At 39.0% G+C, this 121,896-nt stretch overlaps 3 protein-coding genes and 1 pseudogene across 6 annotated transcripts; all 4 read right to left on the bottom strand.

Moving 5' to 3' along the window:
* Positions 1-18,822: 18,822 nt before the first annotated feature.
* Positions 18,823-79,623, bottom strand: Crhbp (corticotropin releasing hormone binding protein). Its single transcript, XM_046429038.2, has 9 exons — positions 79,521-79,623; positions 34,267-34,367; positions 34,007-34,163; positions 33,562-33,655; positions 33,118-33,275; positions 31,504-31,714; positions 27,504-27,652; positions 23,434-23,551; positions 18,823-19,558 (listed from the first exon to the last, which is right to left on the bottom strand). Exons 3-9 carry the CDS (start codon positions 34,085-34,087, stop codon positions 19,401-19,403), a joined length of 969 nt encoding a protein of 322 aa, XP_046284994.1. The 5' UTR covers positions 34,088-34,163; positions 34,267-34,367; positions 79,521-79,623; the 3' UTR covers positions 18,823-19,400.
* S100z (S100 calcium binding protein Z) lies at positions 64,558-79,634 on the bottom strand. 2 transcript variants are annotated; one of them, XM_046429049.2, is made up of 4 exons: positions 79,521-79,613; positions 78,307-78,342; positions 67,833-68,029; positions 64,558-65,844 (listed from the first exon to the last, which is right to left on the bottom strand). In XM_046429049.2, exons 3-4 carry the CDS (start codon positions 67,971-67,973, stop codon positions 65,686-65,688), a joined length of 300 nt encoding a protein of 99 aa, XP_046285005.1. In that variant the 5' UTR covers positions 67,974-68,029; positions 78,307-78,342; positions 79,521-79,613; the 3' UTR covers positions 64,558-65,685. The 2 variants fall into 2 exon arrangements, with proteins under 2 accessions (XP_046285005.1, XP_046285014.1); XM_046429058.2 differs by lacking the exon at positions 78,307-78,342 and having other exon boundaries at positions 79,521-79,634.
* Positions 73,547-74,711, bottom strand: LOC124082600 (eukaryotic translation initiation factor 4E-like; annotated as a pseudogene).
* A 15,850-nt stretch (positions 79,635-95,484) lies between the features above and the next one.
* F2rl1 (F2R like trypsin receptor 1) lies at positions 95,485-107,777 on the bottom strand. Of its 3 annotated transcripts, none has more exons than XM_046426801.2 (3): positions 107,486-107,777; positions 101,464-101,499; positions 95,485-98,351 (listed from the first exon to the last, which is right to left on the bottom strand). In XM_046426801.2, the coding sequence occupies exons 1-3, from the start codon at positions 107,565-107,567 to the stop codon at positions 97,240-97,242; spliced, it is 1,230 nt and encodes a 409-aa protein (XP_046282757.1). In that variant the 5' UTR covers positions 107,568-107,777; the 3' UTR covers positions 95,485-97,239. The 3 variants fall into 3 exon arrangements, with proteins under 3 accessions (XP_046282757.1, XP_046282751.1, XP_046282765.1); XM_046426795.2 differs by having other exon boundaries at positions 101,464-101,502; XM_046426809.2 differs by lacking the exon at positions 101,464-101,499 and having other exon boundaries at positions 95,662-98,351; positions 107,486-107,776.
* Between the last annotated feature and the right edge of the window lie 14,119 nt (positions 107,778-121,896).

A 121,896-nucleotide genomic window follows, 5' to 3' on the forward strand; every position in this document is an offset into this window, starting at 1 on the left:
TCACCAACACAGTCTAGAGTGTCACTAACAACAGGACTTGGATTTTCAGATGTGTTGCCAACATTCATATTAAAAGTGGCCCAATAGGAGAGGTTTAAAGCAAGGGCATTGCAGGGACTCACAGTCTTTTCTGTGCTCCTGTCTCAGGTAACTGTGCCAGGAAGATGTCTTTGCTGTGACAAAATACCTGAGAGATCACTTTAAAGAAGGAAAGATGTATTTTGGCTCATGGTTTCAGAGGTTTCAGTTTATGTTACTTGTCTCCATCACTTTGGTCCTGTGGTGAGGAAGAACATGGTGGAGGAGGGGTGTGATAGAGAACACAGCTGATTACCTTGTGGCAGCCAGGAAGCAAAGAAAGAGGAAGAGGGAGGAGCAGGGTCACTATATACCCCTCAAGGGAAGGCCCCAATGACTGGCTTTCTCAAGGTAGTCCCCATCACCTCCCAACAGTGCCATCAGCTAGAGACCAAGCCTTCAAAACATGGGCTTTTGGGGGACATTTAATATCCAATCCATAACTATAATTTTACTTACTGATTATATATAGAGAGAACATTTGTTCTCTCTCAAACACTAATGCATCCTCTCCCGTATAGTCCACAGAAAAATAATAACAACCACAAATAATTAGAAGGAGCACAGACCAGAAGAGGTAGTAGTTCTAGTAACAACAAAAGCCAGCAAACCATGTCAACAGCCCTTTCTTCACTCTGGTCTTGGTCATGTAGTCATGATGGTGTTACAAACTGCTAACAATCCCTCCTGACTTTGGAAATCTCCGATCATGTGTTAGAGCCAATGTATACACCCACTTTTGTAGAAAACAGAGGTTTGTTTTAAAATTTCATGACTTTTGAAGCAGCCATATAATAAAGACTTAAATTTCAAGATTTCTGTCATTTCCTCTCAGTGGAGAGTTATCAGAGATAAACAGAAAATTGGTTAAAAAAATTCTATTTAAATGAGTGAAGCTATTTGGTACTAAAGTACTGAATCCTAACTTTTTTCCCAGTGGGTTTAGGGAGGCATTTTAGTGACTTAGACTGGTGGTCAAACGTGTCTCTTTTTTCCTGACTTTTTGTACCCACAGGTAGTTCTGGACCATACTGGTTCCCACTCAGGTCATCTCCTGCTATACCCAGACTTGTGTCTCCTCTGGGGGAAGGAAAAAATCAAGTTGCTTCCCTTCTTTCCAAACTATGATCTCAATCTTAAGGTGCTTTTTTTTTGTTTGTTTGTTTGTTAGTTGTAGATGGACATGATACCTTTATTTTATTTATTTATTTTTATGGGTGCTGAGGATCAAACAGTGCCTCATACATGCCAGGCAAGCACTCTACCACTGAGCCACAACCCCAGCCCTTCAATCTTAAGTCTTAAACCCAGATATAATGGGACAGCTCACACATTCCTTTAAATTTTCTCATCCTCAGAATTACCTAACATTAGACAGGTATGGTGGTGCATGCCTATAATCCCCGCAATGCAGGAGGCTGAGACAGGAGAATCACAATTTCAAAACCAGTCTCAAAAACTTAAATGAGACCTTAAGCAACTTAGCAAAACAAAACATAAAAAGAAGGTCTGGGGCTGTAGCTCAGTGGCAGAGCGCTTGCCTGGCATGTGTGAGGCACTGGGTTTGATCCTCTGCACCACATAAAAATAAACAAATAAGGTGAAGTGGTGGCATACGCCTGTAATTCCAGTGACTCAGGAGGCTGAGGCAAGAGGATGGCAAGTTCAATTCCAGCCTCAACAAATTAACAAGGCCCTCAGAAACTTAAAAAAAAAAAATAGGTCAGGGGATGTGGCTCAGGAGCACAGTGCCCCTGATTTCAATCTCCAATATAAAAAACAATACAAAACAAAACAAAAAAATCTATTTGGCACTGGGCAACATTATAGAAATCCTAATTCAACAGTAATCAGAGGAAGAACTCATCGTTTGCTTGTCTATATTGTTGGCTTCCCATGTTCATTTCAGATTGTAGTTTTTTAAATAATTAATTTTTTTGTTATAATTATTTATACATGAGAGCAGAATGCATTTTGATTCATAGTACACGAATGGAGAACAATTTTTTATTTCTCTGGTTGTGCACAAAGTAAGGTCACACTATTGATGTCATCATACGTGTTCCTGGGTAATGATGTCCATCTCATTTTACCATCTTTCCTATCTCCATGACCCCTCCCTTCCCCTCACTCCCTTTGGCCATATCCAAAGTTCATCCATTCCTCCCATGATGCCCCCATTATGTATCAGCATTCACTTATCAGAGAAAACATTGGCCTTTGGTTTTTTTGAGATTAACTTACTTCATTTAGCACAATTCTACAATTCCATCCATTTATCTGCAAATGCCATGATTTTTTTCTCTTTTATTGTTGAATAATATTCCATTGTGTATATATACCACATTTTCTTTATCCATTCATCTACAGAGGGCATCTAGATTGGTTCCACAGTTTAGCTATTATGAATTGTGCTTCTATAAACATTGATGTGGCTGTGTCCCTGTAGTATGCTGTTTTTAAGTCCTTTGTATATAGACTGAGGAGAGGGATAACTGGGTCAAATGGTGGTTCCATTCCAAATTTTCTAAGGAATCTCTACCAATTTGCAGTCCCACCAGCAATGTACGAGTATGCCTTTTCCCCCCACATCCTTGCCAACACTTAATATTGCTGACTAAAGTGAGATGAAATCTTAGAGTAGTTTTGATTCGCAATTCTCTAATTACTAGAAAAGTTGAAAATTCTTTCATATATTTGTTGATCAATTGTATATCTTCAGAGAAGGGTTCAGTTCTTTAGCCCATTTATTGATTGGGTCATTTGTTTTTTCAGTGTTAAGTTTTTTGGGTTCTTTACATATCCTGGACATTAGCGCTCTCTCTGATGTGCATGTAGAAAAAATTTGCTCCCATTCTGTAGGCTCTTTCTTCACCTCATTGTTTCTGTTTCTGAGAAGAAACTTTTCAGTTTGAATCCATCTATTTATTGATTCTTGATTTATTTCTTGTGCTTTAGGAGTCTTGTCAACAGAGTGTAGTTTTTAAGAATGGGTTTTATGAATAAGTTTATCCAATGAGTTAGGAATGGAATGCAAGACAAATGAGTTCTAGGTGGCAGTGGAAAAATATGGGAAAAGTCTTAATTCATTAATTACATAAGAGAAAGACAGTTTAATAATACATTTGGAGAGATAGCATAGTGGAGAGAGTAATGAGTCTGGAGCCAGACAGCCTGAGTTCAAATCCCAGCACTCCACTCCTGAGCTGGGAGACCTTGGGGAAGTTACTTAATTGTTCTACCCCTCAATTTTCTCATCTGTCCTCATCTCCAAGTGGTGAGTAATAGTGAGGCTTGTTATTTATAAAGAAGTCAATATAGCACCTGTTTCCTAAGAAGTTCTCAATTTATGAAAGCCATTGTTTTTCTTCCCCAGGTCTATTTAGGTAAAGTTTTCTTATATTGGTCTCTCATTCAGTTCTGTGGTACATAACATACTAAACTTATCCAAAATTGCTGTCCTTCTACTTTGACCAATAGTGCAGGAATGGGAAAGTCTCCTGGAGAAAGTCCCCTAGGATGTCATGTATGGTGCTCACCCTAAGGGCAGACTTTGTGGAAGTTAAATTTACCTTTTGATAATACACTCATGTTACTCTATTTTTGAATAGCTTTAAGAATCTGGATGCCCTTTAGGGTTTATAGTTAATTTAGGGTTTAGGTGTCTCTTCATCTACAGTTTGATTAATATGAGTAATTCAATTAAATATTTGATGAACTCATCTCAAATGCAAGGCAGTTCATGTACAAAGTTCTGTAAAAATGACTAAGAAACAGTTCTCAGTCTTGGGTTTGACAAGGAAGTTTATTTAACAGATTGCTAAACACATCTAATGACATTCTTACATGAAATAGGGGAGGAAAGAATCATTTATACAAGATGATTACATTGTTGTGAATTTCTTCCAAATGTCTCTTATCAACTGCTTCTAGCGTCATAACATAATCCTAAACATCCATCTCTGAGGTTTACTTCACTACATGTATCCCTGGTAAACTGAGAAATTGATTATATGATCAGAGATAATTCTGAATGTCAACAAAAGAAAGGAAGGTTGTTTTTTATGCAAAAATAAAAAGACAGTTTCATAAAATGGAATGTGCTGTTTTTCCCAACTCACAAGGATATAGAGCCATAAAAGGAAGAAAATTTTAAAAACACTGGGTTTGATCCTCAGCACCACATAAAATAAATAAACAAAATAAAGATACTGCGCCCATGTACAACTATAAAATATTAATAAAAAAAGGGGGACTGGGGATGTGGCTCAAATGGTAGCACGCTCGCCTTGCATGTGTGGGGCACTGGGTTCGATCCTCAGCACCTCATAAAAATAAAATAAAGATGTTGTGTCCACCAAAAACTGAAAAATAAATATTAAAAACTCTCTCTCTCTCTCTCTCTCTCTCTCTCTCTCTCTCTCTCTTTCTCTCTCTCTCTCTTTAAAAAAAAAAGAAGAGAAAGAAGAACTGACAATACAATGGGCAGTTTCAGCAGGTGATGTTGGAAGTAGAAGTGGAAGGAGAGATGAAGGTGAGCAAATGAACTTCCTGTCATCTCTCAGGGAGAAGCTGGTCAGAAGCAGCCCTGGGCACTGGGGATGTGGCTCAGTGGAGAGGGATCCTAGCATTCATGAGGCCCTGGGTTTGAATACCAGTATGGCAAAACAAAAAAGAAGAAAGAAGAAAGAAAGGAAGGGAGGAAGAAAAGCAGCCCTGGGTGGACAAGTTGCACATGCAGTGCTTTGCAAAACTGTCCAGAACAAATTTTTGCCCCTAGAAATTCTACTGCAATCAATAGGACGGAGTATACGGCAGGTGTTTTCAACCCTAGTTGTATATTGGCCTCCTCAGACCAATTTTTGGTGGGTCAGGGCCCAGTTACCATCAGTTCTTTTGAATGTTTCTACTGTCCAGCCAGGATGAGAATCCTGGTCTTGTAAATGTGGATTTTCCACAACAATTCTTACACCAGGAGTTTGCATTGTCTTTGATGGCAAGTTGCTAAATTATAATTGAGTAGAGTTTATTTTTCTAAAATTTTGTGGTTTTGTATACATACATTTGAAGGTCTTCTGTCATCATCATTTTATTTTTGCTTTTGAGATGGAATCTCACTGTTTTGTCTAGGCTGGTCCTGAATTTGTGATTCTCCTGTCTCAAGCTCCCAGTTCCTGGCACCCCAGGGCAAAGGGCCTGCTGGTGTTCCGAAGGAGGGGATTTGGCCTTTGCATCTGAAATAAGAGAAAGCAATATAAAAAGTAAAAATGAATTTAATTGTAGTTTTACCCAAACTGAGAAGGTAGCTAGTCTTCCTTCTCTCATCCTACACTAGTGTTGCAATTTATAGGAACAAAAGGCAGGAAATATACATATGCAGATTTAGCCAGGCTGTGCTACTCCAAGATATGTTACAATTCCAGTTTCCTTGGTGCCTTTCTGGGGTGGGTGGTTTCTCAGTTTCCATTCTTAGCAAGGGAAGTTAAGACAAAGAAAGCAAGAAGCAAAGGTCACCCTGCAGAGTCTACATGGAGATGGGATGAACTATAAGAGAGAGATATCCCACCAATACCAGCTATATCCATCCCCTGCGATATCAACTCTAGCCACGATCTGATGACAAACCACATGGAAATGATGAGCCAGAAGCTGCCAGGTGAGTTCTTTCCAAGTCCCTCACATGGAAACAATGATAATACAACAATTAATGTGTGTGTGTGTAGGGGGGAGTTTAAACTAGCAACAGAAAACCAAAAGAGAAAGTGGTGCCCTAGAAGTGGGGTACTGCTGCAAGAAAAGCCTAAAACAAGTAGCATTAGCTTTGGGATCAGTGATGGGTGGAACTGGAAGGGCCTCAAGCAAACCTTTAGCAGAGCAATCCCACTGAGTATTTCCCAAATACCAAACCCCATAGGAAACAGTGAGAGTTAATAAAATGACTATTGTTTTAAGTGAATAAGAGTTGTAATATTTTGTCACATAACAACAGGTAACCACAGCACCCTGCCTCTGGTACCAAATTCTGAATGGGTTACTGTTATTAAGAGAAGCAAAACCAACATGAGTAATTGAGACACTATGCAATTGTGGGAGGTAAGTAAGCACTCTCTGTAAGGCTGCAGCTTCTGCTATTGACATTGAACAGGAAATTAGCAGACCCAGCATTTTGGGAAAGAAGAATGGGTATGAAGTAAGGACAAAGTGGAACTTAGGGTGCAAACTGAGCACCACCTCTATTGCTCAAGACCCCCAACCTTAATGATGCAGATAAGCTGCCAAATAAGCTCATGTCCTTTACTATGGAATGAGACACATACCCATGAAGTAAACTAGCAGATTAGTGGCAGCATGAGGGAGTTGCGACAGCACCTGGCCCCACATTATCCTGTACAATGCGACAAAGTGGCTGCAGCTTCATTTCTATATTCCATAAATTTCCATGCACATGAATTTCTCCCAGGGCTATCTCTATCCTAGGAGCATACAGGGAAGGGAATTGTGGGAAATATAGTTCCATTTAAGTTGATGCAGTACAAATGCACCACAGGACTGACTACACAAATATGGAAGCACATTTATTGATGAGGGGAAAATATTCACAAAGTACAATTTAGGAAGAAAAGCAAATTTTATGGCTATGCTTGTAGCTTGGTGGTATAACATATGTTCAGCATGTACAAGACCATGAGTTCAATTCGAAGTGTTTTGGTGCCAATACCATGCTGTTTTTTGTATAGTTTCAGGTCTGGTATAGTGATGCCACCTGCTTCACTCTTCCTGCTAAGGACTGCTTTAGCTATTCTGTGTCTCTTTTTTATCCAGATGAATTTTATGAGGAAAGCAGTATAGAGATTCCTTGGAAAATTGGGAATGGAACCACCATTTGACCCAGCTATCCCTCTCCTCGGTCTATACCCAAAGGACTGAAAAACAGCATACTACAGGGACACAGCCACATCAATGTTTATAGCAGCATGATTCACAATAGCTAAATTGTGGAACCAACCCAGATGCCCTTCGGTAGATGAATGGATAAAAAAATGTGGCATTTATACACAATAGAATATTACTCAGCAATAAAAGAGAATAAAATCATGGCATTTGCAGGTAAATGGATGGAATTGGAGCAGATAGTGCTAAGTGAAGTTAGCCAATCCTAAAAAACCAAATGCCAAATGTTTTCTTTGATATAAGAAGGCTGATTCATAGTGGGGTAGGGAGGGGGAGCAGGGGAGGAATAGATGCTCTAGATAGGGCAGAGGGGTGGGAGGGGAAGGGAAGGGGCATGGGGTTAGAAATGATGGTGGAATGTGATGGTCCTTATTATCCAAAGTACATTCATGAAGACACGAATTGGTGTAAATATACTTTGTATACAATGAGAGATAAGAAAAATTGTGTTCTATATGTGTAATATGAATTGTAATACATTTTACTGTCATATATAAATTTAAAAATTGGTTTAAAAAATTCCCAGTATTAAAAAAGGATATTGTAAGACATATGATATAATTCCATTTATGAAAATATAAATATTTGTAAATATAGAAAAAGCCTGAAAGAATATCAGTAATACTGGTAAAAATATTTGTACTTATTTCTGCATTGATTCTCCTTAGAACGCTTTATTTTATTTTGGTATTTTTCTTATCTATATAATGGTAAATTGGATGTGTTTACTTCATGGAGCTATAGGATGCCCAAAATAAATATTATATCTGAGCTTAGATGTGAGGTGTTTCCAAATGAGATTAACATTTAAATCAGTGGACTCAGTAAAAATAGATTACCCTTCCCAAGGGGCACAATCCAACCCCTTAGAACTCAATAGAACAGAAGGAGGAGGATGGAGAAATTTAGTCTTTTTCTCTGCTTCATTGTTAAAGCTTGGAAGTCTCACCTCAGCTTCTTCTAGTATACAGAATCTCCTATGTCCCATTGGTTCTTTTTTTCTAACACACTATCTATCTGTATTAACATCCAATGTTTACACTAACAAAAAAAAAAAAAAAGTTCCCAGAGATGGTCTGGGAGAGCAGTGCTTGTGGCTGCAACACTCCTATCTCTGTCCTCATTGTCACATGCCTTCTCCCTGTGTGTCTCCTCTATCTCTTTCTTATCAGGAGAGCAGTGATTGGATTTTAGAGGCTCCCCCTTACCCAGTGTGACCTCATCTTAATCACACTTCCAAATAAGGTGACATTCTGAGGTTGTTGGTGGACACAAACTTTGGGAGGACACCATTCAATCCTCTGTACTCATCAATAACCTTTCCAATCAATGAGGTGGTATCATGGAGGGAAGGGAGGGCCACTCTGCCTTCCCAGACCATCTCTCAGCACATTATGGGATGGCCAGCAACAAGCCTTCAGGCAACAACAGGAAGCCCAGGTCAAAATGCCTCAAAGAGGGCTCACAAGAACCCCCTCCCTTCCCTCAAACAGGCCTGCCTCAGGGGCATAACACAAGGGCTACAAGGGGAGATGCCTGCCTCTGTAATCCATAGCCCAAAGTCCCTGACACACAGCAAGTGATGAGGAGTTTCCAACCACTCAGAATAGCTCCACACAGAAACTTCTGTGGGTCCTGAGGGATGTGGGCTGCTGATAAGAAGAGATGGCTGAGAAGCTGATTCTCTTTCTCAGGACAAGTACAACAAAGGTTTGGTTATAAATGGCCAGAAAGCATATTGGACAAGACAGGGTTATTGATCAGGAAATAATGCTCTGGTGGAAGCAGCACTCTTTTCAATGAGTAATTAAGATGGTATCACTTGATAACTACTCCAGGGATCATCCCTCTTTCAGCTCAGTGTCATTAATCTGGTGTCATGGCAACAGGCTGGCCTTGAGTTCTCCCTCTGGACCTTTCTTGTGCTAATGTGTCTCTTGTTCACAAGTTTCAGCTTGCTCCTTCCACTGTGTTGCTCCCAGCATAAGTGACAAGGTGGGAAAAAGTGAGGCAGATTTTACTGTTTAGCATGACTTTTGAGGTCATCCCAAATGAATAATCTGGCCAGCAGCTGGCTACACTGGAAGGCAGTCTCCTGCCTCTGCACAGTTGTGCACATCCTTGCAGTTCTTGTTCCCTTAGCAGCAGCAGCAGCAGCACAGAATCTCAGACCCCACCCCTGCATCAGAATCTGACCTTAGCAGCATCCCCAGGTGATTCAGAGTCACAGTCAAGATAGAGACTTCCTTTTAACAGCACCAGCACCAGCTTCCTGCAGAGATTTCTCTTCTGAAGAACCTTTTTTTTTTTTTTTTTTTTTTTTAGCCATGCTGGCCTGTCAAGGTATGAGAGAGACACCATTTGTACAGTTAGGAGAAAGCCTGGGAATGGAGCCCTCCCAGTCATTCTGGACTGTGAATCTGGCATCATGTTCCAGCTGTACAAAGCAGAGGAGGCTCTAGAATCTGTACCAAACAAATGACAAAGCAATCTCCATTCCAGCCAGGCTACAGGAGGATCCATCAGAGCAATGAATTTCTTGTCTAAACACTGACCTAAGAATGTTCATGAAAACATGTTGCTATCCTAGAGAATCAAGTTTGAAAGATTTTCTCCATTCCTAGAAGACATAGAAAAGGTCACAAGCCAGGTCTCTACAATCATAATGAAATGAGAAAGAAGCAAATTCCCAGGATACTTTCATTAAAAAGAAAAGAACTAAAGCAAACCCACTGAATTATCTAGATATTTTTCCCCAGGACATAGATATATTTGATTTGTGGGAAGAGAGGATGGGATAGGATGGGTGGTAATGAAAAAAAGAGGGGAAGGATTGTAATGCAAAAGAGTGAATTATAAATAGGAATGAAATGGATCATTCTTTCAATCAATCAACCTTAGCCTAAAATTTGAATTGTTTTCTTTTATGGTTGAACACCTGTATCACCTTGGACAAGTGTCTTAAGCTCCTTCTCCTCTCCTTCATTTGTCAAAGTGGAAAAATAATATACGTACCATGTTAGATTGTTGTGAAATTAAATGAGATAGCTTACACAAACCATCTATCATTGCTCAATATATATTGAACATTGAGTAAATATTAGATCTTATTATATAAAGAAGCAGTCAATTCTGGAACTAAAACAACGTTAATGTAAAAATGTGCATATCAATCAATTTAAAGTCTATACACTTATCAAAAGTAAAATAAGCATGCATGATTCCCTGGGTTCACCCTACTACCAGGAAAAAAAAAAGAAAGAAAAAGAAAAGAAAAGGGAGGGAGATTGACTTACTATGTGAAATTATTTAAGAATAAAAAACAAGAGGGGGCAGGAGGGAAGCACACCTGTAATCCCAGTGACTCAGGGGTGAGACAGGAAGATCCTATGTTCAAAGCTGCCTCAACATTTTAGTAAGGCCCTAAGCCACTTAGCAAGATCCTGTATCAAAATAAAAATAAAAAGGGCTGGAGATGTGACTCAGAGGTGGATTTCAATCCCTAGTATGGCTTAAACACAAACAAATGAAATTAAATAAAAATAAATTGTAAGATGGATCAGGCCAGGAAGGGGTTACTCTGAATTACTAAATTTGATTGCCTATATTTATTCAGTTAATAAAAGTGATCATTTCTTCACAATCTCATCATGGTTATCACTTCCTTAGCTGGTCATTTTCAAGAGAAACATTTTAAAGGACAGAAAAGTACCTGAGAATCTTCATCTAGAAGATTCATCTCTTGTAATGAGGAGAAACAAAAGACCTAATATCTTAAACCACTGGCCACTCAGATGAATGTCAGTGCCTCTCATTCTCTCCTCACTTTTCTTTCACAACTGACTTTGTCATTGACCTATTTTTGAACCTGTTAATTGTGCTTTGTATTTTAATGACTCTTTTCTTCATTTCCTACATTTAAAAAAAAATTCGTCTTCTGACTTTTCTCCTCCCATAATGTTCTGCTCTTATTACAGAGCAATATTCCAGATGTTTCTGCAGTCCTGAAGAGAGCACCACCATAGAGTTTCTTATTCATTCTGAAGGCATCTTATCAAGGACCTGGGTAGATACATTGTTCATTCATGCAGGAGGGAACACTTTCCAAATATACACATTGCTCTAGAAGAGACTTCCAAATTGATTTCATTGAAAACAAATGAGCAGGGGCTGGGTGCCTGTTCAGTGGTAAAGCACTTGCCCAGCATGCATGAGGCTATGGGTTCAACCCCCATCAACACATATGAAATAAACAACACATTGTTCATTCATGCAAGAGGGAGCACTTTCCCCAATTAAAGACTCCGTTCTGAAAAAAACTTCCAAATTAGTTTCATTGAAAAGAAATGAACAAGCTAAAAGCCTTTCACTTGAGTTTTGACAAGAGCCAGAAAACCTTAACTAGGAACCTTAAGTGAACATTTAATTAGCATGGGCTATAAATAGAATGTCTCCCGGAATTTACGTAAGGCACATTCTTATGTTTCTGCATAATTGGTGGCTGTTCCTTCCATGGTTATTCCTAAAAATGGCACTACGATATCTCAACCATTTTTGCACTGGTCTCTCACTTCAGAGATATTTTGGCTCTCGCCATCCTCAAGAGTTGGTTCTCAGGTGGAGGGAACTGAGAGGCTGTGAGGAAAGGCCAAGGAGTCTGTTGGCATCCAGGTATTTGTCCTTCTGTGCACAGGTAAGTGAATCAGTTGAATTGTTAGCAGGAGTCACACAAGGCTGTGTGAAGAAAGAAAACAAGGAAGAATCGATTCAGACTCTTCATTGATCAATACATATTTAGCAACAGCTTTGCCTACCACACATTATGGCTGAGTACAAGGAAAAGTTTTTAGACCCAAAAAACAAGAAAAAAAATTAGTAGTATTTGATGTTAGTCATGGCCCTCCAGAGTATCAGAACCAATAGGAGACTCTCTATTCCTCAGGAGGTTTCTGGCTCCCCACACCCGCTTCAGCCATCAACAGATTAGACAAGGCCCAAGTCCCATCATGGAGGGTAATCTGCATTATTTGAAGTCTACTGATTTAAATATTAAACTGATAAACAGCACGAGCTCCACTGTGGGATCACTGAGCTCAGAATCCTGCTCTCCAACTTCTCTCCAACTCTGCGATTTTCTTCTTTGTGCCTCAGTTTGCCCAGCTGTAAATTGGGGGTAGATTTAAATGTTTTAACTCATAGGAAGTTTGTAAAACAGTGAAAGGATCATACTACATTTCAGTAAACATTAGTTTTATTCTAATTTAAATTAGCAATCAAGACATACATTTTCTTCATGTTTGTTGATCTTAGAGATAGGTTTTTTTGGTTTGATTTTGTTTTATTTTTTAAATCTGCAACCTTACATAAAGTTACACCAGCCTCACTACTTCTTACTTTTACCCTGGGGTTGGCATTTCCCTGTCCCCTAAGAGGCCTTCAATAACACAGTTGTTTTTCACAGGAAAGGCCAGAAGAGGGAAGCACTGTGGAGGCCCCTGTTCATAAGCCTGGATGTGATGGGTGGAGGATTGGTTTCTCTGAACAGATTGCAAGGCAGACCTACTATTTTATTAACCCTTGCAAATGAGCCACCTTATTTTAATGAATTGATGAATAAATTCTATAGAGGTGAGGCCATTTCAAGAAAAAAAAATACATCACCATTTAATGTTACAAAAACAATAAGCTATTTTCTTTTTATAAAATAAATTTTCTTCACTTAAAAGAGCCAGCTCTAGTTCCTTTCAATAGTGAACTTTTTTACAGGATTTAAGTGAAAATATATTACCAAAAACCTGGTAGATAAACAGCTTCTCCAGGAAAGGGCCACAGAGTTTCAGCATCTTCCATGTCCCTAGACTGGTGCTTAGAGCATCATGTAAGCCACTGCATTAAAAGACAGAGGCACCTCTTCCACTTTAAATGGGAGGAAGCTAACATTCATAAAGGTGCAGCAACTGGCAAGGTCACACAGCTGCTTGTTGGCCTTTGTTTGTTTGTTTGTTTGCTTTTTGTAGTTGTAGAAGCTCAACATGCCTTTATTTTATTTGTTTATTTTTATGTAGTGCTGAGGATTAAGCCCAGTGCCTCATACATGCAAGGAAAGTGCTCTGCCTCTGAGCTACAGCCAGCACTGGTTGTTGGTTTGATCAGAGTTGAATCTGCCTCTGGTTCTCCAGTCTGGGTCCTCCCATGTCCTGACATTGCGACCTGTATTCACAGGTCTAGGTCCTGCTTCTCCAGCTGATTATTTCCATTCTGTACTCCCATCCATTCCACACGGGCAAGATTGCACTCCGAGCTGGTCCTAGGGAAAAGGAAGAATGTACACAAAATTCATCTTTTTCTTTTTTGGCAGTGGAGATTGAACCCAGGGATGCTTTAACACTGAGGTACATTCCTAGCTCAGCCCTTTTCATTTTTTATTTTGAGACAGGTCTTCCTGTTGCTTAGGGCCTGGCTAAGATACTGATGCTGGCCTTATACTTGCAATACTCCTGCCTCAGCCTCCTGACTCCCTAAGATTCAGGAGTACATTACCATGTCCAGACAAAAATTATCTTTGACAACACCTCAACTCCATAGCAAGCTTTCTTTTTGCTTATTTCTATGAACTTTCAGCCAGCTAGGATTTCATTTGTACCTTGCTGTCTGTAGCTTTAATGAAGCATTCATCTGAGTTCATTTCTTCTTTAGTATCTCATATTTTTAATTTTACTTACTACTCTCTCCTCTATTCAAAACTTACCTGCCAATTTGACATCATGTCATAGATAATGATTTGCTATACCATATGTGGCCTAATTAACTATCTATGTGTAAGCTAGTTCATTACCTAGTGTTTGAACCTTTTAAACAATAAGGTACTAATTAATTCCTTGCTTAGTTCAATATACATTTTATTTTTTAAATTTATTTGTTTATTTGTTCTAATTTGTTATACATGACAACAGAATGCACTTCAGCTCATAGTACACAAATGGAGCACCATTTTTCATTGTCTGGTTTACACAAAATAGAGTCACACCATTCATGTCTTTACACATGTACCTAAGGTAATGATGTCCATCTCATTCCATCATCTTTCCTACCCCCCTACCCCCTCCTTTCCCCTCCCTCCCCTTTGCCCTATCCAAAGTTCCTCCATTCCTCTTATGCTCCCACTCACCCCCATTATGGATCAGCATCCACTTATCAGAGAAAACATTCTGCCTTTGGTTTTTTTGGGATTGGCTTATTTCACTTAGCATGATATTCTCCAACTCCATCCATTTACCTGCAAATGCCATGGTTTTATTCTCTTTTAATGCTGAGTAATATTTCATTGATATACATTTTAAAGAACAAAAGGAAAGAATAGTACGGGTGGCCATTTCAGTAGAGAGCAATATTTTCAGTCAAATGGACTTTTGTTCTCCCTCAAATAGCACACAGGTAGTCACTGATTTTGCCTATGCCTGTGGCCAGCTTGATCACATCAGAGCCATTAACCCAGGACACAATTGCTTACGAACCTGAGCAAGGGAGAGGAGTAAGCAGGAAGACCCCATCTTCTTGCTGGGAACCTCCAATATCTGATAACCCTTGTAGTTACAAAGTTCATGGTTCCCTGGGGCTCATCCTCCTCCATGCCTTAGTGTTGACATTAAGGCTTTTCCCCCCTAAGCACAAGATATTTCCTGTTTTCCATTTTTCAGCTGCAGAGGGATTGAATGCACTGCAGTTACCAAGAGCAAGGGCCAGAGTTCAATTTAAATACTTTGATTTTCATTATGTGTTCAAACTCTCTAATCAAGCCTTCTTTTTGTCTACCAGATTTCCTCTCCATATATGTGAGTCTTCTTTCTTAATGTAGTTTGAATGGAAAAACTTTCAAATTTAAAAATGGATGTTAATAATTACAAATGATCTATTCAAACAGAGGCCATTCAACCTGCTTATTTGAACATACAAAGGTGTGTCTCTTTTCCTTGAGTTTTCACTGCACAGAGAAGAGTATATTCAGATACAATTTCATACGATTATCCTATAACAGGAGTTCCTTTACCCAAGTCTCTGTTGGGTGTTTTTGAGCACACAAATAAACTGCCTAGAAGTAAAGCCTGTCCACCAAATATTTGTTTTCTTTCATGAAGATTCTACTCTTCAGGCAAGCCCAGATAACATTGTTTTCCTGCTCAATAGCAAGAAAAGAAATTTTTTCTGTTGGGAGAAATATGAAAAAACTTTTATGTGTGTATGCTAGGGATCAAATCCAGGGCCTCACACATTAAGCAAACACTGAACACTGAACTGTAGTTCTCAGTCCTAGAAAAAACTGTCCCTAAAAATTGTTCCAAGTCAAATGTATGTCCTTCCCAAGGAAAAACTACATGGCAGATGAAGAAAAACTCAGCAAGAAAAAGGCAACGTAAATGATAAAATGAAGGACCAGAGAAATTAAGTTGCTATTATGAGAACATTTACAGCCAAGTTAGTGAATGCTTTTATTTAGTACGGAAGATAGGGCAACCCAGTAGGAGAAAGCTGGTGTAAAAGTGACGTTTCTCATTATTTACACATAAAGCATGAGTTCTGTGAACTTCAAGGGTCTCTGAACTCTCAGAAGATTTGAACGTGTATTTGTGTATATGAATTTTTTTTTCTTTTCTGAGAGATCACCTATAAGTTTCCAAGGGGTCTAAAATTTGCAATTATAAAATTATTTAAGGGATATGGATAAGTTGGATACTGCTACTTCAGTGAAAGCTTGAAGATCATAAAATCAAAGATGTGCATTTGAAGTATTTTACATTGGAAGAGAACTGAGTCAGGGCTTCCTGGATAGTTATAGCAAAACTGGACAGGAAACCTAGAGAATTAGCTGAGAATTGGATCTAGACAGGCCCACAGTATAAAGTAGGGTAACATTCAATTATATAGAATATTTAAAAATCCCAGGGGCTTAGCAAAATAAAAGTTTATTTCTCATTCACATAAAGCTCAGTATGGAAATTCCTAATCAGTAGGCAGCCTTACCTGTGGTCATTCAGAGACCAGGCTCCTTGCATCCTGGCTCTGTCTTCCTGTACAGCATTGGAGCCCTCTGTTTGAAGAAGCCTGTATCTAGAAAATCCATAGGGGAAGAGAGAGAAGGTGTGGATCCCATGATTCCATCACCTGCCCACACTCCTCCTGTTGGATTTCAGTGACATCACCAAACCTAACTGGAAGGGACGATGGAAAATGTAGTCTAAATCTTCACTCATGAAGTAGAAAAAATGAGTTTTGGTGAACACATAGCATCTTTACCCACTTAAAAGAAGCAATAGTACCAGGAAGCAGCTGGGAGTGAAGAGGACATACTGCTTTAGACACCAGGAGAAAGTCCAATGTCATAGGCAGAGGAGGAGACTAATAGGACTATGAAAGTGTCCAGAGGACGGGATGGTCACAGTGACGTACAACCCAGGAGCAAAGTGCTGAGAGTTTCAGGCATAGAGGCAGGAGGAATTGGTAGAATCAGTCATGAGTAGTAGAGACCTAGTGACCCAATAGGTATTTAGGAAGACTAGGAGTAGGAGTGGGGGATAGGAACAGGATGAGGCAGGAGCTGGGATGGAATAACCCAGATCTAGGAAGATCACAGTCATGGGGAACAGGGCACAAGCACAGATCATCAGGACAGGCTATTTGTGAGATGGCTCATTCATGAACAGCATGTCAGATAAGAGCTGGTTCAAGTTCCTTTTGTCCAGGTCAGCATTGGTCCTCGAGTAATACAGGGCCTCCTGACAGGAGTCAGCTATAAGGAGAGGGATAAGAAAATAGGTAAGATCTGATAACAATCCATCATCAAGTGTTACCATAACTTTCTCAGCTTCTTGGTCTCTGACAACAGCCCTAACTAACCCCAACTTCCTCAAAAATGTCCTGGGATGAAACAGCATCACTGAGTCAGTTCAAACCCTCCAGAGCACAAAGCAAATGCCCATTAAGAGGATGGGGTGGTTTATTTGCTTAGAAGAAAAAAATAATAAAAATAATAGTCAATATGTGTGCAACGCACCGTTTTTAGGCTTTTGACATATTTAAGCATTTAATCTTGACAACAACTTTATGAAGAAGGTATCTTTCATGTGTGTGTATTTGTGTGTGTGTGGTCCTGGGGATTAGAATCCAGGGCTTATGCATGCAAGGCAAGCACTCTACCAACTGAGCTATATCTTCAGCTTAAGAAGGTAACTTTATTACCCTAAAATTACAGATTAAACACTGACCAGTGGAGTCTGACTAAGTGACTTAATCCAAGTAAGCAGTACAGCTAAGATTCAAGCAGAATTGACTCTGGAGTGGATGATCTTAGAGACCCACATTTGACCATTTTCATCGCAATGTTCACTCACTCCATGGATGAAGATGCACCTTGAAACTCTCCCTCAGATATCAGATCTAACATTTTGTTTTCAGAAACCTGCCCCATACTTGTGGAATGATTTAAGTTATCCACCCTAAGAAGAAGACATTAACAGTTTCCTAGTGTGTCCACACTCTCAAATAATGTAAGCTATCTGCACTAAAAAGTTTTGAAGTAAAATATGTCACAAATGAATGATTGCCGAAAGTCAGGGCTAGAAGGAACCTCAGGGATGACTGTCTTACCTGCATTGGGAAACCACATGTCACTTAGCATAATTGAGTCAAGAGGGTTAAGAGCCAGAAATTTTTGACAGTGATATAACTCCCCTAGTTCTTAGGTGGCTAGAGAGACAATGATAACAGGGCTCAACTTCAAAGGATTTATTTTTTATGAATTGAGGAGTCCTGTATTGTGTGTAACTATTCAAGGATTGTATAGTCAATCCATCATCCACACATTCTTCTACCCATCCATTTATCTGTCCATGTATTTATTCATTCAGTTGCTAAAATAGACACTCATTCAAAAATATCTGCTGAGGGGCTAGAGTTGTGGCTCAGTGGTAGAGCACTCGTCTCGCAAATGTGAGGCACTGGGTTAGATCCCAGCACCACGTAAAATAAAGACATTGAATCCATACACAACTAAAAAAAATTTTTTAAAAAAATTCTGCTGAGCCAAAACTTGTGTTAAATTCTAGATGTTTCTAACCCATTCAATCAGAATTCTTCCTTATGCCTGTTTTTTTTTTTTTTTTTTTTTTTTTTTTGAGATTTTTGTTAAGCCCAGGACATGGGATCCCCTTATATGTCAATAAAGTTTATATTAAATATGTTTTAGGAGTCATAATCAGGACATTAATTATGGCATAATTTGAAGCTTCCTGCCACTATTCAAAGTAAAGAACTCTTTTTACTTTGAAATTCTAAGAGGATTTCTTACAACCTCATTTTGTTCTAAGATGTCTTTTCCATACCCCATGCTTAATCTCAAGCCAAACATGGACAAGGCTCAGTCAATAGTAAGTTGTTTTCAGAACCAAAGAAGAACTCAGTTTTCTACAAGCAGTATCTACAAGACTTATAAAGGTCCTTGCTGTTTTTGTTGAAAAGTGCATCCCCTATGACAGACATGTATCCTGAGTCTCCTGCAAGGATAGGGGGAAATGGATGTCAGTTCCTTGCTCCCTGCTAGGAACAGTTAGTGTTCCTTGTGCAAACATTGCAATTCTACCTGTGCCCTACATAATTCACCTTAAATGTTCCAGAGTTCTACTAGCTCTAAAAAACTTAAAGTGAATCAGCTCAGCATTTGGTTCTGCATCACATGGGAACATTATTTTCTGAGGGTAACAAAGGAGGTAGCACTCATGAAAACAAATAAAACGCAACGTCAAGGTGCCAACCTTCTGACTATGTTTATTCACATTTCAACTTATGGATGGAAAGTTTTTTCCTTGCTACAAAGTTCTGTTAAACATAAATCAATAAATACCAATTACAAATCAATAACTAATAGTTACAACTTCTATCTATTGCAAGCAGAATTATAAATAAACAGATGCTACTCCTTTGGTATACACAAGACTTTTATTTTTTTTTCTGTTGTACAACTACAGTTGCCATCATTTTCCCTTTTTTTGTAGGACTTCCTTTGGGGATACAACTGTTCATTGCACATTCCTTAACACTGTCTTAACAGTTAAGATTTGTAGCAAACCAAACAACTACAAGTATTTTCAGTTAAAATTTGTTTTCAGCCAAGCAGGGTTGATTTTCTACCATGTGTTCATTGAGATATTACAAACAAAAAGGAAGCAAAGTACAAAAATGAATGTCCATATATATGTTCATGGCCTGGAAGGAATACCGACTGGCTTGAAAGGCTTTTCCCTGTCTGGTCATCAAAATGACATGCAATAGCCATGAAGAACTCACTTAGCTAGCAGCATGGAAATCACTGAGCTGGTTATTCAAAGATTGGACAAACAGAATTCTGGGATGCTATTTCCATTTTGGTTTTCCAGTTCAAATGGTTCTAGTTGACGATACTCAAACGTCACACGATTTACTTGTTTTCCACTGGAGACCATGCGCACCACAGTGTTGTCACAGCCAATTTTCACTTGGGCTATAATTGATGGAAAAAATAAAAGTTTCCCAGCAGGTTAGAAACCATAGCCAACTCATTGCTGTTGACTAGATTATTTAAGCACAACAAAAGTGAGGCAATGAATTTTCATTTATCGTACTCGAGCCACTTTTAGTTGAAATGTGTTTTTGTTTTTATTGTAGTATATAATTAATAAGAATCCTGAAATTGAACTCAGCCTTTTTCCTCATGTACAAGAACACTGTAAACCACAACTAGCTGGAAAGAGGCAAGAGAACGTCTCCAGGCCTTTTTCCTGCTCTCCTGCAAAGCTAGGGTGTTAAAGAAGGCAAAGGTAATGAGTCATCTCTGCATAGGGGCCCTGGGTCAGTGTTCTTGATGGGGACAATACTGCCCTCCAGGGAGAGGTTGGACATTGGTAGGGGCAGTGTATGATTGTCACAACATCTGGAGTTGCTGAGGGAATGTACTGCTGGATATTTATGTAGATGAAAATATTTTCTTCGTCTAGGTAACAAATCTGATTTACACATTTAAAATCATTTGCATGGGGCAGGGCTGGGGTTGTGGCTCAGTGGTAGAGCACTTGCCTGGCATGCATTAGGTACTGGGTTCAATCTTCAGCACTACATAAAAATAAATAAAGGTATTGTATCCATCAACAACGAAAAAAAAAAAAGAGGAATCAGGGGTTATGGTTGCAGGAAAAATGGTGGAATGTGATGGACATTATTACCCTAGATACATGTATGACTGCACATATAATGCAACACTACACTATGTACAAAGAAATGAAAAGTTGTGCTGCAATTGTGCACAATGAATCAAAATGCATTCTGCTTTCATGTATACCTAATTAAATTAAATAAATAAAATTTTCAAAAATAATCATGTGCAAGGTGTAGAAATGCCCTGATTATACCAGCTTTTGTTCTATTGTCCACTTGAATGCTTCCTCATTTTTTTTTTCTTTCTCATGTGGAATAGCTTAAAACATTCTTACTTGTCTCACATTCAATATTTTCATTATCTGTATAAGCATGTGACAACTTTTATATCTCTTTTCATGAAGTTATGCATGAACAGTTATATATTAAAGGTCATATTTTATTAAAAATTGCTTTCTTCTTATTTCTCTAGCCTCAAATTGGTTCCTGAAGCAAGATTTTTCAGTCTTACAATAATTCTTTCTGCTCAGTCCCCCTGCCCATACCTATTGTTTCTTAAGGTGTGGCTAAATTCTAAGAAATGGCATTGTAATTGTGTAACAGGTAGCTTACAAATATTACCTGGGCTTAAAGGAAGTAAAATAATTCTGTAATGTTAGTGAGGTAAAGTCAATTTGAAAATACAACAAATATAAACTGTATAATCATTTTTAAATAAGTTCCAGAGATCCTAGGGTAACTTCTTCCAGGAGAGCCAAATTTGTCTTTATTTAAATAATTTGGAAAATCATTCTTTTTTAAAAATTTTTAATATTTATTTTTTAGTTTTCGGCAGACACAACATCTTTATTTGTATGTGGTGCTGAGGATCGAACCTGGGCCACACGCATGCCAGGCAAGCGTGCTACCGCTTGAGCCACATCCCCAGCCCTGAAAATCATTCTTTTTTTCAGATCTTGCTTTGGATTTTAATCTATATAATATGCCTTATTTCCTCTAGTTAATCTGCATATAATTTGTCTAAAATTTCACCTAATTTCTAATTAAATTTATATCTACATATTTTTTGAACAATTTAGGAGAAACTCATAAAAACAGAGTGGATAAAAAAATCTAAAATATCTAAAATGAGCCACAGAGTGATATAGGTCAAGCCTTAAAAGCATCTTAATATTGGTTTTCATTATCTAGATAATTTAAGCAAAAAAAAAAAATTATTTTGGGGCCTCAATCTTATCCTTTTGCCTTATTGAAGTCATATAATTCCAGCAGAAAAAAAATGAACTTTGCTTCAATTATTTAAATTTTAAGGCATGCATGTTATTCAGTCCCAGTCTTTTTTTTTAAGTTGTAAATGGACACAATGCCTTTATTTTATTTGTTTATTTTTATGTGGTGCCGAGGATTGAACCCAGTGCCTCACATATGCTAGGCAAGTGCTCTACCACTGAGCCACAACCCAGCCCTTAAGTCCCAATCTTTTTACCCTATTCACATACACATCCTCAAGGTCTTCTCTCCACGCAGTGCCTCAGAGGAAACATGAGCCAGGTCAGAAAAACTATGCATACAAACATCTGGAACCAGGGCTCAGGTGTTGGCATAAATGAATCGTCTAATCTTCAGCAATGTGGGCTTTTAGAAATCCACCCTTTCTTACTTCCATGAGAAAGCTTTCCTTGAGATCAGTTCTGCCTTTAATCTCATCTGAAACTGTAAGGATTCTGGCTTTGGAAATGTACAAGGCAGTGTTCCTCTGGTAAGCAAACTCACAGGGGGTAACGGGCCCCTGTTTTCCGTGGTTGTTATATTCTGCAGTTTTTCCCAGGAACTAGTAAGATGACTAATACATGCTCAATGCCTAGCTGCTATGGTAATGTCCTTCGTGAGGAGGATCTGTGCTAGAGTCTTATCAGCCCTGACCTTAATCTCAGACACTCAGCTTTTAGAAATAAAGAAACTCTCTTGTTAGACAACACAGTTATGTCACTGAGCCCTAACCTGCCCATATATCAGTAACTTTATTCATTGAAAAATATGTTCTAATGATACCAATGAACTAAGATAATCTATGGATATAAATAAAGCTGGCAGCTCAGACGAGCACCTCTTTTACTTTGCCCTCTGTATCTTGCTTCTGTCTATTTTCTTTACCTGAAACTTTTTCATTCAGGGTATCCACAAAGGTAGAGGACACATCGGGCCTTAGTTCTTACCTGTGTGTATTAATTCTGTTTCAGAGATATCCAGGTACCAGCATGAGTTCAGAGAGAAAATACTGGTGTGCTGATCTGGTTTTAATTATACCAGGGCACAACTAACAAAATGATTGTCTGTTTTGTAGCTTCATTACCTAGCTGATAATATCTGTGGTGACAGGACAGGAAGTGTCTTTAAGATTAGACACTTGTGTGTTTCATTTCTGTTTTACTTTTGTCTCTGTAATGGTAACCGGAGATTCCTGTACCTAAAGTACAAGTATGGAAGTGATTCTTACAGAAATATTTTATATAATCCACCCCCCAACACACACATACATATTTGATTAGATTGGTATGAGCATCAGTAATTTCCACCTATCCTCACTGACCTGAGCATAATAATGACATGGAAAATCCTCACTGGTTCCTGATAAAGAAGATCTGGTTCTATTTGGCAACTATGCTCTAAGTCATTTATAACTGGTGCCCACTTTTGGATTTCAGAATTTACCTCTGGATCCTATTGGCCTTTGAGAGACTGGTTTGGCTGTCACAAGTTAGGGATATTCGACAGTTCAGAAAATTTCTGAAAAAGCTTACCTCTTTGGTGTTCATTTACTATGACTAATATACTTATTCACATACATAGAAACTTAAATAGTATTTCATTATTATACTATTATTAATTGATGATAGATCTACTATTGAATCATTTTAGTTGGTAAGCAACCCTTTAGTCTTCAGGAAATGAAAGCAGGGACCACTAAGAACATGGAAAGAATTGAAAAGCTTTGTATTTTTCACAGTTCTACTTAGGACCAACCTTAAATATATGTCCTAATTGTTCCATAGGTTTATCTCTTTATGTCAGATTTTTGGTAATAGAGTTTGATATTATACATAGGCCTAACTGTATTTCCATACTGGCTCAACATATAAAATGAAAGATTTTTGTGGTGGAATTCATCTTCCAAAATGTATTTTTAAAAATTTGGGTATTTTATGCAAGAAAATGTTAACTCACCAGCGCCATGAAAGGGGTAGCAAAGATCAGCTAAAGGCATCATCTTGGAAGGGTCCAATCCAGTTCCACCCAGCAATTCCACAAAGTCTCCTATTCCCCCACAACCTGCAGGGGGTTTCTAAGAGAATAAAGCACCAAAGAATACATTTAAACAAATTACAAAAGCCAAACTATTTGGTCAATGGTGGATAGTCGAATTCACTCAATCAGCCTTCAACATCCTAGCAGCATCATTGAATTTAACATCTGAGACTCCGGAAATGAAGACATTTTTAACAGAAAAAAAAAAATCACAAGAATTGCTTTTCTAAACCAGTTGAGTAATCATTTTTTTAAATGTGTGTGCCTGGTATTTTTTTTTTCATAATTTTAAGCTTAAGGGCCGGAAGCTTGATATAAAATGTATGAAAATGGAATCCAAAAATGCTTTGCTTTTCAAATCTCTTGGACATACATACTGAATTATTTGAATTTCTTAATGCATGAAGTCAGAGTTAAATAAAGTTGATTATCGGCATTTTATAAGTTGGGCATGCACATTGGTTTTTCCCTTTGACTCACCACTTTCTCTTCTTTAGAAAAGAATTTATCCATGTTGGAACACATCTTTTCTACCAATAAGGGTTTATTTTGATTATGAGTATATTTTTAAAAGGATAAAATTCTGATTTTGGGGCCCAAGTTAGCTAGACTTATATCACCTTCAAAGCTCAGAAGGGACCTCTGCTTGGTTTAATGCTCTATGGTCTCTGTGTTGAAATTCCTAATAATTTTTAAAATAATGGTCCTCACATTTTCATTTCATATTGTCTCCCACAATTTGTGTAGTCAGTTTGGCCTGTGAATCTTTTCTTCATGGAAGTGAATTTATTAAGTGGCATGTGACAGTTGCCCAGAAGTTAAACAGATAGACCCTGACACACAGGAACCAAAATCTAGATAGGGAACTTTAAAACACACACATGTACGTGTGTGCGCACATGCGTGCGCGCATGCGCACACACACACACACACACACACTCCAATATTTAGAAAGACACTGAAAAACAGCTGGAATGAAACTACAAGTTAGAAGATAACTTATAATAGCAATTGCTTAGCTAATGAATTGGCAAATGTTTTTTGTTTTTTATTTTTTATTGTTTTGGCACTGGAGATTTAACTCAGGGGCTCTTTTCCACTAGGCTACATACTCTGCCCTTTTAATTTTATTTTGAGAAAATGTCTTACTAATTTGTTTAGGACCTCACTGAGTTGCTGAAACTGGTCCTGAACTAGCAATCCTTCTGTTTCAACCTCCCAAGTTGCTGGAATCAGAGGTGTGCAGCATCTGGTGGGGACATCTTTTTTTTTTTTAATTTTTTTTAAAAGATGTTTTTAGTTGTTGATGGACCTTTATTTATTTATTTATATGTGGTGCTGAGAATCGAACCCAGTGCCTCACACATGCTAGGTAAGCACTCTACCACTGAGCCACAACCCCAGCCCTGGGACATCAATTTTTAAAGGGCCTACTATGTGCAGCGTTCTAGGCTTAGGTTCTTTTCACATAATTTCATCAAATGATGAAATAGAGATTTAATTAGCCCCACTGTGCACAAGGTTTCATGTTTGTGAATTGAGAGTTAATGAGCTACTTAGTGGTGAAGGGAAAAAAGACTAAACTGCCTTTCCCTTGAGTAGAGGATGTCCTGGGGGAACATCTCTACAGACTAAAGTTTCCACTCAGTTCTTTAGGTTCCAAATTTCAGCAGGTGAGAGAGAGAGGAAAAAAAATGGGAATTTAAAAAGTTGGTAAGAAGTGGAAACTAAAATGAGGGAACCAGAACAAGAGACAAGGAAGTTAGGTGGACCTATTCCTAAGTGTTGAATGACATTTCTGTCTTCTTTGTAATCCTATGCAGTTTTCTTATAAACAATGGCAGAAACTGAGTTGAGTAGGGACCTATCTGGGGTTCCATTCTTCAGCAGCGATCCTTGAGATGTCTTTCTTGAGATTCTAAGTTACTATCCATCTCTTGCTAGGTTACAACAATGTGCCAAAGGAGTACCTAGACTCCTTGTACCTAATGTAGAGTTCCCCACTGTACTCAATGTGCAAACTGAAGCTTCCCTTGGTGAAACTCACTTTCCAATGCATAAGAAAGCTGGAATGTTTTATTTTAGGAAATAGTCTTGATGGATACACAAATAACAACCAAAGAGACATCTATCTCCTGAGGACCGTGAAAACAGCAACATGGTCCCTACAGCCCATTCACTGTGTGGAAGCCAGAGGGCCTTTAGACATAAATATATATCAGGTCATGTTGCTTTCCTGTTTGACCTCTCCAATGGTTTCTCATTTTATTTAATATGGGCAACAGGGTTCTCCACACTATTGTGTTGCCCATCTCCCTAAGACATCTCACACAAGTCCCCGTTACCTTGTCTTCTTCCCATTTCTAGAACCCAGCAGGTTCAGTCCTGTCTCTCAGCCTCAGCACCACTGTTGCCTTTACTCTTTCTTTTTTCCCCCAGATCTGGCTCCTGATCTATTACTCAGGTCTCGCTTTAAATGTCTCCTTCTTAGAAGATTTCTTTCCTGATTACCTTATATCAGATAGTTCCTCCCTCTCTTCACCTCCTTGTTCCCAGTTTATTTTCTATCAAACCACTGAGCTGCATTTTCTGTACAGCACTTGCCCCTACTAGAAATGCATGGCAGCTTTGCCTGTCTTAGGACCTGTCTTGCTCATTGCCAATTTTCAGCATCAGAAAATATTTTTTTTGGCGGGGGGGGGGGGGTACCCGGGATTAAACTCAGGGGCCCTCAACCACTGAGCTGCATCCCCAGCCCTATTTTGTATTTTATTTAGAGACAGGGGTCTCACTGAGAAGAATAAATGCCTAGGACACTGGAGGCTCTAAACTGTTAAGAGGAAACACTAACATTATTTCTTATAGCCTCAGTACTGAAAGGACAGATCTCTTTATCTGCTATCACACCGCCTTTTACATCAAGAATGGCATGCAAACAATATCAAGCCAAGAAGACTAGAGCAAAGATATTAAAAGATGTGCTTATCAAAGAACAATTCTTCCATTAAGGTCCAACTTTAAAAAAAAAATGGCAGTGACCCATGAATTTAGGACTAGAGGAAATTGGAAATTTGCTTTTCTCAGTCCCGGTCCTATTAATTTGGCTTCACTTGAATCTGTCTGATTAGGAACTATGACTATCTTTTTAAAAAATATATTTATTTTTTAGTTATAGGTGGACACAGTATCTTTATTTTATTTTCATGTGGTGCTAAGGATCGAACCCAGTGCCTCTCACATGCTAGGCAAGCGCTTTACCTCTGAGCCACAATCCCAGCCCACTATGACCACTTTGATACCAGCAAATATGTGTCATCTTAACTTGGTCATATGAGAAAGTAATAGGAAATAAGGATGATTCATAGGGAAAACGCTACCAGTACAAGTAAATGTGGATAAGTTCAACATTAATTTTAAGGTCCATTCAGAAATTCATTTGAAAGAAAATTGATATGAATTATCAACTAATATTTTCATGCAAAATGGATAAAATTTAATGTATTTCAAACAACTCCTCAAAACTTTACTGCCTTTGAAATATAAAAAATCCAATTTTGTATTTTATGCTACAGTTAGCATTCCTTCATACCACAGTTCTGTCAATGAGATACTTCCTTCATGTCAAAAAAAAAAATTCCAATAATCAGAAACAGCTGTGTAGATGACTCACAGGAGGTTCTGCTAGGAGAGAATTTTTGTAAAAGAGGCAAGTACAAGAGAGTTCAATTGTAATTACATACTACAACTTTACCAGTTGAAAGCATTTCTTACATCACAAGAAAAGTATTGAAATAGTCAGAATGGGCACCTGAGTAGGGTTCTGACAGCATAACAGAAATAGAAGAGGGCTTTTGTTAAAGAAGCTGGGGCAAACATGAGATTTAATAACCACAGGGACATGATACTCCAATTTGCTGATGCCAGGTTTCCTTTTCCTCTGATAAAGCTGTGGCTTTACCAAATGATTAGGAAGCAAGTAAGTCACTCACCTTTGACTGAACACCATGTAAGCGTCCCAGAGTAAGATCAGATATTTTGATCACTACTGGATAAATTATGGAGAAGCTGCAGTTTCGATGCTGGTGTGGAACTACCAGGGTGAATCTTCCATTTGGAGTCTGAGAGATGACATTGCAAGCTTTGTAGGAAACAAAATGTTACATTTGCATTACTTGGTTTGCTGGGTTTTAATAGAAGTTTATTGTCTCCTTATCCTAGATTTATGTTCATGGCCTAGAATCTTGTGCCAGGAAGAGAATATATATCACATGACGATTTGGAGAAAGTAAAGAGTCGGGGAATAAATCATCACTGATATTTAGATATTGTCAGGAGACCCTGGGCGCAAGGGGGCTTCTCACTTTATCTCACAGGGTTCTGTTTTCTACAACAACAAGACATGAATTGTTAACCAGACAAACAATACGAACTGGTGTATTGTTCTATGAAGACTTCTGTCAACTAGGATCTAGGTTCAAGCTAGGAATATGGAACAATCCAGGCTTAAAGGTGAGGCTGGAACTCCAACTCTGTCTGTCTGAAGTCTTCACTCATAGAATTTGGAGCCATAATGTTGTTTAAAAAAATAAATAAATAAATAAACAAATAGGGCTGGGGTTGTGGCTCAGAGGTAAAGCGTTTGCCTAGCATGCATTAGGCACTGGGTTCAATCTCAGCACCACATAAAAATAAAATAAAGATATTGTACCCACCTATAACCAAAAAATAAATATTAAAAAAATTAATAAAAATAAACAAATAATTTTATTTTAAAATAGCAACAAGATAGGCTGGGAAAAACAGCAAGCTTAAGTCTAATAAATATTTGCCAAATGTTCAGTGATATTGATTAAAACAAATTTTAAAAAATCAGTTGTAGATGGACATAATACCTTTATTCTATTTACTTATCTATTTATTTATTTTATGTGATGCTGAAGATCAAACCCAGTGCCTCACATGTGCCAGGCAACCGCTCTACCACTGAACCACAATCCCAGCCCCCAAAAGGTAAGCTTTTAACATTCAATTACTCTCCGGAATTTCTGGAAATTTTTTTGTTTTGTATCTCAAATCTAGACTTGTATTTATTTTTCTAACTTTGAAACAGAAGAATTTGCATTTTTTGCTGATTATAGCAAAAGTTCCTGGTTAATCAGAAAAAGTCTGATTAACCCACCTCTTGCCTCCTTCTTATATTTTTAATCACACTTTTAATTTCAAAAAGAACTGAAATTTCATAATTCTAGAAGACTTCTTTTGACTTCTCACCAAATGTAGGAGAAACATTTTCTTTTGTCCTCAAGAATTATTCTGTACCAGTCCTCAGAAACTGCCTTTTCTGGAGGCAGGGGAGCTTCTTTCAAAAAAATTATTGTTTATTTTTTAAAAAATAGAAATCAGAAGACTAGTAGTACATTATTCTTGGGCAGATTAGGCCCCATCCTTCAACTTCTTGAAGTATTAATATTAATACTAGTATATGTAACCTAAATGGTTGATATTCTTTCATCTTCTGATTTTTAAAAATGTTTTTCTTCTAATAGGAAAAAATAAGCCAATGAGTGAACTCGATTTAATTAAAATAATGGGCTTCAGGCCTGAACTGTAGTTTTATAGAATATGTGTGTCTCCACCAGAAATGAAATAAATTAGGGTGGTGAGTTCAGTATCAGAAGACAACACAAAACATAAACATGCTTGAGACAGCTGAAGAAAATTCTCAGCAAAAATATACAAGTAGGAACTAGGTAGAAATTCTAGAAATGCATACAGACTGGAAAAAAAGAAATTAAAGTGTCTATCATGTTACAGGTGACATTATGGTCAATGATTCTATCCAAATCTTCTTGAATTAATAAGTGAATTCAGCAAGATCTCAGGATATTTTTTTAAATCAATTTTATTTCAGTGTACTAGCAACAAACATGTGGACACATATTAAAAATATAGCTGGGCATGGTGGTGCTTGTCTGTAATCCCAGAGACTGTGGAGACTGAGGCAAGAAGAATAGCAAGTTTAAAGCCAGCCTGGGCAACTTAGAAAGACCCTGTCTGAAAAATAAAAAATAAAGGGCTAGGAATATAGCTCAGTGGTAGAATGTCCCTGGGTTCAATCCTAGTACCACAAAAAAAGATAAATTAAATATATCATTTGCAATTGCTCCAAAATGAAATGTATAATAAAATATTTAGTACTTGTGTGTTCAAAACTACATGAGAACAATTAAAGAAATACTAAGGAAATTAAAAAGGTAAATAAGTGCAGAGGTAGAACATGTTCATAAATTGGAAGACTTGACATAGTAAAAATATAAATTCTCACCAAGTCAATATAGAGATTTAACATTATTCCTATCAGAATCCAAGCAAGACTTTTTTTGTACACATAGATGAGAGTATTCTGAAATGTATATGGAAGAATAGAGGCAAAGAAACTAGAATATTGTTTTAGTCAGCTGTTTTCATTGCTGTAACCAAAAGACCTGACAAGAACAATTATAGGAGGAAAAGTTTATTTGGGAGGCTCATGTTTCAGAAGTCTCAGTCTATAGATGGCTGACTCCATTTATCAGGGCCAGAGGGTGAGGCATGGCAGAAGAGTGTGGCAGAAGAAAGCAGCGCAGGACATGGGACAGGTAGAAGAGAGAGATTCCTCTCACCATGAACAAAACATAATCCCAAAGGCACACCCCCAGCAACCCACCTCCTCCAGCCACACTCACCTGCCTACAGCTACCACCTAGTTAATACCTAGGAGGAGATTAAAACCCTGATTAGGTTAAAGCTCTCATAACCCAATTATTTCACCGCTGAACTTTCTTGCATTGTCTCATACATAAGCTTTTGGGGACACTAATATGGAACCATAACAAATACCTAAATCAATTTTGAAACAGGTGCAGAGGTAGAACATGTTCATAAATTGGAAGACCCTACCTGAGTGTCGCACTTAGTACATAGGTACAACGATCAAAATGGTGTAGTATTGGTAGCCGGGAAGACGCACAGTTGATGGAACTGAACAGAATCTCTCTCTTCTACCTGTTCCACTGACTTTTGACAAAGATGCAAAAGCAACTCAACAGAGAAAAGATCATGTTTTAAACAAATGGTGCTAGAGCACTTGGATATCCATAAGCAAACAAACCAAACAACACAGACCTCCACCAAAGACTCTCACCTCATACAAAAATTCACTCAAAGTTGATCACATGCTAAAATATAAAACACAAAACTGTAACTGAAACAAGCAGGAGAACATTCTTCAGGGTAAACAAATCAGTTTCTTAAAATGGACATAGTGAGGTTTATTTAACTCTCACTGGAGTATGAGACATTAAAATTGTACCTAGGAGCTGGGGTTGTGACTCAGCGGTAGAGCACTCACTTAGCACGTGCAAGACCCTGGGTTTGATTCTCAGCACCACATAAAAATAAATAAAACAAAGGTATTGTGCTCAACTACAACTAAAAAATATATATATTTAAAAAAAAAAAAAAAGAAGACAACACAAAAGTATTCTGGTTCAATCCTCTGCTCAGGACATGACATCTGTCCACCATGTCTCTGATATGCAGCCTTTCAGTTTTTGCCTAGGTAGTTCTAGATCACAACTTCATATCTCATCCTTCAAGCTTATCCTGGATCAGTGGAATGACTTGGGAAATTGATGTTTCCCACTGAAAACATTGTAGTATCTTAGGAGATCTGAACAAGACTTTGGAGGAAAAAATAGAATTGTATCCACCCTAAATTAGTATACTACTTAGCCTGGGAAATAAATTAAGAAGTGTGACTTGATTTTCATAATAATGATCAGAAAATAACCCTTAGATCATTTCCAATTATAAGTGAATTTCCATTCACATCATTTCTCAGTTCAAATTTTCTAAGTCTGTGAGATAATGCTATTTTGGAAAAGCAATTTGACTCCCCTCATTCCCCAAGTCCTGTCTTATTACTGAGAATGCAGGAAAATCACTTACGAAAGAGGTTGGGGTCTGTCTTTATGGTTAGTGTGAAACCATTTCCTGGTTCATGGACCCTGAAGAAGATCATGGCCACATTCTGGGAGGATCTGATGCTCCTTCGGCTAAGACCACTCTCACAGAAATCTATGTACCGCTCAGTGGTGGGGAGAGGATGATCCTGGGAGCTGGGGAATTTCTCTCCCTTAAGGATCCAACCATCAAATACCTTCCAAAAAATAACAATACAGACACAGATGGTCACTTTCATCAATTCCTGAGATCATGGGTATGTTGAAATGGGGGAAAAGTTACCCAGCAGTAAGCCTTCAGTGGTAAGTGACAAATTGGCAGCCGACCCCCTGCCTGCTTCCTTTCCATTTGTATGTATTCTGACTGTGAAAGTTCATTGTAAGTAATATTATTAACCAGTTAATGCTTTTTTTTATGTATAAGACTTGATGTTGTCAAATAGAGAGATTTTCTTATACTTTATTTTTATCATTTCAACCATTTTGGTAAAATGAAATCATAAATAATATACATTTTTATTTTGATCATATTTTCTATATCTCACCTTCAGAAGAATTCCACCAAAGCATAACTTGGATTTCATTCAGCTCCTTTCTTTCCTCTAGTTATTGAAATATGAACAAAATATCTCAAAAATAGGTAGCAAAAGAAAAAACAGGGGCAGCAATTTTATCTGCCAGTGTACAAAAACTTATTCTTCTCTCTCTCCTCCTCCTCCTCTCTCTCTCTCTCTCTCTCTCTCTCTCTCTCTCACACACACACACACACACACACACACACAGAGAATTTTTCCTGTTGTTACCATCTATGGTTGAACAAAAGGTGAGAGTCAATTGACTTTACTCTCAGAATTACCAGAGGTCTTTAGTTACTGAGTCCAACATAATCCACATTAACAAAATTACCAACACAGCTGTTTGACACATGTTTGACAGGTTACAATATGATTCCATTTTGAAGGTTTTAATCATGATTATTTTCATTGAACAGTAAAGCTCCATGTAAACTGACCTATTAAACATATGGAGACTGGCAATGGGGAAGCTGTGAGGTTGGGGGGCTTTTCCTCCCCTCCCACCTACTCAAACTCGATTCCCCCACAGAATCCCTCCCAGCAGCCAGTGCCCTACTGCTCCAAAGTCGGATCACCCAGACTTTGCAGACAGCCTCTGCTGGCCTGGAACAGCTCAGGCAGAGAGGGGGTCAGCAGGAAAAAGGGCTTGGATCTCAAATGTATGTGGCTGGCATTCTCACCAAGACTGGCTTCCTAGTTGGACTTCCTGCCAGTTAGTTTTCATTATATTTTGTCTGCTTCAGATTGCATCACAACGTTTCAAGCTGCTAATTTTCAATTTCCCAGGGCCTCGAAGAAAAGTTTAAACCGCGCAGCGTCCAGCAGCAACGGCCCTACAGGCAATCGGGATAGGTCTTTCTAGGAGTTGGAACCAAGTTCCTGCAGCTTGGGAGCCCGAGCGCGCCTCTCCAACACCAGCAGAGTGTCTAATTGAGAAGTGTCATCTGCTTTCCAAGGCGGTAGCAGCACTCCAGCCCTTTCCAATCCTCCGGTTACCCCCTTTCAGGCAGTGACGGGCGCCTTACCTTTAGGAAGTCCCCGCCCTCACAGTCGATGGAGACCAGGTCATAGTGGATGTTGATGAACTCCTCCGGCTCAGCGATGAAAAACGCGGCGCAATGCAGCTGCGGCCTGTCGGCGGTGAAGGTGAACTGACCCGGGAGGCTCAGCATGTCCAGGCACCCTGGGGAAGGGAAAGGCACCAGGCATCCAGGACTGTAGCTCTCTCCGCGCCAGCCTCAGGCGACCCTTCTTCCCTCGTCTCTTCTCCGGCTCTGCAGCGCGCACTGCAGCGAGCCCGGCTCAGCTTCGGCTGCTCGGGGTTCCCGATCTCATCCTTAGCAAAGGGGATCACACCCAGGAGATGACGGCCACCTCGCGCCGTAAGATCCCGGGAGGCACTTAACACTAGGTGTCCAACCCTAACCTCCCAGCCTCCCAGGCGCCAGCGGACTCGAGCCCCGACTTACGCAGAGCGCGGTGGTAAGGCTGCTCCCCAGCCAGGTCCCGCTTCAGGTTGGCGCTGAAGAGTAGGAAAGGGTCATATTCCGCGGTTTCTTGCAGCTGACAAGGAAAATGGGTCCGTTCAGAAAAGTTCAAGACGTGAGAAAGAAAATGCACCAGGAGCTGGGCACCCTATCTGCCTCGCAGCAAAGTGAAAGGAAAGTCAATGCCTCCTTGGGTGTCTGGAGACAATGGGAAGGTCTTAGACCCTTTCCCCTCAGACCAGGGCATCCCCAGGGGCGAGAGAAAAGCAGGCAGTATAGATGCTCAGAGGCAAGGAGAAAGATAGGTCTAGGCGAAACCGGGGGAAAGGATCCAATACAGAGGAAAGAAAGAGCTAACCTCATAAAAGGTTGATAGCAGAGGCCACCTGCCTGCCTGTCAAGGCTGAACAATCTAGGGATGGCTTACCTCTAGGTACCGGCTCTCTCCTCTTAGAGCCATCAGGAAGATCAGAATGAAGTGACACTGGAGCTTGAAGTTAGGTGGCATGCTTGGCCTTGCAGCTTATGCACTCTGCTCCTGAGATCCTGGGCTTTTCTTCCCGCACCTTTGCCCAGACTGAGTGCTAGAAGGCAGTAGGGTCCCTCCCTTAGGTCTCTTTTATAGAGCAGCAGGGAGGGGAGGCTCTCTGCCCCTTAACTCATGGGAGCTTAGTTACCATGGGTTACCTTTTCTCAGTGACAAAGTGCGTGGTGATGACGAGGGTCCAGCTCTCAGTCACAAATTTTCAGCTTGGCCCAGCATTATTCACGAATGATTTCGATCACAACTTAGTGAATTAAAAGTGTGGGAGAAAGAATGAGGCAGGGACAAAGAATAAGGAAGGACATTTTACTTGATCTTCCAAATACTTCATTATACTTCCTGTGAACATTTGGAAATTTTTCATTTTTGCAAACAAAATCAACAAAGTTATACACATGCATAAAAATACCCAAATACAAATGACCTTATCCTACCTTGTCACATCAACTTGGATGGAATCATGCTGGAAATTGTCAGAGTACAGTACTTACGCAATTGTTCATACTACTCACCAAGAAACTTGAGGCATTTTTAGCTCCAAAACTTTGACAGAAATTGAAGTCTGATTTTGTAGAACATTGCGGTAATGCAATTACAAACTTTCTTCCTGTCCCTTATTCTTTGCTGTATCCTGGTTCAGTTTCTTATAAGTATTTCCTTAATGGAAAACTAACTTTCTGTGGTTTGTGGACTTCTGAATTTTAGCTGAGCTCTGTCACTTCACCCAGTTATTTATATTATGTATACACTCCTTAACAGGTAACTGCACCATAAATTGAGTAGTCACCTGAACCACTGGGAGAGTGTTGTCTACTCAATGGGTACACATACCTGGATTACTTCTGTATTACGGTAGAAAGAACAGCTAAGAAGCTATATTGTTACTGCTCACTAGCAAATGTACAGGTCTAATTAAATGACTTAGGGGTCCAGACATAAGTTAGGTATACACTTCTCTTCCCTGATTAACAGAGAAGAGCATTGCTTCTGCTGTATGTTTATAATTATGGGGAATATGGAGATGCTCTGCTTTTGGCTTTACTACCCCCCCCCCTTTTTTTTCCTGTGGTGCTGGGGATTAAGCCCAAAGCCTTAGTGCATGTGACACAAGTACTTTACCAACTGAGTTATATCCCCATCCCACTCCCTCCTTTCTTATAAAGCACCTAGTAGTGTTATTAAAATTATCAATACACAATTAGACCATACTGCAGGTTTTAATGGAAGGAAATAGCTATAGTTTTGGTTTAAAAAATACTCAAAATTAACAGTAATTTGCCTAGTAGTGTCAGAAGTTAATATTTTCATATTCAGGACAATTCTGAGCTTTGTAGGGACTGCACCTTCATTAAACAGGAGGTCTTCTTACCCTAGCCTAACTTTATAAATACTCCTCAGACCTCAGAGGGGGGAAAGAGGAAGAACACTGGCAACTATGTCATTCTCTCCATCCTAGTGACTGTTTAGATGTCTGAGTTTTAGAAAGAATATAAAGCTATATGAGAGGAATAAAAGAGGAGAGAAACAAATTGCTTAACCCCCACTAACTTGGCCTCAAATGTGGTATCATCCTCATGTCCATCTCCCACTTCATTTGGGCCCAGAGAGAACCTCAGGCACATTCACCTTGCATGCCAAGGGCTCATTCTCCTTTCATACCAACTTAGCCACAACCCTGGCTTACTTAGAACTGGAACTCACTTGGAGAACTCTGTCTTTCCCACTTGGGGGTCTGGCAACTTGTGTCCTCCCAGCTCAGTGCTACTTATTAGCATCACCAAAGAGACACTGTTCTCCAACATGCCCCTGCTCCACACAAACGTCAGCCACTGGTGCATGGATAACAATGATATTCCCAAAGTGCTTTCATGAAGCTCTTTCCTCAAGAAACACGCACATGAATGCAAGCAAACATAAGACTGATAGGTAGTATCTGACGTTGCACAACAATTCACAAAATATATAAATGAGCTTCATTTCCACCAAATCCTGTGTGGGGAAATCAAAATGGAATTTCCACCAGCTTGGGAAACATCTTTTCAGCCAGGGGGAAATGTTTTTTTTTTTTTTTTTTTTTTTTTTTTTTTAAATAAGGCTAATTAAAAGAACTAGAACTTATGGAGGAAAACTAAGAAGATAGAATTGGAGGACAAACAAAAGCCAGGTGGCCATCATCCATGAACCAAATTATTAAAAATGAGATCTGGTTGGTTTGTAATGGAGGACTAGTTTGAATTGGATAGGGAAAAAGTTTCTGGACAATAAGCAGGCCTATGTTTGAGGACTGAGGATAAATTGTTCTAGTGAACGAATTTGGTCATTCAAACAATTAGCTTAATATTTGATAATTGTTTTTTCAACAAATAACTGGGTTTCTGTTGTTGTTTGACATATGTTCTGTATAAACTCAAGAATCCCCAGGCACACTTATTGGAAATGATCTGTGTAGATGAAAATTATCTGTATCCATTCTCTGCAAATATTTTACATTTTCTCCATACTTTTCTGACAGCTTCTTTGATGTTGGTGTTATATAGTCCCTAATAAGTGTTTTTTAGGTCTTGAGCTATTGTTGGGCAGAGTGAAGACTTTATTTTTGTCAAGTAGGAAAATGCATTTTTTTTCTTTCATAAAATCCCAGAGCACATTGTCACCTGAAGGTCAGAGTAGCCACACAATATCAGATCCATGTCCATAATCATATCCACATTCAGATCCATATGAATTTGGGATGAGAGCAGAAACTGAAATTGTGCTAAGGCTGAAAAGGCATACACAGACAACTTGTAACTGGCATGCAGAGGGACTTTGTGATCACTCTGGGAAAATGTCCTAAAATGTAATTGTGATAGCTAAGAGCAAGCTTGTAGAGTCTCTTCCACTGCTTATGCCCTGAGGTGTCAGAATAAGCAAAGGGGACTATGTAACTTAAATCTCTATTACATGGTCCCATGACTTATTAAGTATTTCTTATCTGCTCTACTAAATTTTTTCTTTTGTTTATCACATTGAAAGAGAACATCACTAACACTGCATTCAAAGAACTTCTTGGGTTTGGCATCATGGCTCAGTGGTAGGGCGCTTACCTAGCATGTGTGAGGCACTGGATTCGAGCCTCAGCACCACATAGAAATAAATAAATAAAATAAAAGTATTGTGGCCATCTACAACTAAAAAAGTACTTTTTAAAAAAACAACTTATTTTTTCCTTTCCTGATTAATTTGTTATAACATTGGAAAATGAGGCATATGATTGAGTTTTCTTTAAGAAATAAAGGTGACCTAGCTAGTGTGTGTGATAGCACAGGCCTATAATCCCAGGAACTCAGGAGACTGAGAAAAGAGGATTGCAAGTTTGAGGCCAACTTCAGTAACTTAGCAATTTAGAGAGACCCTCAGCAATTTGACAAGACCCTGTCTCAAAATAAAAAATAAAAAGGACTGGGGATGTAGCTAAGTGGTAAAGCACCCTGGCAGGTTCAATCTCAAGTACAAAAAGAAAAGAAGTCAAAAGAATGAAACTCATTATAGTTAGCCAGCAACAACCACAAAATATTTCCACTTGCTTTCAATATGTTCTGCTGTTGGAATGAATTTGGAGGGTATTATTTTTATTTTATGGTGATAAGAAAACAACATGAAATCTACTTTCTCAATTTAAATGCACAATTATAGGCAAAATATGGTATAGCAAATCTCCAAAACTTATTTATTTTACACAACTGAAACTTTAAACACATTAATTAATAACTTCCCATTTACCACTTACCCCTCCCCCACTCCTGGCAACCACCATTCCACTCTCTTCCTCTATTAGCTAACTATTTTATTATAGACTTCATATAAGCAGAATCTTGGAGTATTTGTCCATCTGTGATTGGCTTATTTCATTCAGCATAATGTTCTCAATGTTCATCCATTGTACAAAAATGGGATAACTATAACATTACTTATCCTAACAGGGAATTTCCTTCCTTTTAGGATAAGTAATATCCCCTTATATGTATATACCACATTTCTTTATCCAGCAATTGACATTTAGGTTGTTTACACATTGTGGCTATTGTAAATAATGCTGCAGGGAACATAGGAGTGCATAGATCTCTTTGAGACCTTGATTTCAATTTTTTTTGGATAAATGCCCAGAAATGGGATTGCTGGGTCATGCATAATTCTATTTTTCATTCTTTGAGGAACCTTCACACTCTTTTTCATAGCAATTGCACCATTTTTGCATTCCTACCAACAGCGCACAAGGATTTTGTTTTCTTTATATCTTCACCAACACTTGTTATCTTTCATCTTTCTGATAATAGTCATCCTAACAGGTATGAGGTATTTCCTCATTGTGATTCTGATTTGTATTTCCTTGACAATTAGTGATGTTGAGCATCTTTCTATATACCTGTTATTCATGTGTCTATCTTCTTTGGAGAAATGTCTATTCAAGTCCTCAGCCCATTTTAAAATCAAGCTATTAATATTTCTTTTTTTCTGTTTTAGCTATTAGGCTATTATATGTCCTTATATACTTTGAAAATTAACCCCTTATCATATATTTAGTTTTTTAAATATTTTCTCCCATTCTGTAAGTTATTTTTTCATTCTGCTTAGTGCTTCCTTTAGTTTGATGTAATTCTATTTATGTATTTTTGCTTCTGTTGCCTATGTTTTTGGTGACATAAAAAAATCATTGCCAAGATTAATATTATGAATCTTTCTCCTATGATTTCTTCTAGGATTTTTACATCTCAGTCTTACTTTTAAGTCTTTAATCCATTTTTTTTTATTTTTGTATATGATGTAAGATAAGGGTTCAATTTTTTGCATGTGGATATCCAGTTTTTCCAACATCATTTGTGAAGACATTATCCTTTCCCTATTCTGTATTCTTTTTTGAACCCAGAGCTTTGTAAATACTAAACACTTACTCTACCCTGAAGTATATACTCCAGCCTCTTCCCATTATATATTCTTTAAAATTTTTGGGGGGGGCACTGGGGATTGAACCCAGGGGTACTTAGCCACTGAGTCACATCCCTAGCCCATGTTTTATATTTTACTTAGAGACAGGACCTCAATAAGTTGCTGAGGCTGGCTTTTGAATTCATGATCCTCCTGCCTCAGCCCCCTTAGTTGCTGGGATTACAGGCATGTGCCACCATGTCCAGCCTTATTATGTATTCTTGGCACCCTTGCTAAAGATGAATTGGCTTTCTGTTCTCAATATGTTCATCTCCGTGCCAGTACCCTAGTTTTAATTACTGTAGATTTGTAATGCATTTTGAGATTAGGAAGTATGATGCCTCCTGCTTTGTTCTTCTTTCTAAAGATTGTTTTGGCTATTTGGGGTCCTTTGTGGTTTATATGAATTTTAGAATTATTTTTCTATTTCTGTAAAAAAATGGATTTGGCTATATTTAATGCAATTATTTAAGTAGATAAGATTTATTTTTCAGATGTGTTTGAGATCAGGAAGGAAGAAACTAAGCAAATATCCTTTCAGAAACTAGTCAGCCTTTGAATGAAATCCTCATGTGCCAGCTACTTTCAACCCACATGAAGAGGGGCAGTCAGTAGAAATTAAGATTTGGGGGATTGTGAGTGACTGATTCCATACTTGAGATTGAGCCCAAAGGGGAATTTATTATCAGGACCCAGGGATGGCTTCCATAATGTATAAGTGGAAGGACAGAAGCAGGACCTCTAATGCTACTCCTTAGCCTCTTTGTCTGAATGCTACCAACTTCTGCAGTCCTGTGGTGTAACCAGGCCACCAAAAATTCTAGGCCTCATGCATTACTGTTAGGCAAATGGGAATAACCAAAGTGATGTTTTTATAATCTCCAGTCCACAAAACTGTGGGAAGAGGCTCAGAGGCCAGGTGTAGGATCCTGCCATGACTCTTTCCTGATAGCCAAAGGGCAGAGAAGGAAGGGGAAGCAGTTTCTAGAAGCAAGGATGCTAGATTTACAAAGTAAAGGTATGTATATAAGAGAAAACCAAACAAAATTTATTTGGGCCTTTGGTCATAATTCATTTATAAAATGGTTGTTCTATACTAGAAATTATTAGAGGCACTAAATATTGTATCATAAAAACTAGATTTAAATGATAGCTATTATTAAGTTTTACCAAATTATGGGTTTTTATCACTATGGTTTTACTTCTAATATAAGAAAGCATGCATAGGATATGTTTTTACATCATTATTAAATTGGAATGAATGACTTTATATTAGAACATTAAGAGAGTTTAAAAGCCATAGTTTGAAAAAGAGAGAACTGGCTGAAATATAATTACAGAACTTCATTTCAAAAGTTGAGCTAGAAATGAGTCCTATTAAAGATTATGTACCATAATGGATAGTAGCTTAGCTCATCAGAGAGAAAAGCTGAAATGTGGAGTGGAGTGAAATTGAGAAGATTGAGGAAAGGAAGTTGAAGTCATAAAGCAGAAACAGAATATAAGATAATTAGGAACTAGCCCAAGGAAGTATTTTGATCCCATATCAAGATTGTTGAATGATATCATCTGTTATAGCTGAGGAATATTTCTTATTCTGGAAATAAGAAAGTAGTGATTTGGTGAGGTTTTCAAAGAGTTAGATATGGAGAAAAGAATAAGAGATTAGATGATCTATCCAGATTATCACAGTGAGTGAGAAACAAAGTCCAAACAAACCAAAGGATCTGTCTATATCCAGTCAGTCAGTTAATCCTTCTCCAAAAACAACAGCCCTGGAAATGAACCAGAACAATAATATTTTAGGTTTAAAAATTACAAGACTAGCAGCAAACTGTGAGGTAGTGCAGCCCACAGAGAGAGGCCCTCAGATCAATAACTATAAAGAAGACTGGGGATTGTTTATGTTCGTGTAATGACTTCCTTGACTTTGGAGTGACTTTGTTATCTCAACTCTCTTAGGCTTATTCCAAAATATGCCATGACTAATATCTAGCCAGTGGATCATAATGAAATGCCATTTAATATCATTCACTGCCTGCATCAAAGGGAAAAGTACAGCGAGGTCCAGAGCTGTCAGTGTATGTGTCATTAGGTAGTGGTGACGTGAATTGGCATGTAGCATCAGCACATAACATCTGCCTCTTCCCTGACTGAAGAGAAATGAAGTATAAAGCATCGTATTCCTTAGTGCCTTAGAATAAATCTAAAGGAGAGAAATCTGTCAGCTCTATACAGAGATTCAAGCGGTTCTAAATAAGGACAGGAGCAGAGAAAACTGCAAGCTAGGCAAGGTTTAGTTATCTGTGGTGCCTCTTGCCTCACTTATTGAGACCCCTGGCAACAGCCAGCCTTCTTCTCTCCTCCCTCTCTTTCTCCCTTCCTTTCCTCCTTTTCTCTCTTTTGAGAAAACTCTGAGCAATAGATGTAGTTGATAAATGTTCAAAATATCCTATATGTAGCTTGAATAACCTTTATTGAATTTTATTCTAACATAATATATCTGACTTCCATCCTAATATAAAGTCCTCAAATTTTGACTCTGCCTCTGATCCGTCTCCCTCCTCAGTACCCAGCACACACCCCTGGCACTTCTAGTTAGTAAGAAAACTGAATAAAGGTTTTTTCCTTTCACCTAGTTACAAAGTAGAAAATAGTCACCAATAAGATATTGCTGACAACATCCAGAAATGTGGCACCTCCAGACAATGAGAGTCAAGTGGTAAAACCTCAGTGGGGAAAGGCAAGTGAGGAGGTGCTGAAGCATTTTCTAGGGTCACCTCTAATAGACCACAACCAGTTCCACCATGTTCTGGTGACACAAAGTATGGAGGAAGCTGTGGTGATAGGGCTGGGTGAGGGCAAGGCAAGTAGGACATTCACCTAGGACCTGAAAGTTAAGGGGATGCACAAAAACAAAAAAAGTCACCAAGATAAGTAATATTATAATGCAACATATTACTGAATGAAATGAATAAAAAATTATAATGAACAAAACACCAAAGTTTGAAATAAAGATACTATCAGTATCTTCTGCCTTGAGTTCTATTAATGGCTCAGGACAGCACTGTGGAGGCATGTAGGCAACACCCATGAAAAGAATCAGTAATTTTAGGCCCTGGAGATAGTCCCAGTTCCAGCCACCATCTGACTGCAGCATCACGAGAAACCCCAAGCCAGACCATTCCTCTGGAGAGAAATTTCCCATACCCATCCATAGAAACTAGGAGAAATAATAAATGACCATTGTTGTTTTAAGCCACTAACTTTTGTTGTGATGGGTCATTCAGGAATAGACATTTCTCATCTTCTCTATATTCCCTGGAGCTTTGACTTTGGTGTTCCCAACTATCCCAGCTGTGTGATGGCCTTTGTCTATGAAGCCCTTGAATTGACTCACCATCTGTGAGGCATAGCCTTCTATCCAGACAGCTACTTCTAGACTTAATCAACATCTGTAAAATCAAGCTGCCTGGGGCCAAGCCCAGCTTGTGGGGCATAGAAAGTGACTGGAGAAAAGATACAAGCCAGCCCCAATGCCTCAGCCCTGAAACCAGCATGCCCTCACCAGCTGGTGTTGAAATTATGTATGAAATATCAATAAACACTGTTCCCTTTTTCATCCTGACATTTCTACATTTCTAATCATCTCTACTGTGCAAACAGAACAAATTTCTTGTAGGTCATCTAGGGGAGGAAGTCCATCAAATATTGAAGAAATCAGGTTTTTTGCCCATAGAATAGCTATACTGTAGGTCCCATTCATGTTTTTAAATATCACCGTATAAAAACAGACCAGAACACTAAACTTTAGGATTTAAAAAGTAAACTTTCAGAACCAGCCAAAAGAGTTTTCAGAGGCCAAAATTGAAATACCTTGAACAATAGGATAAGGTTGTATTGGATTATAATCCAATGCATAAAATAAATTTCCATGAGACCATGCTAATGTAAATGAATGAATAAATAAATTCTTAAGTGGGAAGAAGAGACAAGTCTCCCTTACAGAAGAATTCCTAGTCAATTATGTTGATCCTCTGCCACTAAGGAGGGAGAGCATAACCCCACTCCTTAAACATGGGCTGAGAATAGTGCCTTCCTGCCAAAAAGTATGGGAAGAGGTAGGTGGGAGGGGGGTGCATTGAGAGTGTTTTTTAACAGTGGAGAAATCTGACAAACACAGTCTCAGCCACACCAAATTCAACATCAATCATCATAAATCACATTGATAGTATGTACAGTTAATTTTACTTACATCTTAGACATAAGAAAGCAAACACAGTAAAGAGAGTGGAATGAGATGAACATCATTACCCTAAGTATATGTATGAAGACACAAATGGTACGACTCTACATTGTATACAACCAGAGATATGAAAAATTTTGCTCTATGTGTGTAATATGAATTGAAATGCATTCTGCTGTTATATACAACAAATTAGAATCGATCAATAAATAAAAAGTAAGAAAGAAAACAGAGTCAAAGAATAACACTATTAATTTTTGTTCTTGACAATGTCTTTTTCTCTATTAAACTAAAATACATAATTCTAAAGAAGTACATAATTTATAAATATCTGGGAGTCCTAAGCATTGGTTTTTAAGATTACTGGCCATGATTTAAAGAAGTAGTGGGATGTGGAGTACAAGGATACATACTTCCAAGATTTGATCCTTAGATTTAGAATATTTTTTCTTCATAAACAAAGACAAAGATAGAGGCATTCCATCAGTTTAATTATGTAGGCTACTAGAACAACTGAATTTCTTTTTTTTTCTTTTAGTTGTCATTGGACCTTCACTTTATTTATTTATATGTGGTACTGAGAATTGAACCCAGTGTCTCACACACTCTAAGCAAGCACTCTACTACTGAGCCACAACCCCAGCCCAACAACTGGATTTCTATATGGAAAAAAAAATGATCCTTACCTCACATTGTATATAAAAATGAATTTGAGATAGGTCTCAGAATAGATATGAAAGTTAAAACTATAAAGCATGTAGAAGAAAACATAAAATAGTATCTTAGCAACCTTGGGATAGGCAGATATTTCTTAGGAAAACACTAACAATAATTGAAATATTAAACTTCCTTAAGATTAAACATTCATGTTCATCAAAAGACACAATTATGAAGGTGAAAAGACCAACCACAGAGAGAAAATATTATTAATTATTATTAATTCATGTATATGACAGTAACACATAAAAAATTCTATTTTTTAAAAGTGCAAATGATTTGAATAGTCACCTTACAGAAAAAGATAAACTTATTACCAACAAGTGCATGTACAAGGGTTCAATATCATTAGTCACCAGGGAATGCAAATTAAAACCACAATGACAAACTACTTACATCCAATAAAGGGCTGAAATTAAAAATACTGATAATAGCCTTAAGAAAAATGTAGTGTATTTTTAATAGAAAACTGCTATTTTATTGATCAACATGAATAAATCATTAAAATATTTTATTCAGGGGAAAAATAAAAGAAAAATCCAGTCACAAAAGAAGTACATGCTGCAGAATCTAATATATAGAGTTTTAGAAAAGGAAAAAATACTAATACATGGTGATAGAAACCTGAACAATTTTGCCTCTAAAGGAGAAGAATGGATTGGCACAAGGGAACCTCTTTGGGGATGGAATGTTCTATATCTTCATTAGGATGGCAGTTCCATGATGTATCCAGCCATTTATCAAAACTCACAGTGGAACAGTTAAAATCTGTGAGGTTTTTTAAAATTTTTTTTAATTGTAGATGGATACAATACCTTTATTTTGTTTACTTATTTTTACATGGTGCTAAGGCTCACACATGATAGGCAAGCACCCTACCGCTGAGCCACAACCTCAGCCCCCAAATCTGTGTATTTTATCTTACATAAATTATGCCTCAGTTTTAAAACCTTCAAGAGAGATTCAACAAACTTTTGTTCCCTGAGGTACACTGGTTAGGTGTGACCAAGAGATATAAGGTAGAAGCAGGGGAAACAAGAAAAAGAAAGATGGAATAAGGAACAGGAAAAACAGAATAAGAATGAAAAGAATAAAGGAAGAAAAAAATACACTAGGAAGTAGGAGGTCTTGGATTGCCCATTCTTAGTTTTCATCCTGGTGGTATACTCTTGATATACACCAATTTTGTTTTGTGTTATAAAATATAAAATACTTAGGGGGCTGGGGTTGTGGCTCAGTGGTGAAGCGCTTGCCTAGCATGTATAAGGCACTGGGTTCAGTTCAATTCTTAGCACCACATATAAATAAATAAAATAAAGGTCCATTGACAATAAATACACAAAAAAAAATACATGGGGGAGAGTATATAAACTGTACATCTACATTTTGCATTAGAATGATAAAATGCACTGCCATCCACATTCCAACCACTCAGTTGAAGAAATTGAACACTACCAGGGCTCTACCCCCAGTTGCATACCCCTTCCTCTCCATCACAGAAAACAAGAGTGTCCATTTCCTTATTTTTATTTAACAGATCTCCTATTGATGAAATTTCTATTGTTTCTAAGAATTTACTATTGTAACCAAACTGACGTATAATTTTATTTTTTTAAAGGAGGAGGAGAACTTTTTTTTTCAAGAGAGAGAGAGAGAGAGAGAGAGAGAATTTTTTAGTATTTTTTTTAGTTTTCGGCGGACACAACATCTTTGTTTGTATGTGGTGCTGAGGATTGAACCCGGACAGCACGCATGCCAGGTGAGCGCGCTACTGCTTGAGCCACATCCCCAGCCCTGATGATGATGTATAATTTTAAATCCTTTATTTTAATTCTCGAGATTTAAAGCTAAATAGTCAAACCAACAGATTCTTTACAATATTTCTCTGAGTCTGGATAAATCAACAGACCAGAGGGCAGCAGTACCATATATATTATCTGAGGAGAGATAAATCGATTATTTTTTATAAAATCTTGATCACTCTGAATTAGATGTGTCCCCCAATATTCATTCATTGTCTTCTTTTCAATTCAGAAGAGAGTGTAAAAGTAAAGGAGTAAGTATGAGACCCAGCTGAGCAAAGTGGTGGCTTTAATTTGTGACAATGAAATGGTGGATTCTATGCTGCCACATACGACAACTCATGGGTATTATGAGACCGAGAAAAGCCAAATTGATCTCAATGATGTGTCAAATTAGTAATCATACTAATTCATATTGTCACCTGTTCCTTGCCAGGTTTGATAAACCACATGTAAAGCTGATTATGCAGATAATTTTAGGTAAATTGAAATATCTTGTTCTACATAATGTCAGACTTCGAGGTGAAAGTCTTCCTGAAGGTGAGTTTTCAGTTCCACACTAAACGTCTGTGGCAGCGTCATGCATAGATTTGCCAACATTTCAACTCATTATTGTGTCTTTTCTTATGCCACCCATTGGGATGCTACATTTTGGCAGCATGACACAATAAGCTAGTTTGTTTTTCATTCTTAATACATGTTGACGTGATCCATAAAAATGGGGATGAAAAATATGGAATAACTATAAAAAAGATTTATCTTTTCACTTCATAAAAGGATAAGTCTTGAGGTCACAAAGGACATATAAGGTTAACACAACAGAAATCATTCCAGGAGACCCTAAAGGCATATATATATAGTCTTTGACAACTCCTAGATTCTTATTTTCTTAGTCTGTTTGTGCTACTATAACAAGATATCACAACTAGGCAATTTATAAACAATAAAAACTTATTTCTCATAGTTCTGGAGGCTGGGAAGTCTAAGATCAAGGTGTCAATATATTCTGTTCTGCTTCCAACTTGGCTCCTATTGCTGTGTCCACTGGAGGGGAGGAACTGTGTGACATCATGTGACAGAGGGATGGAAGGGCAAAAGAGCACTATCTTCAATCTGGAACTCTTTTATAAAAATGCTAATACAATACTATTCATGATGATGAAGCCCTCATGACTAATAACTTCCCAGTGGTCACATCTCTTAATAATCTTACAATGGGGGTTAAGTTTCCACATGAAATCAGGAAGAGATACCATCAATCAAACCATAGCATTTGTCTTCTGAGAGCACTGAAAACAAGCCTATAGTTTGTTATCATGCCATCGTTTTCTCCACCATCATCTTTTATTAGTTATATTTTCAAAAGGGAAGGATGAAGTAATTCTCAAACTTTGCTTTTATGTAGGAATTACCTGTGGAGTTTGTTAATCAAAGATGATCATTTAGTATGGCTGGAGTGGGGCCATAGAGTCAATGATTTTTAATCACTCAAGGTGTTTCTGATCTAGTGATCCGTATTCTGCATTGGGAAAAATACTTGGTAAGGTACAATTAAGAACCTGGACCTTGGGGCTGGGGTTGTGGCTCAGTGGTAGAGCACTTGACTCAAATATGTGAGGCACTGGGTTCTATTCTCAGCACCACATATAAATAAAAAATAAAGGTCCATCAACAACTACAATAAATAAAATAAATAAAATTTAAAAAAAAACATGGACCTTGTAGTTTTGTTCAAGAGGATAAATTTTGTTATATATACTTTACCATAATAAAAAGAAAGATATCATCATAAGGGAATGAGAATAAGCTTTCAAGTTTTTTTTTAAGGGGAATAATAATTTCTGCTTCCTAAGGATGTGGTGAATATTGAGCAAAACAACATGTGAAAAGTGCTTAAGACAGGGCCTGGTACTTAACAAATGTTCAGTGGATGATAGTGACCTGAGGAACAGGTGGACTGCTCATCCTGCATATGACAACTTTTCCCAGGCTCTTCTGAGAAGCTGAGTGATCATATACCAGGGCTGGTCAGATGAAGCTGGGACTTGACCAGATAAGAGACTTCTCAGTTCTCTTGAAGTTTATTCATACAGTCTGTCCCCTTGGAACTACTTCTAGAAGAGTGCCTCACTCCATAGGATTCTCTCCTGCTCCTCTGTCCTGACAGAGGAGACACCACTCTGAGAACATTCTCCCTTCCATTCTGTTCCTTGAGTGGGGAGAGAACTCCACCCCACAACACAGTGGAGAAGTGGAGAGGGAAGCTTCACCTGGGGAACCAGCTTGAAGTCAGGGACTTTGCCTTCCTTCTTGGAAACTGAATCACCCCACCACCTGACATCCCCTCCTCTCTCCTGCTCCTTTGAATCATCTCAGTTCTGCACAAAGCTTAGCACATTGTTGACTCTTTAAAAACTACATCCTTAAACAATCTTTAGGGAGAAAAAAAAAAGAACTCTCACAATTGCAAATAGCAGGAGCTAAGATTATTACACTAAATTAAATTTAATTACTGAAGTACTTCTTTGTTTTCCCTTGGATTTATTTTAGCATTGATAAAGTGAACATAATTTTTATTTCTAATTAGTTTTAGCTCCCACTGGCAGTAAGCTTTGTTTAGGTTTTAAATGTTACAAAGAATCATTAAAGCCTTTTCTTTTCTTGGTTTTTCATTTTTAATCTTTCTTCCAAAACCTCACCAGAAAAAAATATAAGTCTAGCTTCATTTCAATTTTATTTTTTAAATGTTAATGAATAAATAAATGATTTTTCATTGAAAAGGGTAATATGAAGTCATTTATCTGTGGGCTGAGGATGATGGGGCAGCTCAGTGGCTTCATTTCCCTAATTGGAGTTTCAGAAACAGTCTTTGCTTTTGTTTTCTTACTATAAGAAAATAAAAAGCCCATGCTGTTGAAAGCCTAGGAGAAAATTCAATAAAATATTTATTTTCCAGCTTACACAAATTTCATTGCTTAGGCATGTTTATGGGTTATCAAAATACCTAGTCAGGTCTGCCCCCAAACCAAATGGACACTAGTGACAAATCTTGAATCATTTTGGTGGAGAGAAAAACAAGAGCCAACAATAAATGCTTGAATTTACAACTTATTGTTTTGAAAGATGCAGACACAACAAAAGTGACCTTTGAAAACAATTGACATCTTGTGAAAAGATAAATTGGAAAGATTTTTTGACATAAATTATATATATAAATAATGAAACTTATTTTAGAAATCTAGCACAACAGATTAATAAAAAGATAAAAATAACTCATTATTTTACCACTCAGAGTTAACTGCCATTATGTACTCAAATTCTATTTGGTTTTTATCTCTTCATATACATGTGTATGGATGTGTATGTCAGAAATCTGGTGTCAGATTTTATATACTATGACTGAACAGGTGCGAAAAAAAAATTTCTTGCAATGCTGGGATTGAACTCAGGGCCTCACTCATCCTAAGCATAAGCCCAACCACTGACCCCTCATCTTGTTTTTAAGACTGTGTCTTGCCTCTGGGTATTAGGCTCCCATATCAGTGGTTTCCTAAAGCAACCCTGATATTCTACCATCTGGTTCTTTCTACAGTGCTTCATCCCAGCCAAGTTTCAAGGCAGGCTGGAAATGAGGACATCTTCTGTTATGGGCTGAATGTTTGTGTCCCCCAAATTCGTATGTTGAAAGCCCTAACCCTCAGTGTGATGATATTAGAAGTTTCCCACCTTTGAAAGGTAATTAGGTTTAGATGAAGTCACAAGAGTGAGGCTCTTATGAGGAGATTAGTGTCCTTATAATAAGAGGAAGAGAGACCAGAGTGTATGCACTCATGCGCTCGCTCGCACGCTCTCTCTCTCTCTCTCTCTCTCTCTCACACACACACACACACACACACACAAACACAGAGTCTTGTGAGCTCACAGAGAAAATCCAGGTGTTTACAAGGAAGGAGGAGAGCCCTCACCAAGAATGGGAGGACACCTTGATCTTGAACTTACCAGCCTCAGAACTGTGAGAAACGAACATCTAGCCTATGAGTTTTGTTATAGCTGCTCAAACTGACTAAGACACTTCCATTTTCTAGTTGTGCAATTTAAGAACAGATTATTCACCTCCCTGTGTTTGAGGATGATATGTGAAGTAAGGAAAACTTTCACCCAATTTTCTGAGTTGTTGAGAGGATGAACTGAAATAATGTGCCAGAAGCATATCTCTACTTGGTACAAAATAGTATTCAACAAATGCTATTTCCTGTCCCTATCTGTCTCTGTCTCTGCCCAGAGAAATAAATTCTGAGTAAATCAGGTAAAGCCTAGATTTTCATTCTTATCCACCATCCCCCACCGTCTCTCCTCCCTCTCCCTCTCTCTTCTCTCTCCCTTTTCCTCCCTCTCCCAATCCCCATCTTGTTAATTAAATTGCCAAGGAAGAATTCAGAGTGCCTAAGCACAGAAGAATGAAGAAGCACTTTATGAGTTTAAGGTACCAGTGTGGTTTGGAGGGCTTTCTAGCCCCCTTCAAATCACTCTTGAAATGTCATTGTCCCTGCAAGAAGCACGAATACCCTGTGAACTGGAAGTTTATTGTCTTCGCTGTCTTAATTCTTTGCTTGGTAATAATCAGTCCACAGATTTCAGGGCTTGGAGTGGGGTGTAGAGTACTCAGAAGTAGAGTATTCTGTGGTAGAGTGCTTTCCTAGCAAGGACAAGGCTCTGGATATGATCCCCAGAACTGAAACAAAGTTAAACTTTGTTTAACTTCAGAACAGCCTCTTGACTCCCACCACCACCCAAAACCACAAATGGCACATAAATGCAAAAATACAGTCGTGCACCATATAATGACATTTTAGACAATGAAAGACTGCATACTGTATATATTATATGATGGTGATCCCATAAGATTATATTGCCTAGTGATATTGCATCCAATTTAGTTTATGTGAGTACCCTCTGTGATGCTTGTATAATGATGAAAGCTGCCTTACGACATGTTTCTCAGAACCTGTCTTATTGTTAGGTTATACATGAGTATAGATAGAAGTCAATGTGTCAAAAATTATAAGTCAACATCAATTGAATTTGGGAACTCTTACGGCTTTTCTTAGGATAAATGCAAAAACCATGGCCCAACTGCCTCCAAAATTCAATGAAGGTCTCTACCATTACATCTTAGGCAGAAAATAAATTAATAAGGCTGAATCAATTTCTATTTTCCCATGAAATTATCATTCAGAATACCCAAAAGGGTCCTTTTTAAGTCTACAACAGATTTTGCTTTTTTATAATTCTGTAAGCATGCAGACTTCCTCTGAACCCCACTGCCTCCAGCCCTTCAAGCAAGGAAGCTCTTCGCTTTGCAGACCCGGTTCTAGCTCTCCCAGACAATTCCCCAATTGACCCAGGTGTAAGTTTCTATGAAATGTCTGCTGCACTGTACTTTAAAATATCTCCTCCAGTGGATTTCTAAACCATATCCTAGGCAGGTAATATGCCCAAAATCTCAGGACCACAAATGCCCTTCTTCTCCTTGGATCCTCTCTTTACACTTCAGACATATAAGAGTCAACTGCTCCAAAATATCAGTGGTGAGTCAGACCCAGCAATCAATAGAACAAAGCTTAGGGTATTAAATAGATATGTGATCTGGACATAAAGTAGCCCCAAGTGACTAGTGAATCAGAGTTGGATGGTGGTATCTTTGATAGGGCATCAAGCTCATAAAAGAACTTCCTGCTGTAGATTGAATAGAAGGGGTTGGTCCTGTCTCCTCCCACCCTTGCATCATAAGATTTGGAATGGAAATTAAGTCAGATTGGGTTGCAATGTGCTTTAGACACATTTGAAAAAAAAAAACTACTCTTGTTAAAATAGTGAGGAATGCCAGGTGTGGTGGTGCATGCCTGTAATCTCAACAGCTCAGGAGGCTGAGGCAGGAGGATCACAATCTCAAAGCTAGCCTCAGCAACTAAGTGAGACCCTGTCTCAAAAAAATAAATAAATAAAAAGGTTTGGGGATGTAGTTCAGTGGTTAAGCACCCCTGGGTTTAATCTTAAGTACAAATAAATAAATAAATACTATGTAGGACATGGTGGCACATACCTGTAATCCCAGCAACTCAGGAGGTTGAGGCAAAAGGATTACAAGTTTGAGGCCAGCCTCAGCTGTTTTGTGAGATTCTTTTTCACAATTTAAAAAATTTTTAAAAATGGCTGGGGCATGCCTGTAATCCCAACAGCTTGGGAGGCTGAGGAAGAAAGATTGTGTTTAAAGTCAGCCTTAGCAAAAGTGAGGCACTAATCAACTCAGTGAGACTCTGTTTCTAAATAAAATACAAAATAGGCCTGGGGATGTAGGTCCATAGTCGAGTGCCCCTGAGTTCAATCCCTGGTCCCCACCCCACCCCCCCAAAAAAGTGGCTGTGGAGGTAGCTCAGTGGCAACCCAGTAAAACATACATATATACACAGTACTATAATGGGGTTTTGCAGGAGGGCAGAGAGATCAAGCTCAACTTGGAATCTAAGGGAAAAAGTGGGAATTCTGTAGTCAAGGAGCAAAGTGGGGGTATTGGTGGATGAAAAATTAATAGGAGAATAAGGGAATTCTTGCTGAAGGCAGGCTAGGTTGATTAGGTATCATCTGGGGGACGGTGGAAGATGATGAAGGTAATCAGATATATAGGATAGGATTTTTTTTTTTTTTTTTTTGTCTTTTCTTTTTTGGAACTGGAGATCAAACCCAGGGCTTCCTGAGTGTGAGGCAAGAGCTTTGCCGAGCTATAGCCCAGCCTAAGATGGGGATTTGGGCTAAATTGACTTAGATGGATTCTTGCTTAAACTGGCTACTGAGGCTGAGGCCAGTAAGGCCTAGTGGCAAAAAGTAATATAACAACAATGTTAATAAAGACAGTTCAACAGAGCCTGACAGGGTTTGCTCAAGGAGAAATCTTCATCACAGCTCAGTTCTGTTCTGGTTCTGCTGTGTCCTGAGGGATCTTAGGTGTGTCCTTCTGTTTACCTCAGTTTCCTTCCTGATAAAATTGAGATTTGCAGTAATCACATTACTAGACCTGGAGAAGCTTGAGAGTAAGCAAGGAGCTTGTTCAGTAGTGAGATCCCAGCTAATTCTCTGGAGGTGCAGGCAAAGTCCAGAGTGGGATCTGGGAATCAGTAATTAACAAGTATCACAGATGATCCTGCCATGTGGAGGAATTACAGAATACTGGATTTGGAGCTTTCTAGATCTTTGCTAAGTCTCAGATTTATTTGTTTTAAAAATGAAAAACTACTCTAAGTGGAAATAGAAGACATCTTTATTGTTAAATACTTCCTGAGTTCTACAAAAAGCAGACAAGTAGCTGATAACCACATACTAGGATACTAACTGACTTAGATAACCACATACTAGGACACTGACAAGATGTTTCTATTAACATTCTCCTCTTCACACAAAGGCTTATTCACCTATGATATGCAGGCCTAACTCCTTGTACCTATTTCTCACTAGTAATTGAGCTCCTACTAATTGAGCCTCCATCTCTTAGTGGGAGGGCCTTGGCATGTTTTTCCTTAATTAGTAATAGGTTTTTCCATATGAAATGGACACCACACACACCTGTAGAAGTCTCACCTGTGAACATTTTTAATGAAAAAAAAGTATGATATGCATCGATTTTCAGCCTTCATCCTGTCATATAAAAATCTAGGATAATTACATTTTGAATCCTAATTATAAAGACCAAAGTTTCCCATGTGTTTTCCTGTACATTGGGCCCATTATCCAAGAGCTTTCATTCCACATTGGAGCCCCTATAATCTTTTCACTGATGCATCCATCAACTATTGATTAAGTTCCTCCTACACTGGCTCAGACTTCAATCATGCAGGGAATATGGAGCCAGCCAAATAAACTTTAACCCAGTAAGTGGCACTGGGAGTTTGTAAAGGATCACAGCCCCAGATGGTTTATTGAAAAGACTGCTGTTTTTACTGAATCTACCTTCAACTAATTCTGTATCATTTGAAAGGGGAAGTAGAAGCTGTGTGTGACTTTGACAGTTTGCCTCTTTCTGTATCTTAGTGGGGAAAGAAAGCAGCCACTTTAAGTAGATGCCCTCTGACTGCACCCTTTCTCCATGAAGAGACTCTTTATTATTATGTAAAAAATGTCAGGGAGGACAAAAATCTCTCTTTCACTCTGAGGCTGCATTATCTCACTTTCAAAATGGACTCTTTCACAAGCACATCCCATCAACGTTCAATTCTGCCAAGGAAAAGATTACTCAGAAAACAAATTCTGAAATTCCAGGCATCTTTTCATAGTTTATATGTTCACCTTCTCTTCACCAGGGAGATTATTGATAGCCTTGTTTCCTTTGCAATTGCTATAATTCATAGAGATCCCTATCATATAAGAATGACAGAGAACTTGACTCTGTTTCAAAATAGAAGCAGCAGTTCTGACTCAGATACTTAAATCAAGATAAATGGTGAGGGCACAAGAGGTATGATTGCTCCAATTCCTGTGGGTCTTTTAACACCTGGGAAATTCCAGCACATTCCTCACCCCACCTCTTGTCCATCTCTCTCCCTTCCGGCCTTCCCTCTCTCTTTTCAACTACTCATTTTTTAGGACCTCGGGATTGTGAACAGCCCTAAGGAGAGGTTCTTGTGGCAAGGAACTAAAGTGCTCTGCCAGCAACCATGTGAGTGGATTGTCTGGTCGCTGTCATGTCTTTAGAGACTGTGGCTCTGCTGACAGCTGGACAGCAAGCTTGCCAGGATCTGTGAACCAGAACTACCCAGCTAAGTCACCCTGATTTCTGATTCTTCAAAAATACAGGTGATCATAAATCTTTATTTGTTTGTTTATTTTTTTTGGTACCAGGGGTTGAACTCAGGGGCACTGAGCCACATTCCCAACCCCTTTTTATATTTTATTTATTTATTTTGGGGGGAGTACCAGGGGTTGAACTTTAGGGTCCTCTACCACTGAGCCACATCCCCAGCCCTTTTATTTAGAGACAGGGTTCTCACTGAATTGCTTAGCACCTCACAGTTGCTGAGGCTGTCTTTGAACTCACGATCCTCCTGCCTCTGCCTCTCAAGCCACTGGGATTACAGGCATGTGCCACCACAAAATGTTTAATTTTTAAACTCAGTTTTGGGGTGATTTATTTCACAGCAGCAAGAAACTAATACAATTGCCCTCATCCCTCTAATCCACACCTAACTTCTCTGGGCTTTATAGACTAGTGCTTCTCAAACCTTAAAGAGGATGCTAATCATGGGAAGAATTTTATTAAAATGAAAGTCTGCAAGTTCTGTTTCAATTAAAATACAAGTTCAGATTCAGTAATTCAGTTTCTGCATTTACAACAAGTTCTGACAACTCAGATTCTGATGCTGCTGGTCCAAAGACACTAAATAGCAAGGCGTGGCTGTGATAGAGCTATGGTGCTGTTATGGGCTGGGCTGGATGAGGAAACCTCTCTATTTAAAAGCAAAACTCAGTTCTGCACTCTCAGGGGAGAGTCACAACTGGAAGGGAAACCACAGTGGAAGGGAGAGTATTTTGCATTTGTCTTGGTATTGCCCTCCCTGTCCTTCTATCTACCTCGACCCCAGGGGCACTGCATATGACCCACTGGACTATAAATGTAGACTAACAGTCACAGGATTGCTCATAAAGCACCATGGACTTTAGTTAGTGCTCATAAAGCACTAACTGTGAAATACTCTTAACCAGGGTCCAACTTGACTCCAATGCAGTCTTTAGGTTTTTTTTTTTTAATGGAAATCTGGATGATAGGTAGGGAAGCCAATTATATGAGATTCCAAGTAAGTGAATAGACATAAAAAATATAGAACTTTTCACAGGGTACCTAGTTGCTAGAACATGGGTTTACAGGGAAAATGAGAGGAGACTGCTAAGGATTAAAATAGGTTTAAACCAGGTGTGATGGTGCCTGTAATCCCAGCAGCTCGGGATGCTGAGGCTGGAGGACTGTAAATTCAAAGGCATCAGAAAAAATCTGGATGAAGACATTAATAGTTAATAGTGATATCTCTGGATGATGAAATGACACTTGATTTTTTTTTTTTTTTTTGTACCATAAATTGGACCCAGGGGTACTTAACTACTGAGCCACATCCTTGGCCCTTTTTATATTTTATTTAGAGACAGGGCCTCACTAAGTTGCTAAGAATGGCTTTGAATTCACCATCCTCCTGCCTCTGCTGGGATTACAGATGTGCACCACCACGCCCAGTGACACTTGATTTCCCCCTTCCCTACAATAAACTCAAATCACATCTGGAATGAAAAATGGTAAAAGATTTTTCTTTTTTTGTGGAAGTTTCAAGGCAAATTTAAAGAATCTATTTCACCCAGCTCTTTAGGCATATCACAGCAGCTCAGATTGCTGTAGACACTTTGCTTCCTCCTCCATCCCCAGCTCATCAGCATGAGAAGGTCTCAAGCAGTTCACTGCAGGCCCCCAACCCTAGGCCCTACTTAACACATCCAGTGCTATTACAGGCAGACCTCTTCCCGCAAGTGAAGACTTTCAAGAGTGCTTGCCACTTTTTTTAGCCTTTGATGAACATTCAGGAACTTCCTAACGTCACAGGACAACAAAATCATTCAAAATCCAGCCAATAGCTGTGTAGTATGTTCTTGCTGATGATGGTAACATTTAAATGGGACACACATTTATGGTAAATTTATGCACCATTCTGGTAACTATTTCTGCTCTGTATTGTGATTGAAGAATACTCCATTATAGTCAGAGGTACAGCCTTTCCTGGAAGGTGGGCAGGTGGGTTCCTTATAATTTAGATAAATTTCAGTGAAGGAAAGTGCTGTGTTTTTCATTATGTTGTACATGAAAGTCCACAGCACAATGGGACAAGGGCTTAGCAGTGGATTCGTCTTTTAATGCCCAAAGCACGAAAATGTGTACTTCAGAGAAAGAACCATATATAGCTAGTAAATATATAACACATTCACTAATTTTAAAAGGACTGTTATGCAAAATATCCAAAAAATACTATTACAACTCAACAAAAAGAAAACAAACTGATTTAAAAACGAGCAAAAGGAATTGGACTAGAAATTTTGAAACTGCTAAGAAAATAGGGTCAAAACTTTAACATGTAGGCACAGGCAACCAGTTCTTCAAAAAGACTCCTAAAGGTTTGGAAATAAAACCAAGAATTAATAAATGGGACTGCATCAAATTAGAACACTTCTGCACAATGTGGGAAACAATTAAGAGTGTCAAAAGAAATCCTACTGAATTGGAGAAAATCTTTTCTAACTCTTCTACTGACAAAGGATTAATATGCAGAATATAAAAAGAACTCAAAAAATTTACCACCAACTGGGTGTGTTGGCTCAGGCCTACAATTCCAAGAGGCTGAGGCAGGAGGATTGTGAGTTCAAAGCCAGTCTCAGCAAAAGTAAGATGCTAAGCAACTCAGTGACCTTGTCTTTAAATAAAATAGAAAATAGGGCTGGGGATGTGGCTCCGTGCCCTAGAGTTCAATCCCCAGTGCCAAAAACAAACAAACAAAAAGCCCAAAACAAAAACTTAACACCAAAAAAACAAATAACTCAATTACTAAGTGGGCAAATGAATCAAACAGACATATTTCTCAAAAGAAGAAATACAAATGGCTAATGAGTATGTGAAAAAAGTGTTGTATAACTTTAGCAATCAAGGCTATGCAAAGTAAAACTAGAGTGAGATTTCATCTCATTCCAGTTAGCATGGCAATCATCAAGAACACAAATAAAAATAAATGCTGGTGAGGATGTGAGGGAAAGATAACAATTAAATACCTTTGGTGGGATTGTAAATTAGTACAATCACTATGAAAATCAGTAGGGAGACAGAACTTTGGAAACAGATACCACAGACTGGCTCCAACAAAGAAAAGGGAAGAGGTTTTTTGCCCAGGGCACATGGAGGACAAAAATTCCAGGCTGACTACAACAAAGATCAAAGGGGAATAGCTTTTGTGGTATCTCCGCATCACATGAAGAGGTGGGATTTTAGTTGCACCCGAGTTTTTCTTCATCAAGTTTCTTCATGTGCCACATGTCTTATTACCATCTTAAGTCTCCCCCTAGGAGTGTGCATTTTACTATGCCAATGAGGTCAAGTAACTGTGGGTTACTTTGGCAACTACTCTACTTATGCATCTGGGGTTGCCCTTATCATCTGGGAATGTCTCTGATATTAACAGTTTGAGAGCTGCATTTCTGCTGACCACATAATCTCAGAGGGCCAGCTGACTTTCCCAGTGTCCCCTCTCCGTCATGTTTTGTTTTGTCATTCCCATAGACTTGAAGAGTAGTTCACTTTTTAACAGCACCTAATACAGCTGAAAGCTACCTTGGCTGTATTATTTTCCCTGAGAGGTTTTATTCCTTTGTCCTAAAAGGGTTGACTGTGACAGTGTTATAAAGAAATTAATGATGATTCAGAGAGGAAGTGGCAAAGTGTGGCTGAGGAGAAAGGTAAGGTTAAAAGAGAAGCATCTAAAGTTAGAGTAAGGGGAATTATCTAATAAATAATGTAACAATTTTCCTGATTATTATTCATCATGGAAAATCAGAAATTAGGTAAAAGAATAAGAAAAATTATCATTCTCTATTATGCCACCATTCAGGGTGAACACCTTGGTTGGTTCCTTTCAGTTTTTTGTCTATGCATATGTGACCAGGTATTAAGATTTTGGCTCAGAAATCAAGATGATAGATGATGAATTCCCAAGGAAAATTGAACATAGAGCAAGACTTGCAAAAGGAGATGGTAGAACCCTGGGTACACCCTAAGCAGATCATACAACTCCAGTGTGTGATATATAGAAAATGAGGAGGCTGAGAAAAACTTAGGTATTTAAAGAAAATTCTCAGAGAGCTTATGTGTCTGCCCTCTTCTGGGGAACTACACACTACTCTCTTTCCTCCAGAGCTCAAGAAAATCTTTAGTCTCACAGGAAAGCCTTCCTCCAGGGCATTTCTCTTTTTCTTGATATTTTCTTTGGAGGCATCTAACATAATTTTCTCAAGGGTCCAGACTCTTGAAAACAAAAACTATAAAGGGAAGTGACTTTTAAACAACTTTTGCTTTTCTCTCTCTCTTGACCCTTCCCTTGGCAAGAAAGCCTGTTCTCTTCTTAAAAATGAAAATTGCAAATAAAAACAAAGCAATACTTTATAAAAACTCATACTGCAGGGTTTGTTTGTTTTTGTTTTTGTTGGTACCAGGGTTTGAGCCCAGGGATGCTTAACCACTGAGCCATATCATCAGTACTTTTTAATTTATTTATTTTTTTTTTATTTTGAGGCAGGGTCTTGCTAAATTATGTAGGTCCTTGCTAAATTTGCTGAGACTAGTTTTAAACTTGTGATGCTTCTGTCTCAACTTCCCAAGTCACTGGGATTATAGGCGTTCACCATTGTGCCCAGCTTGAAGGTTTTTTTTTCATTTTTATTTGGTACTATTACAGTTTAGATATGAGATCCCTCCAAAGCTCATCTGCAGACATGTGATGCAGAGATACCACAAAAGCTATTCCCCTTTGATCTTTGTTGTAGTCAGCCTGGAATTTTTGTTCTCCATGTGGCATCTCCCTTTTGCCCTGGGCAAAAGACCGCTCCCCTTTTCTTTGTTGGAGCCAGTCTGTGGTCTCTGTCTCCAAAGTTCTGTTTCTCCTGATTTTCATAGTGGTTGTACTAATTTTCAGTCTCACCAAAGGTATTTAACTGTTCCCTTTCCCTCACATCCTCACCAGCATTTATTTTTATTTGTGTTCTTGATGATTGCCATGCTAACTGGAATGAGATGAAATCTCACTCTAGTTTTACTTTGCATAGCCTTGATTGCTAAAGATGTTCAATACTTTTTTCACATACTCATTAACCATTTGTATTTCTTCTTTTGAGAAATATGTCTGTTTGATGAAAGAAAGTTTAGAGGTGAAGTTATTAGGTTATGAGAGCCTTAACCTAATCTGTATGTTAATCCATTTGAATGGATTAACTGGGTGGTAACTGTAGGCAGGTAGGGCTAGAGGAAGTGGATCACTGGAGGTGTGCCTTTGGGAGTATGTTTTGTCCCTGGAGCAGAGCCATTTCTCTGCTTGATGATTGCCAAGTCCTGAGCTATTTTCTTCTGCCACACCCTTCTGCCATGATGTCTGCCTCTTCTCAGGCCTAGAGCAATGGAGTCAGCCATCTATGGACTGAGACCTCTGAAACCATGAGCCCCAAATAAACTTTTCTTCCTCTAAAGTTGTTCTTGACAAATCTTTTGGTCCCAGCAGTTAAAAAAAAGCTAACTAAAACAGAGACTATATTGAATGTCCTATTGTTTAATGTTGATATTATATAGTGGATACTTTACATGATAGTAAATAATCTTTGAAATCATGTTGTTTAGTGATTAAACAGTGTTTCACTTCTTGGAAGAGAATCCTTTGAGAAAACTGGAGAAATCAGGGGAAAGGAGCCATTTAAGAGTGCCCAATTTTCCTCTGGAAGGTAGTTGGTAGACATCTCTGGTTGAGACTAACTTGAGACAGTAGGATGAATAAAATCCATGTGCTGTGGAATCTAGATTGGACCATTACCACCATCTTCATTACCATGGTTACTACTTATCAAGTCACTTGTTATCTTACTTAACCATCAGAGTTGTATTTTTCCAATGTAGGGTGCATAATAATCACTGAGAGTGCTTGCTATCATTCACATTCTTGTCCTTCCTCTTCCTCCATTCTGATTCATTTGGCATGAGGTCAAGCCTAGAGGTTCCAGTATTTAGTAAGTGTCCCTAATTGATTCTGATACAGGTGAGTCACTGTAGTTGAAATACCCCAGGAAAATGAGGCTTAAAGAAGATAAAATAACTTGGCCAAGATCTTTAGCCTGAAGCAGTCCTGTGTCATTCACTCACTCCTTCTCCCTCTTACTCAGGATCTTAGGTAAGCTTCTCCCTGGTTTCTCCCATCCCTTTCCCTTCTCCTTGGACATTTCTGTCCCTAATGTCCTTGTGTCATCTTATTTTTTAAAATATTTTTTGTTATAGTTGGACACAATATCTTTATTTTGTTTATTTATTTTTTTATGTGGTGCTGAGGATCCAACCCAGTGCCTCATACTGAGAGGCAATCACTCCACCACTGAGCTACAACCCCAGGCCTGTCTTATTTTTTTCCAAAGGGAATATGACCCAGCAAGAACTATTCTACAGGTGCCTGTGTTCCCAAACTACTCCTCCATACTGCCATTCAAACCCTTTCCTCTTCATCCAAGGTTCTAGACCATATTTGCTAGCATCATCCACATCACCTGGGAATTTGTTGGAACTGCAGAATATTAGGCCCCACCCAGAACTTGCAAGGCAGAATCAAATCTCCAGGTGATTCATATGCACATTAAAGATGGAGCACCTGCTGTCCTAGACAGTTCTCAGTCAGATGTTGATCTGATTACTTGATTGAAGTAATTCACCATAAAATAAGTGATTTTCAACCCTGGTTGCATTTAGAATCATTTGATGCTCTCTAAAAATGCTGATGCCTGGGCCTCATCCCCAGACTAATTAAATCAGAACCTTTATGAGGTTGGGGCTTATTCATCTGTATTTTTAAAAGTGCTGTGGTTGAATGTAATGTGAAATAAGCATTCAAAACTGTTAGTCTAAAGATTTAAACATTTTAGGAGGATATTTAAAAACATAAACATAAAACTGCTTTAGGTACAAAGAACAAATTGTGCAAAATCCTATCATGGTTTTCCATAATATATAGGATAAATTTCAAATTTCTCATATTTGGCACCTATGATCTTTTCTGATTCTGAGTCCTATCTACCTCTCCAGCCCTATCTCCTGCCCTCCCACACCCCACACCCTAGACTACCCCAAACAGAACTTACATTCTCCCAAGCAGATCGTGGTGTTCCATACCTGCACAACTTTGCCCATGTTCTCTTTCTTTAATAACCTCTCCCCATTTCTTTGTCTTATCAAAGAATTCACTCAACTTTCTGCTTCTAGAAAGTATTCCTTGCCCTACCATCTCCTACCATCATCTTGAGAAAAAAAAAATGTCTATTTTAAATTTAAAATTAAGGTATTGTTTTGTTTTAGCATTCTAGCTAATAGCATTGTTTCAAACCAGAGCCCCAGGAAGATTTAGGCTATTGTCTCCTATAAACTGCTCTATCTAACCAGAAAAAGATAAATCTGGACAGTTGCATTGGTACATGCCTGCAATACCAGCTACTTCAGAAATTGGGACAGGAGGATCTCAAACTTGAGCTAGCCTGGGCAGTGCAGTGAGATCTTGTCTCAAAATAAAATTAAAAAGGGGCTGGAGATAAGTTAAGTGCTCTAGTGCTTACACAAGTCCCTGGGTTCAACCCCCCAGTAAACACACACACACACACACACACAAACATTAAAATATGTTCACTCAGACATAGTCCTTGAATGCTGTTTAAACTTCAAGTTTATTTAAACTCCAGTAAATGCAAAGGCCAGTTCTCCAGGACATAAACAATTTTGCCTCCTACAAAATTATTATGTATATCTAATAAACAAGAAAGGCTTTCCTTTACTAGAGAAGGACTTTTGGTACATCATATAATTCTCACTCTTTTGAAATCTAATTTGAGACGTAAATTTTTTTCACACATTTGATCAATTTTTAGGAACACCATGAAATATGCGTTGTTTTCCCACTTATTCCTCTCTATTGATAATGTCATTCCTAGAAACATGAACGAAATTACGGTTTCACTTTTCATATTTTGGTGATCAATTTCAGAATATGTAAACCTTGGACCAAATTAAAATATAAAGTTTAAAAGCCCCTGATTAACATTCAGACCCTTGCTGGGCATGGCCTCACACATCTGTAATTCCAGTGACTCAGAGGCTGAGGCAGGAGGATCACAAATTCAAAGCCAGCCTCAGCAACTTAGCAAGGCCTTAAGCAACTTGGTAAGCACCTATCTCAAAAAAAAAAAAAAAAATGCTGGGGATGTTGCTCAATGGTTATGTACCCCTGGGTTCAATCCCCAGTGCCAAAAAAAAAAAAGAAAAGAAAAACAATTCAGCCCCTCTCTTGCATGATCTATGCATCAACTTGTAAGAAAAGCCTAAATACATCCAAAATACATGTTCAGTTTTTTTCCTTCTTGTAATTTCTTCCATTCTTTCAAGACACACAAGTAGTAAAAGTAAGGGTATACTTTCTCTTGCATGCTCTTTCTCTAAATTCTCCCTGAACTATCTGCCCAGGAGGCAGGTTAAAAAAAAATATTATTCTAGGTAAGAGAAAAATCAATGGGTCTTATCCCTAGAAAGTCATAAAATTTATAAGTTCCTTCTTTTGTTCATGACATAAATATTTATTGAGCATCTAATACCTACCAAGTAGGGAGATGGGCCTTTTTTTGTAAACAGAATCAGTCTCCTACCATCATCACTGAATCATGGTGATCTATACCTCGTGGGATCTAGTGGTCAAGTCTTCCTTCTCATCTTCCTTCTCCTCTCAGCGGATTTCACCCTCTTTTCTTTTCCAAATACTTTCTCTTCTCCAGGCTTCCAAAGTACCATTTAGTCCTGGTTTTTCTTCTATTTCCATGCCTTTGCTGGATCATTTGCTGGCTCCTCCTTTCCCAATCAAGCTATTGAAATTTTCTTCTTCACTATGTATATGCTCATCTAAAGTGATCTCCTCTAATCCTAGAGCTTAAGACCATGTAGATGCTAATATTTAACTATCAACTCTGTATTTCCAAGTTCCTTTTTACCCTCAGCTCTAGACTATATCATATATGCAACTTGCTGTTTCATATCTCCCCTTGGATATCCAATAGCATCTCAAATAGAGCTATTGACTCCCCTACCCAACCTCATGCCCTCATAGCAAATCTGTTCCTCCCTACTTCCCATTTAGTAATTTACATTATTTGCTTGGCCCAAAATGTAATCATTAGAGATTGTGTTTTACTGCATGCAACAGAATCCAGAAGGCAGTCATGTTTTTAACATAATGAGATCAGAGGCAGACAATCAGGTCTGTATGGTGCCTTCTCAATGACAATGATGTCCCAGACTTCTGCCTTTCTTCTCCACTTTCCTCATGGTTGCAAGGTGGCAGCCCCACTTCCAGCCTCATATCAACATTCCAGTTGAAAAGAAAGAAAGATATTAATAAAGTGGAAGAAATAGAGCCTATAATGGAAATAACAAAACATTACAGGAATTTCCTAGCAGACTTCTGTTTATCTCTCATTGTGCAGAAATGAATTACAAGGCCCACCCCAACATTACAAAAGGCTGGAAAATAAAGAATTTTAGCTGGGCATGTTGCCACCCTGCACAAATCAGGGTTCTGCTGTGTGGAAAAAAGATAGAACAGATATCAGATAGGCAAATAGCAGGGGCTGCTCTGTTATCCTGCACTGTGTATCCGTTAGCAAATCCTATCAGTCCCTCCTCTAAAACACATTCAACTGCTTCTGTTCATTTCCTTTGCCAGAATCCTTGCTAGAGACACCAGCATTTCCCCCAGAAGATAGCAACAGCCTTCTCAAAGGTCTCTATCCTCTACAGATTGCCCTCTCTGTAGTCTTCACCCAGTATCTAGGAAAATCATTTAGAAGTATAAATGTTAACCACACCACTCTTTTTATTAAAATTGTCCAAAAGGATCTGTTATAGTTTGAGTTCCCCAGAAGCAGAAACTGAGGTGAAGGTTTTCATGCAAACATTTATTTGAGAGATGCAAGAAACATGGGTTTGGGAAGTGTAATGAGACAAGGAAAGAAGGTGACCTCCTAGGGCCTACTGAAGCCTAATCCCAGGGGGAAGCACTAGGAAATGATGTAAAACACTTATCTCGGAATTAGCCAGCCCAGGAGGCAAGGTGAAGTGTTTATACACCAAGTCCCAAGAGATGCTGACTCCAGTTCTTTTGGCTTGATCACCCAGCCCTCTAGTTTATTCATTCCCTAACCTGACTCATGCAAAGGCCAGCAATTCCCTACTTATAGATCCTCACAGCTTCTTCCACTAGACACAGAATCACAAAAGTGTGGGGAGAACAAGGTGATTATTTTAATTGAGTGGGAATTTCTCTAATACACTTAAAAGATGAGATTAACTTAGAAATTTGCCAAGTTCTAGTCCCATTTGAAAGTAATTAAATTTTCTTTTGATGTTCTTTTTAAAAATTATATATATAAATTTAAAATATATATATAATGTATGTATGTGTGTGTGTGTGTAGATTTGTTAGTTGTACCTTTATTTTATTTATTTATATGCAGTGCTGAGAATTGAACCCAGTGCCTCACACATGCTAAGCAAGTGTGCTACCACTGAGCTACAACTCCAGCCCCTTGATGTTCTGTCTCTCTCTCTCTCTCTCTCTCTCTCTCTCTCTCTCTCTTTTTTTTTTTTTTTTTTTGGTCCTCGGGATCAAACCCAGGGCCTTGTGCATGCAAGGCAAGCACTCTACCCTCTGAGCTATATCCCCAGCCCTAATGTTCTCTTTTTGACAGACAAATAAATACATAAAACATCTTAAATAATATAGGAAAATTTCAAGTAGGGAATATAAGTTTTGGAATATCTATGTAAAGTCAGTATATTAAAGTACACACTTAATATTGCTAGCAATTTTATATGCATATTATAACCATAGGTGATATCACTGTGTCTGTAGAGCTAAAGGATATACATAAACCATAACTAAATAACTTTGGATGTATTTCTGCCTTTAGTTTAGCTTACTACTTTATTTTCCTTTCTTCTTCAGTTGTTCTACAAAGTAATCATTACAGGCAACTGTAAGAGCTGCCACCATGACCACGAATTCATTAAAATCCACTTCATTGTCCTTATTGGCATCCAGGTCCTGCATTATCTTATCAACCAACTGGGGATCCTTTTGGCACTAAAAAGAAAAAAAGAAAATTTCTAACTCCCAGGCTTTGAGATTCATGATGACGATTGAAATTACATCTTCATTTTATTTATATTTAAAGTTTTAAAAATCCATTTTTAGTAGCTAAAGACAAATCCCAAGAGCTTGTTTGCAAGAAAATTTGAGCCAGGCACACATTCTAAATAAGGCAGTTTTTGTTCCAGATCTATATAATGCAGACTCAGACCTGATGATCAAGAAGAGCAAACAGTGACTGATCAAGGGAGATACTGATGTTACAAACACATTTACAGGACACCCACAAGTCAGGACACTGGGATATAGGTAACTTGGAAACAGTAGCTTTAAAATCAAAAGGGACAGTGAGGGGCTGTACCACTTACTGAAAATAGGATTTTGAGGAATCATTTAACATTTTAAGATTTTCTTGTTTATAAAATGGGGAGAGTTATCTACCTGCATTTTGGGGATACTTCAATACACTTTTGAAAGTGCTTAGCAGCAAGATCACTCTATTTACCCAACAAAATTATAGGACATCCAGTTAAATTTGAATTTTAGATAAACAACAGGTAAATTTTTAATATGAATATGTCCCAAGTATTTCATGGGATATAAACTATTCCATTTGGGAGTCTCACTAAGCAAAATGTCTGACACACAAAAAAGAGGCATCCATCAAGGGTAGAAATTATAAGAATGGCTGCATTTTATAGGCAGAAAGAAAAGCAGGAAACTCACCTAAGAGATCAAGATCATGAGGGGTGAGACCGGGAAAACCTGCCTCTCCTATGATTAGTGGGTGATGAGAAATATTTCTAAAAGCAGTTAATTTCCTCCAAGAATCCCTCATTACCTGATAACCATTAAATAATTGGAGCTTTGAGTATAATTGATCAAAATCAACTTCATCAAAACAATTATAAATTTCACTTGAATAGAGCAATGTGTCAGGTTTGACCAATTGAATTTTTTATTCCAAACAATACAGTAGCCGAAATGAAATTGAGAGAAAGACAGTTCCTATAGACTCCTAAAATTACTAAAAAGAGATTTCAAAGGATTACTATGTTGAAATTGTTTTTTTTAAATATTTTTATTTTTTTAGTTGTAGATGTATTCGATACCTTTATTTATTTATTTTTATGTGGTGCTGAGGATTGAACCCAGGGCCTCGAATGTACACTACGGCGGAGCCACAACCCCAGCCCTTGAAATTGTTTTACTTTAAGCTTTTGCCATAGAGGACAGGGAGAAAAATGTGTTATAATTACTATCTGTGATCTTAATACCGGGTTGGGACAAAATAATATGCAACAGTACATTGTGTTGGAAATCAGTTCAAGGCAATTTCATAAACATCAGAACAAAGTGTTTTACTCAGAGGGAGCCTGCGCATTCTACTATAAAGTTTAATGTTTAGATTATTGGGCTCCTGGCTATTTTGAGATGTGAATCTGTTTGCCACCCATCTGTTTCTCAGCCAGACACATCCTTTTCATCAATCCCAATTAGCTTGTGCTTGGCTGACAAAGCTCTGGTAAGTATTTGTCATTCACTAGAAATTTTACCATCACCTCACAAGGTTCTCGGGACTTTATCTCAGGGCCAACACAATGTTAATTTATAAACAATTGGGAAAAGCTCCTATATAACTAGCTATAACTAGTTTTAAGTAGCTATAACTAATAATAATTATCATCCCTGGCATAACTAGCTATATAATTTATTGCTGCACCAGAATGTTGAATAATTGATGAAAATCTCAATATAATTGTCCACACTTAAAAGCCCTCACCCCAGGCAGTATGGAAAAGGGAACACACCAGGATACACAGGAAAAAATGTCTCTAGTGTTTGTTTCCCATACATCTTGAATCTCAATACAAATTACAATGTTTGCATCAGAATCATAGGACAGTTTATACCTAAAGGCTGTCCCTGAACTCATACCTCATCCACCCTCAGCAAAATGTGGCAGAAAAACTGTGACTCACCGAGAGGAATTCTGTGAGCTCTCGCTGCAAAAGCAGCTTCAGTTCCCCCTTGTTGAGCTTGAATCTGTCCCCTTCCTTGCAGGAGTACCGGTGGAAGATTCTAATCATGGTGTCCATGGCCATCTCCAGCTGGGTGGGCATGTCAGCAGAAGAACTGACCACTCCAGAAGCAGACCACCAAACTCAGGGAGGAGGCACTTGTTCAAAAGAAGCAGATGGGGAGCATCAATACTTTCATGAAAACAATATAATACCATCTCCTGAGTCACCCCACTACACAAGTGATGGTTGCTAAACCATAATGATTTTCCATTAAAGACAGCGTCTGCCCCTTCTAGAATAAGCTGCAAATGAAAATTTGCAGGTGGTACGTTTCTTCTCTCTAATACCCTCTCACTCCTCACAATGTAGCAGTTTCAGCATGTTCATAAGTTAGCAACTAGAAAACAAGCACAGAGTCATGTAAAATGTAGGATTAAAAATAAATATAAAGAAAATACCTATCTCTACCTAGTCAGCCAGTACACAGCTCTGTCAACAGGTGCTTACAATTAAACTATGAGCATTTATACTTGGGCTTCCACCCCCACACACCTGTTCCCAACAAATGAAAATTGCCAGTGACAAGAGATTCATCTGGAGGTTCCTGTTTTTAATCAGCAGAATGAACAGGTGTGAACTGCTGCCCCAAGGGCCATCAAGGAAGGCTGGCACCCATTGTGAGAAGGGGAGAAGGAGAGAGGTTTCCTTTCCTTCCTCTCATAGGGGAGTGAGGCTAGAAATTTGTTAGTTGCTAGTAAGTTGATGTCTAGAAAGAACTCTAAAAATAGAGGAGCAAAGGCAAAACATTTATTCAAGCCAGGAGACTCCTTAGCAAAGCCAATAGAGAGAAAGTTCTTCATGTGCTGATGGAGTGATCACATCACAGGTTTAAAGAAGTAATCCTGTGTAAAAATAAATAAGTAAATAAAATAAAATAAAAATGTATGTATATATAAGCTTGTGTGTGCCTGAAGAATCACCAAAGTAGGGGCTGTAGTTTTGGCTCAGAGGAAGAGCACTTGCCTAGCACACATGAGGCACTGGGTTCAATCCTCAGCACCCATACAAATAAATAAATAAAAGTTTAAAAAAAATCACTAAGTAACTCACTGATAGCTGCTACAAGGCATTATTGATAAAACAGGGTGGTTGCCTCCTAGCTGTCTCTCTCTTGTGTGCTCTTTCCTTCTCCCTCTCCTTCCCACCAGCCATGGAATGAGCAGCTTTCCTCTGCCACACCCTCTGCCATGATATTCTTCCTCAACTTCTGTAATGCCACTTGTGAACAATGGTTTGACAATGGATTCCTCTTTTTCCTTGGTCCTTTCCAATCTTCCAAACAGAAACCAGCCTTGCCCCCAAAGAATCTATGCAAAGAAGATGTATTCACATAGTTTATTGCAAACCCACCCCCCAAAAAAGAACAGAGTTGTTGGGCATAAGACTTCTCATGTTATACCTTTTTCATTGATTTATCTTTTTCAGTTATAATCAAAAAACAAAACACAAACAAAGAAAAAAAGGAAGAAACAAAACTGCAAAGCAATCGTGTCTGCATTAATCTATAATGGGAGATTTCTAAATGAGAAAAACTTAAAAAAGAAAAAAAGTCCCTGAAAAAAACCAAAACCAGAAATTGGCCACTGTGCTTTTAAATGCTGTCTGTCCCTTTTTCAGTACTGAAATTTAATTACATGGAAAGCGGGGATATCTCCTTTCTATTTCCTTTGAAACAGCCTGTCTAGATGAACATTCAACCAGCCAGTTCACTTCCCATCTTAATGCCAGGGCACTCCACTGAAACCATCTTGTGAGGTCCCTGGAGATGCCTGAAGTTCAAGTCTCAAAAATACTTTTAATATATTATTAAGGTAATAATGCACGTGATAAAATAATCATATTTTGAATATAAATGAGTATAAAATAAAGTAAAATTCTCTTTCTACCATTCACTATCCTAGAGCCTCTCAGTTAACATTTTCCTGTTAATATTCTCCTCTCTCAGACAGTATTTTGGAGTTATTTTTGGCTTTAATTCTCAGCTCTGCCATTAATGAGTTGTGTGATCCTTATCACTCTGTGCCTCAGTTTCCCAAGAGGTATAAAGATGCATAACTTTGGGGCTGGGCTTGTAGCTCAGCAGTAGAGTACTCGCCTAGCACTTGTGAGGCCCTGGGTTCGATCCTCAGCACCACATAAAAATAAATAAATAAAATAAAGGTATTGTGTCCAACTACACCTAAAAAATAAATATTTTTTGGGCGGGGCATAACTGTAATTTGTGCCCAATTGGAAGGATTAAATGAGCTATATTCCTTGAGTGTAATAACTGATATGCTATGTCATCAGTGTTATCTTTATGGAAAAAATTTTTACATGTTACTCATATAACTATTACATACATATTCTTAAATGTGCATATACATAAGCAACATTAAAATATATTCCCCCTTTTTTCACTTATTGTATCTTAGAAAACTTTCTCTATTGGCACATTTAGATCTACCCTATTCTTCATTAAATTTGTATATTATTCTGTGTGGAAGGATGTACTAACAAAGAGTCAAGAAATATTTATCAGACTTCTATCACACCAGGACCTGTGTAAACATGAGAGAAGAATATTGTCCTTGTAGCAAACCCTATTTCTATTTTTATTGGAGTGTATTAGATACAAAGAATGCAGGAAATACAGATATCTTTTTTTTTCTTTTTAAATATTTTTTTTAGTTGTTGATAGACCTTTATTTTACTTATTTATAGGTGGTGCTGAGAATTGAACCCAGTGCCTCACACATGCTAGGCAAGTGCTCTACCACTGAGCTACATCCCCAGCCCCAGATATCTTTTTATGTTGAGTTTTCCTATCCAAGAATGCCCCTACAGCTTTGTGGCCACACATTTCTGGGCTTCCTCCTCATTTTTTAAAAGCATTTATACTTTCCAACTCTCCCCCATAGTCTCAACTACTTCCATAATCTCAATCACTCCCCAGGTCTCTCTGCCCAGGTCTCTCTGCCAAGCTCCAGAATGATCTGTCCAATTGCCTATTGGACCTATTCCTTCTTCAGTGTCCCATAAGCTTTCCAAATTTGACTAGGATCAAAGTAACATTCTTCCCCTTCATCTCACCTAAACCTGCTCTCCTCTTGTACAGACCATCTCAGTCATCCAGTTCCACAGGTCACCCCGGCTTCTTTCACCATTTAAAAATATCAGTTGAAATTGTTTATTCCCCTCCAATCTTCACCACCTTCAGCATCTCATAGTATATATACTTTTTAATCTCTATCACTGTACCAGTTTCATCTGTGCTCTCTCTACAGTCTGTCTGCACCTCCATTCTTCTGTCAGAGTAGTTGATCTAAAAATACAAACGTGGTTTGGGGGAATAGCTCAGAGGTAGAGTGCTTGCCTAGCATGCCCAAGACTCTGGGCTGGATCCCCAGTACCACACAAATAAAAAGCACTTAAAATAAAAATCAACAACTGCACTCCTGGGCAGTCAGAGATCTGGCACTACCTGTAAACTGACCAGAATGTTGGGCTGTCTCATTCTTCTGGGCCTTTGCATGTTCTGGGTTCCCTGCCTGGAATGTTCATCCTTGACTTCTTGAAGAAGCTTTTCAGATTATCACTTCCTCTTGCACATTTTTCTGTACTCTTCCTTTCTCCCTTCCTCTAATAGGTGCCTACTTTGTCCTCCCTTATGCCCTGCCGTATCTCTTTCTTTGTCTTTTTTCACAGTATGGAGATTGAACCAGGGGTGCTCTACAACTGAGCTACATCCCTAGACATTTCTATATATAATATGTATGTATATAAAATGTATATATACATGTGTATATATACATACATATAGGTATATAGGTTTATATATGTATGTATGTATATATATATATATATATATATATATATATATACCTATATGTATATATACACGCACACGTACACACAATTTTAATAGGTTTTCACTGAATTGCCCAGGCCAACCTTGAACTTATAATCCTCCTGCCTCAGTCTCCTTAGTCACTGGGAGTACAGGTATGGACCACCAAGCCCTGCCTCTTCGTCTTTTTGAGTTTTTTAAAATCATTGCATTTCTCACATATTCTTTTTTTTTTTTTAAGACAATTCACTGTACACATTTTATTTACAGTTTTGTACACTATCATAATATGAATGGGACTGCTTTTCTACTTGAGCTTTTCTTAAAATTAAATTATTTTTTTATTCTAATTTGTTATACATGATGGCAGAATGCAATTCGTTTCATATTACACATACAGAGCACAATTTGGCAAGTCACTGTTTGTACACAAAGTATTTTCACACCATTCGCGTCTTCATACATGTACGTTGGGTAATGATTTCTAACTCATTATACCAGCTTTCTTACCCCCATGCCCCCTCTCTAGGCCCTCTCTCCTCTTTGCCCTATCTAAAATTCCTCCATTCCTCCCATGCCACCCCCTCATTGCCCTTATGAGTCAGCATCCTCATATCAAAGAAAACATTTGGCCTTTGGTTTTTATGGGATTGGCTTACTTCACTTAGCATTATATTCTCCAACTCCATCCATTTACCTGCAAATGCCATGATTTTATTATCTTTTAATCTGAGTAATATTCCATTGTGTATATATATCAAAGTTTCCTTATCCATTCATCTACTGAGGGGCCTCTATGTTGGTTCCACAGTTTAGCTATTGTGAATTGTGCTGCTATAAACACTGATGTGACTGTGTCCCTGTAGTATGCTGTTTTTAAGTCCTTTGGGTATAAACCGAGGAATGGGATATCTGGGTCAAATGGTGGTTCCATTCCAAGTTTTCCAAGGAATCTCCATGCTGATTTCCAGATTGGCTGCATCAATTTGCAGTCCACCAGCAATGTATGAGTGTGCCTTTTTTCCCACATCCTCACCAACACATGTTGTTTGTATTCTTGACAGCTGCCATTCTGATTGTAGTGAGATGAAATCTTGAGTACTTTTGATTTGCATTTCTCTAATTGCTAGAGATGTTGACATTTTTTTCATATGTTTGTTGATGATTGTATATCCTCTTCTAAGCAGTGTCTGTTTAGTTCCTTGGCCCATTTATTGATTGGGTTATTTGTTTTTTTGGGGGTGTTAAGGGTTTTGAGTGCTTTATATATCCTAGAGATTAGTGCTCTATCTGATGTGCTTATGGTAAAGATTTGCTCCCATTCTGTAGGCTCTCTACTCACCTCACTGATTGTTTCTGTTGCTAAGAAAAAAACTTTTTAGTTTGAATCCATCCCATTTATTAATTCTTTTCTTTTAGTTATAGGTGGACACAATATCTTTATTTTATTTTTATGTGGTGCTGAGGATCAAATCCAGTGCCTCACGCATGCTAGGCAAATGCTCTACCTCTGAGCAACAACCTCAGGCCCATTTATTGATTCTTGAGCCATTTTTAACCAAAGCAAAATAACCTAAGTAATACTAAGTGTCAAAATACAGCATAAAGATACAAAAACAGACATACTAATTCTAGTTAGGAATGTAATTACGATGTTACATTTTTATAATCTACAATTATGTTTAGGAAAATCACACAAACATAGATCACTGCTTTGAATGAAATGCATAAATTTGTAGTAAAGTTTTGTAGTTACAAAAAACAACAAAAAAGTACCAAAGAATGTACAAAATTAATCTTTATTCCACCTTTGTGTCATATTCCTGGATCCTTCACCAATGTTACATGAGGAAAAAACAAAATCAAAACAAATAGAAAACTGAAATCAGAATCGCTAATGTTATCAAGTAGAAAAACAAATTAAAATCTAGTAGGCATTAGCAAGAGTACAGCAAAGATAATGCTGTACAAAGAAACAAAGAAAATTGCTAGAAAACTGTATGTATCATACTCTTTCAAACTAGCAAAATGTGCCCTTGCATACAATGGAACAGAAACTCAATTTTTTTCCTATTAAGGTATAGAAATGCAAGTTCTTTTGAATATTGTGAATGGGTAAAACATGTTTGTAATGGTAATTCTACTAAGCTAATACCAAGTGAGCCAGGAACACATTTATGGATTCTGGGGGTGATGTGGACTGTAATTCTTTGATTGGGGTTGTGGACACTATGATAAAAATTTTTAAAAAACAATGAACACAGAAGTACAAGACAAAGGTGAATGAGACTTCTCTTATATCTGAGTAACATTTAGATGGAATCAAATTTAAATGCAGTTCACTCTGCTTTTGAAGAGGATTTGGTTCAGTTCCCAAATCTTGATTGCTTGACACAGTCTCCTGTGAGAATACTCAGAAGGTGTCTTCTTAAACAACAAACCTATTTTTAGTGGTGAAGCCACCCTTAGTAGCTGTGTCTTCATGGGATTGATAACCAATCACTATCTTTGGAGGAAGTCCTAACCTTTCCCTATAGATTCTCCCCATGTGTGTAACAGCCTCTCTGTTTTCACATTCAGTAGTCCATATTGCTGTCTTATCACCATTAGCTCTAACATTAACAACAGCTCACATACATATCACTGTAGTTATCAAAAGATTTTCCAATAAGCCCAGCAGTGTCTCTAACCAAAAAACAATCGAGGTCACTTCGTCGCTGCTGTTTGTTCAATGTATGAGCCATCTTCCATCCCATTTTTTTTTCTCATCTTCCCACATAGGCTCAATTCCACCCTTAAAAAGTGAGTAGTCACAGCCAGGCATTAAATTACTAGACAACTGGATATGGTTGTATAAAGCCCAAAAGTCTTCAATAGTATCAAACTTAGAGATCAAAGGTTTGCTTGCCAAGTTTTACTTTTATCATTTTAAAAAACCAGAATGCCCATTGGTTCCACGGTCACCATTTTAGATAGATCTCTCATTTATCACATATTCTTGTAATCCCCACTTCCTAAATATTAAATGATTCTTGTTATCAGGGTGGATGTCTGGCTCATCTCAGCATTTCATAGCACTTAGCACAGGATCAGGCATGTGAACGTGCTCTAAAATCCTTGCTGATGGATGGATTAATGAGCCAAAAATGAAAGATGGAAACTGTAAAGTCTCCCAAGAGCTGAACCTTGTCTAGCTTAACTATCCATATAATGATTTGATTTTTTTTCACATCTTAGAAAATTGCCTCATTAAAGGCAGAGAGACAGACAAACAGCATTCATTTCAATGAATATAGTTTGAATTTGAACTGAAATATTATCAGGGCAAGTTGCTGAAATTACAGATTCTTTAAAATCACTAAATCATACAGTAGGACTCTATAGTATTGTGTTTAAATCACATTCAACCACAGAATAATTCACTTGGAGAATTCAGCTGGCAGGTAAAACTCTTAATAGAAAATATACTGAAGATTGTGATGCTCTAATTTTATTGAAGAGATGGAAATTTGGCTTCTACACCCCAGGTGCTCCTAGAGTTTAAAAACAAGGTGGTTTCGTTTCTGCCTGGTTGTGGCAGAGCTGAATGTTACCTTTGGTACATGCTGCCCCTTAATGTTAGGCTCTAGAACTGCATCTGGAGCCCTCTAATTTCCAGAAAGCACTTGAAATTGCATGTTTTTGTTTTAGGGGTACTGGAGGTTGAACCCAGGGATGCTTTACAGATGAGCTATATCCTCAGCCTTTTTTGTTTTGTTTTGTTTTTATTGGTACCAGAGATTAAACTAAGAGGCAATTAACCACAGAAACACAACCCCAGCCCTTTTTTTATTTTTTATTTTGAGCCAGGATTTCACTAAGTTACTTAGAGCCTCACTGAGTTGCTGAAGCTGGCTTTGAACTTATGATCCTCCTGCTTCAGCCTCCCAGGCCACTAGGATTACAAGTAGTCTTTATTTTTTACTTTGAGGTAGGGTCTTGCTAAATTCCTAAGAGCCTTGCTAAATTGCTGAGGCTACCCTGGATTTGGGATTTTCCTGTCTTAATCTCCCAAATTGTTGGGATTAACAGGCATAGGCCACTGGGCAAGCTTGAAATTGTATTTATAAAATATATGGCTTGGGGTGGGTTGTGACTTAGGAGTAGAGCGCTTGTCTAGCATGTATAAGGCCCTGCGTTACATCGACAGCACCACATAAATATAAATAAATAAAGGTATTGTGTCCATCTACAACTAAAAAATATTAAAACAAAACAAAAAACCAACAACAACAATAACAACAACAACAAAAACACATGGCTCTTCTTCAGGGATTATCTTTGATATAAGCCAGTCTCAGCTTGTGCCCTTCGAGAAGCCTTTCAGAAACAAACGTAATGTCTAAAGGCTCTGTCAGCTAGGAGCACAAATGTACAGGAAAAAAATGAAATCTCAAGGAAGGGAGACAGGCCCCTTCATAGCACAGAAGTGCTATGCTGTGTACTTTGTTTGCTCTATAAATTATTGCTGTTTTATGCTTCAATTTTTGGCATAAGTCATGATCCTTGGGGACAAAATGTCCGACTTCATATCTAAATTAGCATGCAAAGAATGAGGAAATTGAAATAGAAGATTTGAAAGAGTTTAAAGGATAATTGGGGGAGTGGCTAGTTCTAGTAATCCATGAAGATGGGACAAAGAGTAAAGATATTTGAAAATGAGGCTTTGGCCAAGGAGTCTGAAAGAAAAGAGATACATGAAAATAAGCCTATCATCTTAACTGGGACATGACCATTACCTCCTCAGGCCAAAGACACCCTGGCTGCCTGAGATTGCTGCAGTTCCCAGGAAGGTCTGCTTGCCCTTAGGAAGAGCTGCTCTAGGGCCCAGACAAGAGTCACATAGGAGGCCAAGTTGATTCCTTCCAAGAGTTTCCAGGTTTTGTCTCGATACGACTTAATTATAATATTCTATCATTTTCATAGCAATGATGTGGATGAATCTCAAACAATTATGACAGTGAGAGGGAAGGATTACAAAAGGGTTTGAAGAAAGTCATGGAAGTGAAAGATGTATTTGTTATCTTGATTGTAGTGATGGTTTCACAGTATGTATATGTCAGACATATCAAAGTATACAATATAAATATGTGCAGTTTACTGTATGTCACTTGGAACTGTTTCAGAAAAAGAAACTCCCAAATCTCAAAAGTAGATAGTAGCAAAGCTAAGGATCAAACACATGTTTGTTTGACAAAAAAGTGTAGCCATTTAAAACTAGAATGATAAAGACTATGGAAACATACAAAAATCTTTTCAGTAAAATGGTAAGCGAAAATAACAACATAAAAAGCCTATGTATACTATGATGGATAAATTTTGTATAGCAATAGAAGAGAAAGGAAATTAGACATCATAGTTATTTAATAGAATTATGGGTTATTCAGCAATTATGTAACACTGCTTATAAGTTCCATTTTCAACTAAAACATTAATTGTAATAATACCCTATTTAAAATTGTAAACATCTCCACATTAGGACAGTCTCTTTTAAAGTATAATGTTGAATTTTAAAACTTATCATAAAAAATAATTTGATTTTGAAGAAATTTAAGTATTGCTTGTTAAGTAATCACCTGCAGAAAAAAAAAATAAAACATCATAAAATTTCTAAATTCAAAATTGCTAGTTTATAAAGCCCCTTTCATATACACTGTTAAGCACCAACTACTTTCCAGTGCTGGATACAGTCTGTGAGACAAAATTCAAGACAAATGCTCAAAATATACTGAAAAATACATTATAGATATTACTAAATGCTGAACAAACCACAAGTTATGTGATATAGCCAAGCCTCCTCTTTCACAAGTGTAAAATAGCAACCTTAGGCTATGACCTTCAAGTTCTCCTTTTTTTTTTTTTTTTTTTTTTCTGGTCTGGTACCGGGGATTGAACTCAGGAATGCTTCACCACTGAACTACATCCCCAGCCCTTTTTATATTTTATTTTTGAGCAGGGTCTCGCTAAGTTGCTTATGGCCAAGTCCGTGGGATTACAGGCATGTGCCACTGCAACTGGCTTAGTTTTCTTTCTTTAAAAAAAAATTTTTTTTTAAAAATCTATTCTAAAAATTGTGTAAGGATCAGTGCTTTCATGTATGCATAGGCACTGGTATTTTTCTTTCAGAAAAATAATTTAGGCAAGGAAGTGAAGGTCAAAGGCTCCTGAAGGAACTTCAAGGAGAGCCTTGACTGCAGACTTTTCCTCCTACTCTACATGGCCCAGAAAAACAGGTTTAGAACTTTTGCCACACTTTTCTGCCAGAAAAGACAGACAGCTCTGCTCTAGGGACTACAGAAAGTATTTTCTCATCTTTAAATGATGTCTCCCATGCCTGAGTTGTCTGCTGAATCACAGGTAGTTTATCTTGCTTTTAATCCATGGTCTAAAGCTGAGAGTCAAAGAGAAAAGGAATTTTAAAGGAAAAAGTTTAGAGATTAATTTTCCTTTCATAAGCTGAACACCTTTTTCCCTGGATGAAATGAGAAGATTTTTGCAACTTACTTCAAAATAACTCCTTGGGTGGGAGGAAGATGATACCTTGGAAGGGGGAAGACATTAAAAAAAAGGTTGGTCATAAGTCATTCAATTATTAAATATAAACATGGGAGCTCATGAAACTATCCTATTTTTTTAATTTTTTTTATATTTGAAATGTTTCTTAATAAAACATTTATTCATACACACATTTTGTTAGGTTTCTGTGACTGTAACAGATAACTGAGATAAATAACTTAAAAAGAAAGAAATTTGGGCTGGGGATGTGGCTCAAGCGGTAGCGCGCTCGCCTGGCATGCGTGCTGCCTGGGTTCGATCCTCAGCACCACATACAAACAAAGATGTTGTGTCCACTGAAAACTAAAAAATAAATATTTAAAAAAAAAGAAAGAAATTTTATTTTGGATTGCTGTTTCAGTCCATGACCGATTGGCCCTATTGCTTTGGGCCTATGTCAAGATAGCATATCACAGCAGGAAAGCACATCAGAGCACACTCACTTCATGGTGGAGAAATGAGACAGAGAACAAGAGACTCAAGACCCACAGTCCCCTTCTAAGATACACCCCCAATAACCTAAGACCTCCCACTAGACTCCACCTCTTAAAGGTTCCAGCACCTCCCATTACCACCAAGCTGGGACCAAGCCATTAGTCCATGGGCCTTTGGGGGATCCAAACTATCACACACACACACACACACACACACACACACACACACACCTATCCCTCTCAGCATGAGGAAAAAAGTTAACAAAATGAAACTGTTTTATCGGAGGAAAGAAAGTAGTTTAAGAACACTGAGTATGTGGGAGAGCTTCAATTGAGGAGAAACTGACCACTTGCTTTTTGTCACTGCTACAGTCAGATGAAGGCCTAAGCAATACTAAAGGAATAAAAAGTTCCCTAACTATGAAGGCTAGTAACATTGTAATAGTTACTTGGAGAAGATAGCTAAGGAAATTCTTTTTCTGAAAATAGAAAGTGAAACAGTTTTTATAGGTGATTGCCAAGAAGTAAAACCCAATCGCTTATTAATTTGTTCAAATTTATTCTTGGGTCAAAGGAAATAGACAAATTTTGATCTGAACCTTAGCTAGTCAGATTGGCTAGACTAAAAATAAGCATGTAAAATGTGTTTGGGCAAGTGGCATACAACTATGCCAGAGGTCTGAACCTCAGCTCATAGACTAGCCATTAGCCCTGTGCAGTGGCACTTACCTGTAATCTCAGCAGCTTGGGAGGCTGAGACAGGAGGATCCCAAGTTCAAAGGCAGCCTCAGCAATGGAGAGGTGCTAAGCAACTCAGTGAGACTCTGTCTCTAAATAAAATACAAAAAAAAACATAGGGCTGGGGATGTGGCTTAGTGGTTGAGTGTCCCTGAGTTTAATGCCTAGTACCCACCCCCAATGACTAGCTATTAGCAAGTCCAACAATTACACTGCCATTGCCAAATGAAACTATACTCCTTCTCAGCAAGGAAGCCTAAACAACGTTCCAATGGTGGCCAGCCTTCACAATGGTCCCCAGTGTCCATCGTCTTCAGGTATTCTCACCTAGATAATTCTTTCCTCTTAAAATAGAGCCGACTTTTGCTCCTAAAGTAGTGAAAACTCTAAGTAGTGAAACTCTTAAGTCTAGAGTATAAACGACTTCCTGGCTACTACTTTGCTTCCTCTTAGGTCCCTTGTCCTGGAGAAAACCAGCTGTCACTTTGTAAGGACAGCCAAGAAGCCCCATGGAGAGATCCACATTATGAAAAATTGGGGTCTCCTACCCACAGCCAGCACCAACTTGAAAGGCCTGTGATGAACCATTTTAGAAGCGGATTCCCAGCCATGGGCATGCCTTCAGATGGCCACAGCACAAACTTCTGAGAAACTGAAAGTCAGAACCAGAACTAAACAGCTCCCAAATTCTTGTGCCAACGAAATTGTATGAGATAATAAATGTTTGGAGGTAAATTCTTCTGCACAATGGAAACTACTATACTTCGTTAAAACTTTAGAGTCCTTTTTACACAACTGTTTTTCAAAAAATGGTGCAATGTATATAGTTATGTTTATTTTATTTTAAATATTTTTTAGTTATAGATGAACACAATACCTTTATTTTATTTTTATGTGATGCTGAGGATCAAGCCCAGTGCTTCACACATACTAGACAAACATTCTACTACTGAGCTACAACCCCCCGCCCCGGTTGTTTCTTTTATTTTTTTTTTTAATATCCTTCACAACAGTTTATTTATTTATTTTTATATGGTGCTGAGGATTGAACCCAGTGCCTCATGTGTGCTAGGTGAACGCTCTACCACTGAGCTACAGCCCTAGCCCCACAACAGTTTCTTTAAATCAACTTCGGAAAATGTCATCTTTCCTCTCCCCTCCCAGATCAGATGAGCATAAAAACTTGTTACAAAAATAACAAATACTGAAATATATAAATTAATCTACCATAAGTCTCTGAAATGTCACCAACTCTCCTTCACCCCAGTTGTTTCTTTTATTAGAGTTTTTTCACAAATAAAAATGTGAGTGAATACGTTCTTATGTGGTCTCAGAAAGAACATGCCAGGCTCTTACAGGAGAGAGTACTGTTTCCCACTTTCTATAGCACCTTTCATGGCAATGCAAGAAATTAAAACATAAGGGAAATGACTGTGAGTTTTCTGCAAGTGACCTTGAATATCATTATAAATTGGGCTTTCAACAAATCATTGTTTCTGATTTTGAAAGCCTCACCTCATATTGCAAAGCCCTGCACTTTCACACCTCAGTGTCAGCTGAGCAATGCCAGCTTAGTTAGAAAGCCTCTAATAATATCCAAAGGTCATTGAAAGTCATCAGGACTTTTTTGTCAGGAGTTTGCTTGCATGATATGCAATCCAGAACCCTAAAGCCTCTCGTAACCCATTTCCCAGCTACCCACAGTGATCAACTGAGAGGGCAGAGCCATCTCAGAGTCTCCAGGAGACAACCCCCATATTGTTCTGCCTCTGAAATTTGTAGTGTAGGCCCATCCTACAGCGCCCCCTGTTTCCTATCCCAAATGAAAGTACAGTTTCTGGTGTATAAACACACAGTGGTTAGTGGCAATGGCTGCCAAGTCCAGTGGTGCAAACTGAGTTCTGCAGAGCTTGGTGGCCATGCTAGAAGTGGTTTTCATCCAGCCAATTTTGCATTGTGGTTTTGAACATTTTTCCTGGAAGATTTGGCTCAAAGTCTTATTTTTTTTTGCAGCTCTCACAAGAGTTTCATGCACCACCCAGAACTTTTCTGCTTCAACAGCTAAGTCAGCTCCCAAGGCTTGCAGTTAAGAACTCCAACTGATTGACTTGCCCCATTCAAGACTGATCCTGCTAGGCAGATTGAATCTCTACGAAACTCCGCCCTCAGCCCAGAACATTGTCATCTCTTTCTACTTGAGGAACAGCCTTGAAAGACTGGATTTGCCAGTTTCAGATTAGGTTACAAACTAAACTTACCCAAAGTCACAGAGGCTAACTGTGACTGCATTTTTCTAGAGAGAGAGAAAGAGATTTTCTGGAGTTTGGAGTTCATCTCCATGTGATGAGGCTCCTTTCTTTTAAGCAAAGCTGGTTGTGAGCCTGGGTGTGGAGATTCTGCATTACTGGGGTTTTTTTTGTTCATTTGTTTGTTTGGGGAGGGGATGCATACTATTTCTTTTTAAAAGACCAGGATTTAAAAAAAAAAAAAGGCATTCTCTCCTTTTCAGTGTGCTAACTCCTTTCTCTAACAGTTCATGTAGGTTGGTGGTGGTGAAAGTGGGTCAAAAATTCTAATCTTAGCCAGGTGCAGTGGCACACGCCTATAAACCTCCCAGTGAAACTGGAGTTTGGAGATGAGACTCAATTCCCGCTGCCTCACCAATTTCCTCTGGGATTTTGTTTCACAAATTTTGAAGGATAAAAGCCACAGACAACTGGGCACAGTGGCACATACCTGTAACCTCAGCAGCTCGGGAGACTGAGACAGGAAGATCGGGAGTTCAAAACCAGCCTCAGCAAAAGTGAGGCCCTAATCAATTCAGTGAGATCCTGTTTCTACATAAATTATGTGGCTCGGTGGTCAAGTGCCCTGAGTTCAATCCCTGGTGCCAGAAAAAAGAAAAAAAAAAAAAAAAAGCAACAGTCACAGAAGGGAAGAGTAAAAGGAGCAGGATTTATTTAAGCAAGAAGAGATAGAACTCCCACCATAGGGGAGGGGGCCTGATAGCAAAAGAACCCATTTTGGTGTGCCAGCTTAGAAGTTTATATATGGTTCTGGACAGAATATAGAACAAAATCTATGTAAAATAGATATTTAAAAAGGCATCCTGGCTACCATTCGGGTTCACTTCCATCCTCTTTCCAGTAACTTCCAACTGGGTTCACCCTCACCTTCCAGTTTCTACCTCTGGGACAAAGGAATTGGCTGGAAGTATTCCCACAGGTGAGCCTCAAGGCTTTTTAATTTGAAATAGGCTTTGGTGATGCTCATTAATGTGTTTACTGGCTAGCTTCCAGTGTGGTTGAATGAGGCCCATTATCCTGACTGCCTGGTCATTTTATTGTCTGTTCTGTTTTATCCTCATTTATCAGCTGCTTGGAAGGCTAAAGCAGGATGATTGCCAAGTTCAAAGCCAGCCTCAGCAACTTAGCGAGACCTTGTCTCTAAATAAAATATTTTCAAAAGGGCTGGGATATGGCTCAGTGGTTAAGTGCCCCTAGATTCAATTCCCAGTACCCACAGGAAAAAAAAAAGAATCCTAATATTTGTCAACATTGATTTCTAAAGTTCACATAGTAAGAATATAGTTCTCTTATTTTCATTTCAAGCCTAATTAATGGAAGTCGTGTGCTTTAACATTTACATTTCTCCAGCTAAAGCAAATTATCTGGTTATAATTTAATACTATTTTAGATTTTTTTATATTCTATGTATCCAAGTTGGGACTTTTCTCTTTGGAGGTTATAGCATGACCATAAAGATTATTTCTTATGTAGCATCCCTCTAAGGAGATGTGAATTGAAAAATTCTCATCATTACTTATTTATAAACAGAATTTATAATTGTGAAATAAAAGTCCACAAGTGAATTCTGAAGACTTTCTAGAATTGGTGACAATTAGTCCCTATCCATTGGCCTTGGGGACTGGGCACATTAGATCTTAACTGGATCAGCCATTCCCACAACTTTACTCTTGCTCTTGACCTAATGCTCCCTGTACCAGTTTGTGCCATGACTGTCAGACCAAAGAGAATAAGGGCAAAAGATTGAGAAGGAATGAAGGACTCTCTAAATGTGTCAAGAATCCCCTGAGTTCTCACACATAATTGGAACTGGGCACTTAGCAAGACCCTATCTCAAATAAAACAAAAAGTGCTGGTGATGGAGCTCAGTGGTAGAAGAGCACTTACTTAGCTTGCAAGAAGCCCTGGATTCAATCCTCAGTACAAAAAAAGAAGAAAAGAAAGAATAGGGTCCATTCGGGAACATTTTTACCTACAGATGACATCTCAGTGGGAGTAAATATGGAAGCACAGATATCATGTGTAAGACCATGATATTATTGAGTTGTATTTGACACTGTTTCCATTCCTGACTTCTCAAAAGACTCTGGTTAAAAAAAAAAATTAAAAAAGCCTCTGTTCTCTTGATTTCTATGACCTTTTGCTATCTTGGTTTTCCTCTAACTTCTCTAACTTTTCTCCCATTCAGTTCAGTTCTTTTTTAAGCAGGAGCTTTGTCTTCTAACAACTGCCCTTTAAATGTGGGCATTCTCTATTGCTCTATGGGGTTACCCCGGCAATTTCCTCCACTTGATAGTTTTATCTACAAACTATATGATTACAATTCCCACCTCATTCCCCTGCCCTGACATGAGAACCCTGAGATCTATCAAAACTGTTTCATTTCAACTCCCCTGAAATACACTAAGAACTTGTATCATACCAATGCTTTTCATAGCCTAGCTATTTGTCTATCTTACTTTTATATATTCCCAAGAGAAGAAATAAAATTATGGCTTCTATTGTTCTTTCTTTAGACTTGAAGAATTTATGACTGCACATAATTATAATGCTTTTATCATCAGGTAATAAAATAACTTTAAAAAGTAGTTTAAACTTAATAAGAACATTTATTATCTCACATAATAAAGATTGGTTATTTCAGGGGCTGGGGTTGTAGCTCAGTAGTAGAGCACTTGCTTCACATGCGTGAGGTACTGGGTTCTATCCTTAGCACAACATAAAAAGAAATAAATGAAATAAAGATATTGTAAAAAAAATTATTAAAAAAATATTGGTTGTTTTTGTATTTCAACAATGTTATCAAGGACACAAAAAATTTTTTGCATCATATAATTTTTTTTAGGGAGAGAAAGAGAGAACGAATCTTTTTTTGTAGATGGACACAACACAATACCTTTATTTTTATGTGGTGCTGAGAATCGAACCCTGGTCCCGCCCATGCTAGGCGAGCACTCTACTGCTGAGCCATAATCCCAGCCCAACATCCTATAATTTTTCAATGCAAGTAAGATTTTAATCTTATTGGGCAACCCAAAACACATTATTTTCCACCATAAATAGTATAACAAAGTCTTTTAAGATAAAATATGTTGCTGGGGATAGTAGCTCAGTGGTAGAACACTTGCCTAGCATATGTGAGACCCTGGGTTCAATCCCCAATGCAGAAAATAAAATCAAAATATAAAATATGTCCATCCTTCCCCCACCCTGACCTGGTGGCAATGTTCTGGATTTCAGGAGACCTGGATTTCATTCCTGTTCTCACTATCTCTCTCCCTCATGCTGCAATGAATAAAATAAGAAATAAAATCATTGTCCTGCATCCTTACTGCCATAGGCTGTACCCTTGTCAGATTTCATAAGCTAAGCTGGATTATCTTGGTTAGTATAAGGGTGTAAGACCTCAAAGAAAATGAAGTGTGGACCACAACATCGTCTATGAAGCCATATTCCATGAAACCTTCTCTTACAGCAATTATTGCATTTTCTTCTTTACTATTTGATTTATTTGATTGCTCTAGGAGAAAAATTAAAAAGTCCTTACAAGTAAATCCATTTCTGGTTATTTAAATTAATGCATTTATTTGTTTTCCCTTTTCAACTGACTGTTGGGTTTGAAAGATATTTTGTTATATTTTTTTGTTGGTGGTGTTGTTTTAGTTATATATGACAGTAGAATGTATTTTGATGTATCATACATACGTGGAGTATAACTTCCCATTCTTGAGGTTGTTCATGATGTGGAGTACACTGATCGTGTATTCAAACATGAATATAGGAAAGTTATGTCTGATTCATTCTACTGTCTTTGCCATTCCCATCCTCCCTACCTTCTCTCCATTCCCCCTGTCCAGTTTGGTGAACTTCCACTCCTCCTGGCCCTCCATTGTGAGTTAGTATCCACATATCAAAGAGGACACTGGGCCTTTGATTTGGGGGGTTGGGCTTATTTCACTTAGAATGATAGTTTCCAGTTCCATCCATTTACCATCAGACACCATAATTTTGTTCTTCTTTATGGCTAAGTAATATTCTATTGTGTATATGTACCACATTGTTTTTATCCATTCATCTGTTGAAGGGCATCTAAGTTGGTTCCATAGCTTAGCTATTGTGAATTGAGCTGCTATGAACACTGAGGTGGTCACATCATTATATAGTATGCTGATTTTAAGTCCTTTGGGTATATGCTGAGGAGTGAGATAACTGGTTTAAATGGTGATTCCATACCAAGTTTTCTGAGGAATCTCCATACTGTTTTCTATAATGGTTGCACCAATTTGCAGTCCCACCAGGGGGACGTTCCATCCCAAACAATTTTTTTTTTTTTGGTGGGGGGAGACTGGGAATTGAACTCAGAGGTGCTTTATCACTGAGCCACATTTGCAGCCCTTTTTATTCTATATGTTGAGACACAGCTTCACTAAGTTGCTTAGACTGGACTCAAACTTGTGATCCTCCTGGCTCAACCTCCTGAGTTGCTGGGATTGCAGGTGTGCATCACCACACCCTACCCAAGCAATTTCTTGCAAACTTGATGCCTTCCAATTCTCTTTACTCAGAGATTTATGGGCTACAGGTTGTAACTTAAAGGTCTTCCTGATTTCATCCCCACACACACACCCATAGTGAAGTCATGCCTGAGACATGAGTCACGACGTTGGCAGACACAGGGAGTTCCTCAGAACTGTGATAATCACAGCCAGGGCTTCTCGCTCACTTCAGGTCCTTGGGAATAGGGGGAGCCTTGCTAATTACCAACCCCAGAAATCAAGATAAGAGCATCCTGCTTACCTCATCTGCCTAGAGGGCAACTTTCAGATAAAAATTCTTTTTGTAGAAGATTCCTATTTCTCAATCCAGGAGAGGTTTGAGAAGAGAGGGCTCTGGGACATCGGGTGGGGATTGGGGAAGACAGACAAGGGCAGAGGGGGACTGCCAAAGGGCTTTCTCTCTAGATGTGGTCTTATCTTGGCTACAAAGTGGGGAAAGAAAGAAAACAGCCTCATGACAGGTTGGAGCCCTGAGGTTTTGGCAGGACCCTTGCCTGGCAGAGTTCATTTCATTCTGGCTCCTTTGCTGGTGATCGTCTTGAATGCTTGGCCTTCAATCGCACCTCAAGAAATTCAACTTCTGTGTTCCTATCCAGGCCAGAAGACCAAAGAAAACTTCACGCTGAGGTTTGGCCTCCTTAGACCTACTCAGGAGATATACCTAATTTTCCGTACATCTACCCAGATGCCAGTTTATGCCCATTCTCAAAAGATGCAGGTCCTCTTCAGATTGGCTAGTGCAGGGCAGGCCAAGCCCATGAGCCTAGGTGAAGGACTACTCTTGGCCTAGAGAGCTACATCTCAAAAGAAGACAAAAGTGGGTGGGGGTGGGGAGGAGTTGGTCAAAGAAAACAAAATTTTAGTTAAGAGGAATAAGTTCAGGAAAGCTATCGTACCTCATGATAACCTCGGTTAATAGAATGTATTATATATTTGAAAATTGCTGAGAGCGCAGATTTTAAGTTTCTCACAACAAAAATAATTTTTGTGAGTAATGCATATATTAAATAGTTGACTTATCCATTCTACTATGTATACATATGTCAAAACTCTTTATATATTCATATTCCATAAATACATGCAATTGTTACTTGTCAATTAAATAAATAGGACTGAAAGTGTAGCTTGGGGGTTAAAGCACATGCTTAGTATATATGCAAGACCCAGCATCACCAAAAAAATAACATAAAAATAAACAGAGAAGTTCAGAGACAGGTCAGAAATATTTAATATAATAAATTATATCTTGAAGGAAAAAAATTAAAAATAGGTTCTGAAGACTGAAAACATCTCTCTCTCTCTCTCCAAAATAACCACTCTTTCCCACCTGAGAAATGAAACTAAGAAGGCCCAAACAGTACAACTATAGGATGATAGACATTCTGGAGAAATAAGAACAAACAGGCAGGAGCAGAAGGCACATGTGAAATGCCAGCATTGCCAAATGTTCCATGTGGTGAATCCTGTCAGTGTGAACACCCATGCACAGTCAGCCAGATCTGCATTGTGGTCTTCAGATCACCATAGGAATCCACATAGGAGAGCAAACTGGTAGGAATTTTAGCATTTCTAGTTGCTCCCCATAAATGCTAAATGAATAGTTGGACAACCAGAGTTCTTGGCCAGCCGAGTCCCTTTCATATCTTGTGGTAAGCTTTTCAAATTTCCAGTTTCAGATACAGTCAGTGAAACCCAGGCTGAGAAGGAAAATTTACAAACAACCTGGTTTCATCAACAAATAAATTACAGGGGAGAGAAAAGATGTTTAAGATTCAAAAGACAGCCAGTTGCAATGTTTGAACTTTAGATTCTGATTTTGAAAACTTAAAAAAAAAAGAAAGAAAGAAAAGAAAGCAAGAAAGCACTCCACTGGGTTTGTTCTACATTAAAAAACTAAATAAACAAAATAAAAGTATTGTGTCCATCTACAACTAAAAATATTTTTAACAAAAGAAATATGAACACACAGGGTATTTAATATTAAGGAATTGGGGTTTTCTGTTGTTGTTAAGGTATGATCTTTTAAAATCCTTATCTTTTAAAGTAGAGACACAGAAGCATTTATAAGTAAAATAAAATGATTTCTGAGATTTGCTTCAGAATAAACAGGAATGGGGTGTGGATGGGGTAAAGCTGACCAAAGGTTGATCATTTGGGGGACTGAGTGGCGGAACTGTGGTGGTTCCTTCTTCAGTAATTGCAATCCTGTGTGAATACACAATTTTCCACAATGAAGTTTTTAAAAAGTGAAAAACAATTCCAATTGAATGAACAGAAACTGTCACTGGAATAAACAGTATTCTTGTCTATTTTGTTCTCTACAATATCCCTTAGGCCCTAAACCATGTCTTGGCACACAGGATCCTTGGTGGGCAAATATTGAATGAGCGAACTATGGTCACTCAATTATTATTTGTATATCACAAACTAGACCTCATAAATTATGGTATATGCATAAAGTGGATGTCGTCATTTAAAATAATGAGGTCAGCCAGGTGCAGTAATACATCCCTATAATCCCAGCAACTCGGGAGGCCAACTCAGGAGGCTGAAGCAAGAGGATTGCAAGTTCAAGACCAGCCTGGGCAACTTAGTGACAGCCTTTCTCAAATGAAAATTAAAAGGGTTGGGAAAGTAGCTCAGTGGTAAAGTGCCCCTGGGTTCAAGCTCCAGTTCCAGAAGTAAATAAACAATTAAATTAAATACTGAAGTTACTATATAAATGCTGATATGGCAATAATGTACAAAATGTGTTCATATACACAGTGTGGTAGCCAGACTCCAGTATGGTCCCCAGTGATCTTCTTTAGTTATTTACATAGTCTCTTACATAGTCTCCTGACAAATTGAATTGCAGCTGGTTTATGTGACCAACAGAGCATGGTGGAGGTGACAGCCTGTGACCTCTGAGGCAAGGCATTCCAGGTTCCTCCTTGTTCTTCTGCCTCACTTGTTTTGGAGAAGCCAGCCTTCACATCTGAGGTCACTCAAGCAGCCCTGTAGAGAGGCCTATCTGGAGAGGAGCTGAGGCTTCCTGCCGACAGATGGCACTTGCCAGCCTGTGAGTCAGGTACACGAACACTGAATCCTCTGGCCCCAGAAAAGCATTTCAGCTGACAGCAGCTCCAACCAGTATCTTTTTATTTTATTTTTACTTGTAGATAACTTTATTTTATTTATTTTTAGGCAGTGCTGAGAATTAAACCTAGTGCCTTACACATGCCAAGCAAGTGCTCTGCCACTGAGCCACAACTGAAGCCCTCCAACCAGCATCTTAACTGTTACTTATGAGATCCCAAAACTGTTCCTAATCCACGACCACAGACATCATGAAAGTTAGTACATGTTAGTATTGATTTAAACTACAAAGTCTTGAGGTAAATTTTATATATATATATATATATATATAAAACTAATACATAGTATAACTCCTATTTTTAAAAAGCATATAGGTACACAGGCTTATTCATGAATAGAAAACATCTCATCACACAAGGGAGTAACTTGGTTCCAATGTAGGATGTGTGTGGGAAGGGGAGGGTTATGTTCATTCAGTCTATGCTCTTAAACATTCAAGATTTCATTCATTCATTCATTCATTTATTGGTACCAGAGATTGAACTCAGGGGCACTCAACCAAGGATCCACATCCCCAGCCCTGTTTTGTATTTTACTTACAGACTGGGTCTCACTGAGTTGCTTACCACCTCACCGTTGCTGAGGCTGGCTTTAAACTCGAGATCCTCCTGTCTCAGCCTCCCAAGCTGCTGGGATTACAGGCATGTGCCACCACATCTGGCTATAAATTTCTTTTTTTTAATTTGGCCCTGGGGATTGCACCCACAGGTACTTTACCACTGTGCTACCTTCCCAGCGCTTTTAATATTTTATTTTGAGATATGATCTCACTAAGTTGCTGAGGCTGGCCTCAAACTTATGATCCTCCTGCCTCAGCCTTCTGAGTCACTGAGGTTACAACAATGTGCCACCATATCTGGCTTAAAGCTATTTTTCAAAAGTTGTAAGCAATGTAGAATTTAGAAAGGTAAGCAACACCTGGCATGGTGGTGCATGCCTGTAATACTAGTTATTTGGGAAGCTGAGGCAGGAGGATGCCAAATTCAAAGCTAGCCTGGGCAACGTGGCAAGACCCTGTGTTAAAAATAAATAAATAGATAAATAAATAAATAAATAAATGGGACCAGCCTGGAGATACGGCTCAGTGAAAGCACCACCAAGTCAATGCCTAGCACCTGACCTCCTCCACCCTCCAAGAGTTAAGTAAGCCACAATAGTGGCTCTTCTTAACCCTTCTTGTCTCTTGCATTGTCCTTGACTTTCTGACATTCTCAAGACTTTGCTTTGTGATGGGCTATGGTTTTAAGACTCTGAGTAGCCTGGACACTAGAGGGCTGGGTTTATTTGAGTTGTAGATGTACACAATACCTTTATTTATTTTTCTGTGGTACTAACATTCAAATGCAGTGCTTCACACCTGCTAGGCAAGCACTCTACCACTAGCTACAACCCCAGCCCCTGTTGCTATTTTTAATATCCATGTATTTCACTAAGACAATCAACCCCATCACTATACCACAGCTCAGATAAAAGTCCTGACTTAATTATTTATATATAATACTGCAGCAATTTTGCAATAAATGCTTGTGGAATGAATGAATGAACCACTCACACTGCTGCTGAATGCTGATGGTTTGCCTGGAGTTCACAATGTCTCTGAGCTGTGGTTTCTGCAGGAGGAGGTGGCCAGTAACTCTGGTCATGCTTAATCTCTCACCAATAAAGACAGAGGCTGGGAAACAGTCCATAGATTGGCCAACAAGCTTAAACAAGAGCAGTTCCTACCCAAACCAGGAATTCTTCATATATTCCTTCAGTAAAGGTATTTCCTTGGTGTTATCTGAATGACTCCAAATATTTGCATTAAAATATAACAACCATCTCTGAGAAGTCTCAAGGCCTGGCGTTGAGGTGATTTGATTTTCAGTCTCTAAGGACTTGTTTTGTTTTTTTCAGAACTGGGGACCAAGGGGGAGGACTAGACACACACCTTTCACTCATATGCAATCAGAAACCTCTCTGTGAGAAGACACACAAATCCCAGAGAAAACTTGGGGGACAGCAGTGACAACCTTTGATTCTGTAATATATTCCAGTCCACTCCTGGGCCTGCAGAGGGTTAAAGTTTCAGAAACAAAGTTGTAATCACTGAACTATGCATACTGATGAGACAATAGCCTCAGGCTTTTGAAATCTTGATAACCAGGAAATTAATTATAAATTCGAAACTCCTGCTGTGATTGACTGAAGTGATACACAAAAAGTGCCCAGTGAAACAATCCCAATCAACTCAGCTTAGCATTTGTGTCCTGAATAGCAGGACAGCAAATCTCCATTCACTTTCAAAAGTAAGAGGAGCCTATTATAGTGAATGAGCCAGTGGAATGCAAAATATTCAAATGTTCAGATATTCTAGGACTTAGATCCTTCAGGAAAATCAGACTATATAACACAAACACAAGAAAAAAAGACAACTACAACCAAGGCACTTCTCTTCTCAGCCCCACTTTCTCCTCCTTCCAATCAGGGTCCTAATTCAGATGGACCAGAAATTTCCCAAGCCACTTCTCCAAGACAAAAAAAGAATTGGTAGTGCACACCTATAATCCCAGAAGCTGGGGAGGTTGAGGCAGGAGGATTGCAAGTTCAAAACCAGCCTCAGCATCTCAGTGAGGCCCTCAGCAACTTAGCAAGAACCTGTCTCAAAGGGGGAGAAAAGGGCTGGGGATGTGACTCAGTGGCTAAGCACCTCTGGGTTCAATTCCTGATTTAAAAAAAAAAAAGAAGAAAAGCTTTTATATTAGCAAATATTATTTTATTTCTCAAATCATTTCTTTTCTTGGTGATATAGCTCAGTTGGTAGAGTGCTTGCCTCACATGCACAAGTCCCCGGGTTCTCATCCCAGCAACACACACACAGAGAACAAAAAAATCATTTATTCTCTCTCTCTCTCTCTCTCTCTCTCTCTCTTTATTTATTTATTTATTTGTAATTCTGAGGATCAAACCCAGGGTCTTCTGTATGCTTAGCAAGCACTCTATTGCTGAGCTACACCCCCAGTCCATCTTTTACATCTTTTGATGTAAAAGAATATAGATTCAAAGGTTTGGTAAAAATGAACCAAGAAATGCACCTATTCTTTTTTTTGTTTTTCAGTTGTTGATAGACCTTTATTTTATTTATGTATTTATATGTGGTGCTGAGAATCGAACCCAGTGCCTCACACTACATGCCAGGAAAGTGCACCACTGCTCAGCCCCAGCCCCAGCCCCAAGAAATGCATCTATTCTTTTTTTTTATTATTATTTTTTTAAGGTGGACACAATATCTTTATTTTATTTTTATGTGGTGCTGAGGATTGAACCCAGTGCCTCACGCATGCCAGGCGAGGGCGCTACCACTCGAGCCACATTCCCAGCCTCTGCATCTATTCTTTAATAGGCACTTTTGATTAAGTTTTGGGGCATCCATACATGGAATACCACCTGGTTATTAAAATTAATGAGGTATAGTGAATGAATGTGTTTAAAAAAGAATAAATCTGTATTAGCTGATTTCTAAGTTAATTATATGTGCATACATATGTATACATATACATTCTTTCTCTTTTAAAAAATTTTTTGGTGCTGGAGACTAAACACAGGGGCACTTAACCACTGAGCCACATCACAGCCCTCTTATTTTTTTAAGAGACAGGGTCTCACTGAGTTGCTTAGTGCCTCACTTTTGCTGAGGCTGGTTTTGAACTTGTGATCCCCCCTGCCTCAGCCTCCTGAGCCACCAGGCTTGGCTTACATATATATTCTTTGTGAGTGTGTAGTGCTGGGGATTGAACCCAGGGCCTTGTGCATGAGAGGTAAGCACTCTACCAACTGAGCTAGGTCCCCAGCCCACATATACATTCTTAATAGTATAATATACCTATACCTATATTTTCCATTAAAAAATTATTATAGAATTCCGTTCTATCAGGGAAATAAGAATGGTTATGAGCAGTAAATTAGAAATTTTTTGATTTTGTTCTGTTGGATTTTTTTTTTAAATCATCAGTATATATTATAAAAATGACTAATAAAGAAATCCAAATACCAAAATAGTTTCATCCACTGGACTGGCCTATAGAAAGTCTGTGGGGCTTCTGTGAAGCCTGTTATCCTGTGTTCACCTTTCCATTTCTCACCTGTGGAGAATAGGAGGACAACCTCAAAGGCCTGCTATGAGATTCAAAGCAGAGCACAGGCAAAGAAAACTAAGGTTAAATGGTACTGAAAGGAAAAAAAAGGCAGAGCAGAAAAGAGATGTCAATAATCACAGAAAAGAGTGTTCCCTGCCTCACCCTTAAGGGAGTATGCTCCAAGACCCCCAGTGGATGCCTAAACCCCATATAAAGTAGTTTGTTCCTAAGCACATATAACTATGATAAAGTTTAATTTATAAATTAGGGTACAGCAACTAAAAATAGAACAATTATAACAATATACTTTAATAAAAAAGTTATATGGTGGTGGTCTCTTCTCTCTCCTCCCTCAAAATATCTTTACATATTTTCACTTAAAAGAAACATTCATGGGCTGGGGTTGTAGCTCAGTGGTAGAATGCTTGCCTAGCATATGTGGGTTCAATCCTAAGCACCACATCAAAATGAATAAATAAAATAAAGGCATTGTGTCCATCTATACCTAAAAAAATATTTTTTAAAAAAAAGCATTCACGAGCGCTGGGAATGTGGCTCAAGCGGTAGCACGCTCGCCTGGCATGCATGCGGCCTGGGTTCAATCCTCAGCACCACATACAAAGATGTTGTGTCCGCCGAAAACTGGAAAATAAATATTAAAAAGTTCTCTCTCTCTCTCTTAAAAAAAAAAAAAAAAAAAAAAAGCATTCACTTTGTGGCTCTTATTAATGAAGGATTACTTGAACACAAGCAGGAGATCCTGCAACTGATAGCCCACATGAATCTGATCGCTGAAACACAACTGGGTAGTGCATACTGCTTGGATTCCCTGGACAAAGAGATGATTCATGACAGCACAAGATTTCATCACGCTACTCAGAATAGTGTGCAGTTTAAAAAATTATGTATTGCTTATTCCAGAACTTTACATTTAATACTTTCAGACTATAGTTTGATCATGGATAAGTATGGAAAGTGAAAATCCGGATAAGGGAGAACAGGAATGCTGGAATGGTGAAAATACAACATAATATTTGTGAGTATTTATGAGTGCATAAATGTGCCCAATATTTTATCCTCACGATTTTATGGGGAAGAAATATTATTCTCATTGTAAAACTGGAATAACCTTCTCTAAAGTAACAAAAACCTCCGTAGGACCTGCACTCAGCCACTAGGCTGTGCTGCTTCTTCAATAAAAATTAAACAATGGGATTTTTTCCCCCTAATCAGATCAGCAAAATTTCAAAAGATTGATGGCATCAAATGTAGATAAGCATTTCAGGAAACAAGTACAAGTTTAGTATTTTGATAGTAAGAAGAATCCTGACTCAGCACAGTGGTGCACGCCTGTAATCCTAGATTGCAAGTTCGAGGACAGCCTCAGTAACTTAGCCAGACCCTGTCTCAAAAAAAAGGAGGGCTGGGGATGGGGATGTGGCTCAGTGGTAAGTGCCCCTGAGTTCAATCCCTAGTACTAAAAAAAGAATACTAAAAGCAATTCAGCAAAATAGCACCCAGCACAAAACATCCTCCACCCATGCTGGGGATGGAACTGAGGGTCTTGGGCATGCTAATGCAAGTGCTCTACCACTAAGCTATACCCAGACCCCAAAAATAGGTATCTGACTTTGGACTTGGTTTTTGTACTTCCAGAAACTTATCCTACAAACTAATTTCAAAGATGTCTATACACCAATGTACAATGCAGTACTGTTTTAATGCCCCCCCCCCCAAAAAAAAAAAGGAGTCTGTATCCTTTAAAAATGGAAGTCAATCTCTAGAACCAGGTGTGGAAAGAATTCTAAAACATACTAAGTGAAAAACAACTGCCACAAAGGAATATGTACAATATTCTTTATGAAAAAATATGGTATAAACATGTGAAGGTTTGTTCTCTAGCATAGCTCCCCCCCCCAAAAAAAAGTCACATTATTTCTTCTTGGAAGAGTAAGGCTGTTGCTTCTTTCTCCTCCTCCCTCCTTCAAACAAAGCAAAATCATAACTCAGAAAGAAGTTGTAGAAAAAGGATCACGTGTTATTTATCAACCAAAACAATCATAAAACAATTTTTAAAGTCACAAATACAACAGGTATATAAAGTCAATCTGGAGTCAGGTACTTCTTTTATTTATTTATTTAGTAGGTGTAGTTGGACACAATGCCTTTATTTTATTTACTTATTTTTATGTGGTGCTGAGGATCAAACCCAGGGCCTCACATGCACTAGGCAAGTGCTCTATTGCTGAGCTAGAACCCCAGCCCCAATGGTCTTCTTAAATATGCTGCAAATTCTTGTACATCCCTGCTACTTTCCAAACAGATGTGGTTCAAACCCTGTGGAGACTCTGCAATTTCATAGCTCGTAAGAGGTGAACAAAACTCACAATAAATAAACCAACAATTTTTTAAAATACTAAGTGGTACATGCTATTTTTAGTTATAAAACACTCTTACTCAGACTAAAGTTAGTAAAAAGTTGTACAAAATTTGTATTTACATGTTGAAGATCCTCATCGTATTTTTCTTGAATAGTAATACACACAAGAACTCAAAGGATCAATAAAGAAATAACTGAAAATCCCAATAAGTCAACCAGGGAATTTCATTATAAGCTAAACACAAAAAGGCACCAAACATTTTTTTTTTTTTTTAATTTTTTATACCAGGGATTGAACCCAGGGGTGCTTAACCACTGAGCCACATCCCCAACCTTTTTAAAATTTTGAAACAGATCTCGCTAAATTGCTTGGGGCCTCACTAAGTTGCTGAGGCTAGCTTTGAACTTGCAATCCTCTTACTTCAGATTCCCAAGCTGCTGGGATTACAGGTGTGAGCCATAGCACCCAGCACAAAACATTCTTACAGACTTTTCTTCTTAGAAACTATTTTGGCACCTTGTCAAGTGGTAGCAAAGCTCAGTTAAGTAGTTCTCATATTCAAGTGCAAAAATATTACAATGTTTATAAAATGTCCCTGTTCCCATCACCTGAGCTTTTGTCATGGAAACTGAGGAACTTATACTTTTAACAAGATCCCCAGTGATTTTAATGAAGTGCACAAGAATGCTGCTCCCTGAACATTTGAATTCTATCGCCCAACCCAAGCTCACTGCTCACTATTGGTTGGAAATCAGACTCCAACCAGCTTTACCTTGTTAAGTTTCCTCGTTTGCAAAGTCAATCAGACTGATGCTCTCTGAAGGCCCTCAAGCCCTAACAAGGCTAAGATGGACCCCAAATGCAGAAGAAATAGTTTCAGTTTGTAGAAGAAATAGTTTCAGATAGAAACCTAGCCTTCACACCAGGTGCAGTTTTTGCAGGTAACTGGGTTCCTGTCGTTCCACTATCTTCTGCATCTTGCTCTGTCAGTTCAGTTTTTAGGACATTTGAGTAGGAGAATTCTGACACACATTTATGTTAATGTGGGAGGCTTTTCTCATGCAAACAAGGAAGCTTCCAGCAATCCTGGGAGAAGCTACACAGACAATAGCCTGTGCTAAGCCCTGCTTGTTTAAGAAATAAACAGCCACCTCCCCACATCAGTAAGCAGGCTCCACAGCTCCTGTAAAACTCCATCTGTAGAGCTGGAAAACTCAATAGGAAGTTTTAACACTTGTTGAACTTGAAGAATAAGAGCTGGATTTCCTGGAGAATTTCTTGGAGGTGAGGGATACTTGCATTCGCTTCACAGTTCGGACACTCCGACAAAGGAGAGCATTCTTCACATGATCCCTGAAATCTTGTGAAACAAAGTAATAGACAAAAGGGTCAATGCAGCTGTTGAGGGTGGACAGGCAGAGGGCTACAATGTACAGCGCATAGACATGGCTCTGGCCTTGGCTTTTAATCAGGAAATAATGCACCACGAGCAGAAGGTTACTGGGAGTGAAGCAGATCAAGTACATGGCCAGGACAGTGACAATGAGTTTGATGGCCCTCTTCCTTTTCTTTTCCGAGTGTTCATCCATGGCAGAAGATTGGAGCGTTCTGATCATGAGCACATAGGCAGAGGCTGTGAGGAAGGCTGGGAACATAAAGACTCCAATGGCTAGAGAGAGGAAGTAATTGAACATGTCCCCCACCAACACCTCCTCCGGCAAAACATCATGACAGGTCGTGATGTTAAGGGCTGGGATGTAGATGGTCTGCTTCATGACATACAAGGGGATAGTGACCAGCAATATCAGCAGCCATATTCCCAGGGAGACACCAATAGCAATGTTTGCACTCTTCCTGGTGTGTACCATGGGGTTCACGATAACCCAATACCTTTGCACGCTGAGGCAGGTCATGAAGAGAATGGAACAGTACATATTGCCATAGAAAAAGCCAATGAGCACCTTGCAAAGAGATTCCCCATAGATCCAGTTGTTGCCATGTATGTGGTAGGCAATCTTCAGGGGAAACCAAATAACAGAGAGGAGGTCTGCCACGGCCAGATTAGCCATGTAAATCACAGCAGGGTGCTTCTTCTTTGTTCGGAAGAGAAAGACCCATAGGGCTATGCCATTACTTGGTAAACCAATAACAAATACAGTTGTGAAGACAATTGGAAGAAAGACAGTGGTGAGCTTTCCAGTGAGGAGGGACATGGAAAACTCATCTACAGAGAAGTCTGGTTCCACTGTAACTCCTTTTCCAGTGACTGAAGGGGGCTTATTATGCTTCCCAATAAGACTTCTTCCTTTAGAGGTTCTATTGGATCCTGTGTGAGAAAAGCAGACAAGGGTTATTGCTGAATTAAATGCTTCAGCAGGAAGTCTAGTTTGCTTAAATGAAAATATTTAGAGGAAGACAGAAATATAATATTAGAATATTATACAAAATGCTTATAAGGGCTTTCTTTGGGTGAAGGCACTTTTTTATTGAGAGTTGTGAAGCACACATGGGAAACTTGATATCAAGAAAAGATTTCTTGAAAAAAAATGACAGTTATTTCAATTTATTTTTAAAAACTGCATACTAGCTAGATGTGGTGGCATGTGCCTGTAACCCCGATGACTTGGAAGACTGAGGCAGGAGGATCCAAGTTCAAAGCCAGCCTCAGCAACTTAGTGAGGTCCTGCCTCAAAATAAAAAATAAATAAAAATAAAAAAGGTCTGGGGATGTGGCTTAGTGGTTAAATGCCCTGGGTTCAATCCCAGGTACAAAAAAAAAACTGTGCCTACTCATTAGTTCTTGATTATTCTTACTCATGTGCCTTCATGGGTCAACTAGTAAAAATCAGTTTAGGATCATGAAGTAACTGCTTTATGAACACTCGTGTAAGACAGAAGCCCTACCATGACATCAGGTTTCTAATTGTTCATTTTGTAATGGCTGTCTATCCTACTCTGGCCCTGAGCCAGGATCCAGCCTAGCCTTCAGTCAAGCCCTATGCCAGAGCTTGGCAAGGAAGATTCCCAGGATTACAAGGGACATTCCCTCTCCACCCACAAGGAGGGCAGGAATTCCCTTCTTCTGTGCTGGTTTCCTGGAGACCTTTCCATAGCTGCTTGCTGGCAGGCAAGTTTTTGAAGCTCAAGATCACTGGAACAGTGATACCAAGTTTGTGTTCTCATTTTCAAGATGTAACATACCAATTTTTAACAAATTATGCCTCTTCCCTTACATTATGAATTTAACAATAAAACTCATAAACAAGCCATGCGTGATGGCATGTGCCTGGAGTCCCAGCCCCTCTGAGGCAGGAAGATTGCTTGAATCCAGGAGTTGGAGGCCTGGCAACATAGTGAGACCCTCTCTCAAAATAAACAAAAAATCCAACAAACAAACACATCCACTCTTCATCCCTCCCCAAACAAATGCTCTTGGACCTTAGGAGGAAATGAGAACAATGCAGAATTTTACTTTAATTATAAAAAACAGTAGGCCTCCACCATGCAGAGACACGTGTACCATAATATTATACCCAGGAAGGATATTATACCTCTAGTGAGTTCACCTGATAATTCTTATGCTCAGCCACCACTTTTCCTCCTTGTATCTTTGTACTTATGTTCAGCAAAATTACTCACTTCCCAAGGCTTCCCTATGTAGGACCAACAGTGGGTAGCCTGGGTGGAGTGTTGGAGGTTACAGAAGTCAGTATTTCAGTTTTACTTAGTTTTGAAAAAAGGTAGTTTCCCCAAAGAAATGTCTGGGTCCTAATTTTCAGAATTGTGAAGATTACCTTATTTAGAAAAAGGGTCTTTGCAGATATAATTAGGGATCTTGAGAAAATTATCCTGGATTATCTAGCTAGGCCCTAATCCAGGACAAGTGTCTTTTTAAGAAGGGGAGATTTGAGACAAAGAAGAAGACACAGTAGAAAGTAATGAGAAAATGGAGGCAAAGACTGGAATAATGCCATAGTATAAGACAAAGGACACCAAGGAACGCCTAACAACCACCAGAAACCAGAAAAGGGAAGAAACAGATTCTTCTCTAGACCTTTTGAAGGGAATGTAGTCATCCCAACATCTTGATTTCAGACATCCAGCCTTCCAAAACTATGAGAGAATATTTTTTTTGTTTTATGCCATCAGTTCATGGAAATTTATTATGGCAGCCTCAGGAAACTCATACACTTATGACAGACCTATCTCTATTGTTTCAATTTCTTCTTCTTCTTTTTTTTTTTTTTCTTGGTACCAGGCATTGAACCCAGGTGTACTTTACGGCTGAGCTACATCCCAAGCCCTTTTTATTTTTCATTTTGAGGCAGGTTTTCACTAAATTGTTTAGGATCTTGCTTAGAGCCTTGCTAAGTTTCTGAGACTGTTCTTAAACTTGTGACCCTCCTGCCTTAGTCTCCTGAGCCACTGGGATTACAAGTATATACCACTATGCCTGACTATTTCTTTTATAACTTTCCAAAATGAGTTTTTTTGTTTGTTTTTAGTTGTAGATGGACAGAATACCTTTATTTTCTTTATTTATTTTTATGTGGTATCAGGGATCGAACCCAGGGCCTCACATGTGCTAGGGAAGCACTCTACCACTGAGCCACAACCCTGTCCTCAAAATGAGTTTTTGAATTAAAAAAAAAAAATTATTCTTATGTATTATAGTGTCCTTCAAATACTGAACTCTTACCCCATGTAGCTCAGTGATAATGTGCTCTCAGTTTAATCCTTAGTACCAAAAAAAAAAAAAAAGATAACCAGACATCTTGGGCCTCTAAGGAAACATGTACCTTATTGTTACCTTTTTGGTAACCCTACCAAAAAGGAACCTGATTTCATTGTCTGAGTCCATCTGGGCTGCTATGACAGAGTTCCAAAGAATGAGTGGCTTGTAAACAATAGAAACTTATTTCTCACTGTTCTGGAGTATGGAAATCTGAGATCCAGGCCCCAGCATGGTAGAGTTTGAGGGCCCTCTTCCAGTTGCAGATTGCCGGCTTTTGGCTGTATCCACACACCACAGAAAGGGGGAGCTAGTTCTCCAGCCTTTAAGGGCACAAATGGCATTTATATATGGCTCTTGCCCACCCTGATCTTATTATCTCTCAATGGCCCACTTCCTGATACCATCCCACTAGGAATTAGATTTCAACATGTGAATGAGGGTGGGTTACAAACATACAATCCATAACACCAGTCCAGCACCTGAATCCAATTACCAAATTAATGGAAATAAAGGGGCTAATGGGAAATGTTAAATAACACCCCAAGAAGATAGTCAGATTTGGGGAATTGCTACTGGATAAAGGACAATGTTTTTTCAAAGTATAAATTGTAAGGCAAAAAAATAAGAGAAAAAGAAATGTAGAAGTGAAATTAAAAGATTTTAAAAAGGGAGTGGGACTGTAACTCAGTGATAGAGCACTTACCTAGCATGTACAAGACCTTGGGTTCATTCTCCAGCACTGCTAAAATAAGATTTAAGATACATGTCACATAATATATGTACTTTATTTAGATGTTGATTCAAAGAAGCCATTAAAATAACATTTATGAGGCCATTAGAAATTTGAACCCTGAGTATTTGATTATATTAATAAATTATTGGCAGACAGATGTGGTGGCATATGCTTGTAATCCCAATAACACAGGAGGCTGTGGCAGAAGGATTACAAGTTTCAGGCCAGCCTGGACAATTTAACAAGATGCTAGACCATGCCTCAAAAGAAAATGAAAGTGAAGGGAGGCAAGGACTGAGGATATTGTTCTGCAGTGGAGTTATTATCTAGCATGTGAGGCCCTGGGTTCAATCTCCAGCACAGTTAAAAAATAAATAAATAAAGGTGGCAGGCAGGGGGTTATTAATAGGTATAATAATGGTATTACATATATGTTTGAAAACAAATCCCTTATCTTTAATGAATACATTATAAAATATTTTAAGATGAAATTTGATCTGGGATTTATTTAAAAATCACAGGGATTGTTGGGCCTCTCGACACAGCTGGTAGGAGTAAAAATGGTATAATCACCATGGAAAATTATCTGGCATTCTTTAAATGGTTAAATTGAGTTACTATATGACTCAGCCACTTACACCTAGGGAATATATCTAAGAGAATGAAAACATATGTCCATTCAAAAACTTGTTCATGAATATTCATAGAGCAAACATTATTCATAGTAGTAAAAAATGAAGACAATCCAAATGTCCATCAACAGATGAATACCACAGATGAATCAAGTGAGAAATATCCATACACTGGAATGTTACTTGGCAATGAAAAGAAATGAAGTATTAGCAGGGCAAGGGGTGCATGACATCATCCCCAGGACTCTGGAGGCTAAGGCAGGAGGATTGCCAAGTTCAAGTTCAAATTCAAGTTCAAGCCCAGCCACAGCAATTTAGCAAGACCCTGTTTCAAAATAAAAAATAAAAAGGTCTGGGGATGTGGCTCAGTAGTTAAGCACCCCTGGGTTCAATCCTCATTACCAAAAAAAAAAAAACAACCATAGAAATGGAGCATTGTAGCTGGGCATGGTGGTGGGTGGCATTGCCTGAAGTCTCAGCACTCCAGAGACTAAGGCAGGAGAATCACTTGAACCTAGGAGTTAAAGACCAGCTTGAGCAACACAGCAAAAAAATAGATAAAAAGAAAAATGAATGAAGTATTAATACAAGCTATGACATAATTTTGAAAAAATTATGCTAAATAAAATATCAGTCATAGAGAACCAAATATTGTGTGAATCTATTTATATTAAATGTCTAGAATAGACAAACCCATACAGACTAGCTTAATGGTTGTCAGTGACTGGAGATGGGGAGTTTTAGACAGCTAAGGTTTCTTATGGGATAATAAAAATGTTCTAAAATTGTGGTGAAGGTGCACAATCCTATGAATCTACTAAAAGTCATGGGTGAATTGTATGGTATGGAAATCTTAATAAAGCTATTAAAAACTAACCCAGAGCTGGGCCTGGTGGCACACCCCTACAATCCCAGCAACTCGGGAGACTGAGGCAAAGGACAGCAAGTTCAAGGCAAGCCTCAGCAACTTAGTGAGGCGCTAAGAAACTTAGTGAGACCCTAAGAAATTCGGTGAGACCCTATCTCAAAATAAAAATAAAAAGGGCTAGGGATGTGGCTCAGTTGTAAAGAGTTTAATCCCCAGTACCAACAACAAGAAAAAACATTAACAAACCCAGAGAGGAGGGGTGAGAAGTGGGTATAGACCAAGCAAGTTTAGCCAAAAGTTAACAATCATTTAAGTTGTATGATAGGCACATGAGATTCATTACTAATATTCTATTTCTATGCAGTTAAATTTTTCCATAAAAAAACCAGCACATATCAATGCAGAAGGTTCATGTGAAGAGAGACTAAAATCTATTTTAAATAAGAATGCTAAAATAAAGAGAAAAAAGGAACAAGGAAATACAATATTAACAAAAGAAAGGGGGCATTGAGTTACGTACAAAAATGAAGAGGAGAAGGTAAAAAAAGAGGACTCATGCGGTATGTATATTTACTATATTATTCAATATAGGAAATAAAAAATGTAAATATCAACATCTACCAAAAAATGTCGCAATAATTTGTGACATTTATAGTTCCCTTATAAAAGTATGGACACATTTCTATAGGTTGGCCATGAATCGATTTATTAGGTAAAATTTAAAAAATTATAGGACAGTATTACAATACTGTCTTCTTATTGCTATATTATTTGTGTATAGATAATTCCAGTTGACACTGGACCCACTCTTCCCACCAAATCAAGATAAAACAAGTACTTTGTGTTAACCTTCTTCTTCTTATCCCCTCAACCCAAATGTTCTTTTGCTCTCAACCTTTGGGAGCACAGGCTGAAAAATAAAAGATTTCAACTATTGGGTACCCTTCCTAAGTATCTTTTAGAAAATGATCTTTTAGAAAATTTCCCCCAGCTGCTTGGGAGGTTGAGGCAGGAGGATCGTGAGTTCAAAGCCAGCCTCAGCAACTTCGCAAGGCCCTAAGCAACTTAAAGAGGCCCTGACTCAAAATAAAATATAAAAAAGAGCTGGGGTTGTGGCTCAGTGGTTAAGCACCTCTGGGTTCAATCTCTGGTACCAAAAAAGGAAAGAAAATAGAAAATCTCCAAAGTGTTCTTTCAGGATAAAGTGTTTTCTTGAACAGCTGACCAGCCAATAAGACATTAAGAAGTCAAATACAGATTTCATGAAACATCACCTATCAAAGTTAATTAATAACTCCAAGGCAAACAAAAGGGATCAAGCACAAATTCAAAGCCCCTTCTTCATGTTCATTACTCTCTTATGTTATAAATCATTGAAAATATTCCATGTGTCTATCAATAGAATACTAATTTTTAAAAGGATGATATGGAGCTGAGAATGAATGTCAGGAGTGGTTATTTTACACTGAGGTTGGGATGATTTTATTAAATATTTTCCTGTTTTCATTTGTACCCTACAGTGACTACATATTACTTTTACAATTAAAAGTTCTCTGTACAGAGAACTGAAGTTCCAGTCTCCGAAAGAGAAATGGAATGACTGAACCACAGGGGCCCTTTCGGGCTTGGGGCATGGTATAAAGAATAAATATCTAATAGAAGCTGACTCAGTACCACACTGTCTCTGACCAGCAGTCATTCTGCGAAAGTTCCCTCACTTCATTCTTCCTTTGATGTTTACTAAGGTTGTTTAGGTGAGAAGACTGAGATGAGATGAGATTATGGAGGCTATGGTAGTGTCCCTGGCTTTCAGGAGTCAATGTCCTGGTGGGGAGACAGAGTTTTATACACACACACACACACATACTACATTTATATATATATATACACCACATTTTCTTTATCCATTTATCTACTGTATTTACACAAATAATTATTCACAACAATTGTGAGAGAAAAGAGAGAGGACTGCTGGGGTGTTTTCCTTGACTTGCTCCCTCCCCTATCCATGGTCCTCTACCTACAAAATGAGGTTATTCTAGGCTAGTTCTTTTCTATGATGCAGCCTTTTGGAGTGAGGCTTTGGGGAAGAAAATCAAATCCAATCTGCCCTTTAGAAAACTGGGGAGCACATAGAAGGACCAAGCTAAAAGAAAACAAGCAAAGAGCAGAAAAGTTTTGATGATACTCTACTTTGTATCAAAGTCAGTTTAATTGCAGGTTGGGAGGAAAGTCTCCTGTTACTTACAGAACCTAAGAAAGTTACTCTGCAAAGGATTACAAGTGTGAAGGAGAAATAAAAACCATGGTGCAATATTAAATAGCTCTGGTTAACAAGTAACTTGATTTTTCTTCATGGTGAAGTGAAGTTCACCTTATACTGCAGGTGAATTCTTTATACTCTCCATCCCCAGTCTCACTCTGAAAACAATAATAAGTCAGATAATCAGGGATGTTTCCTACAGAATTATCTGAATCATAGTGTTGAATCATCTATATTCACATTTTTAAATTTTTTATTCTAATTTATTATACATGACAGCAGAATGCATTACAATTTATATTACCCATATAAAGCACAATTTTTCATATCTCTGGTTGTACACAAAGTATATTCACACCATTTGTGTTTTCATTCACGTACTTAGGGTAATGATGTCCATCTCATTCCACCCTTATTTCTACCCCCATGGCCCCTCCCTTCCCCTCCAACCCCTTGGCCCCGTCTATAGTTCCTCTAATCTTCCCATTGTTCCCCCTCCCAACCCCACTATGAATCAGCCTCCTTATATCAGAGAAAACATTTGTTTTGGGGGGATTGGCTAACTTCACTTAGATTTATATTCTCCAATTCCATCCATTTACCTGCAAATGCCATGATTTTATTCTTATTTATTACTGATAATATTCCATTGTATATATATACCACATTTTCTTTATCCATTTATCTACTGAAGGGCACCTAGGTTGGTTCCACAATTTAGCTATTATGAATTGTACTGCAATAAACATTGATGTGGCTGTGTCCCTGTAGTATGCTGTTTTTAAGTACTTTGGGCAAATGGGTGCAGCCAATATGGAAAGCAGTATGAAGATTCCTTAGAAACCTGGGAATAGAACCACCTTTTGACCCAGCTATCCCACTCCTCATTCTACCTTTTTTAGACATTTTTAAAGTCTGCATACATTAACCTTTGCTCCTGAGTTTTAAGTTTCCAACTTTAAAAGAAAGGGAAATGGAGAGGCACTAATAACAGTTTCAATACTCCCCCCAAATGAATAAATGCCTTTACTCTGCTACTGAACAATAAAATGTGTATCAGTGGTGCAATTTTCAAACTTAGATCAAAACACTCTTTTCTGTAACTCCAGAAAGAAAAGAATTCACCGTGATTTGCTCTTTTTACAATGTCTTTTATGTAGAGGATAAAAGTGTGAAACTGCCTTTTACAGCACATCTGCAAATTGCTCAGGGAAATTCAAATCTCCCTTTACCTATGGGAGGCAGTCTCCAAACAGAAGTACCTCAGTCAGCATCACACCCCTAGAGACCTGCTCAGCCAGAGAGAGATTGTACTTCTAGCAGCGCTAGTTAAAACACCCCCGGAACAGCCCACCCATCAAACCCGGGCGCCAAGCACAAGTTGGCCCCAGAGCACCGCCCTGCACAGCTCCCTTACTCTTCTGTTCCCAGGGCTGGCAGCCTCAGGCCTATGGACCTGGGTAGCCCCCAGCCTGCCCTCTGAATGGCATGGAAGGGCCAGGAATTCCAGCCAAAAGGTTACCTAGTCGAACATAAAGCAAGATCCAAGAAATTCCACTTGTAAATCTACCTGACACCCAAACGGCCTGAAAGTCCGACCTGCTTTTCTACGCAGGTCATCCATCGCTGGGTCTTGGACATTATGGAGCAGACCCCAAAGAAAAAGTTGCAGTGGTTAGAGGGGGGTTCAAAAAGCGAGACAAAAGGCTCCAGGCCGGAGGCTCCCACCCACTCCCCGCTGCCCTGAGCCATCAACTAGCTAATCCACGGGCCCCGCGGGACCAGCCCAGAGGAAGTCGCCAGAGTGTGCGAAAAGCTACTAATGACTTAAGTGTTTGCAAAAGAACTAACCCAAGGGAGCAAAGGCCGAGTTCTCAGCGTACCTTTTAGAAGCAGGCACTCCTTTCCTGTCTGCCCTTCCCTTCTCCACACCAATACCTGCTAATTTAAAGTGCCCCGTCCAAGACCCTCTCCAATAAGTAAGTCCCTGAGACCACCTCTGCCTTCAGCCGGCCTCCACCGACTTCAGTCACTCCTGGATGTCCCTCCGATGGGTCCTCCAGGTGCAGGGATCCCCTCCACTATAGCTACTAAGAGACTGAGGGATTCGCGGGGTAGTAATGGGGGCAGCAAGCTGTTGGTGTACTCGTCCCGCTCCCACCACCTGCCCAGAGTGCCCCAGACTCCAGCTCCTCAGCCGTAGGAGCCCTCCTAGGCTTAGTTTCTTACCTCGGGTGGTCTGACTGCAGGAGGCAGAGGCCGCCAGCAGGATGGCGCCCCCCAGCAGCCACATCATGCTTCGACTTCGCATCCTTCCAGCAGCTCCGACGCCGGGCGGGGAATCCGCCGCTACTGATTTGAAACTCAGTGTCACACTCGATACACCCACAAAGCCCCTATTTCACTTGCCTCTAATCAGAGACTCTGCGCGCGCTTCCTCAGGTCGGGATCAGTTTCACTGAAACCCGAGCCGTTGAGCGCACCTGAGAGACGCCACGCCCTGGGACCGGAACGCGCACCTCGGCCCCGCCCCTTCGAACCTTTGGCACCGAGTCCCCGCCCCCGGCCACCTGGCCAGGGACTGCCTCCCGCCTACTCTGGGTTGTCTTGGCTTGCCAAGGTCTCAGTCACTGCGGGAAAATACGGCCAGACGAATTTGGGCGGGTGAGGTGGTTGCATTGGAATGCAAATGACAGGAAGGCTGAGACCGCGCGGGTCCTTCCGGACTTGGGCAGTGCTTGGAACTACCTTTAACCTTTAATCGTTCCTAGAGAAACAGTGTTGGCAATTTCCCTCCCCTGCACTGAAAATGCCTTGACCAGCCTTACTGCCGTTATCGTTGATAACTGATACGCAGTTGGGGGGCTTCTCAGTGTAAAGGATACTGCGGGTCCAGGAGTGAGTTTCTGATATGGAAAATCAAGGCAGGCAGGCCCATGTGGATACCAGGGAAGGCAGCCAGAAAGGGTCAGGGATTAGTTACTTACTCTGCCTTGAACAGCTATGACCTTGAACAAACCTCCTCAAGCCCGCTAGGCCCTTTGCTCCCCTGTGAACTGGAGCGTGGGAAAAATACCTGAAACTGTTATTGTATTTTAAGTGCCAAGTGCCAACACTTCAAGAACATTATCATCTTGTTTAATCCTCACAATAACCACACAATAAGTATGGTTACTCTTCCATTTTACAGATCAGAAAATTGAGTTTAGGTTTATAAATGTTTATAAATGTCTATATATTTGAACTTGAGTCTATGGCTGACATTTTCTTCTGTTAATCGCTGCTCTATCCATGCTTCCAACACGGCCTGTTCTGCACTTGGATCCCATAGTCTAACAAATACAGGGGTTGGAGGCATGGTTCAGTGGAGCAAGTGCTTAGCAAGCACAAGGCCCTAGTTTCAATCCCTAGCACATATAGGTGTGGGGGCCAAACACACACACACACACACACACACACACACACAAATGGATAAGGGAAGGAGGAATGTGGAATTGAAAATGGGTGCACAAAGGCCTTCATCCTGTTGATAATGTCTTACTTTTTTATTTTATTTTATTTACTTATTATTTTTGGTACTGGGGATTGAACCCAAAGGGGCTTTACTACTAAGCTATATCTCCAGCCCTTTTTACTGTTTTAGTTTGAGACAGGGTCTTGCTAAGTTTCTGAGGGTCTCTTTAAATTGCTGAGGCTGGCCTCTATTTTTTTTTTTTTTTGGTACCAGGATTGAATTTAGGGGTACTCCACCACATCCCAGCCCTTTTTGTATTTTACTTAGAGACAAGGTCTGACTGAGTTGCTTAGCGCCTCCCTGTTGCTGAGGCTGGTCTTGAACTCATCTCAGCCTCCTGAGCCCTGGAATTATAGATGGGTGCCACCATTCCAGCCCAGCAAGCCTGGCCTCTTTGAATTTGCTATCCTCCTGCCTCAGCCTCCCAAGGATTACAGGTATACACCACCAACATTAGGCATTAATTTACTTTTTTAAGGGGAGAATAAAACAAAGTTAACTGTGATCTGTTTAAACCATGTTCTAGAGCTGGATGCTGTAGTGCATGCCTATAATCCCAGCTTCAGGAGTCTGAAGCAGAAATTCAAAACCACCCTGGGCAATTTAGCAAGACCCTGTTTCAAAATTTTAAAAAGGAGTGGGATGTGTCTCAGAGATAGAGAACCACTAGGTTTAACCCTCGTACTGCAAAAAACAAAGTAAAACAAAAATAAAATAAAATATTGTTAGCCAGGCACAGTGGCACACACCTGTAATCTCAGCAGTTTGGGAGGCTGAGACAGGAGAATCATGAGTTCAAAGTCAGCCTCAGCAATGGCGAGGTGCTTAGCAGCTCAGTTAGACCCTGTCTCTAAATAAAATGCAAAATAGGGCTGGGGATGTGGCTCAATGGCAGAGTGCTCCTGAGTTCAACCCCTGGTACCCCCCCAAAATAAAAATAATAATAATAATAATAAAATAAAATATTGTCCTGGAAGAACAGAGAGTACTTGAAGGATTAGCACATTAGAAGAGAATCAGACAGGGCTGGGGTTGTGGCTCAAGTGGTAGAGTGCTTGCCTAGCACGTGTGAGGCACTGGGTTCCATCCTCAGCACCACATAAAAATAAAACCACCTAAAACTAAAAAATAAATATTAAAAAAAAAGGTGGTGGGGAGAGAATCAGACAGCTCCATGAGGCATGGTGCCTTTGGTCCTGGCTACTTGGGAAAAGCTACTTGGGAAAATGGAGAGTTTGAGACAGCCTAGACAATATAGTGAGATCCTGTCTCAAACAAACAAAAAGGAAGAAGAGGATCAGCTCAGACTTGCCTTGACTAGCTCCAGAAAGCAGAAGTAGATGGAGTCACATCTACTTCTTTTGGCTCTATGTAAAAAGAGCTGGTCCCAGTCTTGATGGCTTCCTTCTGAGGGTATGGACTGCTTAACTTCAAAGTCTATAGCAAAAGACCAGCACAGGAGTTAGCAATGGAGTCCAGATTGCCTCTTGAGGGACCTGAATCCTAATGTTTGCTACTAACAATAAGCAGTGAAATGCATGGCAAGGTTACAATTGTTGTTTAAACTATTTTAAGGTCTTCTTTAAACTACTTTCAAAGTAGATGAGAAAGCAAAGGGTGTTAGTTAATTTGTAGAACATAAACAGGAGCGAAGGAGCTAATGGGAGAACATGTCAAAGGAAAAAGGATTAATGGGACAGCTCTTGACAGGGTCCATTGAGGTTGGTGTGAAACTATGAATTATGACTACAGGTGTCTCCATTTGTCTGGGAAGCAAGATTCCTTTAGTAGCACAGGCACATTAAGATAACTTCTGACCAGCTACTGACCCCAGTGCCCACATTAATGTGGGATTGACTTATGAATGAAACCCTCCTAAATAGGATGGCCACCATGACAGTCTAGGCAAGGACCAACTAAGGTCAAAAACTTTACATCTAACCTGAAGGAGGAGTTGAACGTCTGATTGGTAAAGACTGCTGAACGAGGACTCCAGTTCTTTTGGTAAACATCAAACATTAATAAATTTGGACACAGGGAACTGGGGTTGTAGCTCAGTGGTGGTGCGCTCACCTAGCACATGTGAAGCCCTGGGTTCAATCCTTAGCACCACATAAAAATAAAGTAAATGTATTATGTCCACCTACAACTAAAAAATATAAATAAATAAACAAATAAATGAATAAATTTGGAGACAGCATTGTCTCCTTTGTTCTCTGCTCGAAGAAAACCCACTCTCTCTCTCTTGATAAAACTCTCTGTTTGAGCCCTTACTTTGCTTTTACTTTACTTTCATTTATAATAAAGTTCTCTTGCATAAGGGTATGGACTCTAAAGTTAGTTGGCATATAACTTTAAATTTTCTTTCGTCGGAACCAAGGTTTGGGGTTTCAACTCACTGCTTTCCTAAGACATATTACTTTCAGGAGTCCATAATTCTCCCTGGGAGACTAAAATTTGGTGAGTCAGTTGTCAGTGACAATCACTAATTTTGGAACAACCAAAAATCAAATTACCACCATCTCTAAGCCTTTCAGTGTTCAGGATGGAGCTTACATCCGATAAAAGGCCTACATCTTGTATATTGAAGCAACTTCAGAAAGACAATATTATATAAAATGTCATATTAGCCAGTTGTTTCAGCCTATATCTCTCCTATAAAACATTTTTCCAAGCCATGCATTGTGATGCACTCCTATAATACCAGTGGCTCTGGAGGCTGAGGCAGAAGGATTGTGAGTTCAAAGCCAGCCTCAGCAACTTAGCAAGGCCCTAAGCAAGTTAGTGAGACCTTATACCTAAATAAAATATTAAAAAGGGCTTGGGATGTGCCTCCGTGGTTAAGTGCCCCTGGATTCAACCCCTAGTTCAAAAAAAATTTTTTTTTCCAGAAACACAAGTGAATGGTTAGTATTCCACCTCTTCCCTCTGCACAAACAGGGGCTAATACAAGCAGAGAAATAAAAGAAAGAGAAATAAATAGCCTTGAATAGCCCATGAGAATGGAACACATATTTTCTGAGTAACAGAAATCATGGTTTCTTTCTTTTTTTTCTACCCCAAAACCACAAAAAAAGTTTCCAGGAAACTGTTAGATGAATGAGACAATCTCTTTAATGAGACATCTCTGAGGAGCCTCTCATGGCTGTCTCAAGTGCTTTTGGGAATGTAGAAAAAACTTAGCCTTTGAAATCATGAAATTCTATGGCAGGTACTAGCTTCTCTTCTTGCTAACATCTATGTGGGTTAGGGTAAATTATTTACCCTCTCGATGCTTTAGGATCCTAACCAATGAGATGAGATTGATATTTTGTCTAGTTTAAAAGTATCTGAGGATCAAATAGTGACACTGATGGCAAAGTAGAAGTTCATTAAATTTTCTCCTTTTTGGGCTGGGGATGTGGCTCAAGCGGTAGCGCACTCACCTGGCATGCGTGAGGCCCGGGTTTGATCCTCAGCACCACATACAAACAAAGATGTTGTGTCTGCTGATAACTAAAAAAAATAAATAAATATTAAAGTTCTCTCTGTGTGTCTCTCTCTTTGAAAAACAAAAATTAAAAAAAAAAATTTCTCCTTTTTTCCTTTCTCTGAGGGGTCTTCATCATACCCCATTTGCTCTCCAGCTCTCAGGATGCTTGCTCCCAGGGCTGCCCATGCCTCAGTCTAGGGCATCTTTTCCTCCCAGGAAAAGTTGATTTCTAAAAGCAGCACAGGAGGGGCTGGGGATATGGCTCAAGCGGTAGCACACTCGCCTGGCATGCGTGCGGCCCGGGTTCGATCCTCAGCACCACATACAAGCAAAGATGTTGTATCCGCCGAAAACTAAAAAATAAATATTAAGATTCTCTCTCTCTTTTAAAAAAATAAAAAAATCAAAGCAGCACAGGAGCTGACCTTGTCTTGAATGGGAAACAGTTTTCCTGACAGGGACAAGGTCACTGCTGCAGGTCCCTCCCCAGGAGAAACACCTGATTCCTATTAGGATGTACCGTCAATCTTTTCATTTTCTCATCTGTAATTATTACAACTGCATCTATAATCTGGGTAAGATAATAATAGTACCTTTCTTGAAGGGTGATTGTGAGGATTCATTTTGCTAAATGCCCATGAAGTGTTTCTAAGCACAGTGCCTGGCATATAGTAAGCACCCAAGAAATAGGAGCTGATATACGATGACTGTCTTCAACCAGACATCTTCTTTCTAGAGAACACCACATCAGACATCAGCCCTCTCAATTTACATTTTCACTAATATTTTGTGGGATTATGCTTTGAATCATCAAATTTTCAAAAAAAAGAAAGAAAGAAAGAAAGAAAAGGAATTGGTGAGCAATGTTGTGAGTTAATAATCACAAGAATGTGGTTTCTTCCTGCAGCCTGACCAAAGGAACTATAATTATTGAATTAGGTTTGCAGATGTTTTTCTGTAACTTGGGGACCTCAGCATTTGTGTTTTAGATGTTGGTGATTCATTTGGCCTGAAGGACCTGGAGTGTTGTGTTCTGTTGAGTAGTAAAGAGCAATGACCACAAGCAATTCAAGACCGTCTGGCTTCCAGGGACTAGAATTTCCCACTTCCTACAATTCCAAGGAGGAACTTTAGATAGTGAAGGAAAAAAATCATTTAATTCAAATGAATGCTGTACTCACTTATCAAACTTCCTGGAGAAACAAAGTACCTGAACTCTGAGATCCTGCTCAAACAGAGTTGGGAGGAAAACCTGTGCTCATTGATTCACTGACTTGTTGAGCACACAACCTAGACAACGATAGCACTGACATCTACATGATGAAGCCTACAGTCATTTCTCAAGCTTTTGTCACCCACCCTAACTGTAGGATCCAATCCAAGGGATCTCCCCAGCTCCACTTTTTCCTTGGTTCTTCTACTTCACTGGAGACTCGAAGTTGGTTCTTCACTGGTTCCGGCTCACCCTCCTGACATTTATCTTGTCAAGTGCCCTTGGGTTAGTTCTTGCAAAATATAATTATGTAACTTATATAATTGTAAGCATAATTATATAAATATAATATCTTTGATCTCATTTAGTCCCATGTTTTTAAATACCTTCCATAGGCCAACAACTCCCTAATTTACATTTCTACCCCAGATTTCTCTCATGTTAGACCTTATATCTAAATAAAATGTTTAAAAGGGAGGTGCCTTTGACTTCTAATGATCCACCTTCCATTCAGCTACTCAGGATCTCCTCTTGGATGTGTCCACTAGCCTATCAAGCATAAGTTCCAAACTAAATTCCTGATCCACCTACCTGTACCTGCTCTTTCATGGTATTCCCCATCACCTTAAATTGCTGGACATGGTGGCGCACTTCTGTAATTCTAGGAGGATATCAAGTTTAAGGCTTGCCTGGAAAACTCACTGAGACCTTACCTCAAAAATAAATAGATTTTAAAAGAAGGAGTTAGGAATATAACTCAGTGATAGAGCACTTGTCTAGCATGTGCTAGGTCCTGGGTTCAATCCCCAGTACCACCAAAAAAATCAATTAATTATTAATTTTAATTAAATAACTCTAATACAAGCCTTGATATCATTCCCCCCCCCCGCCTTTTTTTGGCACCATGGATTGAACCCAGGGGCGCTTAACCTCTGGGCTACTTCCCCAGACTTTTTTATATTTTATTTTAAAATAGGGTCTTGCTAAGTTGCTTAGAGCCTTGCTATATTACTGAGGCTAGTTTTAAACTCATGATCCTCTGTTTCAGCCTCCTGAGCCACTGGGATTACAGGCATGAGCCATACCTAGCCATCCCTGACTTCTTTATGTTCCATGTTTTACCTAACAGCAAAGTCTACCATGCAAGGGTATTCAAAATACAGTCCTGGGTTATCATCATTATCTTTTGCCTATGTTGTTACAATAGTCTGTTAACTTGGCTCCCTCCTTTTGACCATGATGGTCCACTATACCCATCAGTCTTCTCTCGACATAGCAGTCAGAGTAAACCTGTTTAAATGGCCATCAGATCAGTTCATTTTCTTGCTGAAAACTAAAGTGCTCCCCACTTGACTCTGAGTAAAACTCAAAGTCTATCAAAGGTATACATGTACTGTCCTCTTCCCTGTTTCATAACATAAAATCTCCTAGGCCTCACCTCCTCTTATCCATCCCCCAATTCTGCTCCAATCTGCTATTCCTTTGCACTTGCTTTTATCTCAAATACCCCTCGATTCATCTCTCTGAGGTATTTATTTACTTAGACTTACAAATCATTAGAGCTGAGGGGATCATTAGAAGTCAAAGGCACCTCCCTGACCCAGTATCTCTTCACTTGTCAGCAGTGAGGCTGAGGAGTCTAGATGGTAGCCAAAGATTGAACTAGTAATGGTGCCTCTTGTCTACACAAAGGCTTTTTTGTTTTTTGTATCAGGGATTGAACCCAGTAAAGCCACATCCCCAGTCTTTTTTTATATTTTATTCAGAGACAGGGTCTCATTGAGTTGTTTAGGACCTCACTAAGTTGCTGAGGCCAGCTTTGAACTTGAGATCCTCCTGCCTCAGTCTCCCAAGCTGCTGGGATTACAGGAGGCGCACACCTGTAAAGTTTTTGAGACCCAAGGGAATCATCCCTAAAGATAACATTTTCAGGCACTGGTGGCCAACTACTGACTAGGCTTGTCATCTTTTGGGTTTTTGTTGTTTTTAACATTAGTTTTTTTTTCTCCTTGCCATTCAAACAAAATGGACAAAATATTTTTAGGGCAAAGAATTGTGAAGACTTTCAAACTGGACTGGAACTTTCTAGGTGATGCTTCACTAAGACACATGGACAGAGTCGCAACATCATGGTTAGTGTGACTGCAATCACACTCTCAACTTTCTGAAAAAAAAATGATAATCTTTGGGGAGCTGAATTGGTACACATATCTTGTGAAGGGTCAGGTGACAACATCTGTGCCAGGGATTACTTAATGAAATAAGTACCCAATGGGATGAGTTAAAGAGGGCATCATTATGCCACCTGCTGACTGCAAGGGTGGGAGAGGCCAAGGTGCAGAGTCTGAGGTGCTCACTGAGGCCATCCTTGGGGTAGGATGCAGTCTCTCTTCCCATTTTCCTCTCCTCTTTGCTTCCAGCTACAACTCCTCCTTTTTCTTTGGTCCCAGAAAGGCCATTCTGCCAATCTGAGATATGAAGATAAGATTGAATATGGATGATTCAAAATGACAGATCTTCATTGCCCTCAGGATTCAAGTACAAAGTCTTTTTTTTTTATGGGAAATGCATGACTTTCACAGGTGAGGCCTGTCCACCTTTCAGGCAAGGCCTTCTGGGGCATCCAGCAAAGGTATCCACCTTACTGTGGGAAAGAAGGGTGATACTAAGTATAGACTTTGCCACTTGGTTCTGTTCTAGAAGCTCTTAGTCAGGAGGGTATCAGCTACTCCTGGCCTAACCACTAGGGCTAAGAGCCTTATTTAAAATCCTAAAATTGCTGGTGTTTCTTGTAAAATTATTCATGAGATCCTCTTTAGATAAATATGTGTGGGGGGACATTTTCATAGCAGAATATTTATTGCTCTCAGAATCTTGTAAAAACACACATACTATATATATAACTTATTTATTTATATATTCATAATATATAAATAAATAAAACCAGGGATTGAATCTTGAATCCAGGGCTCTTAACCACTGAGCCACATGCCTAGCCCTTTTTTATATTTTATCTTGAGACAGGGTTTTGCCAAGTTGCTCAGGACCTCACTGAATTAAAGGCTGGCTTTGAACTTGGAATTCTCTGCTTCAGCCTCCTGAGCCACTGGGATTACAAGCATGCTATATTTCTTTTTTGATTACAGGGCAACCAACCCATGTGCCAGGCAGTGGTACATAGCTGTAATCCCAGGGGTACTTAACCACTGAGTAACATTCCAAGCCCCTTTATATTTTATTTAGAGATAGGGTCTCACTAAGTTGCTTAGACCCTCACTAAATTGCTGAGGCTCGCTTGAACTCAAGATCTCCTATTACAGACTCCCCAGTTGCTGAGATTACAGGCATGTGCCACTAGGCCCAGCAAGTGTTATAATTTTAAAAATTTTTACTAATGTGATATTTTGTTCTAATTTCATATCTATTTTCTTAGACCATAGAGGAGGGAAAAAGGTTCTTCATAGGAGTAAGAAAAACCTAACTGAGTGGGTGGAGGGGAGAGAATTATAATTCTAAAGTATAATCTAAGTACATAATCAGTAAATAACAGCATAAGTAGTATTTAAATCTTTTATTAACAGTTACTTTAGTATGGCAGATATCTCTGGAGCTGGTATAGGAGACCTGCCTCAGTCCCTTGTACTTTTTAGCTGCACAACAAGAAGCAAATCATGAGACTGCTCAGCCTCAGAACTCTCTTATGAGGCTCATCCCTCAAGGTGGTTCTGACAGTGTCATGAGGAAGTGTGCATAAATGTCTTTTGGAGGGGCTGGGGCTATAGCTCAGTAATAGGATGCTTGCCTGCCATGTGGAAAGCCCTAAATTTGATCCCCCGCACCTCTGGGAAGGAAAGAAGGGCCAGCATTTGGGAACTAAAAAAACACTGTACAAATAAAAGGGATTATCATTATTGTTGTTACTAACCACAGCAAAATATCATATTAAAAATATCATATTGTTTCTAAATGAATCATCCCATAATTCCAGTCAACTAAAGGTCTTTCCTCTGTAACCCAACAGGACCCTGTTAGACCATCATCTTCAAAGTCTAATAGATTTTTAGGGTGAGAAGGAGAGAAAAGAGAGTGGATAAAACAGAGAGAAAAAGAGATTTCATTTAGAGTCACTTCCTAACAGCTTAGGATCTTACAGCCTAACAAAGCAACTCTGGACACACCTACCAAAATCAGTCACCAGTGTGTGACCTCAATCCTATGTTGTAAAAGCTGCTCATATTAGCATCAGGAGACAAGCTCCACCAAGATCTTAAGGTATTGCTGGGGCAATACCTTAGCTTTCTGTTACTGCTATCCAAGAGCATCAACTAAAAGAAAAAAAGGTTTATTTTGGTTCACATTTTTGGATTTCAGTCCATGCTGGTTGGTCCATGCTTTTGGGCCCATGATGAGGTAGTACATCATGGTGGGACCCTGGGGTGGAACAAACTGTTAACCACAGGACTGGGACATGGAAGAGAAACAGAGAAGGGGCCAGGATTCCAACATCTCCCTCAAGGGCATGCCCCATGACCTAACTTCTTTTCACAAGGCTCCACCTCCAAAATGTTGTCACCTTCCAATAGTGCCATAGACTGGACCCATGCCTTCCACACGTGTGCCTTTAGAAGACATTTAAAATTCGAGCTATAGAAGGCAAGAAGCTGTGGCTCCAGTCAGGAATCAGAGCCAGATTTGAGCTCTCTCTCAATTTACTTCACCTCTTATTCTTCTCATGGACCCTCTTCTCTTCCAGATTCAGTTGTCCCATCCCTTCTCCAATCAGAAATGTCCCTGCCTTTGGAAAGCAGCCATTGTCTTGAGGAGGAAAGCCAAGGTGTCAGACATGTCTAATTTGAATCTTGGCTGTGTCACTTGCTAATTATTTGATATTGGTTAGGTTATTTCTTCTCCCTGGAGTCCTGTTTTCTCACCTTTAAGATGGGACAATACTGATGCAGGAGAGAGAAATGGGGACCCCAGAGAATGGGATCTTTCCACTCCAGATTAAAACCCTAGGCTAGAACTAGGCCCCACTTACCTTCAAAGCCCATACATTCTATTGTTGCCCCAGGTTCCCTTGACTACCCTACCATAGTCAACCCCAGAGAGTTGTTTTGAACCCAAGCAATTATTTTGTTTTAAGGAACAAGTACAGGATCAACCCAGGTTAACAAAGACATTAAACCACCCAATTATGGGAACAAGAAATTAAAATTGGCCAGGCGTGGTGGAGCATGCCTCTAATCCCAGGCTCGGGAGGCTGAGATAGAATAGCAAGTTCAAAGCCAGCCTCAGCAACTTAACGAGGCACTAAGCAAGTCAGTGAGACACTGTCTCTAAATCAAATACAAAATGGGACTGTGGATGTGGCTCAGTGGTCAGTGGTCGAGTGCCCCTGAGTTCAATCCCAGTTACCAAAAAAAAAAAGAACAGTGTGAGAGCCGGCTTTGGTGGCACATGCCTGTTATTTCAGCAAATCAGGAGGCTGAGGCAGGAGGCCAAGTTCAAGGCCAGCCTGGACAATTTAGTGAGATCCTGTCTCAAAATAAAAGTAAAAAGGGCTGAAGATGTAGCTCAGTGGTAAAGCACCCCTGGGTTCAATCCCCACTTCTACTACTACACACACACACACACACATACACATACACACACACAGGAACATTGTAAGTATTCAAAGGACCAAAAAAGCATTGCCTCAAGTGTACCTTATACTTGTTACTGGCTGGTAAAAAGCCAAGATTTGCCTGGAATCCCTGGTCTGACTGCCCAGAAAGACAAAGGCCTATAGAAAACTGTAAGGAGAGAAAGCAATACTCAGGAGGACTTTGGCTTGGAGAACTGGGGGTGTCTGGATTTGATATGAAAGATAAGTGGAGGCCACACAAGCCCGGAGAGAAGTTATAGTGAGTGGGTTCTGGCAGTTTGAAGTACGGCTGCTGGGAATAGAGTAGGAAAGGAAAAGTCTGGGAAATCTCTGAGAAAGAGGGTAGGCTCAATAATTTCCAGCTGCTCAGGGCAGCAGAAACTAGTTTGGTCCTATTGTTTAGCTTTTGTGAGCTGTTCATTAGCATTTGAAGGAAGTGCCTGCGGAGCACCCTGGGTCTCTGCAGCCGTGCTGTGCGTGCCGGCTGGGCGAGGGGGGCAGGGAGTGAGGTCGCTCTGACATCAGCCTGGTTTTTCAAATCCACTATCTGGACCCAATAAGAAGTGACTGAATCTCTCTCCCTCTCCCAGCTCAAGCCAAAATTTGTCCTATTTACAAAACTTCTCAAGTTTTCAGCTATTTCTATCATTGGCCTCACATGGAATAATGAGAATAATTTGGGAAAGAAAATAAATATAATAAGGAAAGGTAACATAATGGATGTTATTAATGCACTTAATCTTTCCTACACTTTATGAAATAGAAACTAGGATTATCTTATTTCTTAGAAATAACATGATTCAGAAGCAATTTCAAAAACAAATGACAAACTCTTAGCCTTACAATACAGGCATTCCTATTGTGAGCATAAAACGCTTGTGTTACCAAGAGCTTCCATGCGTTTTTGGCATGCTGAACAAAATAATAGATTTTTATTTCTTAGGAGGAAAAATCAAGCCCATTTTAATTTAATTTTTTGCTTTTGGTCCCAATTGCACCCAGGGTTTAGTTTGGAAGAACCACAGCCAGGCATTGTATATGGAACTGCCTTATCCACCTCATCTGAGAGGTGGGATGCTCCTGAAGAACAGGGTGTTTTAAGCTTTTAGAAGCTCAGTTCTGTCCAGCCAGCTCTAATGGCCAGTTACTTAATGGTTCAGCCCAGTTATTCAGAAAAGAATTTCACTTTAGAAATGCAAATGGCTCACTGAAGAGTGAGGAATGTTAGCATCTGGCACGTCTGTCCCGTAAACTGTGGCTCTGGAGACCTTTTGGGAACCCTCTTTGTTCTCCCAGGAATACTTTTCTAGGGTGGCTGTTGGAGGCAGAGGTTGAAGACTATAAAGGGGCTTGGCAAAGCTTCAGTACTGAAGGAACATTCTCTTCAATAGTGAAAGTGCTGAATAGCTCAGGGCCCCTTGAAGGAGTCTGTGGGAAAGATAAGATGTGCAGGAACTCTTATTTCTCCAAGCAGCGTAGACATAGCCTTGGTCTATAGCTGATTCTATTACTAAAATCTGATTTCCAATCTCTCTTCACCTATCCCCCACCCCATCCCATTGCTGAAGCCTCTTGTGGTCTTGTGCTGGAATGGATTTAGCCAAGGACATTGCTGCTGTACAGGTTAAAGAAAACAGACCTGCACCCTCCAACAGGAAAGTTGGAGGCCACAGTGAAGGCACCAGAGGTGAAGCGAGGACAGAGAGGAGGGAACAATTGAGGAGGGGGGTGAAAAGAGAAGCCCAAGTGAGACTCAAGACTCTACTGAAGGGCCTCTGCAAATCCTGTTACTCAGTACCCAGCAGGCTCCCCTGTAAAGGTGGTGCTGCTCTGCCACTGCTACTTACTTTTAAAAGGACATGTGTCTTTGTCTTCCTCTCTCCCAGATCCTCCCTAACCTCTCCCCCTCCGTAATCTGAGGGTTGGGGAATAGAATGGCCTTTCTGCCCTATCCTAAACCGAGTTATCTATGGAGTACATAGCCACCAAAGTAATGCAGACTTGGGGATTGCACAGGAAAAATCTCAGAAATGGCTATCTCCCAAATTAACAAGTAAATTGCAACTCCAGACAGGAAACAGGAGACTGTGGCCTTTCAATACCTCTCTAAAAGCCCCCTGTTCCCCCTGATACGCAGAATCACAGCCTCTGGGACAGGAGTTCCCTGTGCTTCTCCTTTGCTAGCGAAGCAATAAGCCTTCTTTTTCTCTTTTGCTCAAAACCATGTCCTTGTTATTGGATTGGCATGGGGACAAGGACTGATAGTTTTTTTTTTTTCTTTTTTTGGTACCAGGAATTGAACCCAGGGTCACTTAACCACTGAGCCACATCTCCAGTCCCCTTTTTATTTTCTGTTTTGAGAAAGAGTCTCACTAAGTTGCTTAGGGCCCACTAAATTGCTGAGGCAGGCCTCAAACCCATGATCCTCGAGAGTTGCTGGGATCACAGGTATGCACTACCAAGCAGGGTAAAGACACAAAGACAGAAATTTTGGTGACACCCAGATAATCTTTAAAGTTACTGCTAGCTTTTCAGATGCTAAAATCCCCCCTTTCTTGATGAGTCATTTATGTCTCCAAATGAAGTTTTATTTTAGAATAACTGAGCTTAACAGGATAACTGAAAGTCAATATAGTCCCAGAACAGAATTTTAGTTACCCCAATTAACAGCTGAACAAAACTGTTTTGATTTGAATTATGACTTCATCTTGATCTTGGACAAGATGATTAGCTTCTCTGAGCCTCAGTTTTTCTCATTTGCATATCAAGGATGATGATAGTATTATTTAGTTCTGAG

This window comes from Marmota monax, unplaced genomic scaffold (genome assembly GCF_021218885.2).
Source record: "Marmota monax isolate L192 unplaced genomic scaffold, Marmota_monax_Labrador192_F-V1.1 WCK01_AAM20220418_F8-fsc00018, whole genome shotgun sequence".
Classification (NCBI taxonomy): domain Eukaryota; kingdom Metazoa; phylum Chordata; class Mammalia; order Rodentia; family Sciuridae; genus Marmota; species Marmota monax.

Coding starts and splice junctions, on each gene's coding strand:
- F2rl1 (XM_046426795.2), bottom strand. CDS start 107,567: ATGCGAAGTCGAAGCATGATGTGGCTGCTGGGGGGCGCCATCCTGCTG. Junction 101,503..107,485: donor CTGCAGTCAGACCACCCGAG/GTAAGAAACTAA, acceptor ATCTTATTTTAG/CAGTGCTGGAGAATGAACCC. Junction 98,352..101,463: donor CAAGGTCTTGTACATGCTAG/GTAAGTGCTCTA, acceptor TTTCTCACACAG/GATCCAATAGAACCTCTAAA.
- S100z (XM_046429058.2), bottom strand. CDS start 67,973: ATGCCCACCCAGCTGGAGATGGCCATGGACACCATGATTAGAATCTTC. Junction 65,845..67,832: donor AGCTCACAGAATTCCTCTCG/GTGAGTCACAGT, acceptor TTTTCTTTTTAG/TGCCAAAAGGATCCCCAGTT.
- Crhbp (XM_046429038.2), bottom strand. CDS start 34,087: ATGCCACCTAACTTCAAGCTCCAGTGTCACTTCATTCTGATCTTCCTG. Junction 33,276..33,561: donor GCCTTACCACCGCGCTCTGC/GTAAGTCGGGGC, acceptor TCCCTTCCCCAG/GGTGCCTGGACATGCTGAGC. Junction 27,653..31,503: donor GACAGACCCCAACCTCTTTC/GTAAGTGATTTT, acceptor TTTCCTACAAAG/CTTGCAATGTCATCTCTCAG.